General features: G+C 33.7%; 6 protein-coding genes across 6 annotated transcripts; 3 read left to right on the top strand and 3 right to left on the bottom strand.

Moving 5' to 3' along the window:
• Nucleotides 1-26,340: 26,340 nt before the first annotated feature.
• Nucleotides 26,341-41,509, top strand: LOC114262475 (Haloacid dehalogenase-like hydrolase (HAD) superfamily protein). The gene is made up of 5 exons (XM_028202838.2): nucleotides 26,341-26,886; nucleotides 37,597-37,639; nucleotides 38,441-38,501; nucleotides 40,608-40,742; nucleotides 40,922-41,509. Exons 1-5 carry the CDS (start codon nucleotides 26,523-26,525, stop codon nucleotides 41,084-41,086), a joined length of 768 nt encoding a protein of 255 aa, XP_028058639.1. The 5' UTR covers nucleotides 26,341-26,522; the 3' UTR covers nucleotides 41,087-41,509.
• A 262-nt stretch (nucleotides 41,510-41,771) lies between these two features.
• Nucleotides 41,772-43,945, bottom strand: LOC114262466 (putative pentatricopeptide repeat-containing protein At3g23330). The gene has a single exon (XM_028202832.2). It carries the CDS (start codon nucleotides 43,802-43,804, stop codon nucleotides 41,897-41,899), a length of 1,908 nt encoding a protein of 635 aa, XP_028058633.2. The 5' UTR covers nucleotides 43,805-43,945; the 3' UTR covers nucleotides 41,772-41,896.
• A 3,805-nt stretch (nucleotides 43,946-47,750) lies between these two features.
• LOC114262570 (putative F-box protein At2g33200) lies at nucleotides 47,751-48,590 on the top strand. The gene is made up of 2 exons (XM_082876695.1): nucleotides 47,751-47,924; nucleotides 48,054-48,590. The coding sequence occupies exons 1-2, from the start codon at nucleotides 47,751-47,753 to the stop codon at nucleotides 48,588-48,590; spliced, it is 711 nt and encodes a 236-aa protein (XP_082732821.1).
• A 5,508-nt stretch (nucleotides 48,591-54,098) lies between these two features.
• On the bottom strand, nucleotides 54,099-56,054 carry LOC114257795 (uncharacterized). Its single transcript, XM_028197600.2, has 3 exons — nucleotides 55,744-56,054; nucleotides 55,067-55,196; nucleotides 54,099-54,977 (listed from the first exon to the last, which is right to left on the bottom strand). Exons 1-3 carry the CDS (start codon nucleotides 55,898-55,900, stop codon nucleotides 54,491-54,493), a joined length of 774 nt encoding a protein of 257 aa, XP_028053401.2. The 5' UTR covers nucleotides 55,901-56,054; the 3' UTR covers nucleotides 54,099-54,490.
• A 17,648-nt stretch (nucleotides 56,055-73,702) lies between these two features.
• On the bottom strand, nucleotides 73,703-77,505 carry LOC114257796 (membrane protein PM19L-like). Its single transcript, XM_028197601.2, has 3 exons — nucleotides 77,281-77,505; nucleotides 74,713-74,890; nucleotides 73,703-74,222 (listed from the first exon to the last, which is right to left on the bottom strand). Exons 1-3 carry the CDS (start codon nucleotides 77,405-77,407, stop codon nucleotides 73,985-73,987), a joined length of 543 nt encoding a protein of 180 aa, XP_028053402.2. The 5' UTR covers nucleotides 77,408-77,505; the 3' UTR covers nucleotides 73,703-73,984.
• Nucleotides 77,506-130,946: 53,441 nt separating this feature from the next.
• Nucleotides 130,947-132,143, top strand: LOC114257789 (uncharacterized). The gene is made up of 2 exons (XM_028197594.2): nucleotides 130,947-131,575; nucleotides 131,660-132,143. Exons 1-2 carry the CDS (start codon nucleotides 130,947-130,949, stop codon nucleotides 132,141-132,143), a joined length of 1,113 nt encoding a protein of 370 aa, XP_028053395.2.
• The last annotated feature ends 12,036 nt before the right edge of the window (nucleotides 132,144-144,179 follow it).

Genomic DNA, 144,179 nt, shown 5'->3' on the forward strand with positions numbered 1-144,179 from the left:
CTTCCCAAACGGAGGCATAATAAAAAAAGAAAATTGAAGTTACATCTGATAATACTACAAACCTACACTTTCACCCACAATGACGTGATAAGGGAGTTGAGCCCTATGTCATTGAGTACATAGCAAATCAAAAGTTGACACATATGATATCATATTATTGTGGATATAATTGTAGGTGTTTTTTTGTAAGTCTCAAATGTTTTCTTATTATTCATCTAAACTTTTTTAGCACTGGCGAAACATGGTAGATCTTGTTTTTGTTTTTTTAATCTTAGTTGTCAATTAAACAAACTAAATAAAAAATGAAAAAAAAAATGGCTCAAATTGCTAAAAAGTGAGTTTTTCTTAAACAAAAAGGAATAAATGTTATTTTTCTACCAAAAATGATGGTTTGTGAAATATCTTTTTTTATTTAAAAAAATGAGTGTTATAATTGATTATTTATTGGTCATTTATAATTATTTTCAGATTAAATGAGAATATTATTCTAAATTTTCTTCTTACTTTTTTTTTATATATAGATACTTTTATTTTGTAGAAATTTAATTTTATTATATTTAAATATTTTATTGTAATTTTTAAATTAAAAATAATTTTTGAAAAATCATATTTAAATTATTTTATGGTATTATAAAATATAATTTTGTTTAGTATCAACTTATTCGATAATCCCTTTCTAAAAGATGTTAGATAATGTCTCAATGAGACCACATAATTAAATGTGGTGTTATCATTTATAAGAAGCCTACAATTTAAGTGATTCAATTTAGTTAATAGGCTTAAGGGTATATGTGTTATGGACCTAATGTGTAGATACCAGTTGTATAATTTCTATTTCTATGAGGGGCAGAAATAGAAATTAAAACATATTGGTTAAAGTTGGTTTTCATTACCTTTCAGTTTTAAAACCAATAATGGTTAATTTATTGGTTTTCATTACCTTTCAGTTTTAAAACCAATTACAACCTTTAAAAGGTTATGGTCCCTATTCCTTCCCAAGGTGAAAGAAAGATAAGAACACTGTTTTGTTTTTCTAAATCCTCTCAAGGAGAAACATAAGGCACCAAAGGGGAAAGGATTAGAAGGCAATAACATAGTCAATATCAAAGGTTTTATTGACAATCAGACGTTTCCGTTTAACCGTTCATCGATGAATTCAGGTATGTCGTTTTAGTCTTGTTTTCTTGATGATATACATGGTAGATGATCCGAAACATGAAGTTTCATGTTCTGAAATTTATGTTTACAAGTGGTATCAGAGCGGTTATATCATGTGTATTATTAGAATAGATATGCTTTTATTCATCCTATTTAGTTTCTTGGAATCAGATTCTGTTTTTGTATTTCTGTTTTTCCCTCTGCTGCAAATTCTGTTTTGTTTTCTGGAAATGGAATATAATTCGGATGGGCGGTTCATTTTTCAAATGGTGAACATCATGTATTTATATGTATATAATTGGGATTGTTGCAGATTATATAACATATACGGGGTAACAAATTTAGAAATCTTTAAATTTAATGTAATTTCATACAACGTCTACGGAAATTTAATTTTCTAATGTTCTAAATATAAGTCAATTCAAACAAGATGTCACAAAAGTGATCTCTCTTGTCTAAATTGTTTTATATGGAATGTTTTGAAATTCATGTCTGTGTATCTCATGCGGGTATTTATCGGTCCAAAGACATGATTAAGACTTGGCAGAATTACACACACATTTTGTGGTGATAAACATGTGCCAATTGTCAAGGAAACCTAATGTGAATAATAAATCCATCAAAAGATAGATTTGTTATTTGACATAACTTATTGTCAATGTTTGATCATTACAACAAGAATACCACTTACAGTTAATATCACTACCCAAAGGCTTGGTATTAATGTTGTGCTAGGTATCTTGAGATGTTGTCATTAAATTAATTTATTTAGAGATTATCTGTTTGGTAACTTAATGTGAGTATAATTGTTTATTCCTTTTATTTTCTTTTTGATTCAGCTTTAATGTCGACTACTTCAATCTCTGCCAACATGAACAATGTTCCAATGTTAAATGGAACAAACTTTAAGGACTGGAAAGAGAACATATTGATTGTTCTCGGCTGCATGGACATAGACTTGGCATTAAGGATGCCAAAACCGAATGCTCTCACTACACAAAGTACTCCTGAGGAAACTGTGTACTTTGAAAAGTAGGATCGTTCTAACAGGCTAAGTCTTATGATCATGAAGCGTGGGATTCCAGAGGTTTTTCGGGGTGCAATAACAGAGGATGTTACCGTTGCCGGTGAATTTCTAAAAGAAATTCAAAAGCGTTTTGCTAAAAACGATAAGGCTGAAACAAGCACGCTTTTAGCAAGCTTGATTTCAATAAAGTATAAAGGCAAGGGTAATGTTCGCGAGTACATCATGGAAATGTCTCATCTTGCTTCAAAACTTAAGGCACTAAAGCTCGACCTATCTGATGATTTGCTCGTGCATTTAGTTCTCATCTCTCTTCCTGCACAATTTAACCAATTTAAGGTCAGTTATAACTGCCAGAAGGAGAAATGGACTCTCAATGAGCTCATTTCATTTTGTGTGCAAGAGGAAGAGAGATTGAAGCAAGAAAGGACTGAAAGTGCTCATCTAGCAAGCACCTCCAAGCATACGGGCAAAAGAACGCATAAGGGAAAGGAAGTTGCTATTCCTCAGGGTCCGGAACCAAAGAAACAGAAAACGCAGGATGGTTGTTTCTTTTGTGGCAAGCCCGGACACAGAAAGAAGGATTATGCCAAATACGTCGCCTGGCGTATAAAGAAAGGTCCATTTCATGTTTTGGTCTGTTCTGAAATAAATTTAGCTTCAGTACCAAGAAACACTTGGTGGGTAGATTCTGGTGCTACTACTCACATATGTGTTTCTATGCAGGGTTGCCTGAACTACCGAAAGTCAACTGATGTTGAAAGATACATCTTTGTGGGTGATGGCAAGTCAATAGAAGTGCAGGCAATAGCGCACTTTAGATTATTACTGAAAACTGGTTATTATTTGGATTTATTAGACACTTTTGTTGTACCGTCCTTTAGACGGAATTTAATTTCTGTTTCTGTATTGGACAAATTGGGATATTATTGTTCTTTTGGAAATATGAAGTTTAGTATGTCTATTAATTCCAATGTTATTGGTACTAGTTTACTTAATGTGTTTGATAATCTATATTTGCTCGAAACTATTGCATCTTATAATGCAACCTTGCACGTGGAATCACAAGGTACAAAGCGTAAATTAACTAAGGAAAATTCAGCCTCATTATGGCACAAACGCCTAGGTCACATCTCTAAATCTAGAGTTGAGCGCCTTGTGTCTGATGGAATTTTGGACTCTCTTGATTTTTCAGATTTTGATGTCTGTGTTGAGTGTATCAAGGGAAAATAGACCAAAATAAAGAAATATGGTGCCCATAGGACTACAGATGTCTTAGAACTAATTCATACGAACATTTGTGGCCCATTCCCTATGGCGTCTTGGAATGGTCAACAATATTTTATCACATTCATAGACGATTATTCCAGATATGGGTATCTATTTCTTATCCATGAGAAATCACAGTCTTTGGACGTATTCAAAAGATTTAAGGCCGAAGTTGAGTTACAACTCAACAAACGGATTAAAAGTGTCAGGTCTGACCGTGGTGGTGAATACTATGGCAGATATGATGGATCAGGTGAACAACGTCCAGGACCGTTTGCAGGGTGCCAACTAAAGCAGCTGCAAAAACACCTTATGAGCTTTGGGTTGGGCGAAAGCCTAGTCTAAAACATTTGCATGTGTGGGGGTGTCCTGCTGAGGCGAGGCCTTATAAACCTCATGAACGAAAATTGGACTCTAAAACCATTAGCAGCTACTTTATTGGCTATGCCGAACGATCACGGGGTTACTGTCACGACCCAAACCCGGCCCTATGGGTTTAGCACCGTAACCGGCCAGTAATCCGAGATTACCGAAGGCCTGCTGAACAGTAATACAGTGAAACAGAGTACAGGGCCTGGCGGAAGCCAATACAGTAAATAAATAGTGTCCATTGAGCTGTGACAGTCTGTATGCAAAAAGGCTTTTCATACATTATACAAAAACAGTACAGAACAGTATACACAATATTCACATCCACTTAACTAGGGACTCAACCCCACATAACAGTACAGAAAACATTCCGTCTGTACAACACAGTATACAAAATTAACAGTCACACAGTACAGGGACCTAATCCCTGTATAACAGTACAGTAAACAGTCAGTCTATACAAAACAGTGAAACAGTACAAAAAGGGGGAAATTCTAAAACACCCCTAAGCCTTAACAGTAGGCTCGGAACCTCGCAGTGAGGCACAAAGGCTGGCTTGACAAAACTGGAGTAACCCTGACGCCCCTAGCTGCGGTCTGGTGCCTGTACACCTACATATATATAGGAGCAGTGAGCTAAAGCCCAGTGAATAACATAAAGCGTAAAGGGGTTTAGAATGAATGTCCTTACAGTAATGAAAACAGTTCATTTCAATCAGTAATTCAGTTGCTCAGTACAGTAAACAGTCATATGTGGTACATCCATTAGCATAACAGTAACAGTAGGTCTTAAAAGACCGAACAGTAATGATGGCCATCAGTCAGTAAACAGTAGTGGTTCCACAAGGAAACCGACAGAGATCTCTGTGACAGTAACAGTAACAGTAAACCGTAGATACTAAGGATGCCACAGTACAGTTCAGAAATAAAGGACATACATTCATTCAGTAAATAATACCAGTTCAGTAAACAGTTCAGTTCAGTATTCAGAAGATAATCAGTTGAACATATCTTTACACAATTGTTACTCACAGAGTTCTGGGCTACAGTATGCTAGAGCGTGTCTCCCTAGTCGCCAACCCTACACAGTTAACAGATTGAACACACACTAAGCTACACAGTTGGGAAATCTCATAACTTAATCCCTAATTTGCCTTGGTGTGTTCTACAATGATATCCTCATCAAGATGCCTTAAACTAGGCCTAAGAATGCCTAGGATGGGATGAGGATGCAAAAATACACTTAGAAAACATTTCGTAAAGTTTGCTGAAAATAGGAGCCTCGCTCGAGCGAGACTTTCTACGCTCGAGCGTAAGTCCAAAATCAAAGGCTTCGCTCGAGCGAGGAATCCTTCGCTCGAGCGGTCTGCAAAACAGTAAAAGTACTGGATGCTGAAATTTTACGCGCGATGGTCGCTCGATGGTCGCTCGAGCGGAGCCCTGGACAAAGGTGCTCGCTCGAGCGGGGAATCCTTCGCTCGAGCGAGGAAGCCAAATCTGGAATTTCCAGATTTGCCTCCCAAGCTCAAACCAAGCATTCAACCACTCCAAACTCGACCTCTTGGGCCCAAATTCTGGAAAACATCATTAAATTCAATGTATAACAAGTTTCAAAGCTCAATTTATGAATTCAAGCCCCAAAGGTGAGTCAATTAGAACCATATTCAAACCCATTTTCAAGAATATGAAGAACATGCAAACATGCAAGGATTTAAACCAAATCAAAGCTTCAAAGCTTGTTCAAATGAGCTCATTCTTTTCAAAACAAGATGAAAACATGGTCTACTCTTACAACATGGACATGCATGTAACCATTTACCATGAATTCAACTCAAAACTCATTAATTCAACCATGCATGCAAGAAATGAGCTTCAATTCACCATTAATGACCCAAATCATGACTTAGTTCTACAATGAAGCATGAACCATGCAAGAACTAGTTCAATAGCATCAATAAGAAGATAAGATCCTTACCTAGAGCTTGAATTAGAAGACTAGGAGCTCAAATATGCAATCTATACTTCAATTCCTTCAATTCTCCAAGCAAAACCCAAGGTAGAATTCAATTCCTCTCACTCTCTCTCCTCTCTTCCCTCTTGGTCGGCAATGAGAAGGAAAATGGTTGAGGAAATGTTGTTCTTGGCTCAAGTATGTGTGTGAGATAGTGGCCCACTCAATGGCAAAACGGTAATTAAGTCCAACTCTTCAATTGGCTTATTTTAATCTAATTTAATCATACCTAATCAATTTTCAGATACTTATACCATAAAATCACATTAAATATGAGGGTCACGTAACATCAATCGGTTTCTAGTTCGGCCGCCGATAAGGCCTTCAAATAGCAGTTTAAACATATAAACATGAACAGATAATCAGACAATCAAACAGATAGAATGCAATTAACTAACATATACTCAGTCAATTCAGTTTCAACTTCAGTCAGTCGGTTCAGTATTTCATTCAGTTCGATTATCAGTTAGTTATCAGTCATTATCAGCTTCGTTTAACAGTAATCGGTGATTAACGATAATCAATCGGTCATAAATCAGTAAACAGTACGAGGGTTGTTACAGTTACAAGTTTTATGATCTCACAAATAGGTCAATATTTGAGACGGGAATTGCAACATTTTTTGAGGATGTTGAGTTTGGGGGAAGAAATCCAGTTACAGACATTGTCTTTGAGGAGGAAGCAGGAGTAATCCTACTTCCTACTACTACTTTTGACCAATCACAGGTTCCTATACCTGTCATTGCTCGAGAAGTAATTTCGAATCCTCAACCAGACAATGTTGTTCAAGATAATATAGTTCAAACCCCCATTCAAGATGAGGTAATTGTTCCTGAGGAACAAACTCTACAACCTCAACCTCAAGAATCTGTGCCATTAAGGTGATCCACCAGAGAAAGGAGATTTGCATTTTCAGATGATTATATTGTATATCTCCAGGAACATGCGGTAGAAAATGGAATGTCGAAAGATGATCCCATCAACTTTCGTCAAGCCATGGACAGTTCCAACTCTCATAAGTGGATAGAAGCCATGAATGAAGAATATAAGTCTATGCAAGACAATAAGTTTGGGAACTTGTCTCATTACCAGTTGGTGCGAAGCCCGTAGGTTGTAAATGGATATTTAAAACCAAAAGGGATTCAAATGGTAATGTAGAGAGGTATAAGGCACGTCTTGTAGCCAAAGGCTTTACTCAAAAAGAAGGAATTGACTTTAAAGAAACTTTCTCTCCAGTTTCTTCGAAAGATTCTTTTAGGACAATTATGGCGCTTGTTGCATATTTTGATCTTGAGTTGCATCAGATGGATGTCAAAACATCTTTTCTTAATGGTGACATTAAAGAAACAATTTATATGGTGCAGCCAGAAAACTTTGTGTCAGGAGACCCAAAGAATATGGTTTGCAAATTGACTAAATCCATCTATGGACTCAAACAAGCTTCTCGTCAGTGGTACTTCAAATTTCATCAAGTTCTCACTTCGTATGGTTTTGAAACTAACGTTGTTGATGAATGTGTGTATCACAAGTTCAGTGGGAGTAAACACATATTTTTGGTTTTATATGTTAACGACATATTGCTTGCCACAAACGATATAAACTTATTGCATGACACCAAGAGATTTCTATCTAAGAATTTTGAAATGAAAGATCTTGGTGATGCTTCCTTTGTATTAGGAATCGAAATACTCCGAGATCGTTCTCGGGGTATTCTGGGATTATCACAAAGGAGCTATATCGAAAAAATACTCATTAGATTTGGCATGCAAAATTGTAAATCAGTTGAAACCCCGGTTGCTAAGGGAGACAAGTTTAGTCTCAGCCAATTCCCGAAGAACAGTCTTGAAATTCAAGAAATGCAGAAGATTCCTTATGCCTCAGCTGTAGGGAGTCTAATGTATGCTCAAGTATGTACGCGTCCGGATATTGCGTTTATAGTTGGCATGTTAGGCAGATATTTAAGTAATCCTGGCATGGATCATTGGAAAGCAGTCAAGCGTGTTATGCGATATTTACAGAGAACAAAGGAATATATGCTCACATATAGGAGATCGGATAAGTTAGAGGTCATTGGATATTCCGACTCCGATTTTGCTGGATGCCAAGACAGTAGGAAATCCACATCAGGCTATATTTATCTGTTAGCTGGCGGAGCAATTTCTTGGAGGTCTGCAAAGCAGACGCTCATAGCTTCATCCACCATGGCTGCAGAGTTTGTAGCATGTTATGAGGCATCAAACCAAGGGATATGGCTGCGGAATTTTGTCATTGTGTTGCGTATTTTGAAAGGCACTGAAAGACCACTTAAGATATATTGTGACAATAAGTCTGCAGTTTTATATTCCAATAACAACAGGAGCTCAACAAAATCAAAGCATATTGATATCAAGTTCCTAGTTGTAAAAGAAAGAGTGCAGAGTGGACAGATTTTCATAGAACACATTGGGACAAACTTCATGATAGCGGATCCACTTACGAAGAAACTACCACCCAAGGTCTTTCATGAGCACACTGCTCATATGGGTGTTGTTCTATTTGAGAACATTCTGGTTTAGTGGGAGTTTGTATTTATATTACTGCTTTATGTCAGCCTTGAATTTTATCTATGTAATTAGATTAATTTCTGCAAAAATGAAGTATTCAGTTTATTACGCTCTGTTACGTATTGTGAAGTATTGATCTCAATAAAGTTAAGTAGGACTAGTTGGACATAGGCATGTATGGATCACATCACATGTAATTTCCATGCTACGCATCCATGATTGATCTATGTCATTTAGCTATATTTGTATACGTGACCATTGGTGGGTCGAGTTACGATTGATGTAACGAAGACCGCTTTGATCCTATATTAATATAGTTAATGGACAAGATTGTTTGGATACCCTCAAGTTATGATAACAAATTTCTGAGCTCACTAAAGTTAAGCACATTTTTCAAGATACATATGTGGTCCAGTGGGAGATTGTTAGATAATGTCTCAATGGGACCACATAATTAAATGTGGTGTTATCATTTATAAGAAGCCTACAATTTAAGCGATTCAATTTAGTTAATAGGCTTAAGGGTATATGTGTTATGGACCTAATGTGTAGATACCAGTTGTATAATTTCTATTTCTATGAGGGGCAGAAATACAAATTAAAACATATTGGTTAAAGTTGGTTTTCGTTACCTTTCAGTTTTAAAACCAATAATGGTTAATTTATTGGTTTTCATTACTTTTCAGTTTTAAAACCAATAATGGTTAATTTATTGGTTTTCATTACCTTTCAGTTTTAAAACCAATAATGGTTAATTTATTGGTTTTCATTACCTTTCAGTTATGAAAACCAATCACAACCTTTAAAAGGTTATGGTCCCTATTCCTTCCCAAGGTGAAAGAAAGATAAGAACACTGTTTTGTTTTTCTAAATCCTCTCAAGGAGAAACATAAGGCACCAAAGGGGAAAGGATTAGAAGGCAATAACATAGTCAATATCAAAGGTTTTTATTGACAATCAGACGCTTCCGTTTAACCGTTCATCGATGGATTCAGGTATGTCGTTTTAGTCTTGTTTTCTTGATGATATACATGGTAGATGATCCGAAACATGAAGTTTCATGTTCTGAAATTTATGTTTACAAAAGATGTATTTACTTTTGTTCATTAATATTAAAATTTTAATTAATCTTATTTATTATTAAAAAGGTAAATTAGCAAATAGTTTTATATATTTCTGTATACAATTAAATTTCAATTGCTCAGATTATTTGGTATCTCTATCAAAGTCCATTCAAATTTATTCAAATTTTTGATAAATTTTCACCAAATTAAAATTATGTTGCACAATATTTAAAAATTTACAAGCTTGTCTCGAGTTGTTTGGGTTCAACTCGTCCAAATTTACAACTTTAGTAAGGAGGTTGAAAGTTACATTATTGAAGTTGTGATAAATTAAAAGCTGATACATAAATTGTGATAAAATTATAAAACTTAAATTGTAAGTTTCAATACTTTTTTATTTTTATAATTTACATATAAAAATTTAATTATTTATATTATTTCATATAAATATATTTTATTAATTTTTTCTATACTGATAATGTAATTATCATTGAGTTGTGTGGGCTTGTAATGAAGTGTAGAGTTTGTGAATGTAATAATGATTCATAATTTTAAATTTGGAACTCTAATAATGACATTAATGATGTGACATAGAGTGAAAAAGAGGAATAATGGCCTATTTTGGCAACGTGGTTAAAAGTCACGTTTGGGCGTTCGATGAAAAAGCCAAACGTGACTTTTTTGTTCTAAAACTCGTTTGGGAAGCTGGATAAACGCAGAATTGTAATTTACGAATATACCCTCTATTCACTTAGGGTTTGTTGAGTCAAAACACTTATCATTTTGCATCTCACGCATCTTGTTCTTCTCTCCACCTCAGATCGTCTTCACTCCGCTGCACCGCTGGACGCCGCGTAAAACTTGTTTCTACCGTCGGCCATCGACATCGCCACCGACTTCCCTCTACCAAGTCGTCTTCCTCGGTTGATCTACACAATCATGTAAGCCTTCTTCCTTCCGCTGGCGGTCTGCTACCCGTGATTTGCAACCAATTGTTTGGAAACTATTAAATTACAAATAGATCTGTTAATTTTCAGTTCCGTTGATGACATTACAAGTGTTATTTGGCTTTCTGATTACCATCTGGTACTCCTTTTGTTTTTTTGGGATTTTATGGGTAAACACCTGTCCGATCTGTTTATTTATGTATTTGTGTATTTATTTTTATTTTTACTACTTCTGCTGGCCTTATTTTGCTATGAAAAAAATTAATCTTTACGAATAATATATATGGTTACATATGAGGAGTTATTTTGGCCTAGTGAATTTTTATTTGTATTTTTCTTTTTATTTTTATGATGATTTATATATACAATTTTTATTTTTTAAAATTGTTTTTTTATTTTTTATTTACATATGAGGAGTTACTTTTGTTCTAAAACCCATTTGGGAAGCTAGAAGCTGAATATCATATGACAATGGTTTTTTTTATTTATTTTTTATTTTTTATTTTGAACAAATTTTTATACAATTTGTATGTTTATTTTTATGGAAGACATTTAAAGGTAAAAATAAAATATTTTGGGTATTTTTTATTTTATTTTATTTATTTATTTATTTTTTTAAAAAAAGCCTTGCATATCCATGATATGTACATGTCACAGTGTACAAGTTTCCCAGATGCACAAGCCATTTTATTCACTTAAGGAGCTAGACAATGAGAGCAGGTGAAATTCCGTAATTTGCAAATGGGAAGAGGGTATTTTGGTCATTTTATATTATTTTTAATAATATGACAACATTAAAAATTATTGACTAAAAAAAGTCAAAAAGTCACTTTTTACCAACTTCCTAAATCATTTGTCTAAAAAAGCCAAAAGCTTGGTTAAAAGCCAAAAAGTCACTTTTTACCAACTTCCCAAAACAACCCAATGTTAGAAATTTCAAAAATTTTATTAAAATTTCTACCAAATGTCTCACATAGGTGTGAGACTCACACAATATGGGTCTTATGTGACTCCCACAACCATGTAAGACATTTGATAGAACTTTTGGTATAATTTTTAGAATGTCTAACATTTTGAAAAACAATATATATATATATATATATACACATCAAATCATTCATAAAAAAGACCTACTATCGTATAAATAAAACTCTCATTAGAACTGTACTTTTAATATTATCAAACATTTTTTTTTGGGCAAATTACATATACCCTCTCAAGGTTTGTCTAAATTACAGATACTCCTGAGTTTTGAGAAATTATAAATTTCTCCCTGAATGCTATATTTGCATAAGAAATTAGGAGATAATTTGTTATGAAATATAAACCTCAGGGGATAATTTGTTATGAAAATACAAATCTCAGGAGACGAGATGTAATTTTTAAAATCTCAGAAGAATATCTATAATTTAACTAAATTTCGAGGGAGGTATATGTAATTTGTCTTTTTTTTTTTTTTTTTTTTTTTTTTTTTTTGAATGTTATTGCTCATCTAGCAAGAATCCATAGATTTGCCTAACATTTTCCTCATCAAATTTTTTAATGATATTTGGATTTTGTGTTTTAAATTTATAAATTTAAAATGGAAAGACGGCTAATTGACCGTTGCCGTACATACTACACGTTATCTAGTCCAAATATTATCCAATTGTTAATGGTTAAAAAGCACAGAATATGTTGGGAGGATAAAAAAAATATATTATATTATATTATATTATCCTTTAATTTCCTTTTAAAAAAAATAATAATACAAACTTGAACCAATAGATAATGTTATGGTACTTGTGGAAGCTTTGATGCTCACACCCCAAAAAAAATAATTAAGTAAAAAATAAGGGGTTGTTTAAAATTGTCTTAAATAAGTATATTTTTTGTCTTTTTAGATTAAAAATTAAAGAAAAAATATGAATATTTGGATTGACTTTTTAACTTTTTATGAAAAAATGTGTATTAAAAAATTATATAAATAAGTGTATAAGAGAAGTTGGTGATGTATCCGTACAGTTTGGCAGAGCAGTGGGCGGATTAGGAGATAGAAAATGATTGCTTCCTTTTTGGGCTTGAATTGGACGGTGTTGTTTGGCCCTTGTAGGCCTACCACGGGTCCCGTTTTGCTAATCGGAACTGCTCAATGTGTAGAACTCGTCGAGTACTATATGCTTGTAAAAAATCACGGTAATCGGATATCAATAGCTATCTGATCATGTTAGTTTTTTGTCAACCGTTAACTATAACACCATCCATTTTTTATACAAAACTGATTTGATCATTTAGTTAGCGATATCCGATCAAAATGATTTTTTACAGGCATATAGTACTCGACAAGTTCTACATATTTAACAGTTCAGATTATCAAAATGAGACCTGTGATGGGCCCCCACTGGCCCAACATTACTCTCTAATTTAATAAATATGTATACCTAATTTTCTTTTTTTTCCCTTTAACAGCCCGGGTTTGTTTGGGAAGTGGGTTGACTTTTTGATTTTCTAATTTTTTTTGGCTATTTTAGCCTAGAGCTAAAAAGCCTAATTTGAGAAGGGCTTTTGGTTTTTTTAATTTTTTTGACTTTTTTATGAGAGAAAGAATGTAATGATTATGGGTTAGATGTGATGTTTTGTTTTATTGGGCTAAAAAGTTTATTTTATTTTTTGTGACTAAAATAGCGAAAAAACTCCCAAGTTGGGCTTCCCAAACGAAGCCTAAGTGCACTTCCATCAGTTTAGTCCCAGTCACGTCAACTGGTTGGTTTATATTAAAATATTATGTAAATTAATTTTTTTATATTTTTAATTTATGAATAGTGATAACTTTTTAATTTTTTTAGTATTTTTTTAGTTTTTTAAATTTTTTTTAGAATGCCAAACCAGGCCTAAATATCACAAATTGCACAGCACCGTTGATTTGGAAAATTGATTAAAATTAATTTTTTGATTTTTTTGTTTTTATAATAAAAAATATAAAAAGTAATATAACTCAAAATAAATAAAAAATTAAAAGCTAATTTTTAACTACCTTGCCAAAAGATCCCATATATCCACATCTTTATTTTCAATCTTGCCAATTAAATCAATACTACATTAATTGAAGTCAATAAGCTGAATGTCAGAGCATATCTTAATTCACAATAAAAGCTAAATGTGACCATGTTAGGGGCATTGCTCCCATTATGCCTTTCACATATTCGCTCAGGTTATACACTAATCACATCCTAAATTAAAATATTCAATGAGCGTCGCATCCCATGTTAAGACCTCGGTTGGCGTATATTTAAAAAATTAAAAAGTTAAAAAATTATTATCTTATTTAAGTAAAATACCTTTCTATCACGTCACTTCAAACTCAACTCATACACAACTCATATTTTATAAAAAAATAAAAATTACACTTATTTATAACATTCCAAACAATCCCTAAGTTTGAAAACTAAATAAATTAAAATATAACACTAAAACCATTGGTGCAGACTAATTTGATTAACACATAGTCAATATGTATTTTCAAAATTGATGACTTTACAATTATGACTTGTCTAAATAACCTGCTAATAAATGATCATAATTGGTTCATATTTTCCCCATGATTTGGATTTAAACTCTCAGTTCCATTATTTTTAGTGACATTTTAATATTTGATGTGAAAAAAAAGTAAAGTGTGTTTTAAAATGACTTTTTAAATTTTATGAGGCAATTTTAATTACTTTTTAACTTGTTAGTTTTTTTATTTTATTTTATTATTATTATAAAGTTTATTGACTTTTTATTAGCTTAAAAACCAAGTTCCAAACCTGGCCCAAAATCTCTTCTCTGTATACTTAGGGATGGCAATTTGAAACCGACCCGACGGGGATTCCCGATCTCAATTTGAGCAATTTTTTCCCAAAAAATACCCCCGACAAGGAGAAGACGGTATTTAAAAATCAATCCCCGATCTGTTTCGAGCCGAGGACGATGATCAGTGTTCAAACCCCGGCCCGGCCCCATTCCCGAATTTTCCCGAAGTGAAATTACTTTTATACCCTTTATGTGTATATATAAAATAAACCAAACCCTTTATATTATATTTATATATATATAATATATCTGTATTGTGTGATATTTTTATATCTCACACTCTCTAATCTCTCACTCTCTAACTCAGATATTTCTCTTTCTGACTCTCATCTCAACTTTCTCTTTCACTCTCACTCTCACTCTCACTCTCACTCTCACTCTTACTCTCACTCTTAACTCTCTCGTTCATCTCTCTGTGTTAACTCTCTCAACTCTCGTAGTTACCGACGCGACATCACCACCACCGCTGGCCCCGACCACCCCTTTCTCTCTCCACTTCGTCTCTCTCTATTCCTCATGGCCGTCACCACCACCGCCGCAGAAGGTCTATCTCTCTGTCACCACCACCGAACCCACCGCCATAGCCACAGAGGTGTACTCAGATCTAACAGATCTGTTCTCTCTCTCTCTCTCTCTCTTTTTGTGATCTGATCTGTGTGTAGGGATGTCAATATCTGTGTGTGTGTGTGTGTGTGTGTGTGTGTGTGTGTGATCTGATCTCTGTGTGTGTGTGTGTGTAAGATCTGATCTGTGTGTGTGTGTATGTGTGAGAGAGAGAGAGATCGGATCTGTGTGGTGTACTCACACTGATTAATTTTTTTTTTTAAATTTAAATCTGTATTTGTTGATGATGATGAAACACACTGATATATATTGTTTTGTTGTTCTTGTGTTGAAGCTCAGGGATTTTTTGGGGTCGGGGAAACCCGATCCCCGTTAGGGGACGGAGACAGGGGGTGATGGGTTCCCCCGCCGGGGATCGGGGACAGGGACGGGGATTTTTCAGCCTTCAGGGATCGGGGACGGGGAGTGTAGTCCCCGGTCCCGCCCCGCCCCGCCCCGCCTCGTTGCCATTCCTATGTATACCTAAGAGCTATGTTTGAGACCCCCAGTCTCCAACCACTCCCACCACCCCCACACACACGTGGGGGTTGGTCATTGGATCAAAAAAAAAAAAAAAAAAAAAGAAGACCAATCACACTCCACTGGAGGTCCTAGGAGTCATCCCCAGTGGGGTTTGAGGCATTAACTGTATACCTAACCCATCAACTAATTCAGTTTCTTCTTTGCCAATTTTTTGTTTCCCAAGTTCACCCGAACCAAAATCCCAGTGAAACAGTAGCCCACTAGACCAGTATTTTTTAAATAAAAATAACAATTCCAAAAAAAGAAAAAAAATAATTTTTTTTTTATTTTTTTATTATTATTATTATTTTTATCATAGTACTCAATTGAGATCTATAGTTTGATATCTTTTTTTCAAGCACAACATTTTTTTCAAAACTTAAGGTTGTTCTTTTCTTTTTTTTCCAAGACCAAAATTTTGAGATATTAAGAGTGTTGGAAATTATGATTTTTATGGGCAAATTTTGGGCTAATTTTGAGCCCAAATTTAAGTAGGGCCCACACATCTTTTGAGGTGGATCCAAAGAGGTGTCGTGTTCCTTACCGCATGAAAAGTCACATGGTGAAGATGGTTCATAAAACCCATTTATGAGTGAATGGGAAATTGACGTTGTTTTCAGTTTCGTAGAATGAGAAATTAAAGAGTCAAATGTGGGTTACCTTAAAATGATTATCCTACATTGAAATCTTAAAAGAGTTTATGTGGATTTATAAGCTATATGTGGACATACTTGGGTTGGGCCCTAAGGGGCACTCAAAGTTTGTAGAAGGGAGGAGTTATGGACCTTTGGCTCAAGTCACCACACATGTGACTAAGCTAGGTTGGGTCATAACATTAATTTTTTGGACAAAATTCATTTGAATTTTTTCAATTTTTTGCGAGGAAATTATTTGAATTTATGAACGGAATTAATTTCAAATTTTGCGCCAAATTTAAATTCAAAATTCCTATCCAAACAGTGCCTCTTTCGGTTCTATTTTCCAACATATCAAATTGTTTCAACAGATTTGAATTCTGCATCTGTTCAGTTTGAATTCTACACTTGTTCGGTTCTATGTTAGACCTGTTCAGGTCTTCCGAAAAGGCACCAATTTGCCTATAAATTAAGACCCTCTTCTAGCAGTTTGTTCATTCTGAAAATTCTCTCTGGTTGTCTTCTGTTTTGCTTTCTTGCATATATATATATTTCATATTAGTTTTAGACAAATTATTGAGAGTATAGAACACAGTTTCTGGTTTGCCGAAACAAATTGTTTTAGTGCTAATAAAATATGTGAAAAATCATTGTATCTTGAGAGATAGACGCCATTATTCCATAAGTACCTGAGCGGAACAAATCTTTTTTAAAGATAGAGTGTCACACACTCGATTTGATCATTCTTGTTATTAAGTTGTTTCGGTAAATAAATTTGATAAGTAATTTATTTTTTGTTTATTTGATTTATTTCAAATTATTTAATTTACACGGAAAAATTATTCCAACAAAGAGCAAATACTAGAATAGATAATTCAAATCAAAGCAACTGGGAAAAAATTGTTGACGCACCTTTTAACTTATAATTGTTTATTAAAAAGTATCAAAGAATAAAGAAATTGATTTATCGACTTTCTATATTTAAATAATTGTTTATTAAAAGTATCAAAGAATAAAGAAATTGATTTATCGACTTTCTACATTTAAGAAATTAATTTGAAATGACAGTTTTCCCGGTAATATATGTAATGGTCATTGAAATAATAAGAAGATTAAAAGTTCAAATCAACAGAATATTATTATGAAATGGCAAGACCAATGAAAGTAATTTTAATTTTTATGAAAAAATTACCACCAAGTGGTACTGTCAAAATATTATTACAGATTCATATTTGTTTGGTTTATTTTTGGGAGAATTGTTTTTAAATTTTTTTTCTAAAATTTTGTTTGATTTGTGGTTTTTCTCAAAAAATTTTGAAAATCACTTTCTCTCTCCTATACATTAATTAATCACTTTTTCTCTCTACTCTCTTATTCTCAATTACTTTTTCTCTTACACACATTTACTCAATTATAATAAAATATCAAATCATCACAAACTCTAAAATTACTTTCAAAATATATAATCAAACAAATAAAAAAAATTTCTAAACTCTCTTTCTAATTTTTTTTTTTTTGAAAATCACTCTCTTAAAAGCAAACGAAAGACACCCTTAATATGTATAAAGTTTATCACTTATCTATAATTTCTTTTGTTAAAAGTATACACTGCATAAATTTTACCAATTTTTATAATTTTCATTATATAATAATTAATTAATGTAATAATATTATAGTATAGATAATAGGGAAAATCGTTCAAATTTTCTGAGTCATAACTGTAGACGTCCCCCGAACGCCCCGGGAGAGGAACGAGTCCCCCCCTGTTCCGTTCGATATTGGGCTCACTACAGCTCAGCACTCTCAAATTGTCACGGTTCTTAATTTGAACCAAAGAGTCCAAATCTGGCAAATCGTTTTGAGAAAACAGAATTTGAAAAAAGTGCCAAACATGGACTGCTTTGCCAGATACAGAGTCGCCACCTAAATATTTTATTTTGGAAAATTTAGGAAACCCTGACTCGTTGCCTAAGGCCACGTGTCCGTCATCACCAAAGTTGCCTCGGCTCGGGAACTTGGGTATGATTGGGGAAGGTCACTTCGTGAGCACCCCCGCTCACCCGATCAAAGATCGGCCTCTACTAACCATGATATCTATTTTTGAAAAACATTGTATGTTCTTATTCCGGTTATTAGCCTAGATTTACTATGTGATGCGCACAGCATACAAGTATAGACTGGATCGCCTGAATTGGAACAAAATATTTCATGTTTGTTTTTGAAAGATGGTTTGATGGTGCTACTCGCAAGTAGGCTAAGACGTGGATTTGCCACACTCGGGTGGGCTTAGAAAACATGATTTTGCCACTATCTAGTGGGCTTAAAACACACGTTTGATGAATTGTTCCAATCCAAATAACCCAACCTTCACCCATAGGCATTCAGGCAGATATATCACATAAGCACATAGCCTCATGGTAAGCATGCTATTCATGGCAGCACTCACACGCATGCAAGGATGCTAAAGCATAAAACTTACCGAGTACTCCAAGCCAAAACAGAAGCTTATTAGAAATCCATGCATGATCCTAATTATACAGAAATGCCTAATGCAACACATGCAAAAATGCAACTATAGCAGGCTCGGCTATTCTAAACATGGCATATGAGATGCAACAACTAACAAGTATTCAACTTTGAAATTGAAATACAAATGCAGTTAGTATGATGCGCCGAGCCCGGTGCATGCAAAACAGATGAATGAATGCAAACATGCTATCATACTGTATGCTAATTGAAACATGCCCTAATCTAACCATTATAAGCTGGTAAATAAAAGGGAGAAAGACGTGGGGTTGGAAGACATACATCACACACACACACACACTTATTACAACATTGCCCTCGCACAGAGGGTCTAAATAAATAGTACAGTCCAAATAATACAGTCCAAATAATACAGCCCAAATATGTACAAATCCCTAATTAATTTACAAATTAACTAAGAAAAATAATAAACTGGCATGCAAGCCAGGGACTGTCTTGACTCTTCTCCAGATGATGAATGATGCATGTCCGGGTCGCCTTTGCGCGGAAATCCACTGTGATGCCCCAATTAGCCTCTGTTTTGCAATGGTTCTTGAAAAGCGCGCCAAGTTCCGGAAGACTGCTGATTCTTGATTTGCTGCAACAGAGAACAGGAGAGGGGCATAGCAATGTATTTTCACAGATGTATGCATGCCTCGATCCTTGTGCCACCAATCACGCATATCGATGCATGATGGCCGACGAGTCGATTTGCATTACTCAATATAGAATGAATGCACATGAAAACTCAACTAAAACCTAACTCCATCATGGATAATCCGGAGTGTCAGTGACTGGGAATTGAGACACGTTCCGTCACTCGGAGTACGAAATGTACCTCGTTTCCCGTGCCTGGGCTAATTCCTATCCCAAACACAATGCAATATGCATGATATGCATGAAATGCAACTAAGATACAATCTAACATACACAATGCTATGAAATGGCATACACGATGCACGAGGTAACATGGCATACACAATGCGCTAACATACAACCTAGCATACGCAATGCTATGAAATAAAATGGCATACACAATGCATAAATGGACTTACACTAACACAAGTGGACCTCAGCCACACTCGCATAAGAGGCCATTAGATGAAAATGAGACAACTCGAGATGCGTGCACGCATGCACGCAAACCGAGGACCGACCCTAAGGCACCAAATGCCACTCTAACAAGACATGGCAAGGCATGAAATATGATATGCAAACATGCAAATTTCAAAAGCAAAATATGATGCAAAACAACCCCGAATCATGGAAACATGGCACTCGATGCATGAAATGGTACCCGAAATGCAAAATTAGGCATACACAATTACCTATAGCTATACAAAGCATGCATTATTTGATCATGAAGCATGAATAAATATCAAGGAAGTCCCAAAACAAGAATATTTACAGTTTTAAGCAAGGCCAAATAGTGAACACAAATGGGGCTAAGCTAACATGCAAAAATGGCTCCGAAAGAGAGATAAAGAAGCAAGTCACAGCTGCTGACCCCAAACAAGAGAGGGCCCTTCAACAATGTTTAAGAGGGATCCAAAACATGGCATTTTTCAGTTTATGATCAAACCCAAAACAGTGCATAAGCAAGCCTAAAATATTATGCAAAATAAGGCCTAAAAAGAGGCTTAAACACAAAGTGTAAAAGGGAAGCCTCAAACATAAAAATTCCCTTGATAAAACATGAAGAGGGGGTCAAAATAAGGCCATTTATAGTTTGGACCAAAGCCCAAAAACCGAAGCACAAGAGACTAACAAATCATGCAAAAATGGAGCCAAAAGAGAGATATAAAGGCAAGTGAAAAATGGAAGCCACAAACAGTGATGAGCCCTTCAACAATATTGAATAAGGGCTCAAAATAAACTTCTTTACAGTTCGGACTAGAGCTCAAAACAGTTTATACATAGGCCAAAAATACTACACAAGAAGATGGCATACAAGGGAGATAATGAAGCAAGTGCAATAAGGAGACGTCAAACAGGTAAATACCCTTAAATAAACATGAAAAATAGCTCAAAATAAGCCTAGTTCCAGTTAGGGTCGGAGCCCAAAACAGCAAGCAAGTATGGCTAAGAAAGCATGCAAAATACGGACCAAAAAGGGGGAAATGGAGCTTACCCTTGTAGACCAATATTTTGGCAACTCTTGGCTTGAGTTTGGTGGCTCTTTAGCTTTGGAGAACAACCTCAAGCTGCTGGAATGGAGGATGGAAAGGTGGGGCTATGGGTTGATGAAGAAATGAGTGTAGGACTTGAGAGGTTTAGTGCTTGGAAGTATAGAGAGAGAGAGATATACAACAAGGGAGCTGAAAGGGAAATTTTGTAACCCTAATAACAGAGCTGGAGTTGCTGTTATATAGACCAAAAGGGGGAAAAAAGGGGGGAAAAAATGGAGGGAAAACAATCCAAGTTTCCCTCCAAAAATGCACCCTCCGGATACACAATCTGGAGGGAAAAGAGATGCATAGCTGTAAGGAACAGGGTGCAAGGATCATGACCGGCCAGCTATTGAGGTTGTAGGTGGTCGGCCGGCTACTTCCCATGGCCGGCCGGCCAAGGGTCAAAAGGTTCAATGAGAATTAGTGGCCAGCCACCCCAAAAAGAGAGCCTCTGATGTGTGCACAACACAACCCTGTGGTTAAACACTGGAAATAGTGAACCAGGAGAGAGAACAACCCACTTTTCAAAGGGGTTCAAAAGGTTCAACAACAATTACTGGCCGGCCACCAAATATTGGTGGCCTCCCAGATGTGTACATCACAAATATGGGGTTTAGGGTGCAAGAAAATGGCCCAAGGATGGTCAACATTGGCTTTGAAGTGAGGAAAAACGGGCGACGGAGGGCGATGGAGGAATAAAACTGGTTGTCTGAACAATTGCTGGCCTCCCACCCTTCTACGGCCTTATTACCAATGAAACAGAGGTCCCTGCCAAAAACGAACCAAAACCGATGCAAAATGAAGGTTCGGGGGCCGAAACGCGCTGTCCGAGGCCCTGAAAACTGACTGTTAGGCACCGGGAGTGATGTTCGACCACAAAGTCAGTTCCTCGGGCCACAGTGTCCCTCAAAAGGGAGCAAATAAGATGTATATCGAAAACCGGAGCAAACGGAGATGGTTAAGCGGTCCCGAACCGAGGCACACGGCCAACGGCTCCGAAAAATCGGAAACCGGACTCCAAACGGGCAAAATGGCCTACGAACATGAAACGTAGCCTACGGCCACTGAGAGATGGTCTACGAGACCTCTCCCTCCCTTCGAGAAGAGAAAACAGAGAAAACAGAGCCTGGTTCGCAAACCGAGGCCAAGCATAAAAGAGTTCGGAAGTCCAGAGGCAAGGCTCGCAGTTGAGACTCTGAAACTTCTGAACGAGCACGATATGCAACATCACCAAGCGCTCAATCGGTGACGTCTGAGTCTTAAGGTCGGTCAAAAATGGGGTGTCTACAATAACAAAAAAAAAAAAAAATCATAACCGAATAATACATGAGGCATAAGGTTATAACTAAAAAAAAAATTGATCATAACTAAAGAAGAAAATGATATAATTTATGGTGTATAGTAAAATTTTCTTAATTAAGGAAAATTTTAATATATGCATCATCGAAAAGGATATACCATATGCACCCCTAGTTATGTTATTTTTTTCTTTAGTTATAATCAATTTTACTATTTGGTTATGATATTATTTTAGTTATGACTTATGAATTCTTGTTAGACTTCATATTATATTTAGTTAATATATATATATATATTTTAATTCTAACTCAAAAATAAAAAATTATATTATTTTTTTAATTATAAAGTGCATATTGTATTTCCTTCAACGCTAGATCTAATATTTCATCAAATTTAACATTGATAAAAAATCGACAATTGTTTAACCTCCAAACTTTCATCAAACTCATATCAAATGAGGAATGAATCAAACTTTTATCAAATGAAAAGAGGCTTTCATCTTTCATCAAATTTAAATTGTTACCATTGAGTCGAACATCCTCTCGGGTGTCCACCCAAGAGCAACTTTGACAATCTTTTTTGTTCGTGCCAGACGATCTCCAAGACATCCGTTCAGACCTCCTCTCAAACAACTAGTGATGTAAAAAAATTTGATAAAAATTTTAATTTTAATATTAGAGTGATCGATATCAAATCAAACATTTTATTCTATGATTTTTTTAAGGGTAAATTACACTACCTTCCCTAAGATTTTAGACAATTACAGGGACCTACCTTGTAGTTTTAATAATTTCAGAAACTTCCCTTACTTTTTCTGATATTGTCAAGATTTTCCCCTCCCGTTAATTTAAGCCAAACGGTGTTAACTTGGTTGTGCAAATAACCATAATACCATTTACACTTAATACCACTACAAGAAAAAGCACATTTGGTGACTAAATTTTTAGTCGCCAAAAGTCCATTTTTAATTGCCAAAAGTCGACTTTTCACTTTCCCCGACTAAATATTTTAGTCGCCGATTTTGTCGCGAATACATGGTCGCCGGAGGTATTGGCGACTAAAAAAGTTTTAGTCGGCAAAAAACAGGTATTTAGCGACCAAAGCTTTTGTCTCCAATAGTCAATTACATTTTTGAAAAGTATACATTTAGCGACTAATCTTTTAGTCGCCAATAGTGAATTATTTTTTTTTATTATTCATACATTTGCCGACTATTTTTTTCGTCGCCAATAGTTAAGCTTTTGGCGACCACACATTTTAGTCGCCAAAAGCATATTTCAGAAAAACAAAAAAATTACCCTTTGCTGTTCCCAAGTTTCAAACCACCAACCTCTTACATTCTAAACCTTTAGAAACACACTCTCCCCACTATGCCACTACAACATCACATCAATATAAATGCAACATATATTATTTATATAGTATATTGACCGGTATTAATACAAAACTATATATATATAAATAATTATTTTTATTTAATATAATTTATGTAAAAAATAAATTATTTACTAAAAAAAATAGGAGACCACTTTTGGCAACTGAAGCTGTTTTTTAGTCGCCAATTTTATACTTTTTGGCTACTTATTACTTTTTTGTCGCTAAAAGAATTAATTCTCTCCTAAAACCTTCACTTTTGGTGACTGAACTGAATTTTAGTCGCCAAAACCCTCCACTTTGGGCGACTAAACTGAATTTTAGTCGTCAATTGTTAACTTTTAGCTACTAAACATTTTTTAGTAGCCAAAAAGCTTCACTTTTGGCTACGAATTTTTTTTTGTCTGTAAAACAAGTATAATCGGCGACCAAACTATTTTTTAGTCGCCAAAATGTATACTTTTGGCTACTAAATGTTTTTAGTCGCCAAAAACCTTGACTTTTGACTACTAAAATTTTTTTAGTCGCTAAAACCCATATAATCGGCGACTAAACTGATTTTTAGTCGCCAATAACTATACATTTGGCTACTAAACTGTTTTAGTCGTTAAAAGTCTTCATTTTTGGCTACTAATTCCATTTTAGTCCCCGAAAGTGCTACTTTCAGCGACGAATTTTTTTTTTTGGTCGCCATTTGTGCTTTTTGTTGTAGTGTACCATTTAATTATAATTTACCAATATATTAAATTATCATTTTATTTCTCATAATTTTATTTATTTTTTTTTGTATTTCCTTGACTTTATATTTTTTTTCCACTAAAAAATTTGAACTTTTATAAGTTTTTTTTTTTTTAAAAAAAAAGCGTTAATGAAATTAAGAAAGAATATCCATGTTTCTTATTTGAATTAATTTTGAGATTTAATTTAATAAAAATAATTTAAATGAAAGAAACAAAGATGGAGATATAGATTTTAGACATAATACATGACAAATTATTTGAGTATTTTATTATTTTCAAATAATTTATTTCTTCAAGTAAAATTCTATTTTAATTAGATGTTAGAAATGACAAATTTAAATAGTTTATTATTCTCAAATAATTTCTTTATCTTCCATTCCCTATCATCTAATTTTAATTTATTGTAATGTAATTAGATTTTTTTTTTCACTTTCATAGTTATTTTTAAAAATCTTATTATTAAGGTGAGAAATATTGACTTATTTTTTTAATGATAATTAAAATTTGAGAATTATAGGATTGTGAAAAGATAAAATGATAATTTTTTTTATATATATTTATGAGGTAACATTTGGTAATTTTTATAAGTCAATTTTTTTATTATAAATATAAACTTTTTTATTTTTCTTAAAAAAAATTTAATACACAAATATATTTACAAAACAAAAGAAAAATTCATGTTTCATAAGTTGCTATGAAATTGGGCTATACTAGTTAATATTGACGAAGGAGAAAAAATGATTAAAAATTTGAGAAGAGAACAAGTAATAATAATAATATGAATGTAGTGACATTATAAAAAAATGCATGAGAAAATAAATAGAAAGAAAAATGAAAGAAATAAAATAAAGAAAATGGAAAGAGATGGATAATTTCTCAAAATATGTATTTTTCATATGGGAAAAAAAAATCAAATATCTATATGTATTTTAAAATTTTTATTCAAACTCTAATTTCTCAAAATAATTATTTATAAAATTGGTGGTCTTTTCAAAAAATAAAACATATTTTATACTTTGTTTCGTAATTTTAAATAAATGATTGTATTTAATCTAGTAGTATAAGGTTTAATGATAATCAATTTATTAGCTCTTTTTTTTTGTCTTAACAATTTAGATTTTTTTTTAAAAAAATATTATATAGAATTTAATAATTTTGTTCACTAACATTATTAAAATAATGGGCAAATTACATATACACCCCTCCAGGTTTGACAAAATTACAGATACCCCCCTGAGGTTTGAGAAATTACGAATTCCCCCCTGAATGCTATATTTGCATAAGAAATTAGGGGGTAATTTGTTATGAAATATAAACCTCAGGGGGTAAATTGTTATGAAAATACAAACCTCAGGGGGCGGGATGTAATTTCTGAAACCTCAGGGGGGTATCTGTAATTTAACCAAACCTGGAGGGGTGTATATGTAATTTGCCCTAAAATAAAATAATATATGAGTCTTTATTGATTTTTTGTAAAATCTAGGGATGTGAGTGAAATTAACTATTTGAATATATAAGGGTAATCTTGTAATTTTTTACTCATAGTACATGATGTTAACAGGACATCATTATATTCTGTTAAATAAATTAACAGAAGATTAAAGTGAGAAACTTTTAATAATAGTTTTAAAAAGTAAGAATAGTTTTAATAATTATTGAAACTATAAAACAAATTTGTAATTGTTAAAAATTTAAGGGGAGGTAAGTGTAATCTACTTTTTTTTTATTTATTTATTAAACCTTGTGAAAAGTTATTGGGTGCAGATAGGGTATCATGTGGAATGTTACGTGGTGCTTTCAATCAATCAAAAAAATCATGACCTTCTATGTTATCTTCTCATCACCTAGCACATAAATATAACCTCCACCCTCTCAACCAATAAGAGAAGAGAAAGATATTACATGACACGTATTTGCACTTAAAAATTTCTCAAATCTTGTAGATGTTAGTTATATTGGATAATAACTTGAGTTCAAATCTCGTCAATCTCTTGGACGTAGCACAGTTGGTTAAGAGGTTGGACCTTAAGTTGTCTAACCAGTACTTGGTGTGGGTTCAATGCTCCCCGCTGTGCGAGTCATGACTTAAGCAGAGCTTGTATTGGGAGGTCGGGGTAAGTTCCCAAGTTATAATATTCTTGATTGGAACAGCTAACATGACACCTTACTGATCTCTACAAAAGGGCGTTGCTAACATGACACTTTGATGATCTCTACAAAAGGGTGTTGCCTTGGACTTGCGCGTTGCTAACATGACACTTTGTTGATCTCTACAAAAGGGTGTTGCCTTGGGCTTGCGGGAGAGGAGGGAGGATTTTCCGGTAATCTAAAAAAAAAAAAAAAAAAAAAAAAATTCTTGCGGGGAATTCATCGGTGGTTGTGTCTCCAAATCCAAATCAAACACGTACGCACACTCACTGTCGATCCATCCAATATAATGCGACTGTTCATCTCCTTCTCCATCTCCAGAGCTCTCTTCTTCTTCAACAACCCCATTAGGTCATTTTCCTCCATGGCCACCACCCTATCCTCCGTCACCGCCTCCCTCAGCCCTAAGTCCCGGCTGAGAGGCGTCGTATTCGACATGGACGGAACCCTAACTGTCCCAGCCATCGATTTCCAGGCAATGTACAGAGCCGTCCTCGGCGAACAAGATTACTTAGCTATCAAATCCAAGTGCCCTTCGGGAATCGATATATTGAATCACATTGAGAATTGGAGCCCCGATAAGCAACACACCGCTTACGAAACTATCGCCGATTTCGAGCGCCAGGGTCTCGATCGCCTTCAGATTATGCCCGGTTTGCCACTTTTTCCAGTATCATGAATTTTGGTCGTGTATTTGGATACAATTTGCTTATATATCTGAATACTAATTTCTTTTTGAACATCTCCGTCATAGATTTTTTAAATGACTTCAATTACATGAATCTACATTGCCTTTATTGAGCAAATATTAAGCAAGTGCAGGTTTGTGTTGCAAATGGAATTATCAATTATCATATTATTGGCTTTATCCTCTGCATTAGGAAATCATTTCATACCTGTTTCGACCCATTTTTTATTTTTAAAAACATCGATTACTGTGATCCCTTTTTGTAAGATAGGTTTTAAGTTTAACTCAAAGTTTCAATTTTTTTAAACAATTGGTATATTAAAATTGATTTGTTGTATTTGATAATTTACATTGCATATCATTATGTATATTACATTTATATTTTTTTCCCCTTTTGTTGATAAGTAAAAGTTTATTAAGAAGAAACATCAATTGGGGATGTCTCTGATGTTCAACTATTCTATTGAAATACTTCTCTGATCTGTACTGAAGTGGTTTCAAGTTTAAGAGCACATGTACTTTAAATTAATACAGGAACTCAAGAAGTAAGTTGTTGGGAGGTTGGGGTTTTAGTTTCAGTCTTCCTAGTAAAATATAGGGGAAATTGACCATAAAGTGGGGAGTGGGGCAAATATTTTCTAAAGGGCACTACAAAAAAAAGTGTTTTTTGCGACGGCAAAACGCCGTCGCAAATGCCCCATACGCCGTCGCTAATACTTTTTGTGATGGTAATTTGGTTTTTTGCGACGGCAAGTGGGGGTCGCGACAAAGGGGGTTGCAAAAGGGCTTTAGCGACGGTATGTGCCGTCGCCATTGTTTTTTGCGACGGGAGAGTGCCTTTTTTTGTGACGGCAATTTTCTGTCGCCAATAAGTGAAGAAAATCTGAGTTTTTGCGACGGTACAGTATTTCCGTCGCTAAAATGGGTTTTTTGAGACGGCAAGAATACCATCGCTAAAAGAGTCGTAGCGGATAACTATTGACGACGGCAATCTGAGCTGTCGCTAAAGGTTTATTTTTCAATTACATTCCATAGCTTTTGCGACAGTATGGGTGCCGTCGCAAAAGCCTCATACAATTTTTTTTGCGACGGGTGGTATGCCGTCTCAAAAAAAAAAAAAAAAAAAAAAACCTGTTGGGAAATTATTAAAAAAATTAAAATAACCTGTATTAAATGAAAAATAACAATAAAAAAAATCCAAAAATTACATAATAATATAAATACATACATAAACAAAAGTTGACAAATAATGAAAATTCATAATGTTGTTCCATTCATAACAATACATAAATAAAAATTCATAACAATAAAAATTATGCCACTACATAATGTCGCATAATACATACATAATGTTGTTCACAAATTTAAATAATATAAATCAAAATCAAAATCAAAACCAAAAGTTTTCGTCTTGATTCTTTCGTGGGTTACAAAAATAAAAGTTGGTCATAATCTTTATACGCCCGCATTTCACAAGAAGCAAACTGCTACTCAGGAAATATCTGAAAAAAACAAGATAAAAATAATTAATAACCATATAATGGTGTTAATATTTTAATTACAGAAAAATATAAAAAAAAATTGACTACTATATAATTAGAAAGATAGTTTAGTATATAATTTTGACTAGACCGAAATCCGACTCTAACTCCCAAACCGGGAACCCGATTCGAGTTCCGTCTTCTCCCACAAGTCTATCGTGCCTAGGCGGTCGTGTGTGCCAAGTTTCGTGCTAAACCGACGTCGTTTGGTGATTTTGGGGCTTAACGCCTCGAATTCAAGTTTCTTAAGGAAGTAGTTTGTCTAAAGTGAAATCCGGCTCTAACTCCCAAACCGGAAACCCGATTCGAGCCCCGTCTTCTCCCACAAGTCTCTCGTGCCTAAGCGGTCGTGTGTGCCAAGTTTCGTGCTAAACCGACGCCGTTTGGTGATTTTAGAGCGTTAACACCTCGAATTCAAGTTTCTTAAGGAACTAGTTTGCCTAAAGTGAAATCCGGCTCTAACTCCCAAACCGGAAACCCGATTCGAGCCTCGTCTTCTCCCACAAGTCTCTCGTGCCTAGGCGGTCGTGTGTGCCAAGTTTCGTGCTAAACCGACGCCGTTTGGTGATTTTGGGCGTTAACACCTCGAATTCAAATTTCTTAAGGAACTAATTTGCCTAAAGTGAAATCCGACTCCAACTCCAACTCCCAAACTGGGAACCCGATTCGAGCCCTGTCTTCTCCCACAAGTCTCTCGTGCCTAGGAGGTCGTGTGTGCCAAGTTTCGCGCTAAACCGATGCGGTTTGGTGATTTTGGGGCCTTAACTCCTCGAATTCAAGTTTCTTAAGGAACTAATTTGCCTAAAGTGAAATCCGACTCTAACTCCCAAATCGGGAACCCGATTCGAGCCCCGTCTTCTCCCACAAGTCTCTCGTGCCTAGGTGGTCGTGTGTGCCAAGTTTCGTGCTAAACCGACGCCGTTTGGTGATTTTGGGGCGTTAACACCTCGAATTCAAATTTTTTAAGGAACTAGTTTGCTTAAAGTGAAATCCGGCTCTAACTCCCAAACCAGGAATCCGATTCGAGCCCCGTCTTCTCCCGCAAGTCTCTCGTGCCTAGGCGGTCGTGTATGCCAAGTTTTGTGCTAAACCGACGCCGTTTGGTGATTTTGGGGCGTTAACACCTCGAATTCAAGTTTCTTAAGGAACTAATTTGCCTAAAGTGAAATATGAAAATTAGAATCCAAATAATTTGCAAATATACAATGTTTATTTATATACAAAAATAAAACAATAAAATGTAAACCTCATGCCGGATCCAAGAGAAAGTAGTACGCCCTGTGGTATGAGCTATGCCGTGAGCTCGCCGATTTTTAGCGTTCCTACTTACAATTTTCTATAACAGGTTTAACAAATGTAAGTATGTAAATATGATTTGTATATTTACATATCATAAATATAACTTATTTGTATACCTCAGCATCGGAAGTACGCCAATACTCCACAAGTTGTTCCCACTGACTTGGCACAATGTGCATAGGAACATTATCCTTTAGATTAGGATCAGAACTTCTAGGCTTGAAATACTTAGCCTTAATCTTGTTCTTGTGATTCTTCCATATGCTGTTGCAGTTTTTCATGCAGATTGGCTTGTACTCCTCTGGACATATATTCAAATTGTCCTATAAAACACAATTTCAAAGTTTAAGGCTAAGTATAACACAAATTTGGAATTCGAATTTGTGGACAAAAATATACTTTTACCTTCACATCCTTCCAGATAGCATCAACAATATCATCAGGCACATTGTTCCAGTCAAGAAAAGTAAGAGGAACAATGTTACCATTCTGCACAATAATGCCAAGTTGAGTAGTTAACTTGGTCACGTTATCTCCTATTGGGCAGTAATTTGCATCAAATTGTATGTCCAGCTTTTTATCAGTACCCCACTCTTTAATGCCCTTGGCATATCCTCTACCACGCCTAATCGAGGTTGATGAAGAACTAACATGACCTGCGAGATATAATAACAATAAACAATATGCAATGGTAATAAACAAATGCAAATTTAAATAATGTGAATACAAATCATATCAAATAAACCTGAGGTGGGCTGTGAAGAAGTCGAAGGGTCTGCAAAATACAATGAGAATAAACAAGTTATATATAATGAGCATAAATAAATGTATGTGTAAATAATTTTCATACAAATCAAAGCAAATTTATATACCTACAGATAGCTCATAAGTTGATGATGATAGCTGCTGTGATGCCACTGATGGTGGTCGATACGGTGGTACTAATGGTTCCTCTGATGGTGGTGGCACTAATGGCCCCTCCGATGGTGGCCGATGTGATGCCTCCTCTGATGGTGGTGCTACTGATGTCCTGTTATGTAGCACATCAGACATCATGCGCCGGGGATGATCAGGCTTCCTCTTCCTTCCCATAATAATCTGCAAGCAATATAACATTAATTGACATTAGAAACATAGACAATGGTTTGTCATCAACTATAATATGACATTAATTGAACTAATACAATTACAAAGACAAAGTAAATTAAGAAATTGATGATTAACTATAACATTGGCCTTAATTGAATTACTAATGTTGATTAAATATCAGCCTATTTGAACATCAACCGTTTCCCCTTCTACGGCTGCCCTCACCCAACCAACTTCTTCATCACGAAGCATTATATTTTCTTCTAATTGTTGGCTCATGTGTGGCACGATTTGTGGATCAGTCGAACTCATATCAAATAAACCTCTTTGAGACATCTTCACCACGACTTGCTAATCTGGTTGTAACGGGTCTGCAACATACCAAACTTGCTCTGCTTGGGACGCCAAGTTGAAAGATTCATTGGTAATTCGATCATCTCGGTACAACAAATGATTGAAGTTCACCAACGTGAAATTGAAGACATCTTCTTTCTTTCCGTGAATGTTGTCAATCCAATCACACTTAAACAACACATGTTTCTTCTCATTGGAATATCGAATCTCAACAATATTTGTCAATTGTCCATAATAGTACACAGACCCCACACGAGGATTCTTGTCTTTTCGACTAGCATAACTTATGGTATCTGCCTTCAAAGCTACACCACAATTTTGTGTGGCTCGACGATCATCCACGGCCTTTACTCGATACTGAAACCCATTCAGTATATACCCGTTGAACCTCCTTGCTAGGTTATGAGGACCATTTGCCAATAGAATAATCTCTTCAGAAAATATGACATCAGTAGTCCTTCGCAAAGTTTGGACCTATTTAACACGAAAATGTAAAATTTAAAATGTAGATCGACTTAAGTAACTAGAATCTATAGAGTTAAATACATACATGTTCCTTAAACCAAATGTGAAAAGTTTCAAAATGTTCACGCCGAAGTTGATGATCGTCGACACGAGGCATTTTGAGCTTAAGTACTTTAAGGTGTTTGCTGTGTAGATTGAAATTTTAGCAATACAAAAAATTTAGTTGAAAATTCAATAAAACATAATAAAATATTGAGTGAGTGACTTAACCTACTTTGTAAATGGTTGAACCGTTCTTGTATTGAATAAGATGTACTGATGAGCTTGTACCCAAGAAGTATTATCAAGATAAAAGCTTGTGTTTTCACCAATAGCATGACCCAAATTATCAGCACCACTATAGTTCCTCACGGGTCGACTAGATTTGGTTTCCACATCATTGAGATATTGTGCACAAAAATTCATGCATTCTTCCATAAGATATCCTTTAGCAATTGATCCTTCAGGATGAGCTCTATTACGCACGTATTGCTTCAAAGTAAGAAGATACCTCTCAATTGGATACATCCATCGAAACTGAATCGCTTCACCCAATAAGGCTTCATCAGCTAGATGTATAGGCAAGTGCTCCATTATATCAAAAAAACTCGGAGGAAATATTTTCTCTAGATGACAAAGTGCTATAGCGATACGATCTTGAATATATTGCAAATCCGTCGCACGATTCACTTTCGAACACAATTGTCTAAAGAAATTGCTCAATTCAATCAAGGGTTTAATTACATTCTTCGGTAACAATTTTCGAATAGCCAATGGAATAAGTTGTTGCATCAGAATATGACTATCGTGGCTCTTAAGACCCCCAATGCTTCTATCATGTAAGCGCACACGACGTGATATATTGGATGAATACCCATCGGGAACTCTTACGTCCTTCAACACTTTCAAGAACAAATCTTTCTCATCCTTGGTCATCGCGAATTGTGCTAGTGATAAATAGGCTTTATTCGACCCTCTTAACTGCAAATGTAGGGATTTTCTAATATTCATATCTTGTAAATCACGCCGAGCATTAACACCATCCTTCGATTTTCCTGCAACCCCTAATATTGTCCACAACACATTGTCACAAACATTCTTCTCTATATGCATCACATTGAGGTTGTGTCTTATTAGATTGTGCTCCCAATATGGCAATTCATAAAAGATACTCTTTTTCTTCCAACTATGGGTCCGATGTCCAGCTTTCTCCTTCTCTACATGTCTCCTATGCCTCTCCTTAAGGTCATCCCTCTTTTATTGGGTTAAAATACCCTTAGATTCTAATTGTAGCAACATCTCAGTTCCAGACAACAATTTTGGTTTGAGTGTGACTTCCCGACTACCATCAAATGATACTTTATCATTCCGGAATTTATGGCCAGTAGGTAAAAATCTACGATGACCCAAGTATGATTGTTTCCTACTATGCTTCAACCAACACGATGTAGTTTTCTTATTGCAACAAGGACATGCATATTCGCCTTTAGTGTTCCATCCTGACAAGTTTGCGTATGCAGGAAAATCACTAATTGTCCACAGTAAAGCTGCATGCATTTGAAACATTTGATTTGTTGATGCATCAAATGTTGACACACCCTCATTCCATAGTTCTTTCAACTCCTCAATCAATGGTTGTATATACACATCAATCTTGTCACCGGGTCCTTTCGGGCCGTCAATAAGCACGGATAAAATTAGAAATGGTTGCTTCATGCACATCCATGGCGGCAAGTTGTATGGAATGAGCACAACAGGCCAAGTGCTATGAACTATATTTATCGTCCTGAATGGGTTAAAACCATCATATGCTAAGCCAAGCCATACACTTCGGCAATCATTACTAAAGTCCATATTCCGATGGTCAAAATCTTTCCATGCAAGGGAGTCAGCAGGATGCCTGAAGACACCATCATCAGTTCGTTCCTCTGCATGCCATCTCATGAACTTGGCCGTCTTAGATGACATAAACAACCTCTGTAACCTTGGCTTTAAAGAAAAATACCTCATCTGTTTTGCAGCTATTTGTTTGCCACCTTTGTTAGGACCATTTGAACCACCATCACCATTTGATTTCCATCTAGAACTATTGCATATGACACATTTATCAAGATTGGCGTCCTCGTTTCGAAACAACATGCAACTGTTGGGACATGCATCCCACGTCTCATACGTGAAGCCCAAATCTGTTGTGACCTTTTGAGCTTTATAATATGAGTCCGGGAGTTTCACACCCAACGAGAACGCCTCATTCAATAACTCAAGCAACATGTCAACAGACTTGTCTGTCCACTGATTAAGCACCTTCAAATGTAGAAGTCGAACAATGAATGACAAAGATGTGAACTTCTGACAACCCGGATACAATTCACTTTGTGCATCTTGAAGAAGTTTGAAATACTTTGCAGTCTCTGCATTTGGACCGAGCTGGGGTTCAAATGCATGGGGATCAGGCCCCTGTGGTTCATCACCCTCAACACTTGTACCGGCATGTGGATTTCCCATAGCCTCTTGTATCATTCCAATCATATCATCCCCAATGTCTGAATTAGCTAATGTTTCATTCTCTCGATTACCATGCAGAGATACGTAAGATTTCCCATGATTAATCCAATGTTTGTATTTTTTAAAAAAACCATTCAAAATCAGATGCTCCCGTACACCCTGTCGTACAAAATAGTATCGATTCTCACACTTTCTACACGGACAACTGATCATCGAACCTTCAACCCTATTGGTGTAGGCAAACACAAGGAATTCACCCTCAACACTTGTACCGGCTTGTGGATTTCCCATAGCCTCTTGTATCATTCTAATCATATCATCCCCAATGTCTGAATTAGCTAATGTTTCATTCTCTCGATTACCATGCAGAGATACGTAAGATTCCCCATGATTAATCCAATGTTTGTATTTTTTAAAAAAACCATTCAAAATCAGATGCTCCCGTACACCCTCTCGTACAAAATAGTATCGATTCTCACACTTTCTACACGAACAACTGATCATCGAACCTTCAACCCTATTGGTGTAGGCAAACACAAGGAATTCATCAATCCCATTAATGTATTCGCTCGACATCCTATTTGGCAAATCGATCCAACTCTTATCCATCATCTGTATATATCCACAAAAATATCTCATCAAAGTAACTCTAAATATAATACTTACGTATTCATGTACCATGATACCTATCCATCCAATTTCTCTCAAATAGATAGGTAGTCTTATCCTAGTTAGTTATTTACCGATTTAATAGAACATAAAAAATGAAATACTTATACAACAACACGTGAGATCAATTAATTGAAGAAAAAAATGATATAATTTCATACTTTCTGAGTCATAACTTAAAAAATAAATAAATCATAACCAAACACCACATGAGGCACAACCAAAGATCTTATAAGTCTTAACTAAAATAATATCATAATTAACGAAGATAATTCATCATAACTAAAGAAAAAAAAAATGACATAACTAATGATGCATATGGTAAATGGATGTGTATGGTAGAATTCTCCAAATTATTAGTATTCCATAATACTATGTGGCATTATTTATAAACTTGATAGATGAGTTATACAAAAACACACTAATCAAGTATATTGTCTAAAAAATTATTTAATAAAGATGGATCATTATTCTGTATATTATAATTTTGAACATCACATACATAATCTTATGTAACAAAGTAGAATAAGAAAGCCCAGTCCAAGTTTCTTTTCTATCTATATATATGGAGGCCCAATTACTTTCCATACTACAAATTACTTCCACAAACACACCAGCAAAGATCAACCAGGTAACGTAAATACTTAAATGCCTCACACGCTACATGTTGGGAACATTGTAAGATATGCTCTCCTTGAAAGAAAATGCAAAAATTACATATAATGAAATGATAGTAGAACTGCATTAGCTATGGTTATGAAGTTCACAGACTAGATAGATGTACAGTACAACCAAATTAAGCACAGAACCATTACCTGTCGATAGAGTGGTGACTGGAACTTAAAATCCACAAAAAAATAAAGGCTTCAAGTTCTTGGATCAAGTCCCGGCCTAAATTTCCAAAAGTTTATCAAATGATCAAGAAGATTACTTTTCGATACAGTTGTCTGGAAGAAAAACAGAACAAATGATAGGTACATCAATAACAGTATCAGCAAAATTACACTTATGATTTATTTTATTATAAGACTTCAACTTTGAGTTTTTTTTTTTTTTTTTTTTTTTTTTTTTGTAATTTTTCATATTATTTTTTATTGGACACTTCTTATATTATTGAGAATTGCATTACTTTAGTGATTAACTAGTGTATATAATATGAGAAATTTGTTGGATTATATTATGAAATTTGAAGTATACCAATGAAGTTTTTTGAAACTCTTCAATCGTGGAACTAAACTGGATTTGAACAAATTTTGCAGTTTGGTTTTGGTTCGATTTCTAAAATTTCACGATTTATGATTCCAAAATTTCTCTAAGGATAGGTTTAGTACTTGGATCATCTCATAAACAAATTAAACTAGTATGTAAACACCCCTACTAAAACAATTGATTAATCAGGCTAAAAATGATTATACATCATTCACTTTTATAAGTCATGTATATTTTCATTTCCAACATTTTTAGCAAGTGGCCACAAATAAGAGACCCGTTAACAAGTTTTTTTTTTTTTTTTAAATATCTAAAAATAGGTTGTGAATTTTTAAAAGTTTATTATTTTTCAAAAAAATAAAATGATTGGAAATAATGAGTGTTTCCATAAATGTTATTATTATTTATTTAAATATACAAATTAAGTGTTATTATTTATTTTCAAAAAAATAAAATGATTGGAAAACAATGAAAACAGATTTTAGTTTTAAGTTGGGAATAATATCAATGTAATTAGAATTATAATGTATATATATATTTATATATAATTTACATATTTTTATATATATATCAATATATATATATATATAGATGATACAGATATATCATATACATTCGTAGATGATCTACAGATCTGTATATATATATACAGAGAGAGAGAGAGAGAGAGAGAGAGAGAGCATACGCAGAGAGAAGACTTGTCGTCCTCGCCGCCGGTACCTGTCGTCCTCGCCGCAGCACCACCGCACCACCGTTCGCCGTTCGTAGGGATTTGATTAAATGATCAATACAGCCGTTCGGCTTCGTAGGGATTTGGGGGAAAAAAATTTGTTTCAAACATTTAGGGATTTGGATTATGTTTTGATCGAGCGGCAAGATGAATAGGGAAGAGCGGGGGCAAATTTTTTTTTCACTTTTTGCGACGGTAGGTTTTACACCGTCGCAAATGGCAAGTATTTTGTTCATAAAACGACGCCGTTTAAATTAGACTTTTTTGCGACGGACATTTGCCGTCGCAATATGTAAACTATTTGCGACAGCAAACGTATGTCGTCTCAAAACATTTTTTTTGGCGACGGTAAAAACATCCGTTGCTAATACTGATGCATTTACTCCTCTATCCGTGCATTTTTTATTACCGACGGGGACAACGCCGTCGCTAAAGCCTTCATTTGCGCCGGTTTAAGCTGCCGTCGCAAAAAACTATTTTTTGCGACGGGACAAGCGCCGTCGCTAATGCTTCCGTGTTTTTTACCCCCTTTTCTTGTAGTGGGGTGAGAATCTTCTTGGGGTGCAACTCTTGATGTGTTTTTTCACACAAAAAGAGTTGTAACCCCCATGTGTTTGTAATTATTTTTTGTCATGTGCACTGATTTGTAATTTCCCCCAAAATATATCTTCTTTAAAAAAATTATCTTTTGTGCAAAGGTAAGTTTTTGGCTCATTTGGTCTCAAGAACTTTACAGATATTTCTCTAATTCTTTGATAGGTGAATTATGGTGCAGGTGCATTAGAACTTTGTGGTTTTCTTGATTCAAGGAATATTAGGTAAAATTTTCTTGCTAATGTTTCAGTCCTTAACATTATCTTCTTGTTAGAGATGTCACTAACTTATGGTTGCCTGAGCTTGGACTTTGATTTTTATTTTTTTCTGCAACGATAAATTTAAATTTTCTTCCCCCTTTTTGGTGATAAGTAATTGTATTGTGTTAGAGGCGCCAAAACAGGCACAACACATTCACACTTTCATATCCAACTGTGAACCTTAGAAGAAAAAAAATGAAAAAAGGAAAGAATTCTTCTTTACAAATTTCATTAATGAACGAAGGTATGGGTTTGACGCCCATGCAACCAACTGTGCATCAATCCAGAAAAATGCTCTTCCATCTATAAATTTGAGTGTCCACTCTATCCAAAGAGCATTGCTTCATTTTTTCACATCACATTCCACACCTTCTTTTCCCCCCCATAATAGCACCATCTGTAACTATCAAAAAGAGCGGCCACTTATTTGGTCATTACCCTTACAACTACAAATAATGATAGTGACAAAGCTCAAATATCGTTCATCAGTTTACAACGTATAAGCAAATGATCAGCCAATTCCCCCACTGGCAACTACCATGAACGTGCTAGGCATACTATTTTTTCTTCTCCTTGAATTATCAATTCTAAGAATCTTCCCACTGGATGCTGAAAGAATGACTTTTTTTTTTTGTGTCATTTTTTAAAAAAAAAAATTGTATGCCAAAGCCATGTAAGGTCTAAAATCTTTTTTTGCTCTGTATTATATTTTTCTTAGTTTTTTCTTTGTAGCTATGGTTAACAGAAGGTTTACCTTTTCCTCAGAAGGGGATTAATCACTAGGAATGTCAAGGCAGCAGTTGATTTGTTTCACTCGAGGTTTGGGGTAAGTTTTTGAATGTTTACGTCTATAAAGCTGGTTGTTTTCAACATGAAGTTACACATCTATAATCTATATATCATGATATTTGTTTCTTTACTAACTTTATTTTCTGATAAATTTTTATTTGCATCGACGGTAAGGGAAGTATCGTATTCCTAGTGTTATGATTTTATCTTGCATTAAAAATTATTATGTAGCCGCAGGCTGCAAAGAAAACACATAGGTCATACTTCTTTTTCCATGACATATGCCAAAATAAATAAAGTTTCATGATATTTTCTTCTTTCATGTTGACATTTTGATTGCTTGTCATCAGACCATACATTTCCCTTCCACAATAACCAACTTGATAATGAAAGTTTGTGGAGCACTTTACTTTTCCTTATTCATTTTCTCATCTTTCACTTATGAACTAGATTCACCTGTTTGCATTTTCTACGAATATATGAATTTTTATGAGAAACCTGTTCTGTACAGTGAGCTGGATGACAATGAAAAAGGTATGAAAATGCTTTGATGTTTGCCTTGCACTTGAAGCATTGTAGACACTCCATTTCTATAACCTAGATAATCCTTTCTTATTGTAGTTTTGTTTTTCTTTTCCTTTTTTTTTTAATTTTTTATTCACAGTTCTTGGTTGAATAGGATTGTCTAGTTGTAGGGGGTTTTATTATCGTGCTCTCGAACTGGAACCTATTATAGACTAACTAGTCATTCTATCTCCTGGTGAATGAAGAGCCTGGACTAAAATGTGGAATGTTTTAGAACTGTTTTTGATCTGAAACAAGTCTTATTTTGGGGGATGAACATTCCAGATATATAAAGATAGATGTGTCAACCAAGAAAACAATTTTAATGAAACTAGTGTTAAAACATTAGGGTGTGTTTGGTAACGTTTATGTTTTCAGTTTATATATACAAAAATTTTATAAACTGATTTTTGTTTATTTTTTGTTTATTTTTAGAAAAACATAAACTACAAACGCGTTTGGTAATTGACAAAATGTTTAAAAAATTTTAAAAATAAAAAAAAAGAGTGAGAAATGGCAAGTGGTGGCAAGTGGTGGCGGAAAGCGGTAGTGGAAAGTGGTGACGGTGGGTGGTGGGTAGCTGGTGGTGGTGGTGGTGGGTGGGTGGGTGACAGTGGCGGGTGGTGGGTGACGGTGGCGGGTGGTGGGTGGTAGCAAGTGGGTGGTGGTGGTGGCAGGTGGGTAGAGGATGGTGGTGGGTGGTGGTGGCCGGTGGTGGTAGTGGGTGGGTGGGTGACGGTGGCAGGTAGTGGGTGGTAGCGAGTGGGTGGTGGTGGTGGTGGTGGTGGTGGGTGGTAGTGGCAGGTGGGTGGCGGGTGGCGGGTGGTAGTGGTAGGTGGGTGGCGGATGGCGAGTGGTGGCGGGTGGGTGGTGATGGTGGGTGGGTGGGTGACGGTGGCGGGTGATGGTTGGTAGCGAGTGGGTGGTGGTGGTGGTGGTGGGTGGTGGTGGCGAGTGGGTGGCAGGTGGCAAGTGGCTGGTGGTGGTGGTGGTGGTGGATGGTGGTGGCAGGTGGGTGGTGGTGGCAAGTAGGTGGCGAGCGGTAGATGGTAGTGGCAAGTGGTGGGTGGTGGTGGGTGGATGGGTGGTGGGTGGTGGCGGCGGCGGTGGCGGTGGCGAGGAGTGGGCGGTGGTGGCGAGTGGGTGGCTGGTGGGTGGTGGTGGGTGGTGGTGGCGAGTGGTGGTGGCAAGTGGTTGTGGGGGGGGGGTGGGTGGTGGCGGCGGAAGACAATGGTGGCTGGTGGTGGCTAGTGTTGGGTGGTAAAAAAAAAAAAAACTGAAAACTTAAAATGAAAACACATTTTTTGTGTTTTCATTTTTTGGCCAAATTTATAAACTGAGACCACTGATTTACAAATCAAAAATTTTACCAAACAAGTTTTTATTTGAGTTTTTAAAATTTTTGTAAATATAAATAGAAAACTGAAAACGTAAGTGTTACTAAACGGCACCTTAGTGTTTTGACATTTTGTTCCAAGTAGCGTTAAAAGTGTGTACTTGGATTGTTCAACATCTTTAAGTAATTTATAAATTTAATATCTTACAAATTTTGTCATATTTCATGGGCACGTTGCTACAGGTGACATTTGCTCCTGCACTGAGCAGGGAATTTCGTCCTTATAAACCAGATCCAGCTCCACTGTTACATATCTGTTCAGTTTGGGAAGTTCAACCTAATGAAGTAATGATGGTTGGGGATAGCCTTAAAGATGATGTGAGTTCTGCTCTATTTCTCTCTCCATCATTTGCACCATATTTGTTAAGAACATTTCTGATTCATTTTGAGGTGCTGTTTTTGTACATATATTTTTAATTTCACATTCTTTTGTCAAATTTGTTTGAATCAAAACATGCTTCTGTGTAAATTAAAGATGCTTTACTTGGTCTTTGCAGGTTGCTTGTGGGAAACAAGCGGGAGCATTTACATGCTTGCTTGACGAAACAGGGAGGTATGATTCTCCCAAATACGCGGATGTGGAATTTAAGCCAGATTACAAGGTGTCTTCTCTTGCCCATGTTCATTCACTACTGGAAGCAAATTTTGACCTGACACCATGATCCACAATTTCCTTGACAATAAAAACTTGCATTGTTAAATTGAGTAGCATTGAGATTCTCGGACCATTTATTAGTTGGTGGATACACTATTTTTGATCCTGTGAAGATTTCATAGGAGAAGCTTTGTGAAGTACAGAGACAGGAAAATACCAAGGAAATATTTTATTATGTGAATGACAAAGATCTTTTTTTAGTTTGGCATCTTATGGTAGTATTGATATGCTGCAGAGTCACCAAATATATAGGTTTCCTTGCCAAAGTACCCTTGGATAGATTTCCTGCTCATCTTTGTTTGTTGTTATCATTGTATTATGAGGCTAGCTGTTAATGCTTTCTTTGTGGGATGTAAGATTGTTGTTGTATATCTATATGTAATACTTTTGACCCATTTAATAATGCAATTTCTTTCTCCCTTTGGTGCAATGCAATGCATATTTTAAAATTACAATGAAGTTTATATGTTTATTTTTGACTAAAATGATGAAATAATGTGGCTACTATTAATTTGATTCTTTTTATGTTTGATTTATGATTTATATGTAGGAATTTACAAAATGAACGATTTAGATCACTTGAACGAGACTTGAGGTGAGGCTTACAGCAAGACTGCATGCCCGTTCCACTTTTATAGACTAGAGGCAATCCTGATGATAATTGACCTTAATTTTGATGATGACAGTTTGAATTAAAGATAATAAGTCAATTTTCTTTATTCTCAAATATTCTTAATATTTCAAGCCACTCCGTCCGTTGTAGCACTACAGAACTTAGGCACAATGCAATGTCCTGATTACCTCTAATACCCAAAATCTACATCAAATATTCATAATCTGCAAAATTATTGTCTCCCTTCATTGCTAGAAAGAGTTCATGCAGCATTTCATAAATCCTATCAGAACAAGGATGGATTTTATCAGCAACATAGAAGCTGTGAGTTTCGCTACTAATTGTTATCCAACTGCATCCAGGCAACTTCCTTAGTTGTTTTTCTTTCATCATTGTTCTCACTTCAGCCACAACATCCCACTTCTTAGAAGCAGCATATAAGTTTGAAAGTGAGACATAATTAGAAGGGTTCTCCGGTTCTATCTGAGTAAGGAACTTATAAGCCAAATCGCGCATCTCAGAATTCCCATGAAGTAGAGAAGAACTAAGAAGAGCACCCCAAACACTAGGACCAGGTTTCATAGGCATTGTCTTGATGAAATCCAATGCTTGCATCAGCTGGCCTGATCGACCTAACATATCGACCACACAAGCACATATCTCCAGTGTCGGTTTAATTCCATAATCTTGTACAACTGATTTATAAATATCAAGCCCTTCATTTACCAATCCTGATCTACCACAAGCAGAGAGCACACCCACTATTGTAATCACGCCTGGTTTAATCCCAAGCTGAAGCATTTCCTCATACAAACAAATGGCTTCTTGACCCTTGCCGTGCAACCCATATCCAAAAACCATCGAACTCCAAGATATTGAATCTTTACGAAAAGAATGATTGTTGAAGACTCGTCTTGCACAATTTAAGCTCCCACACTTGGAATACATATCAATCAGAGCGTTGCATAAAGAAACTTCATCATTCAATTCCTTTCTGATGGCAAATCCATGGATTTGTTTCCCACCCATTAAACCAGCAAACGAACTACAAGCGGGGAGAACACTCACAAGGGAGACCTTGTTGGGTTCTACTAGATGCCTCACTTGCATTTCAAGAAAAAGAACCAGGGCTTCGTCGAATGCTCCATTCTGTACGTAGCCATTGATCAAAGCTGTCCAAGCGAAAACATTTCTAGACTTCATGCGGTCAAAAATCCGTCTAGCCACATTGATTTTATTGCTTCTTGAATACACATCAATCAAGCAACATCCTAAATGAACATCAGAACCTGAACCCAAACCCAAATCCAATTCGTTCTTTACAATGTAACAATGAAGCTCCTTTCCATAATTCAATTTCTCAGCATCTCCCCCACACAGAGGAAGGAGACTCGAAACAGTAAATGCGTCGGGTTTCAACTTTTCAATCTGCATATATTTAATCAATTCCCATATATAACTATCAAAAGCACACTCCCTAGAAGCCATGAAACCTGCAATTAGAGCGTTCCAAGAAGAGGCATTCCTGTGCGGCATTTCGTCAAACACCTTGCGGGATTCAATAAAATCCTTACATTTACAATACATAGACACAATTGAGTTGGCAACAACAGTATCCGAAACAAACCCAGTTCGTATACACACGCCGTGAATCGCTTTCCCAGCATACAAGTTTCCGATTTCACCGCAAACTTTCGAAAGAGTCGAAACTGTGAAATCATCAGGCGAGTCCTCACTTCGGCACATTCGATTAAACAATTCAAAACTCTCATTATACAGATAATTTCTTGCGTACCCATTAATCATTGTGTTCCATAAATACACATTCTTGAATCGAACCGAGTCGAAAACGTGTCGCGCGTGAGATGGGTTTTTGCAAAGAGAGTATGCGGAGATGAGCTTTGTTGCAATGAGAGAGTGTTGGTCGAAACCCAGATGGAAGACACGGCCATGGGACTGTTTGGCGAGATTCAGAGATTGATGGTCGATCGAGAATTGGAGAAGTTGGAGGAGACAGAGAGATGGGTCGAGAAGAGGGGAAGAAGAAGTGTAGTGACGAAAGGTTAAACGAGTGAATGAAAATGTATTGCGAGCGGAGAAGAGGATGATCATATAGAATCAAGAACAAGCAGAGTAGCAGAGTCGTGTTTGTGTACTTTGCCAACCACAGGAGGATCCAAAAAATGTCTTTTTTTTTTTTTTTTTTTTTTTTTTACATACGTTCTTTCTTTTGTAATTTTCGAAATTATAAGATAATTTGTATCTTAAGCAAATCTCAAACGTTTGTTTTTAAAAGTAGAATAGAAGCGATTAATAGTAAAAGAATTGATAGTGAATGTATTAAGTAAAATTGTGTTTGTTTAATGATAATTGATAGTTTAAGGATTGTTAAATTATTTTTATATAAAATAATAAAACAAATAAAAACCATAGTTTTTACTTAATAAAAAACACAATTTATTAAATAACATTATTTTAAAATGTGCTGCCCAACATGTAAAAATAAAAACAAAATAAAATTGCACTTGGCTGATTGACCGACTGAATGTCTCCTAGATGACTAGTAACACTCTAAGCCGAACAAATTATTTTCTAATACCATCTTTCAATCCAGACTCTTAATCCGCTTGACAAGGGCTTTTATAGTATGAAGAGGACTACAAATTCGGAACTCACTTTGCACATAATATTATTTTCCTATTCCTCACTAATAGTCCACTCCGGACCACTATAATCGGAAATAAACGGGACCAAAGGGTGTATTTGTATTTTATCCTAACAAGATAATGAATTATAAGAAATACGATAAGTTTTACAATTTTAATATAATTATATTAAGGGAAAATTATTTATAAGTCCTATTAGAGAGACTTATGCTACATATGGTCCTACTAAAAAACTTATGTTCTCATAAGTCCTGTGGGAAGTTTGTTGAGACATTTACCCTCAATATTAGTTGTTAATATCATAAATAATAATAAAACCATATGTAGGAAATTGAATGTTACCATAGATCATATCTATATAAACGTAACGTAATATGACACCTACATAAACGTAACGTGACACCTATACATAATGTGACACCTATGATCTATGGTAACATGCAATAGATCATATTACGTTATGTAATTTCCTATATAGAAAATTGCATGTTACCATAGATCATATTTACATAAACGTAATGTAACGTGACACCTACATAAACGTAACGTGACACCTATGATCTATGACAACATTCAATTTTCATTCAATTTCCTATATAGAAAATTGAATGTTAGCATAGATCATATCTACATAAACGTAACGTAACGTGACACCTACATAAACGTAACGTAACATCTTTGATCTATGACAACATTCAATTTTCTATATAGGAAATTGAATGTTACCATAGATCATATTTATATGAAACGTAACGTGATACCAACATAAACCAGCAACATTTTCACATTCAATTTAAAAAAATAAAAACTCATTAAGTTTGCGAAACGTAACGTGACACGTTATGTTACGTTTATGTATGTGTCACGTTACGTTACATTTATATAAGTGTCACGTTACGTTACGTTTCGTTTATGTAGGTGCCACGTCACGTTACGTTTATGTAAGTGTCACGTCACGTTACATTTATGTAGGATCTTGTAGAATACATTCCTATCTAAATAGGACTTGAGACTCTATAAGAAATTGCACAGGACTTAGCCTACCATAAGTGTCTGAAAAAGGACTTATAAATAAGTCTCACATATAACAATTCTCAATTAGTAAAAGTTAAAGAGGTTGAAATATATATAGATGGTATGAAGACACAATAACAAATAACGTAAAATAAATATTTTATTATAAAATAGATGATGATATCTTTTTTTATTTTTACAAATAATGAATTATTGATAAAAATAAAACAAAATATTATGTGAATTAAAACTTAAGAAAATCCAATGTAATTATATTAAATTTATAGGGCTAAATGTAATTTTTTCAATTTTTAGAGGAGGTTAGTGTAATTTATCCAAAATTAAATATACCTTCACAAATTTGATATAATAACACTAATTTACTTTTTATGAAGACTAAATCTAGAGGAAGTATGCATATGATTTGTAGACACAGGGATAACAATCCTGTTTGGTAGCTTGAAAGGTATGTGGCTCGAATGGCCCGAGTCTGAAACGGTGCCGTTTTGGTGTTTTATTTATTTATTTTTTTATCTTTTCTTGTTTTTTCTGAAGCACTTGGAGTGCTGATCACCCATGATCATTTTGGCATTTTCATCAACAACATCTTCTCATTTTTTTTGGAACTGGAGCTGGAGCTGGACACCTCCATCAACATCTTGATCAACATCATCATCATTAACAACATCTTGATCAACATCATCATCATCAAATTTTATTTTTATTTTTTCAAATCCAAATCTACTTAGGGAAAAAAGAAGAAGAAGAGGGAAAACAGAGTTTCAGAGGATTAGAGGAACATCTTCATCAACATCAACATCAACAACAACATCTTCATCATCATCATCAACACATTATCATCATCAATAATTTTTTTTTTCAGATCTAGATCTACTTAAAAAAAAAAAAAAATTTGAAAGAGGAGATCGGGCGCCGCCACCATCACTGACCATCACCGTTGATCGCCTCTTCTCTTCTTCTTCTTCTCTCTCTCTCTCTCTGTCTCTCTCTCCTCTTCTCTTCCCTCTCTGTCTGTGTTCAAAAGAATGAAAAGGAAAGAATGAAAAAAAAAAAAAAGTCGTTTTGGGCAGTTCGGGCCATTCGAGCCGGACGAATTTTGAGATACGAATCATTTTTTCAGGGATAAACAAGGGTAATATAGACATTTTAATGTAAGGGGAAAAAAATTAATAGTTATAAAAGTTTAAGAGAGCCTAATGTGATTCAATCTATTTTTTTCACAACCATTCATTAAAAAAAATAGATTACAAATTTTAAAAGTCTACAAAAGAAAAAATAATAAATTTTGTCAAAAAAAACAAAAAAAATTATTACATGGCACGTGTTAGTAAGATTTGTTTTATAAAAACTTGTAAGTTATAACATTTTCTCCCTAGCAGAAACCCTATTCACCGGCCCGGCTATTAACTTCTCATTTTCTCTCCTCCCCTTCATCCATTTTTATTTTTTACAAGTTTAAATATTCAATAGTTGAAAAAAGGGAGATTTATTAGAAAATTCTTTTCTAAGTGTTTGTCTTCTAATTAGTTCATAAGATATTCTTATATTCTAATAAATTTCATTATTTGAACATTTGATTTACCAAATCTTAATTCTCATATTTAAAGGATTTTATAGCTATTTCTATCCTTACAAATATATTTTGAACGGTTAGCAATTTGATAATGTGAACATTCATATTTTACAATGTGAATGTTCACATTGACAGTGTGAACATTCATATTAACTTGTTAACATTCACATTGACGGTGTGAATATTCACATCACGGAACATTCACACTGTAAATGTGAATATTATTAGAGGTATTTTGGTAACTATGCCACTCATGAGACTTATTGAAAGAAAAAAAAATAATGTGAACTAAATGAAACATAAGTAGGTGAAAAGGAATTTATAAAAAAGTGTCCCTTCAAAAAATAACATAAAAAGTCTTAAAATTAAAAAAAAAAAAAAAACCCAATCCAAATCCAAATCCAAATCAAAATCAATATTTGTTTCCTATTCCGTTGTGGATTTGGAATGAAAGCCTTCAATATTCCGTGTGTATAGAAGTTAATCTAATCATTACTCTTCAGAAATCTCTTAAAGCCATTCAATTTTCTCTGTGGTTTTGAGAGCAATGGCTAAAAATCTCAAGAAAACCAAAACACAAACATCACAATCAAATTGCCTAATCTTCACCATGATCTCTTAAAATTGATCCTAAAGTGATTGTGTCTCATTGACATTCTTCGTTTCAGAGCTGTTTGTAGTTCTTGGCGATCAGCTGCCAAAACCCATATCACATCTTCATCACTATACACTTTAGAGCTTCAACCTCCCCGTCTCTTCTTTCCTTCACTAGACTACTTTCATAATGACCAAGAAGGTTTTAAATCATTGTTGTGCCAATCATGCAGAGAAAAGGTTATACGATCTCAAGAACATACCCGAAGCACTTGTCCAGACTCGGTGTCTTGGATCATCACAAAGGTGGCTGCTATTTTTGGATGAAAACAAAACAACCCATATCTTCAATCTCTTCTTTGATGTTAGTGTCTAGTTCTGTTTTCATCGCACACTTTCTTTCATTACCAAAGCTGTTCTCTGGAAAGAACCAATTCTCAGTGACAACAACTATGGCATTGTGGCCATCTATGGCTTTGGTTTCCAATCAAAGCTTGCTTATGCTAGGTGTGGAGACTCTAATTGGTTTGACCTCAATGGTTCACATGAGGCTTACTGTGATATCATATGTTGCAAAGATTACGTATATGCTTTAGCCAATTTGGGTTCTGTTGAGGCTTGGGATTTTAGGTTTTCTGTTCCTAGAAAAGTTCTGGACATTGAAGCTTGTTTTCTTGAGGAAAGGGTTGAATTTGAGAAGTCTCTGAGAGATCTTTATTCTAGCCAGTTTTACCTGGTGAAGTCAATAGGTGAGCTCTTGATTGTTATAAGGTACATTGGTGAGTTTGTTAGGCATGACGGTGAAGTTGTTCGCAAGACTGATATTGATCATGATTTGATTTATCTATACATGACAAAGTTGTTCCATGTTTACAAGTTGGATTTGAAAAAGGAAAATTGGGAGAAGGTGGAGTCATTGGGGGATCGAATATTGTTTTTGGGTAGAAATCAGTCCACGTCACTCTCAGCTTTGGACTTTTCAGAGTATAAAAAGAATTCAATATATTTTACAGACGACTATTGGGGTTGAATGTGTGGGGACATAATTTTTGAATGACAACACGTGGCCGAGGTGTCACCGAAGTGCCAGCCGAGGTGCCACGTGTCCTGGTTATGACGCTGAGATCATCTCAGCTAGGCCAAGGTTATCTGCGAAGAAACCAGAATTCAGGATAAGCGGATAAGGGACAAGAGTCCTAGAACGGGAGATGACTTCAGTTTGGGTAAAGATAAGACTCTTTGAGAGTTTATCCCAATCCTATTAGGAGTTCAAGATTAGCAGTAATCCTAAGTCCATTGAAGTTAGGCTTCTATTGGGATTAGGTTAGTGTTAGCTATAAAAGAGAGGCACTCCCATGGGTCTAAGGTATGTTTTTATGCTTTGAATAGTGAGTTAAGCATTTTTGTTATCTTTGAGAGATAACTGACTTGATCGTCGAAGTGTCCCCGGGTGAATGAACCACCGCTGGAATCTCTTCTTTTTGTGACAGGTCGTTCGGGCTTAATCTATTTTGCTAGTATTCTCCAGCTGAGTGCTTGATTGGCAGTGTGGTCGGAAATTGACACGCACAATTTGGTGCCGTATGTGGGAAATGAAGGAGAATAGATGGCCAACGATGGACAGAAAGAGAAGGTTGAGGACGACACCCCTACTGAGAGTGGGTGTAATAACCCTCATCGCTGCTTACCGGTAAACATTGATTACCGTCAAACTGAACTGATTATGACTGATAATTGAACTGATTAAAGTACTGAACTGACTGCCTGAAAACTGGAACTGAATTGATTGAGTATGTGTGTTAATCTGTATTCTATCTGTTTGATTGTTTACTTGATCTGTTCACATTTTATGTTTAAACTGCTAATTGAAGGCCTTATCGACGGCCGAACCGATAATTGATTGATGTTTTATGATCCTCATAATTAATGTGACTTTATGGTAAATTTATCTGAAAACTGATTAGGTATGATTAAATTAGATTAAATATTGATAGATTGCTTAAGTTTGACTTAATTACCATTAGACCACTTAGTGGCCACTATCTCACACATGTTGAGCCTTGTACACACTTAAATCAAAACATTTGCTCAGCCTTCCTCCTTGCCATAGCCGACCAAGAGAGAAGAGAGTGAGAGAGTGAGAGAAATTGGATTCATCTTGAAGAATTGCTTGGTAATTGAAGTGTAGATTGCTATTTGAGCTCCCAAACCTTGAATACAAGACCTAGGTAAGGATTTCATCTTCTCATTCTTGTGCTTGAGCTAATTCGTGCATGGTTCATGCTTCATTGTAGAACTAAGTTATGTTTTGGTTCGTTGTTGTTGAATTGAAGCTCAATCCTTGCATGAATGGTTGTATTGTAGATGTTGAGTTGTTTTCATGGCAAAATGGTACTTGCATGTTCACAATTATCTTTAAGTCCATGATTTCATCATGTTTTGGAAACAATTGGCTCCTTAGAGCATCAAATTGAAGCTTTGAACTGATTTGAATTCATGCATGTTCGCATGTTCATCCTGTTCTTGAAAATGGTTTGAAATTGGGTTTGAATTAAACACCCTTGGGCTTTGATTTCTCAAAGTTGAGTTTTGAATCATGTTTAACTATGTGTTTACAAATGTTTTCTGGAAATTCAGCCCAAGAGGTCGAGTTTTGAGTTGTTAAAACTTGGTTTTTGGCTTGGAGGTGCAATCTGGGTTTTCCAGATTTTGCACTTCCGCTCGAGCGGGGACTGGTGACGCTCGAGCGTGGAATCCGAGCATCCAGTATTTTCTCTGCACTGTTTTACAGTTCGCTCGAGCGGAGGATTGGGCGCTCGAGCGGAGGCATGTGTCTCACAATCGAGCGGGCGTCGAGCGTCCGTCGAGCGGAGATTTCACCTATCCAGTACTTTTACAGTACGCTCAAGCGGGAAAGTTGACGCTCGAGCGTGTACCTTATTGCATGTTCGCTCGAGCGGGTAAAACCGCCCTCGAGCGGGACTCTGTTTTTCTGAAACTTCTGAAACTGCTTTTAAACGTGCATCTTTGCATCCTCATCCCATTCTAGGCACTCTTAGGCCTAGTTTAAGACATCTTCATGAGGGCGTAGATGCAGAACACACCGAGGCAAATTAGGAATTAAGTTATTATCTTTCCCAGCTGCGTAGCTTAGTGTGTTCATCTGTTAACTGTGTAGGGTTGGCAACTGGGGAGGCACGCTCTAGCATACTGTAGCCCAGAACTCTGTGAGTAACGATTGTGTAAAGATATGTTCACAAATGATTATCTTCTGAACAACTGAACCGTACTGTTTTCTGAACTGATTTACTGTTAACTGAATGAATATATGTCATATATTCTGAACTGTATTGTGGATCCTTAGCACCTACTGTTTACTGTTACTGTGACAGAATTCTCTGTCGGTTCCCTTGTTGGAACCACCACTGTTTACTGACTGATGGCTATCATTACTGCTCGGTCTTTTAAGACCTACTGTTTACTGTACTGTTATGCTAATGGGTGTACCACATATGACTGTACTGACTGAACGACTGAAATACTGATTTAATGAACTGTTTTCATTACTGTAAGGACATTCATTCTTAACCCCTTTACGCATTATGTTATTCACTGGGCTTTAGCTCACTGCTCTTATATATATGTAGGTGTTCAGGCACCAGACCGCGGCTAGGAGCGTCAGAGTTACTCCAGTTTTGTCAAGCCAACTACCGTGCCTCACTGCGAGGTTCCGAGCCTATCATGTTAAGGCTTAGGGGTGTTTTACAATTCCCCCTTCTGTACTGTCTTACTGTTTTGTATAGACTGAATGCTTACTGTACTGTGATGTAAAGGGTTGAGTCCCTAGTCTGAATGATTGTGCATTTTGTGCATACTGTTCTGTACTGATTATGTATATATGTATGAAAAGTCTTTTTGCATACAGACTGTCACAGCTCATTGGACATTGTTTATTTACTGTTTTGGCTTCCGCTAGGCCCTGTACTCTGTTTTACTGTTCTTCTGTTCTGCAGGCCTTCGGTAATCTCGGATTACTGGCCGGTTACGGTGTTAAACCCATAGGGCCGGGTTTGGGTCGTGACAGTGGGAAACATATTGACCTTGACGTCGAAGAAGACAACTGCAACGAAGAGACTCGTGATAAAAATCACAGAGAAAAGGACGTCGGCCAAAAGGGCGGCGTACTGAAGAAATCGGACCAGAGCGGGTATTATAATGAGGACGACCTTCAGGTATAGAAAGATAGATGCCTGCGTAGGGACGACGAGATGAAGGGAATGGTAGACAAATTGGCAGACCTACAAACGGTCGTCAATTTCATGATACAGAACAACGTCATGCAGCCACCGTTCTCTTTACAAGATACGCCGATTTCAGCGGCCAAGAAAGGTGCCTAGAAAGGGGGGCAGAAAATGGTTCTTGCAGTCCCTCAGCATGGCGGGACCAAGGGACATTCTCACCGGCCTTCGTGGGAGGTCGGGCATGGAGAATCCCAGAAGACACGATCTCAGCTTAGATGATTAGGTCCGAGAAGAGAAGAGCTCAGCCTAAAGTCAGCAGATCCCAGATTCCAGAAGACAAGATCTGATTAAGTCCGAGAAGAGAAAAGCTCAGCTTAAGTTAAAGACTTTTTATATAAGGTCCACAACAGAGTAGGTGGAAGCCATGCAGAGGGCTGGAGAATGATGCCTGTGAGTTAGAATTTTCAAGCCAAGATCGATTTAATACTTGTTGAAATTTAAGAAAAATTTGCAAGTTGAAGTTAAATTGAGGTCATGTTTAACACTTGTTGAAATTTTTAAGAAAAATTTACAAGTTGAAGTTAAACTGAGGTCATGTTTAACACTTGTTGAAATTTAAGAAAAATTTACAAATTGAAGTTAAACTGATATCATGTTTAACACTTGTTGAAATTTTAAGTAAAATTTACAAATTGAAGTTAAACTGATATCATGTTTAACACTTGTTGAAATTTTAAATAAAATTTACAAGTTGAAGTTAAACCGAGGTCATGTTTAACACTTGTTGAAAGTTTGAGAAAATTTTACAAGCTGAAATTAAACCAGGATCATGATTAAACAAAGGAATGATATAGGTTCCATCACCTCAGGGTACCGAGGTAATAGAATCTACGGGCAGTTGTAGGGACATAATTTTTGAATGACCACACGTGGCCGAGGTGTCACCGAAGTGCTGGCCGAGGTGTCACTGAAGTGCTAGCCGAGGTGTCACGTGTCCTGGTCATGACGCCGAGATCATCTTAGATAGGTCGAGGTTATCTGCGAAGAAACAGGAATCCGGGATAAGCGGATAAGGGACAAGAGTCCTAGAATGGGAGATGACTTCAGTTTGGGTAAAGATAAGACTCTTTGAGAGTTTATCCAAATCCTACCGGGAGTTCAAGATTAGCAGTAATGCTAAGTCCATTGAAGCTAGGCTTCTATTGCGTTTAGGTAAGTGTTGGCTATAAAAGAGAGGTACCCCCATGGGTCTAAAGTATGCTTTTATGCTCTGAATAATGAGTTAAGCACTTTTGCTATCTTTGAGAGATAACTGACTTGATCGTCGGAGTGCCCTCGGGTGGATGAACTACCGCCAGAATCTCTTCTTTTTGTGACAGGTCGTTCGAGCTTAATCTATTCTGCCAGTATTCTCCAGCTGAGTGCTTGATCGACAGTGTGGTCGGAAATTGACACACACAGAATGGATGAGCATTACGAGTATGGCGGTCATGACATGGGAATCTTCAACTTGGGAGATGGTTCCATCATTAGAGGAATTGATGATTTGAGGAGGTTGGAACCATCACCTATCTGGGTTGTTCCTAATTCAGTGCAGCCGGGACTTAATGATTTTTTAGTCTCTTTCATTTGTTTTTAATCTTCATGTTCTTTGTCAAAACTTTTGTGTTCTAATTTCCGATCAATTCTTCAATATAATGTTTGTTCTGTCATACAGGTACGTTTAAATGATTAAAAATTGGACTGATATAAGAAAAAAAAAATTAAAAAAAAAACCTTCTAATTTACGTGAAGTATCCAAATAGCTTTTCATACACAGAATGGTTCTGCTTATTCTGTTTGTTATTATAGATGCATATATCATTAATTTTGCAAGTAAATTGTCCTTGAACAATCCATCTTAGTTTAAAGGATATAGACAACAAAGGTTAAGATATTATTAGCTGAGAGGTTCTTTTAAAGAGAATAAGATACGATTAATTGCAGTAAATTATAAAATAAGATGCGATTAATATACGTGGCACTTAGACATGCACAATTGAGACTTTTGATGATGACAACAACAATCGTCACTTGGTTCCCTTGAAATTATGGAATTTTAAAAGAGAGAAAAGCCAAATCAGTAGAGTAGAGCTCATGTGATATTATATAGTATGAGAAAATGTTTTTGTTTTTGTTTTTGTTTTTGGGTAGGTTTAGATATTAAAATGTTTATTGTTCTTTCTAAACTTTTTTGAAGCTTTTGTACTTGAGTTTTAACTTTTTAATGCAAAAAAGATTTGCACTAGCTCATATTATGATTCCAAAAACCTTCTTCACTAATCACAACTCTAGTTATCATCCAAATGGTAGATGACTCAATCAACTGGGGTACAAAGTTATTAGGTGAATAACCAAATATTGCCTTGATTGATTACAATTTTAGTCTCCTCATTAAGAACTATATAGTACTAAACATGCACCAAGAAAATGAAACTCAAAAAACAAAAATTCTAAGTACCCCCAACAAAAAAAAAAATCAAGAAAAATACCCAAAATTTGAATGTAAAGTGTAGATTTAAACTTGAATATGATCTACACATTTCAAATTCTAGACACTTTTCTTAAATTTTTTTTTTCGTTTTTTTGGTTTGGGGGGTTATGTTGTTGAAACTAAAAAATACTAGGGAAATCAATAGAAGGGAGTGGCTTAAGTGTGGTGCAGACCAGCTTTGTTTGCCGCACATGCCATGCTCAAATTGCCATACACATGATCATCCAAGTTCCACAAGCCATCCCACAAAACCATGTTGTCTTCATTGGTAGACTCAAACCCAGATGCATAGCCATTGAATTGGGGATACAAGAAGCTGGCTTGTTCCTCAACGGTAGTGTTTGGATACAGAGTTACCATGTCTTGCCTCACTTGATGAGGCAGTGATGATGGCACTCTATTGTCACTTTCATCAAGCAATGACATGATCTTTTTCATGTCCACTTGGCTTATCTGCTGCTGCTGTTGTGGTTGTTGTTGTTGTGGTTGTCGTTGTTGCTGCTGAAACTGTTGCCTTCTCAATAGGCGGGCTTTCGCCTTTTCGTTGTTGTCGGATTTTGCCTTTTTCTTGAAATGAGTTCTCCAGTAGTTCTTGATCTCATTGTCAGTTCTTCCGGGCAAGCTTCGTGCAATGGTTGACCATCTAAAAATTTTGTATATTTCTTTTTAGTGATCAAGTTGTTACAAGAAGATTATATCAAACAAATTTTGCACAAAAGTTTGGATGATTACCTGTTCCCCCACCTAGCATGTAGCTCCAAAATTATGGTTTCTTCATGTGGTGTGATTTGGCCCCTCTTGAGGTCTGGTCTCAAATAATTCACCCACCTCAATCTACAACTTTTCCCATTCCTTTTCAATCCTGCACAAGAAAAACAATTGATAAGCTTTAATTCACACTAAAAATAAAATAATCATTGAAGAAAATTATATTAACTGCTACATGCTGCAACTGGACTGCCCATTTTGTTCATTTTTTTACCCCCTCACAACCCTGTCTAGACATTTTCTTGCTGGTATATTTCCAAACATGACAGGCTTTAATTAAAACTATTTAGAGTTATTTAACATCGGCACGTGCCTCCATCTCTAAATTCAATTTTCTTTTTATCCCAAAACATTCATAACTGTTAGAATTATGTCTCTAAATTCTCATATCTCAAGATTTCTACATAATTCAATAACCGTGAATATTTTACAATAAAACAGAATAATTTAGGAACAGAAGATCCATTACCACTTAACATGAACTCTTTTCCTACTCTATTTAGGGCCATATGTTATGACTAAAAACTCATTGAGCTGACGGTAATGTGGTAACGCAACATGGTGCTCATAAATGATAAACAGTAATTCAAAAAATTGAAATATTTTTTTTTTTATTTGATACAGGTGGTAACTTGAAGTACCTGCAAGCCTAGCCACAGAGTTCCATCTTCCCTCACCATGAAGCTTGACATACTCAATGAGAAGCCTATCTTCCTCAGCAGTCCAAGGGCCCTTCCTCCACCCTTCTTCTTGTATGACACCCCACCCCAAGTGTTGTGCCATTACTCCCCAAGACATATAAATCAACAAAAGCCTACTCCGTTTGTTCTGTGTGAATATTTTAGGTAAAGCTTGTCCTCTATATTCTGTGAGACACAAGTGTTAGTGTTTGTGGCATATTTATACCCGCACAAAAAAATTCTACTTCATTCCATCAGTCATGTTGATGTCCTTATCAAATCCAACTGTTCTCTCTCTGTCTCTTTTTCTCTCCATATGAGGCACAGGCAGACGATCCCTATAATACTATTTACCATTTAAGTTACCAAAATGCCCTCGGGCATTGTTTTGGCCCTTTTAATGGTATTATTAGATTTTTTTTTGAGGACACTCAATCAAAAACAAATGGAAAAGGGTGGATATGAACTACAGTTTGAGTAGCTTAGAAAATTATGGGTGACAAGTATCTAATCTTCTTTGTATGTGGAGGTGTTAGAGAAATGAACATAAATAGAAACATACTTATAGTAAAGACTTAGTCTGTGAAATCACTTAAAATCTAATCCTAAAAAAATGTTAAAATTTTTGCGACATTTAACTCAATATTAATTGACATTGAATTTAATTGTTTAGATAAGCCACAAGTCTCTATAATGCATGTGGAATGCCAATGCCAATAATTGTAACATATGAGGGTATTACGGGAAACAAGAACAAGTACTGCCTAGGCATTGGGTAACATGTTCTTATGTGGATCCAAATCTGGTTGAGTATATTTGTTTGATGATAAAAGTAAGCCTAGGAGACATAAGAATCCATGGACAAAATGCCACGTATACCCTAGGGTTTATGCATCTAGACACTAATATGATCTAATAATTAGCTCTAAAAGCATTGTGTTTATGGTTCTAATTAAAATATTAATGGGTGGCAAGTCTTTTTTAGGCTTGAAAACCACAACAAGGCCAATGGGTGTTAAACAGGTGCTGAATTTGCTTACTTCTCAAGGAGATAGATATGACAATCTCCATGAAAAAAATCTTTAATTAAATATAGTTTTGTTGGATTCCATAACGTCATTTAGGGGACACATGTAATTCATTTGTTGAGTTTGGAAAGAATGCTTTCGTTACACAAGGAGACATACACCGTTCGTGCTACCACGCTCACGTCGCGACAGGTGACCCTCCATTCTTAAGTTTGTGTTATTTTGAAATCTTAAGAGCTTAGTTTAGTGCCCAATCACTTCATTCTTAGGTGTGAGGTTCGATTTTTATTAAGTATTATTAATTTTTTTGACAATTTAAAATTTATTTAACTTATCTGTAGGGACGCTTTGTATGAATTTAAAAATTAATTTAATTTATCTGATTATCCAATAAAAAAAATAATATTATTACAATTGCTCAAGTTTTATGATTAGATGACCACCGGCCAATACCAAACCATATAGTAGTATGAGAGTTCAACACGGTGTTATGGGTCAAGAGTTGCCAAATCATAGACATTGGTCAACACATGTTAAAACCCATAAATAGGTTTTAAAATGAACCAAATTTTTTTGATCGCAATTACTTTTTGGCAGATTGATATGCATTAAGTGAAGTTTAAATATATATTAAGGTTGATTATTTTTTTGAGTTCAGGAGCTCAATGTAAGTTCATACATTACAAAATTATATAGTAAAAAAATTAAATTACTTATATTTGATTCGATTATAATTTATTTGAGATTGAGTAAAAAAATAAATAAATTTAAGCAATTTTTTTTTTTACTCTGTTTAATCAAATTTAAAAACTTTCTTTTTTGAAGATCTATTTTTTTAAATGCAACAACGATATTAAAAAATATCTAAAATATATTATTTTTCATATTTGTTAGGTTTTTATATTTCTATAAATTTTCTTTTTCTTATAGGGTTCTTGTTACTCACTCTTACTTTGCCCATATATAAGCCACACATTGTAATAGTTCAATAAAAATAATATTATTCAACATTATTCAATATATAAAATTCTTTTAGAAATTCTTTTTCTCTTTATACAATTATTTTAACATGGTATCAGAGTTATAAGATGCCTATCTTTCTAGTTCACCAGCGGACGGCCGATTGGCAACCTTGCCTTTATTTCTCGCTGGAGTTTCAACGCATACCTGTGTTAGTCCGAACATCTAGCAACCAATAAACCATTGCGTCATCCACCGAGCGTCGCATATAGCAGGCTCCTCTCATGATGAATATACCATTTAATCGCCCCTAGCAAGCTTTTATCACTTGCCTTAACAACAGACTCTTTTCAATCGCCCATAACAGGTCCTTATTGTTTGCCCTAACAGCAAACTTTTCTCAAACGCATCGTTTGCCTTAACAGCAGACTCTTCTTATTCACCCCTAACAGGCTCTTTTGTTTGCCTAATCAACAAACTCTCTTTCAATTTTTGCTTTGTTCTTTCGAAGGCTATTAAAGAATATCTAGAATATATTATTTTCCATATATGTTAGGTTTTCATATTTCTGTAGGTTTCCTTATTCTCATAAGTTTCTTATTGCCTACTCTTATTTTGCCTATATATAAGCCCCTATTGTAATAGTTCAACGACAACAATATTATTCAACATTATTACAAAAATTCTCTTTTCTATACAATTATCTTAACAAACAATATGAATACAAACTCAAAACATATAATAAAACACCGATGGATATGTTATAAAATGTAGATAGTAGATGTGGGCCTCACATCATGTGAGACCCACTTTTATAAAATAAAAAGTTATATCTATTCATATATATAAATGAAGAGTTGCTTGTTTTTTAACTCCACAAACACTTTTGTCACGTTAAACTTAAATGCCAAAAATTAGCAAAAAAAAATCCAAAGCCAAATAAACAACCAATTTCAAGAATATACTTCATAACTAAACTACTGTTATATTTAAATTTTGAATTTACAGTAAAAAAAAAAATTGAAAAAATTTATGACAAGAAAATGAAAAGAATTTTTTTTATTAGATTAAAAGAATAAGAAAAAAATGAATAAATATTGTAAAAAAACACACACATTCATTTTGTTTTATTATCCAGTTTTTTAATTTTTTATAATAAATTTAAGAACCTAATATAACGTTAAAATAAACAAAGCTGTCAAGGATTATTGTGCAACAAAATTGGCACCAGAATGAGCCGTTAAAGTCAAAAAGGCCATTCTCTTTTTTAATATTTATATATTTAGATTACAAAATTAATTAATCAGTATGTCCAATGACTCACATTATCACTTACTTTTTTGATTTACTTACAAATCTTTTTCTTTTTATAAATTTATTTTAATCACATAGCTCCTATCCGTGTTGTGTACGGATGACAAAAGCATAATGAAACCTAGGAAATCTTCTTATTTTACACACACACACACACAAAAAAAAAAAAAAAAAAAGTGTATTATTTGTCTATTTTTTAAATTAAGTTTACCTATCATCTCATATAGCATTTTACATGTTTTTTTTTTTTTTTTTTTTGTTTTTTTGTTGTGTGGATTAGTACGAGATTTTTTATAAATATTATGCAATGATCAAATATGTAAGAAAGTCAATAACATATGCTCATATCAGTAAATAAATAATTAAACCACTTAATATGGGAGAAATAATCAATTTTTACATTCGACAATGATTGATCTTTTAATCTCTCAATGAATTGAATAAAAGAAGATGGGATATATTATACTGGTACAATAATAACACATCAGATGATAAATAAATCAAACACTAAAAAATTTATTCCAAAAAAGAAAAAAAAAACAGCATTAGTGACACAAGAATTTTGTGATAAGAATTTATAATTAAAAAAAAAAATAGTAGTTAAGATGAAGGACAATCTCCATGGAGGTTTTGTTCTTACACCTTTTGGAATTCTTTTTTTATTTTATTTTTTTGTGTGTGTCCTATCAATTAAAGTAGAAGATTAGGATAAGAAGTTGCGAGAAGTTGTGGGTGAGGAACATATTAATTCCTTATAAATAAACTAATACATATACGTTTCTTTTGTTTTCCTTAAGCTAAAGGGAATGTTGGGAAATGCCAATGAGTTTCTAGAAACAATTTTTACTTTTGCTTAGGTTTTTTCATTTTAATTTTTATAAGAAGCCAAATTATTGGATTTGCAGAATCTTTAGTGCATCACAGTTTTCATGGAACTTGAGTTATCATCACTTTTGGGTCTCCACCTGTACCTTGTCCACTTTGTTTTTAAGAAATTTTATTTAATTTAGAATTCGAAATCATATATTAAAGATCTTGTATTAATAAAAGTTAGGATTTTTTATTCTACTTTTCAGGTTTCAGTTTAAAAAACTCGAAATAAGTTTTTTTTAAACAATGTTCAATGCTAAAATTTAGTTTAAAGTAGTTTTCCGACCATAATGATGAGTTGGGGAACAAACCCTTATGTTTATCATGAAATTGGATAAAATTTTATGATAAAAAAAAACAAGCAAATGAAAAATTAACTTATATTTCACGTTTTCATCCCCATTTGTCATCCGTATACACAAATCTCTCCCTAAACATAAGATCCAAACATGTCTTTAAAATTTTTGTTCAACGTTGCATTTTGATTTTAAATTTGTAAAGAAATATAAAAGAGAAATAGAACTACATACTCGTTTTTTATTAGTAACTAAACAAAAAGATGGATTTTTTTTTCAAATATATATTATCTTTCCTAGTCGAACCAAAAACGATAAAAACAAATTTAATTTAAATTATACTTCATTTTCATTCATTATTTTTTCTTTTAAGAAATCAAAAATCCAAACACGATCTAAAAATAATCAAATCCTTTCTAGTTGGGACATGCCTTTCAGGGCGAATAAAATTTTTTTTTTCTATCTCGTTGTATTTCTATATTGTATGTTAATAAAATTTTCTTTCTGCAAATAAAAAAAAATCAAAAATCCAAATTTACAAAACAAATCCCAAAAAAATTATTCTCCATTTTAGCAGTGGACAGAAGAAGGATATTTTGACAGGGTGCGTGGATGATGGAGAATGTGTCTGCCTTTTTCCTTGTTTGTTTCCTGGGAAAATAATGCGTAGTGCCAAAAACAAATTGATAAATTATGGAATTCACATTGTACGATCCAGATATGCTTAAGATCTATCAGATCATGAAACTAACATCACAACAAAAATGATTTTGCTTATCATTCATGATTGATTTGTTCAGTTCTTTTTGGATCTTGTTCATTTCTCTTTTAAGGGAAAGGATCTTTTGATATGCTAGATTTCTTTTTTTACTTGCAGAGCTTTCGTGATTGGTACAAGTAGAAATAACAATTCAATGTAAGTTTGAAAAAAAAAAATAATAATAAAACAGATTAGTGGTATTTAACATGATAAAATAAAAAAATTATGATTATTAAATCAACTTAATATTTTTTATGGATGATATGTACAAAATGAACAATTTAAATTATTAAAACAAAACTTGTGATGAGCTCAACAAGTCCAAACATGACAATAAAATTCAAATTTAAATTTGAAAAAAATCCAATTCGGCTTGATACCAATCCCTATTGACGGTGCGGCCTAAGGCCTCATTTGTTTTAGGAGATAGAGAGGGGATTGCGATTGAAATGGAGGTGAGACCATTAAGGTGTGTTTGTTTTGAAGGATTAGGCCATGGGATTGGACTATTAGTCCCACCGGACTAATAGTCCATTGTTTGGTTCAATTTTTTTGCTCCGGAATATTAGTCCTTCATATGAGGGATAATTGTATCCTGAGGGGGAGATGGGATTATTTCCATGGGATTGGTATCCCATGGGATTAATGTGTGAAATGTCTATTTTACCCCATGTTATTACTTAGCAAAGAATTAGAAAAGAGTAAAATAGTCTTTTGAACATTTATAATTTATTTTTTAGTGTTGTTAATTTAAAATTATATATTAAATAAAAAATTAAAAATTATGGCCTTATAAATTAATTTTTTTAGTGTTGTTAAAAAATTAAATTTACATATTAAATAAAATTATTTTTTTAGTGTTGTTAATTTAAAATTATATATTAAATAAAAAATATAAATTATAAATTAAATTTATTTAAAAATAATAAATTATAAATTATGGCCTTATAAATTAATTTTTTTTAGGGTTGTTGAAAATTTAATTTATATATTAAATAAAATTATTTTTTATTGTCGTTATTTTAAAATTATATACTAAATAAAAAAATATAAATTATAAGTTACAAATTTAATTTAATTGAAAATAATAAATTAAAAATTATGGCCTTATAAATTAAATTTTTTTAGTGTTGTTAAATTATAAATTATAAATTATAGATTACAAATTTAAAATTATATATTAAATAAAAATTATAAATTATAAGGGTAAAATAGTCTTTTGAACATTTATCATTATCCAATCCGTTTAACTAAACATTGGATTCACTACAAATAGTCCAATTCAGACATCTAATCCCATAACTAAACAAACATAGGATACAAATTCAATCTAACCAAATAGTCCAGGACAATGTATCCCTAGATTAACAGTCCGATGGATTACAATCCTCCCTTATCCAGTCTGTCCAAACAAACACACCCTATTGTTGTGTTTGTTTTGGGATATGGAGAGGAGATTCATAATCAGTTTCAAATTATGATGGGTCTTGAGAAGGGGATAAGAATAGAGGCTTAGGACTTAGTATTAGAAAATAGTCTGTCGGACTTTTTTTTTTATTATTTTTTTTTTTACATGTTGGGCATTTTTGTTAAGTAAAAATCATAGTTTCATTTTTTTTTATGTTTTTTATTTTTTATATGTTGGGCATTTTTTTTAAACATTAATGTTTAATATTTTTGTATTTTTGTATTTGTTTTATTATTTTATATTTATTTTATATAAAAATAATTTAATAATCCTTATATCAACAACTATTATCAAAACAAATATAATTTTACTTAATTCTTTTACTACGAATCCCCTCACTACAAATTCTTTCCATTCTATCTCAGAAAAGAAACTCACCCTAAATGATCATGGGAGTAGGGATGGCAATTTGAACTCGGTCCGACGGGGACCTGACCTCCCGACCCCGATTTGAGCAGTTTTTCCCCGAAAAATATCCCCATGGGACGGGGATGGTATTTAAAAATCAATTCCCGATTAGTTTCGGGCCGGGGACGGGGATAAGTGTTCCAGCCCCGTACCCAGCCCGTCCCTGTCACGCCCCACTTTTTATTACTCGGAGTCATTACCAAATTCTTTAACTTAATCCAATTTCAGAGATAACATGCGGAAATAAACTCATACATTCAATCTGTAGAAATGATTAACAATACTCTCATTTGTATGCAAAGTAAACATTACATGAACTAACTTAATAAATTGTCCTTGGGCTTACATCATTAAAAGTACAAGAAGAAAACAATGGCATTCCGCCAACATAACTAAGGCCCCGTGGCCAACATATAAGAAGATCCAAATCTTGTAGCACACCTTGCTAAACACCTGAAAAAGATTCAACAACGTGGGATGAACATATAGTCCAGTAGGGAACTCAACATGCTCCTTAACAATAACAACATTACAGTTAGCTATGATCATGAACACCCATTCTCATACTAGAATAATAATGTGACAGTTTATACAAAAAATATATATAAATATATATATGAACTTTTCTTGAAAACAATCATTTAATTCACCGCTATAAGCGATTTATCCTCCCTTTTTCCTTTCATTAACCCCCGTTCCCAATCTTTTATAACATTAACAACTACTTAGAAACATAGATTCACTAAGCCCATTACTCTTCCATTTGCCACACATACAACAGATGTGCCTTTTCAAAACATATTTGGCATTTCAATGCAATTCCAATTATATCATAATTATCCATGCACACCTCTATAAAAAGATAACAACTCAACTACATACATAAAATCAATCAATGAGTCAACTTGTCCCTCCAACACTGTAACAAATACAATCCACAATGTTTCCAGATACACTGAAACAATAACAAAACAACACTGCACTACTAGCTATATGGGTAGTAAGCCAAAGATACACTTCTCACCACAATCTACCAGTTTACCAGGCGCTAGCTGGAAGGGTATGGTACCTTAGATTATCAGCGCGTCAGTTCTCCAGGCGCTAGCTGGAAGGGTATGATACCTTTGATTATAAGCGCTGAACACATAAGTGTGTGGAGTCCATCCCCTATCTTCTCACACACACTGGAGTACAACCCCTCTCTTCTCCCAAACCAGTATACAAATATAATGTAATTCAGCATTTCATTACATATAATGTTCAATCAACAATGGTGTATTACATACACAGCAATTCAACACAACCACGTCATCCTCCACCGATGACCAAGGATAAAACCTCTAGATGCAAATATTTAGTACACCTATTAAAGACTCAATTACTATGAGACCACAAACCCGACAACAACATTAACATGGTAGTTCAAGATACAATTCCACACATGTGTGTGTTCAACACTCATGAAACAATAATCCAATTTTCATACGTATTTCAAAACACTTTTCCCATTTCACAAAACAAGTTCCACTTCCCTCTTTGTTTTAACAAAACCAACTCCGTCTCTTTAGTTGTCACAAAACCAAACCCATCCCTTTTATTTTACAAAAACCGATTTCTACCAATAAGGAAGCCATAACTCACATTAGTACACTACATACATTTCAAACCCATTTCAAAGCCAAAGTTAACCCCTTAGGCATTAACACCTTCACCCACTCACATCAACAATAGAGAGTTACAATTTAGGTCCATTATTCTCCATTTTAATTTATCAATCAAAATATGATTTAGGTCTTTTTCCTTTATCAACTACAACATGCTAATTTACACTCCAATTAGCCCAAAACAACTCTCAATGATAACATAACCATTTTCAAATACCCAACCCTAGGTTCCTTCCCATGATTTCAAACAAATCCAACATGGATATGATTTTTATGCAATACAAAATTACCACATGTCTATCTATAGACGAAGTATTGAAAAAGAACAAGGAGAATCCCTACCTCGAATAGAGAAGACGGAGATGAAGACCAAAGACCCACGTGCTCCAAATCCCAAGTTTCTCAGATTAAAACAAAGCTCTCGCGAAGCTCTACCTTTCTTCCAAAGGAACTAGGGTAGAAGACCACCGGGAATAGATCAAAACTTAGAGAGAAGGTAAGAGTAGAGAGAGAAACTCTCAAGGGGCGGTTTTTAAAAGTTAAGAGAGGAAAAGTAGGTCAGAAAGTGATCCAAAAAGTGAAATCACGGACTGATGTAGTCGACTCTCCGCTCGAGCGTAGAAAACCCCGCTCGAGCGTAAGACACAGACTCACGCTCGAGCGTGAAAAGAGCCGCTCGAGCGCTGATTGCACACTTCCAGAAGCTTTGCAGTCTACTCTCCGCTCGAGCGTAAAACTCACCGCTCGAGCGTATGGACAAAAATCAAAGGATCACGCTCGAGCGTAAAAACTACCGCTCGAGCGGACTAACTGCAGAGTAAAGTACTGGGAGATGGAAAATCACGCTCGAGCGTTCAAACTGCCGCTCGAGCGGAAAGGCAGCAACAAAAGCCCGCTCGAGCGTAAAACCGCCGCTCGAGCGGAGAGACCAAAACCTGGGCAAAATTTTCAAAGCTTTAAAACACAGCCAACTAATTCCCAACTTGCCCAACACAACCCAAAACTCTAAAACAAAGAGTAAGGGATAGAAATGAGGATAAGACAACAACGAATCTACGGAACTGAGTCCAGATTATAGATATACAACAACAGGGAATACCGGGATCGCTATAGTCCCCCCCCCGCCCCCCATACCCGTTATCCCCGAAGTGAAGTTACCATTTTACCCATCTCTCTATATACATATATAAAAGCCAAACCCTCCTCTCACACTTAGTGTTGCGTCTCTCATCTCCCTTTCTCTTATTCTCTCTCTTCCTCTCCCTCACTTACTCTCACTCAAAACCAAACCCTCATCTCACACTCATTGATGTGCCTCTCATCTCCCTCCCTCTTACTGTCTCTCTCCCTCTCCCTCACTTAGATTTCACCAAACCCACCGACGATGACGCCACCTCCGACTACTACGCCGACAAAGACGATGGTCTGAATCGATGCCACGAGATTTGAATCGACGCCACCTCCGACGACGAGTAGATGTCTCTCTCTCCCGTGTCGTTACCCCGTATTATATATATATATATATATATATATATATATATATATATATGATATACGTGTGTTTAGTTTAGAGTTTCAGATTCTCAACTCTCCCTCTCTCTCTCGTTCGTTTTTCTCCCCTCCATTTGCTCTGTTTTCAACTCTAATTTTTTTTTGTTTGTTAGGGTTTTCTTAGATCTGTGTGTGTGATATGAACAAACATACTAAATTGTTGATGATTTTTGAGTTATTTTAAAAAAAAATTGTTAAATTGTTGATGATTGAGGCTTTTGGGGGGATTTTTCAGATCTGAATTTTCAGAGTTGAGTTGTTGTGGTTGATGATTGTCGGGAATTTTTCGAGGTCGGGGAAACCCGATCCCCGTTGGGAGCGGGGGCTAGGGGGCGATGGGTTCCCCGCCGGAGATCGGGGACGGGAACGGGGATATTTTGCCCTTCGGGGATCAGGGACGGGGAGTGCGATCCCCAGCCCGTTGCCATTCCTACATGGGAGACAAAGAATTGCCTATCTAGCCTTATTTATAATTTTTTTTATTAGTCACAATGGTCAACGACTCTATATAGAATAATATTAGGGTAAATTATAAATACATTATTTGAGATTTAATTAAATTTATTTTTTGTAATTTTGAAAATTACATTTTACCCCTTGAGATTTTTAATTTCATAACAAATCGCTCATTTTATTAATAAATCATCAAATTAATTAACAATTTTTAATGATGTTCGAAATATATTTCAATTAATAATTTAAGTAATTTTATTATTATATAAGAAAACAATTATAAATTTCATTTTTTAGTTAATTATGTTAAATAAAAATTCTAATAATGAGATATTTGTAATTTTTCAAATCATATAAGATAATATTACTTTGGATAAATTACAAATGCACCCCCTGAGGTTTGCTTAAAGTACAGATTGCCTACTATAATTTTGAAAATTACAAATATCCCATTATCAGAATTTTTTATTTAACGAAATTAATTAAAAAAATAAAATTCATAATTACTCTCTAATAGAATAATAAAATTACCTAAATCATTAATTGAAACATATTTATAATATCATTAAAAACTATTAATTGACTTTATGATTTATTAACAAAATGGGCAATCTACTACGAAATTAGAAATCTCAAGGGATATAATGTAATTTTCAAAAGCACAAAAAGTGATTCGTATTTTAATCAAACATCAAGGAGTGTATTTGTAATTTATCCTATGTACTTTAAGTAAACCTCAATGTATTTATAATTTACCCATAATATATTACTGTTGCGCTCAATGTTTATTCTACAAACGAGTAATTAATTCCACCATTGTTGAGTGCAAATCAACAAACTATTTTACAACTATTTTGTTATAAAAAAAAAATCTTAAAAGTTGGTAAAAAGTAAAATGAATAATAAATTAAAAGATTAATTTAAGGGATTGGATTAGATTAGATTAGAAGCATGACATTAAAAACGACTTGATCGAATTATGATTTAAGCTTTTTTTTTGTTGACGCGAACGTGCAATGTGCGTCATTTTTAGTTCGAAAACGCTACAGGAACATCACCAACCTTGCTTATGCTTGGAAGGCTCCAACACTCACATTAATTAATTAATTAATTAATTAATTAATTAATTATTGGCATTGGAAAAAAAATGCTTAAGATATTGCTTTTCCTAATAAATTATTCTTGATGCACTACAAAAAAATAAAGTTTTAGAAATCAAAATTTTGAAACAAAATTATTTTTTAGGGACTAACTATTTTTATTACGAAAAGTGTTATTGCAACGAAAACTGGACATTAGTGATGGATTATTATTTTTTTGGAACTAAATTTTTTGTGTAAAAAAATAAATCATTTTGAGACCAAATTATTTTGTCCTTAAAAGTGTATTTATTAGTGACATTTTTAAAATTTTGTCACTAAAAGTTTTATTTTTTACTTTTCGAAACGAACCTTTTAGTGACTATTCTTACGACGGTAGAAATTAGTCTCTAAATATCTTTTGCATTAAAATTTTCACTTTTAGAGACCAAAAAATTTAATCTCTAAAACTCTTATATAATGTAGTGATGGTAAGGTTAATTTATTGGAAATTATAAATTAATTGGATTCAATTTTTTAAAGGATAAAAGCTAGGCCAATTTCCAAATTAATTAATTTCTGTTAAGATTGTTTTAACTTTTAGATTTGTGAGAAGGATATATCTAAACAAGGCCTGAAAGGTCAAATATTTAGAAAAAAATCTCATCTAAAACGACCTAAGATTGATATTTTTAAAATTGTGAATCATGATAATGAGTATTTTGGTTTGAAATAAATGCACTATAAAAACAACATTATAAAAAAATAATAATAAAATTATATATATTTTTTAAAATCTAAGAAAAAAAGTTATGGAAAATAGAAGAGAAATACTTTAAACTTTTATTTTTTAATTTATTAATTTTTAACTTGAGAAATACTAAACAAAATAGAACCAGAATGATCGTGAATAGACGAAAGTAAAACTAACACATTTTGTAAAATAATATCCATAATTATAAGTCTATTTTATGTGTGACTATCATTTTTTTTTCAAATTCGAGTACAAAAAAGTTGCGCAAGTAACAAAATTTCTTAACTAAGGTGTTTAATATTTATTTCACCCCAGTGGGAGGGTTGTATTTAATTGTTTATTTCTTCTTCTTAAAGTTTGGATATGATTATTGGGTTTTATATATTATTGGATTTTAATTATCTAATTTGATGAAGCATCAATAAATTTTAAAATGTAATATTGTGAATTGTTTAGTTCTTCTTCTTTTCTTATAAATCTAAAGATCTCATTAAAGTAGAAATTACATAAAGGGATAGACACTTTACATGTTTGGGTTTAATTTTTTAAGGACAAAAGTGGATTTCTCAAAATGTAAAATTATAAATTTGGACAATTTACATTACAGAAGTTTTGAATTTTTCCTCATTCTAAAACAAATCCTACATTACAAATAAAAACCTAACACTCCAATATAACACTCCAATAACGTAATACTTCAATGTAATACACTAAAAAATTCTTTGGTGTGCTTTTCCCCAATGTAACACTAAAAAAAACTCTTTGGTATACTTTTTCCAAACATATGTTGGACAATCTTCACTGTATTTAAAAGATTTAATTCTATTGTGTACACAACAACAATTAGAATTTAAAGAAATAAAGAAAAGGAGAGAATTTGTTTGATTATAAAAATCAAACTCGAAATAAAAATAAATAAATAAAAACAGATTTTATTTTGTTACAAAAACAAAATTTAAATATGATTTTAACAAATAAAAACAACACTAAAAATAAATTAAATAACTTACTTGATTTAATTCGTTCGAATTATTTTCTGATCAAGTCCAGTGTTTGACACTGTGTCATTAAGATAGATTCGTCCTCTCCATGGTGCTTTTAGAATTTGGACGTCTATCTCCCAGGATGAAATGATCTTACCACAAACAATAGCAGCACTACAAATTGTTTGCCTTACGAACACACTAAGTGTTTACACTCTTTCTTTCAGAAATAAAATGCAGCAAGATGAAGAATATAATTAGCAGAGGTGAAATACGAAATTTCTGAATAATAACATCAAATGAGGGTGGTCCTATTTATAGATGTAAAGGTGGCTCTTGGTTTTAAATTGAACAGGTATGATACCTGTTGGTTTTGAATTCAAACAGATTTGAATCTGTTAACAATTCAAACAGATAGCAAAAACGGAAAGGGCCCTGTTTGGGTGTGTACTAATTCCAAACTAGTTTATTTCTGTTTGAAAACAGAAAGGGCCCTGTTTGGATGTACAGAAAATCCAAATCAGTTTAATTTGAATTCTGAATTTTATTTTACCAAAAAATAAAATTAAATTTAAATGTTTTTTGCCCAAAAAGATTAGAAGCTCAACCCAACCACACACCACGCGGCGGCACGTGTGTGCGTGTGTGGTGTGGTGATTTTTGGATCCAATGGGTCTAGCCCATTTTGCCCATAACCTCTCCCTCTAAAACACTTGGGTACCCCTTGGGGCACACCCCAAGTATCTAACCCAAGCCTTATAAACCCTTTCAAAACTTCCCACCAAATCAATGTGGGACAAGCCAATTTACAACCTTAAGGAATTTCCACCAAAACTCCATTTCCATAGAGTACACTTTGGCTTCAATTTTCCATTCACTCGGTAATGGTTTTGAGCAACCAAATATACCACATGAATCACAATGCGACATAGAACGCGTTACCACTTTGACCCGAGTAAATCGACACTCGGGGCCCACCTAAAAAATAGACCAAACTTGAGAAAAAATTCTGATTTTACCCAGAATTTTTCTACCATTTCCAACAACGTAACGCTTCAATGTACACTATAAAAAATTAAAGTTTAAAGACCAAAATTTAGAGACAAAATTATATTTTAAAGAACAAATAATTTTGTTGAGAAAAATGTCGTTATTATATTATTAGCAACAAAAATTGGACATCAGTGATGAAGTATTATCTTTTTAGGACTAAATTTTTTGTTTCCAAAAATAAATCATTTTGAGATCAAATTATTTTGTCCTTAAAAGTCTATTTATTAGTGACATTTTCAAAATTGTTACTAAAAGTATCATTTTTTACTTTTCGGGACAACCTTTTAGTAACAATCCTCATAACGATGGATATTGGTTCTTAAATATCTTTTGCAACAAAATTTTCACTTTTAGAGACCAAAAAATTTGATCTCTAAAATTTTAAACGTAACACTCCAATTAGTGTAATCCAACGTAACACTCCAATGTAACACACAAAAATACTAAAAAAAATTCCTTAGTGTACTTTTTCCAAACGTAACACTCACAGTTTGAAATTATACATTTGTCCAAAACTTACTAAGGAATATTTGTACTCCTTTTGGAATAGTTTAAAGAATCTCATATTTTTTTTTTAATGTTATATTGAAGTGTTACATTTAAGAAAAGTACATTAATTAAGAATTTTTTTGAAATATTATATTGAAGTGTTATGTTTAGAAAAAGTAACTAAGGAGTTTTTTTTGTGTGTTACATTATAATATTACACTAAATAATTTTTTTAGAATATTATATCAGAGTGTTACATTTGGAAAAGTACACTAATAATTTTTTTTTGTGTGTTACATTAAGGTGTTAGGCTAAGGAGTTTTTGTGTGTGTTATATTAGAGTGTAATACTAAAGAGTTTTTTTGGAGTATTATATTAGAGTGTTACATTTGAAAAAAAATACACTAAGAAATTTTTTTTGTGTGTTACATTAGAGTGTTACAATAAAGAATTTTTTTAATGTGTTACATTAGAGTGTTATACTAAAGAGTTTTTTTTATTGAAATGTTACTTTTAAAAAAAGTACAATAAAGAGTTTTTTTTATATGTTACATTACGGTAATACTCCAATTTTTTTTTTTTAAAGTATTACATTGAAGTGTTACGTTTGAATGTTACATTGAAGTATTACAGTTTGAAATTATATATTTGATCAAAACTTAAAAATTAATTTTTGTACCCATTTTGAAATGTTTGAAAAATTCCACATCCTTTTAAAATGTTTGAAGAATCTCATATTTTAAGTCATTTTTAAATTCTTTTTGAAATGTTTTCCAAATGAAAAATATTTTTATATAAAGATTCATCATAAATTTAATTCTCATATATTGTGTACGTTACCTTTCTAGCACAAAAGAAGGAAAAAAAAAAGAAGAAGGAATATAATAAAAATAAGAATAAAACCGTAAATCTAATTTTTAAATAATATATTAAATCTAACTTTTCAAAATCAATAGGACTAATTGGTCTATGAGAGAATTTTTAAGACTAAATGAATCATCATTTCTTAAGATGGAATTTATAAATAAATTTTTGACTCGAAACCTAGCCCCCGAATCGCCCGAATTTGAAAAACGACGTCGTTTTTGCATTTTTTGTTTTTTTTGGTTCAATCAGAAACGAAGAAGAAGGAAGAAGAAGAAGAGAAGGAAGAAGAAGAACTAGAGGGGCCATCAACCAGGGGAGAAGGAAGAAGAAGAAGAAGAGAACGGAGGGGCCATCAACCAGGGGCGGAGGCGCGGCGGAGGCCGAGCTGCTGCGACTATCGACCTGCGACGGAGAGCTACGATCAGCCGACGATCGGCCGAGCTGTGACGGAGAGCTGCGATCGGCCAATCTTCTCTCTTCTCTCCCTTTCTCTCTCTTTCTCTCTCTCTGTTTCCCTCTCTCCTCTCCTCTCTCTTTCTCCCTCTCTCTCTCTTGCCTTCCCCCTCTTCATTTTTCGGGGGATTCGAGGGGGGTTATTTTCGGGGGAAAAATCATTTTTGTAAATTTTTCTCTCTAATTTGATATAATACTTTTGTATTTGTTATTAAATTTCTTACTGGATTAATTAAATAATAATAATAATAATAATAATAATAATAATAATAGCATGCAGGTCTTTTATAATACCAGTCTTGGTCCAAGTTAGGTCTCTCTTTCTGTATCCCAATTATAACTCAGTAGGTCAAAAAACTTTCAAGAGGGGGGGCGGGGGGCGGCTTTGTTAGGCCGTGCTGTTGGGGAATGAATTACTTAGGAGTCCAGTTAATTCATTCCTGAGTATGCTTTGACCATCCTCACTATAATGAATTGTGAAACTATGACTATATGGGATAGAATGATAATTAATATAAATATTTTTAAAACTTTAATTGTGCACTTAAGAATTGTATCAATTTGATGGGAGTAGTGATGAGTTTCATCAAAGCATGTACTTTATCTTTACTTTGACCTCATCCTCTAGTTTGGTTTAAAGCCACACTTTTTTGACGTGGTCAACCACTCTCAAAGCTATCTTTTCCAAGCACAACGGTGCTCGTTTGGTTTATATCTTAAAATATAATTTTTTTTTTAAAAGTTTAAAATTTTATTTAGTTTAAATCGTTGGAAAAAAAATTTTAAAATTAGTATTTTTCTCCTGTACATCAATTAATCACTTTTTCTCTCATATCTTCTTTTCAATCATTTTTTCTCTTACACGCATCTACTCAACTACAGTAAAATATCAAATCATCCCAAATTCTCAAATTTCAAAATATACAACTAAACAATCAAATTTTTTTTTTAACTCTCTAAATTTTTTTTAAAAATTTATCTCAAAATACAAATTAAATACACTCTTAACTTCTTGCAATTATTAATGGTGTTATGTTAGATACTAATTTGATTCACTGTCACACTTGTAAACTTAGCACCCTCTTTTAATTTCACTTTATATTTTTTCATAATTTTATTAATAGAAAACATCACATAAACATGTCATGATGATTATTGATTTTAGTAAACGAGTTTCAAAAAAAAAAAAAAAAACATTTTTACATTTTTCAACAACAATAATGTCTCATAACAAATGAAACATTGACACTTAGTTGGTTTGTGATGTGAATTAATTTTTTAATTTTTTAACTATTTTAATTTGAGACTAAAAAATCTTGTTTAGGATAGATTTTTTAGTTTTTATAAAAATAAAAATAAAATTATTATAATTTAGATGTGATATTTTATCTAATTAAATTAAAAAATTTATTTTATTTTTTATAATTAAAATAATCAAAAAATCAAAAGCCTGACATGCCAAACGAAAAGTTACAAATCCAAAGTTATATACGCGAAGCCAAAATGACGTAGGAGAAAAAGGATCCTCACTCACAATAATTCAACATAATACCGAGGCAAAGTCAGCATCTTTATTTACATGATCATAATAACTATCATCAAAACAGAATTTTTCAAAATAAAACACAAAAATAAAATAAAATAAAACAAAACAAAAAACAAAAAAATAAAACCAAGAACAGCCAGGAAAGTTACATATTTTAGGGCAACAACACTCAGCAACTACTGTACTACGTTTTATTTTCTTGAAGCTTAGACCCTAGTTCCAGTGACACCACCACCTTTGTATGCCGTATCGGCAGCAGCAGCGCCAGCGGCAGTGCCGTAGTCGGTATCTCGGTATCCGGGACCGTACCTGCTGCTGTACAAGCCAGCATGAAGAAACAAGAGGTAGAGCAATTCTGTGAATGTTAGAATTATTATGAATGCTTCCAAAATCTTCAGCCTCCACCCTCTATAGCCTCCTATGCTTATCTCCTTGCATGCCAACCTAGTTTTAAAAAATGTTCAGTAAAATGGAAGGGGATAAAAGAGAAACAGATAAAATTCGAAACGAACCTAGCTAAATTTTGAAGTTCTCAAATACCAAACATAAATAGAGAAAAACAATAAATATGAATTTATACACTGTGTTTTTACTATTACTAGCAAATGCCTAAAATATCAACTCGAACTCATTCTTAGCTCATCCTATTCCTAAACAACTCGATTCATTCCCAATACCAATATGTACCTGTAGTTTCGATTATCTAAAATAAATTTAAAACCATTAATTATATTCACTTATAACTAATGCCATTTTAAATGATAATTGAAAACCATTTTAAACATAATGAAATCTGCCACAATAAATTATAACAGATTTTAATTTGACAATTTAATAGCCCACCATCACAATATCTCAAATTCAAATACTTAAATAATTCCTAATCGACATCAATTTTGACTATATATATAAACATGTGTAGATGATGAATTACCCAAAAGCTAGAACAGTGACAGCCCAAGCGATCAGGGATGATGATCCAGCAGCAGCTAGACTATCATTTCTCCAAAATCTGATATGGTTTGCCCCTGCAAATTTTGATGCTATGCCGAGCACCGCGGCCAGTATTGTATATGTCAAGAAGAAACCAGTTGCTCCATTTCCCCCAAAACCTACACATTCTCGTTGCTTCAGTATATATATATACAAATTAATTTGATTTATCTTCTCATAGCCAAATATATACACACATTGAAATCATAACACTCCATTATTTCAAAGTGAAGCTATGATCTAAAACTTTGTCAACTAGAATTCATTCCACCATCAAACTGTAGCACATAATTCTCTTAATCTTTCTTCACAAAACTCCGAAATTTAAGCTCAATATATCTTGAGATCTCGGGAATACTCAATTCGGGATACAAGGTAGAGATGACTGAATTGGGTTTGCGATCATCATTAGAATTGTGTAATTCAAATTTTGTATTTAGAAATGCAGATACCCACAGCATGATTAGAGTAACAAGTTACACCCAGAAGCCCCAAAAGAAGTCTTGGGCTACAGTGAGGTGGTATAGTCAACGGGGGGAAATTATAGAATATTTTCAAAATACTTTCGTACTCCTTAACTAATCATCATTTATTATACCTTATTTCTCAATCACTTAACACAATATTCCACCTATGAACTTTATCCACCAATCACAATATTATATTGTGGAGTTCCACGGCTCTTCGTATTTATATTCCATAATTATTAAATAATTCATTACAACATATAAGAATTTTAGAAACTAAATGTTTTGGTCTCTAAAAATGAAAATTTTGTTATAAAAAACATTTAAGTATCAATTTCTATCTTTGTGAGAATGATCGCTACAATATCGTCTTGAAAAGTCAAAAATAAGATTTTTAGCGACAAAATTTTAAAAATGTGACTTATAAATTGACTTTTAGGAATAAAATAATTTGGTCTTTTAGGGATAAAATAATTTGATCTTGAAATGGTTTATTTTTTTAGATAAAAAATTTGATCTCAAAAGAATAATAATTCATCATAATATCTAATTTTCGTTGTTAAAAATATAATAACAATGCTTTTCACAACAAAAATATTTGATCCCTAAAAAATAATTTTATCTCTAAATTTTGGTCGGTAAAACTTTTTTTTTTTTTAGTGATTACCTTAATCAATAGTGAAAAATAATTGATTAGCTTTACAATTCTGTTGACGTGGCATAAGGTGAGTGGCTGCCCGTAAACACCTGAGTTTACCGAACCACCGTGAAATGCACGGTCTCACAAAAGAGATTTAACAGTCTCTCAACAAAATGAGAGGGAAAAAAAAATCACATTGAGTCACAAAGCGAGGAGTAATTGTTATTTAAATTTTTTTATGTTGCTACATGCGATTAGATGATTATATAAAAAATAAAAATAAAAATAATTGATGGGTAAATTATAAATATGGCACACATTGCGGATATGTGATAATTTCTACCAAGGTAAAGTAGTCCTTAATTGATATTCATGCTCAAAAATTAAGACCCACTTTCCATTAGCAACCTACCATTATAGTATGTAAAACAACTTTCTTTCTCATATATTCTTCGTGGGTGTTTGGGAAGTGGGTTTTTAAGTAAATTTTTTTAGTTGTAGAATATTATTGGATAATAAAATTTTTGTGTTTGGGAAGATAGTTGAGTTTTTATGTGGTTGGATGTGTGATGTTTGTGAGAGAAAAAGTGAAATGATTATGAGGTTAGATGTGATATTTTGTTTGGATTTGTTTTTTTTTTTATTTTGCAAAAACTGTCTTTTAGTGGAAAAAATAAAAAATAAAAAAACCCAAAAAAAAATCTTGCCAAACCTTTAATTATCAACTAATTTATACACCATACGATTATACATTTTTTAGAAAAATAAATTTCGAAGGTGGACTGAATTTAGAAGGTAAATTTATATATCATTTTCTATGACGTCATATGAATAAATTACACCTTTAATTCCTCGACTATTAATAAATATCATCAATTATTAATAAATTTGACACTACTATAAAAATACGATCATTTTTATTCCTAAAATGACATTTATTTATAGGTTCAAAGAGGGAAGAAGAAAATGATGTGCGGAAATCTCAACATAAAAAGTAGGGAAAGTACCGTACATTCAAAAAAATATTACAGATATACAAAAAAAAAAAAAAAATTAAGAAATTAATTATTAGTATTGTTGATATAATTTCCCATTGATTTTGTAATTTATTTTTATTTTTAGAACTGAATCCTGTAAGTTCAAAAAAATGAATTAATACACCAATAAACATTATAAAAAAAAACTCATTTTTTTTTAATTTAGAAAACTAAACAAATAAAAAATAAATTGATAGCCCTACACTCTTAACAGGGTGAAGGTTTCTATTATCAGCAAACTCTGCAGTGGAGCTCCCAAACAAAAAAGAAATAAATGAGAAAAAGCAAAAAACAATTAACTAATAGAAGTTGTAATATAAAAACATGTGAGAGATGAGAGAGGAGAGAGAGAATGAACTACTTACTAGGATGGTAAGTTTGGCCATTGATGTACCTGTTGAGACACCAACTAGCAAAACCCAAGACTATAAAATACATTACTAAGTTCAGAAACAGCAATGGTGCTGCTATGTTCCTTCCCACTGTTGCCATTCTCTTTCTTCTTCTTCTTCCAATTAAGCCTTAATTCCAACTTCTCTTTCTTTCTTCCTTTCTTTCTTTTCAAGTTCTTGTTCTTCTTTATCTGTTCTGTTTGCAAAGGTGGTGGGAACTATATATAGAGGTGCTCTTGGATTTACATGCATGAGCATGACACGTGTCATGCTGGCTAGCTTTAGCTGTGTGCTTCAGCTTACAGCTGTTGGGACACTTGTCAAGTTTTGTCCCTAGTTTAGTTTCCTATAACCTCCTCTCTCTCTCTCTCTCTCTCTCTCTCTCAACTTTGGATTCTCTCAAAAACCTCAAAAGAACCAGTGCTTATCCCTTTATATCTACACTCTCTACACTCTGGATTCTCTCAAACCTTAAAAACAAGCGGTGCATATCCATACAATATATCATCATTTAATATACAAGATGTCACGAAGATCTGAATCATAAAGCCCCATAATTTACTATTTATTTTGAAAAAATATTTTATATTTTGGTTTACATTTTTGTAATTTGGCATATTTTACTATTTATTTTGAGATAAAATAATAGTGTTTGATTTACTAGCCTTTTATATAAAAAGACAGTCTCAATGCACGAGACTTTTGTCATTATAGTATAAAATGCGTTAGATATATGAAATTTAACTTAAATATCTCGGCACACTAATTCTCGAGAGAACTTGATCCACATTATTCTATCTGATAACCAAATATAGGCACTGTGTAATGAGAACTATAGAACGTAAGTAAAATATAAAAATAAGAACTAATGCAACCGACATGAACTATTCATTTTATTTTGTTTGGTATCTATTGTTGTTTTTTATTATTTGACGACAAACATGATTGTCCTGATATACTACAATTATCTTGTAGCTACGATTATTTTGAATCCGATATTTTCATAGACGTTAAAAAAAAAAAAAAAAAAAATTAATCATCAAAATAGCCTGTGGAACTAGATTGGGCTTTGGGAAAAGTCCAATCCAAAAAATAAAATATAAAATAAGGGGCACTTACGGGCCGGTCCTATTGATTAGATTTATTAACCTGTAAGTCTTGCTCATTTTTTCACCTCTCAATATCTCCAAAATACCCTTCTTACACCTCCTTCAACAACTCAATCATCAAATCATTACCATGACCTACCACCTCCCACTTCACTACAAGGAAAAACAGTTTTGGCGACTAAAAACCAAATTTTCGTCACTGAAAGTAGCACAATTGGCGACTAAAATGGAATTAGTAGCCAAAAGGGAAGACTTTTGGCGACTAAAACAGTTTAGTAGCCAATGTATAGTTATTGACGACTAAAAACAGATTTAGTCGCCAAATGTATGGGTTTTAACGACGAAGGGTTTTTTAGTAGCCAAAAGTGACAGTTTTTGGCAACTAAAATAATTTAGTAGCCAAAAGTATAGGTTTTGGCGACTAAAAAGCAGTTTGGTCTCCGATTCTATGTGTTTTGGCGACTAAAAACAGTTTAGTCGCTGAAAGTGAAACTTTTTGGCTACTAAAAAAAATTTAGTAGCTAAAAACAGGCAATTGGCGACTAATGTTCAGTTTAGTAGCCAAAAGGGGACGTTTTTGGCGACTAAAACAGGTTTAGTCGCCAAAAATACTACTTTCAGCCGGAACTTATTTTTTTAGCAACTAAAAAATATTTTAGTAACCCAAAATTACATTATTGGCGACTAAATAATATATTTAGTCGCCAAAAGTGGCTTCAATTTTTTTTAGTAAATAATTTATTTTTTACATAAATTATATTGCATAAAAATAATTATATTTATATATATAGTTTTATATTAATACGGGTCAATATAGTATATAAATAATATATATTGCATATATATTCATGTGATGTTGTAGTGGTATAGTAGAAGGAGTGTGTTGCTAAAAGTTTAGAAGGTAGAAGGTTGGTGGTTTGAATCTCAGAAAAAGTAGAAAAGTTAGCCTTTTTTTTTTTTTTTCCACCGAAGAACCTTTGGCGACTAAATTATTGGTCACCAAAAGTATTTGTTTTGGCAACTAAACAGTTTGGTCGGCGTTCCATCAACTATTGGCGACTAAAAGATTAGTCACTAAATGTATAATTTTAAACAGTGGAATTGAGTATTGGCGACCAAAACTTTGGTCACTAAAGACCTGTCTTTTTGTTGACTAAAACCTTTTTAGTCGCCAAAACCTTCTGCGACCGTTTATTCGCGACAAAACCGGCGACTAAAAAATTTAGTCGGGGAAGGTAAAAATGCGACTTTTAGCGACTAAAAATGGACCTTAAGGTGATTTTTCTTGTAGTACTTCTAGCTATCGATGAGTACTTTCAACCGTTGGTGATAACCTCCGGCAACCTCTGATGATCACTTCTGACAACCTCCGGTGTTCACTACTGTCACTATCTCCTAAGATCTGATGGCAACAGGAGAAGAAGAAAAAAAAAAAAAAAGAGCAAAAAGAAGAATGATAGAGAGAGAGAGAAGATAAATGGGAAAGAAAAAAGGAAAGGCCTTAGTAGAAAATTGTTAGCCTTTGTGTCGTAGATCAACATAATCATACATTTACCATATGCTCTTTGTCCTCCTTCCAATGATAAATTTATTATTGATAGATTGACCCATCCAACATATTCATATCTACAATGACAAATCAGTGATAAATTCATCACTGTATAAATATAAAAAAATTAGCAACAATATATAACATATTCAACAAATCACTGATAGATTAATCATACTGTATATTTATCTCTCTCTAGTGACAAAAATGATAAATTTATCACTGACTGTTTGTTAAAAAATTACAAAAAGAAAATCTCATATCATCGTCACAAATTAACACAAGATTCAAAGACATATTCAGTAATAAATTTAGCAGTGATAAACACATTCACTGATAAATTTCTCACTAGTTATTTGTTGAAAAGATTACAAACAAACAAACAAAAAAAATCTCATCATCATCGTGACAAATCAACACAAGATTCAAAGAAATATATCAGTGATACATTTTATCACTAATACAGCAGATTTGATTTAAAAAGAGAGAGAGGGAGTGAGGAAGAGAGAGGTGATAAATATAACATGAACAAAAATCAGTGATAAATTTATCATTGTATTAAATCAAAATTTCAGCAGCAGCAATCCATAACATATTAAACAAATCAATGATAAAATTTATCACTGAATTAAGTGATAAATTCATCAGATTAGTTCAACATGTTTTACAAATGTAGATCTGCACCAACACACTGTAGAAAGAGTCTCGATCTCATTAGCGACTATGTAAAGTACCAGAGTAATGCTGAAGATGGTAGATTAGCATTGAAAACAACTAGATTTGAAGCCATTAGTGAAGTTCGACGTTGAAGATGGTGAATCGATGATTGAAGAAGAACGACGGTGGTGGCAGATGAAGGATGGATGATAAAGGAAGAGCGATAGTAATGGAAAAAAGAAAGGAAAACGACAATGTTAAGCGAGCGAATCAAATGATTGAGAGATGGTGAAGTATAGATTGGCGACGGTGGAAATGGTTGGTGAACAATGGTGGTGGGAGTGGCAGGCGAAGGTGGTGGTGGTGGTGGTGACTGGTGGAGTTGGCAGTAGTTAGTGACGGATGACGACGGTGGTTATGGGTGGATGGCCATGGCCAGTGGCGGAGGGAGCATGTGACCAGGGGGGTCACGTGCCCTCCCTGGATTTTGGGATTTTTTTTTTTTTTTGCAAACATAAAAAAAATTATTTTAAATAAAAAATTACAAAAATATTATTAGAGTGAAATGTCAAAAACATTTTTAAAATTATGAAAACAATAATGGTTGTTTTGATTGAAAATGAAGAGACTATTATAAATAAACCATATTAGCTATGAATTTTTTTGAATGTAACGGCAATGTCATTATTAGTGATATGCAAGTATAAGTAATCTCACTATAAAGATATGAAATTTATTAGATTGTTAGTTACATTTGACATGTGAGGTTCACTCTTTATGCGTTTATTTACCATTAGTGGTTGATATCACGTACCAATGATGACGTGATATTACCATTATATTGAATTTTTAATCAAATTTTGTATCAAAAAATAATTTATCATTATATAATTTATTTTAAGGCTTATATCCATATTTTTTTTTGTATTGTCCATGATACACTAGTTACAAATAACATTCAGCTTGTTTGTTTCCAGTTTTCAAAAAATTTACTTTTTTATTTTTCATATTTTAATGTTTTGGATGAATTTTTTTAATATTTTAAGCAATTTTTTTTTTAATTTTTAGACACACCTAACATAAATATACTTAAAAAGTATACTATTTGGAAAAAAAAATATTTAAAAAATACATTAAATACCAAAAAATACAAAAAAAAAACAAAAAAACAAAAATTCAGTATTTTTTTTTGTGTGTGTGTTTATTAATTTTTTAAAATATTTTTTTACAAATATTTTACTATTTAGATACATCTAAGTAAGATTCATCTAAAAAAGTAAAAAAATTACTGAAAATTCATAAAATATTCACTAAAAACAAAAAAAAATAAAAAAAACTCAGTTTTCAAAAAACTGAATTCAAAAAACTGAAACCAAACACACTAATTATTTATATTTTTTTTATGTTTCTTGAAATCAATCGTAAAAACTTGCGTGAAATATTTTTATAAAAATTATTGTAATTAATAAGTGCCCCCTCTAATTTAATTTTCTGGCTCCGTCACTGGCCATGGCCATAACTACAATTGTGGTATCTTCTAGAGGGAGAGAGAGAGAGATGAGAAAGAAAAAGAATTTTGGAAAAATGATCAAAAGAGAAGTTAATACAAATTAAAAAAAATTAATGAGTAATAAATATTATAAATAATTAAAGATTTGTAAAGTGTTTGGAATGATTTAAATAGAGATTTTTATTAGCTGGTAATAGGACAAAATCACAATAAAAAAATATAACAAGATTTCTTAGCCTCCGTTTGGGAAGTGTGTTGGCTTTTTGGCTTTTTGGGCTATTTTAGCCCGGGCTTAAAAGCTTGGTTTGGGAAGGGCTTTTTGGCTTTTTGACTTTTTGAGTTTTTTTGTGAGAGAATAATGTAATAATTATGGGTTGGATGTGATGTTTTGTTTGTTATAGCTAAAATAACCTATTTTATTTTTTGTGATTAAAATAGCCAAAAAAACCTGTAAACCCACTTGCCAAACACAGACTTAGTATATGAGATAGAAACTTAAGATCTAATGAATAATAGATTCAATAATTGAGCCCAACCGGTTAAAATCTCATAAAATAATGTGTTTAGGGAAATTCTAGTTTCATGCCCAAATGGCAGGAGCAAAATTATCGATTGAGGTGTACAGTGCAGGTCAAAAATTGATAACAAAAACGATATTTACATTAGTGAAAAATTTTATGAATTTAAATACTAATATTTATAAAATTTATTATTGATTTGAATTTTATTTTATTTTTTTAAATAGATCTCGTTTGAGAATAAGTTATTTTAGTAATTTTTTATTTTTTATAAAAAGATATAAAAAATTTTTTAAAAAATAATATAATAATTTTTTAACTTTTTAATAAAAATATATATTTACCAAACCACGCCTGATTTTCCCAAGATTGATCTCTCCTCTTTCACTCTGCTCTATGTTAGGTGAATCTTTAATTTATTTTTTTCTTTTTCCAATGTTTGTTTGAGGCAGAAAGTAATGCACAAAAATAACAACTTTGGGCAGGTGGAGGACCTTTGACCGAAAATAAAAATAAATTATGTGCACAAAAATAATGTACATAAAAGAATAAAGACAATAAGTGGATCTCACGTCTCTATTTTTGTTATATAGCACAACTGGCTCTTAAAATAATAATAATTATTATAATTTAAATGCATAGAATTCAATAATAAAATATGAGGTAGATCTCACACTTTATAAGTCTAATCTTATAATTAAATTTTGGGTAAAGAAAATGAAGCTTCTCTGGCTTTATCTCACTTTCTCGTTTGCTTGGTCTGTTGAATGAGAAAAAGTCGGGAAATAAAAAAAATTCAGTTATCTTGGGCCATTTCAAGTAGCATCCTGTTCATTTTTGTTCTTTTAACAAATTAGATATATTCTTTTGGCTGTAATTTATAATTTTATTTATTTGTACTTTTTTAATAAATATATTTTTTTTGGTTGGTTTGACCTTTTTGACCTGTTTAGGCTAACTGATCTTAAATTTTTTTTAAAAACAAAAGTAAACCAGCTTGGCTTCCCCCCCCCCCCCCCCCAAAATGTACTGACCAAATTATTAAAAAAAAATGGGTGTCATTCAAAATGAATTATAGACCAAAGTTGACTAACATGGCCGGCTATGATTTGTCTAAGGATATGATTTGTCTAAGGATTTGCGTGCCTAAGCACAAAAACCACTTATCCGTTTGGGAAGTAAGTTGGTTTTTTAATTTTTTAATTTTTTAGTTATTTTAATTTGGGACTAAAAAGTTTAGTTTGAGAAGGATTTTTGACTTTTTGATTTTTTTGACTTTTTTATGAGAGAAGAGTGTAATGATTATGGGTTGGATTTGATATTTTATTTTTTATGACTAAAATAGTTAATTTTATTTTTTGTGACTATTTTAGCCCCTAATCCACCAAAACCAACTTCCTAAACTATGCCTTAAAATCGGTGATAGTTTGGGAGGTTAACTTTTGATTATTTTATGAAATGAAAAAAAAGTTATTTTTTGAGATGAAATGTGATTTTTTTTTATTATTTATAATTGAATAGATGATTGTGTAAAAAAAATAATTAATTAATGTATATGACGTGATATTTTATTTTATTAATTATTTTATATTTTTTAATATTTATTGACTAATTTAACTAAAATGAAACATCCCAAACACCAACCAACGATGTTGGTGGGCTTTGGTTCCCATTTCGGCTAAACCATCATTCTTACTGGGAAGTTTGAATTTTAGTCTATAAATTATCAAAAAATTAACAAATTATATAAAAAGAGACAAAGATTTATTTTTATTTACTTTTTTGCACTTTTTTATAAAAAATTAAAAAGTCTTCTCAAATATAATAATTTTTTATATTTTAGTAAAAAATTAAAAATTTATTAAAATAATTTATTTTTAAACAAATTTTGATTATAGATTTTAAATTTTTTCTAAAATTACGATCCAAACACAATGCCTATAAAAAAAATAAAAATCATTCAAGTTCTTTGTTTTGTTTGTGTACCAACAGTATGGCCTTGTTTAGTTTGTTTTTCAGAAAAAAAAATTTGGAAAAAATTTTCTACAAATAAATTTTTAAGAGTAATCAAACCAAATAAATTTTTTCAAAAAAAATCTCAAAATTTTGTTTGGTTATCTACTTTCCAAAATATCTCTCTCTCTCATGCACATCAAATCAATCACTTTTTTTAAAACTCTCTTCCTAAAATAATTTTCCAAAACCATTTTTAAAAAAAGACAAACCAAACAAGTTTTCGTACTTTTTATCTCAAAAACTACTTTACAAACACAAACCAAACATCTTTATTTTTTTGGCAGATGTCAATCATTTTCAGAACAATAATTGCAGCAGTTAATACATGAATAGGATTTTAATTTCTCATTGAAGTGTTCTCACCAACTTTAATTCACTCTTTAATTGTGTGGGGAAATATTTTCTGAGTCCCAACACGTGGCAAAGGTGATACCGAGGTGCCACGTGTCTAGGTCATGACGCCGAGATGATTTCGGTAAGGCCGAGGTTATCTCCGAAGATATCGGAATCCGAGATAAGCGGATAAGGAACAAGAGTCCTAGAATAAGGAAAGACTTTAGCGTGGATAAAGATAACACTCTTAGGGAGTTTATCTTTATCTCTTGAAGAGTCCAGGATAAGCACTGAGCAAGAATCCATTAAAGCTAGGCTTCTAGTGGGTCTAGGATTGAGTCAAACTATAAAAGAGAGGCACCCCCGATGGGTCTAAGGTACGCAATTTATATTCAGTACAGTGAGTCTAGCACTATTGATAATCTTTGAGAGATATACTGACTTGATCGTCGGAGTGCCCCCGGGTGGATGAACCACCGCCGGAATCTTCTCTTTCTGTTGCAGGTCAGCCAGGTGTAATCTATTCTGCCAGTATTTTCCAGCTGAATAACTAAGTTGGTAGTGTGATCGGAAAATCACTCACACAATTTGGCGCCGTCTGTGGGAAAGAAAGAAGAATAGATGGCCAGTGACGGACAAGAGGAAAAGATTGGGGACGACACTCCTGCTGGGAGTGGCAGATCTATCGACCTTGACGTCGAAGGAGATAACCGCAACACAGAAACTCGTGACCAAAATCACAGCAAGAAAGACGTCGGCCAGGATGGTGACGTACCAAAATAGCCAGATCGAAGTGGGTACTACCATGAGGATGACCTCCAAGTATGAAAGGACAGATGCCTACGGAGGGACAAAGAGGTAAAAGAGATGGCAAACAAATTGGCAGACCTGCAATCTGTCCTCAATTTTATGATGCAAAACAATGTCATGCAGCCACCATATCCGCTGCAGGACACGCCGATTCCAGCGGCCAATGCCCAGAAGAGAGGACAGAAGACAATCCCAATAGCCCCTCAGCACACCAAAAGCGAAAAACACTCTCACTGGCCTTCTAGGGAGGTCGGGCGAGGAGAGTCAAGGAGAGAGGAGTCGCGGAGGACGCATCGCGTCAAGGAGGCAGACCCCAAAGAACATCAACATGTTCAGGGGCAGGCACTCTGCTTCGACACAACTCACGGAGAAAGATCGAAAAGGACCCACCATGAAGTTGAGAGTAGTATGCCGAAAAGACTGAAGTCAGAAGACAGCCGAGCTCCCGGACGGAGCAAAGAAGACTTGAGAGATTACCTCAAGAGGAAGCAGCAGAATGCCGATGTCGAAGTAATTTCCCCTGAAAAGTCGAGAACACCATTCTCGATGGAGCTAGACAAATTTGAGGCACCAAAGAGATTCAGTATGCCGAGGTTCCAAATTTACAATAGTAAGTCAGACCCCAACTTCCACGTTGGATTATACTTGAACTCGATGGCATTATATAGTGGGAACGAGCCGTTGCTCTACAGAGTATTCCCCTCATCTTTTGGGGAGATTGCATCAGATTGGTTTCACAAATTACCGAAGGGAAGCGTGAAGACTTGGGAGGCCTAGTCGAGATGTTTGTGGCCAGGTTCGTGATAAACAAGCTGCTGCCATTAAGGGTGGACGCATTAATGGCTCTGAAGATCAATAAGGAAGAAGGTCTTAGGGCCTATGCAAAAAGGTACTATGAGGTGTTCAACCGAATACCAGAGTGTAATCAAGAGGTGGCGGCCGTGTCTTTCAAGAACGGCCTAAAAGACAATTGTTCACTACGAAAATCCTTGGCAAAGACATTGCCAAAAAACATGAAAGAGCTCATGGCGAGGATCGAAAAGTACGCCAGAGCCGAAGAAGATACGTCGGGGACCAAGGAGGCAAAGCAAGAAAAGGGCAACGGCTCACCGAAGCGAGGCCGAGGTAACAACGGATCCAGCAAACAGGAGATAGAACTGAAGGCTGCACAGGCCGTGACAACTGTGTTCCGAATCCCAATTCACAAAGTCCTGGATCAAATTCGGAATCAACCCTATTTCAGAACACCAGCAAGGGCACCAGGAGAATTCATGGGAAGAAACCTTGGCAGGCATTGTGCTTACCACAATGAAAACGGGCATATGACTCAGGGTTGCAGAGCCCTGAAAACACACTTGGAAGACCTGGTGAGGCAAGGCCATCTGAGAGACCTTGTCGATGAGGCCAGAACAAGGGAAGAACAAGCAAGATTGCCTCAGGCGACAGTAGCTCCACCTCCCCAGCACAGCAACCACAAGCAGGAGGACCTCGGGTAATTAATGTAATTCACTCGAAGGTCAGCGAAAACGAGGTCAGAGGGGAGACCCAAAAGGTGAAGCACTTGCAGTATGTCTACCAAGTCGGGGAGAAGAGACATCGGGCAGAGGGGTGCCAAGGACCAGTGGTGTCCTTTTCTGAAGCTGACCTTGAGATGGTACATCACCCGCATAATGATGCCTTGGTAGTATCCCTTTAGCTTGGGGAATGCCAAGTAAGGCGCATCCTGATTGACCAAAGCAGCTCTTGTGACATCATGTATGTCCGATGTTACAAGGAGCTTGGCCTTCACCCCGACGACATGGAGCAATCCAATAGCCCAATGATCAGGTTCAATGGAACGCCGACATGGCCGGTAGGAACAACCAACTTGGAGGTGCAGACAGGCACCAGGAAGATAACAACAAAGTTCACCGTAATTGACACACCCTCTCCTTACAACATCATTTTGGGAAGACCATGGTTGCATGCAATGAGGGCTGTTCCCTCAACTTTGCATCAACTATTGCGGTTCCTAACAGAGCATGGGATTGAGGAGGTCAGAGGAGATCAGCTGCAGACAAAAAATTGCTCCATAGTAGTAATGAAATCCACCTGCAGCATAAGAGAACCAGAGAAGACAGAGATCGAGGACGAAGATGTGGAGGTCCTAGAGGATGTCGGCAAGGAGCTAGCCGAGAAGAGTGAAGAAGCACTGAAGAAAATCCTCGTCCAGGAGGGGGATGAAGAACGCTTCTTTCTTCTCGGCTTGGGTTTAGCCGAAGAAGAAGAAAAAGAGTTGGAAGCTTTTTTTAGAGCAAATATTGAGGTGTTTGCTTGGACACCTTATGAGATGCCTGGCATTGACCCCGAGGTCACTTGCCATAAACTGAATGTTGATAGGTCGGCAAAACCAGTGATCCAATGAGCAAGAAGACCAATGTTGATATACGTCGAAGCAGTAGAAGAGGAAGTAGACAGACTTTTAGAGGCTAGGGCCATTCGAGAGGTAAACTACCCAACACGGCTATCAAACACAGTGGTGGTGAAGAAAAAGAACGGTAAATGGAGGGTCTGCGTGGACTTTACCAGCCTGAACAAAGCCTGTCCCAAAGACAGTTTTCCTCTACCCAAGATTGACCAGCTGGTAGACGCCACTTCGGGGCATAGAAGGATGAGCTTCCTAGATGCCTACAGAGGATACCATCAGATAGCCATGTATCCCCCAGATGAGGAGGAGACTGCATTTATTACCCCAAAAGGTCTGTACTGCTACAGAGTGATGCCTTTTGGGTTAAAAAATGTAGAAGCAACTTATCAAAGACTGGTAGCCAAGATGTTCAAACACCTGATTGACAGAACGGTGGGAGTTTACATCGACGACATGGTCGTGAAGACCAAGGAACCTAAAGGTCATTTGGCATACCTGAAAGTAGTTTTTGATATCCTTAAAACATATCAGCTCCGACTCAATGCAACGAAGTGTGCATTTGGAGTGGGATCTGGTAAGTTTTTAGGATACCTGGTGACTAGAAGGGGCATTGAGGCCAACCCAGATCAGATTAAGGCCATCTTGGAATTGAAGAGTCCGACGTTGGCAAAACAGGTACAAATGTTGGCTGGAAAGGGCGCAACCCTGAACAGGTTCATAAGTAGAAGTTCAGACAAGTGCAAATCTTTCTTCAACTTAGTGAAGAAAGCCACAGATTTTTTATGGACAGAAGAATACGAGGCCGCCCTGGCCAACCTGAAGAAGTATTTGACCACAGGTCTAGTTCTTTCAAATCCAGAACCTGGGGAGGAGTTGTTTTTGTACTTAGCAATCTTAGAACACGCAGTAAGGGCAGTGGTAATCCGAAAAGAAAAATGGGAGCAAAGGGATGTTTACTATGTAAGCAAAACCTTGGCCGATGCAGAAACAAGATATCTACCCTTAGAAAAATTGGCACTGGCTTTAGTAATGGCTTCAAAGAAACTGAACCATTACTTCCAAACCCATAAAATTGTGGTGCTAATAGAACGCCCCTTGAAGTCTTTGCTGCAACAAGGAGACCTGACAGTAAGAATAGCCAAATAAGCAGTGGCCTTGGGACAGTATAACTTGGAGTATAGACCCAGAACAGCAATCAAAGGCCAAGTTTTGGCCGACTTCGTGGCCGAGTTCACACTAGAATCCATCGCACATCGGGCTCCGTTGAGCCGAGGTGAACGATGTCCAAGCAAGTAAGGAGAAGCCCAGCCAAATGCAACAGAATAAAGGAGAAAGGAAAAAATCAGACCTTGCAGCATTTACATCGGCGACTCCTTTCGACTGTTTGTTGATGGGAGCTCAAACCGGCAAGGAGCGGGGGTAGGAGTAGTACCGGTATCTCCAGATGGAGAAATATTGGAACATTCCATTCGATTGGGGTTTAAGGCCTCAAACAATGAAGCAAAGTATGAAACATTGATTGCAGGACTAAAGCTAGCGGTAGCAGTAGAAGCAGATGAAGTAATAGTCTTCTATGACTCTTAGCTCATAGTCAACCAGACAACAGGCGAATTTGCAGCCTGAGATGAAAGGATGTCAGCCTACGCAAAGGAAGTCAACAGGTTAGTAGCTTTATTTCAGAATTGTCGACTACATCAGGTTAGCCGAGATAATAATAGTCACACCGATGCACTAGCCAATCTGGCCAGTGCAATACAACCTAAAAAAACAAGGACGATAGTGGTCGAATACTTGTCGGGCCCGAGCATCGAACCACTGACCACAGAGCGTGAAGCAATGTGTGTGGACATGGGACCAAGCTGGATGGATGCAATCGTTGCATTCTTAAAAGAAGGAAAGCTGCCAGATGACCATAAGGAGGCACACAAGATCAGATTGGAGTCGACAAGATTCAGTCTAACAGCAGAAGGACATCTCTACAGAAGATCTTTCACTGGACCCCTCTTAAGGTGTGTACACCCATCACAAGTTGAAGATTTTTTTATATGAAATACATGAAAGAATCTGTGGAAGCCACACCGGGGCCAGATCACTGGCCTATAGGGCCATTACCCAGGGGTATTGGTGGTCCTACATGCAAAAGGACGTAGAAACCTATGTCAAGAAGTGTGAAAAATGCCAAAGGTTTGCACCATTGATACACCAGCCTGCAACAGATCTGAACCCAGTATCCAGTCCTTGGCCGTTTACCCAATGGGGCATGGATTTCGTTGGGCAATTGCTCCAAGCAACTGGACAAAGGAAGTACATGCTGGTAGCAACAGATTACTTCACCAAGTGGATAGAAGCTGAGACCCTAGCCAAGATCCGAGATGTAGACGTGAAGAACTTCTTATGGAGAAACATCATCACCAGATTTGGGATTCCGAGAGCAATAGTTGCTGATAATGGAACACAATTTGATAGCAAGTTGTTCAAGAATTTCTGTGCAAAATTCAAGATCAAGAATTACTTTTCAACCCCGAGCTTTCCTCAAAGCAATGGACAAGCAGAAGCATCCAGCAAAGTTATCCTAGATGGGATAAAGAAGAGGCTGCAGGCAGCAAAAAGGAAGTGGGCGGATGAACTACCAAGTGTGCTCTGGGCATATCGAACTATGCCGAGAAGATCAACAGGGGAATCTCCCTTTGCCATGACCTATGGCACAGAAGCTGTCATTCCGCTTGAAGTCGGCATATCTGGGATCAGAACCCAGGAAGTAGAGATCGAGACTAATAATGTACTCTTAGCCCGAGATCTGGACCTACTAGAAGAAGAAAAGAGAAGGCTGCAATTCAGCTCGCAGCCTACCAGTAGCAGCTCGCCAGAGCTTATAATAAAAGAGTCAACCTAAGAGAGTTCCAAGTCGGCGACCTAGTCTTGAGAAAAGTCGTCGGCAACAAGAAGGATCCCAGGGAGGGCAAGCTTGGCCCAAACTGGGAAGGACCCTACAGAATCACTTCGGTATTGGGCAATGGGGCATATCAACTTGAAGATAGTGAGGGCAAAGAATTACCAAGACCTTGGAATACTTGTAATCTGAAGTTTTTCTATCATTAAATTTTTCTTGTTGTTTGCCGACATAATGAATAAAATTTCAGCAGAATTCCTCTATATTTGTGACTGATAAAGATACATAACGTTATTTCTGGAAGACATGCATAATGAGACCCCAAGTGGAACTTAGGTTCACATTAGGGGGCAGAGAGAAGAGAAATGATGTTTAACACTTGTTGAAACTTGAGAAAAGTTTGCAAGTTGAAGTTAAACCGAAATGATGTTTAACACTTGTTGAAACTTGAGAAAAGTTTACAAGTTGAAGTTAAACCGATATGATGTTTAACACTTGTTGAAACTTGAGAAAAGTTTACAAGTTGAAGTTAAACCGAAATGATATTTAACACTTGTTGAAACTTGAGAAAAGTTTACAAGTTGAAGTTAAATCGATATGATATTTTACATTTGTTGAAACTTGAGAAAAGTTTACAAGTTCAAGTTAAAACCGAGATAATGTTAAAACACTTGTTGAAATTTGAGAAAAATTTACAAGTTAAAACCAAGGGAGTATTGAGCTAAATACTTATGTACTTGCCGATGTAAACTGAAGTGTTTTACCCCGAAAAGATTGCACAAGACTATAGCGCATCTTGAAGACACAAAATTATTCTAAGTATGAAAGTCATACAAGAAGCAATAAAGGGAAGACAAACAATGCAAACATTCAAGAAAGAAGGAAGTTGTATTCATTAAAAGGCACATCGGCAACTTAAAGAGTTTACATTACTTTGAAAAGAGAAACAAAGTACCAAAAAGGAAAAGAAAGACATCAAAACTAAGACTCCTCAGCATCATTGGTAGGCTGGGTCTAGATCTCAGAAGATTGCTGGGAGGATATCTCAGCCACCTTCTCGGCCGCAAGCTCAGCATCGATCTCTTGTAAAGTCTGATCAAGGCTCTTGTCGGCGAGAAGCACGTCCAAAGATGCCTGCTCAGGGGTAGTTTCCTTGGGGACCTCCTCAACCTCTTTGTCTTGAGTCAAGTCTACGACTTGCTCATTTTGAGGAAGAGACTTGGCCCTAGCAACGTCTTTTGGCTTCCTCATCAAAACCTCATCCTCGGACTCAGAATCGTCATCGGCAGGCTGGCTTGGAGTTGGGAGGAATGGCAGAGGAAGGACATCGGCATTCCTGAGGGGGGAGTCCTTGGGGACATCAAGTCTTTTTAGCAAAGTCATCCAGCCAAGGGTGAAACCCCTGTTGCACGCCTGTTTCACCTGCTTTTCGTAGTCCGCCGTGACGTCGGCCACCCCCTCGTTGTAGCCTTTTTCATCGGCTGCCTTGACTTCGGCCTCTTTGGTGGCCAGAGCGTCTTGCAGTTCTTTTTGGGCCTGGGCCATTTTCTCCTCGGCATCCTTCTTTTCGGCCTCAAGCACCTTTTTGATGGCTTCAGCAGAGTCGGCCTTTTCTTCGGCGTCGTTTTGGGCTTTGATGGCTGCCTCGGCCTGGTCTTCCAACTTTTTCATTTTTGATTGCAAACTTTTATTGGTCTTTCGAAGGCTGGAGACCTCCCTCTTCATTTCGGCCAACTTCTCCAGATTCTCAAAAGATTATATTGAGAAGGAATGGGCATGCTAGATGGCCTAAAAGTAAAACAGAACAGAAATTGTTAGAAAAAATTACAAGTATGGAATGAACAAGAAAGAAAGAAAAAGTTGCCAGATAAAGACACTTACTTGAACGGAGCGTTGAAGCATCAGAGCGTAGTTTTCATACTCACTTAACTCGGCATTTCGGTTAAGATCGCCGGGGAGAAGCAGAGCGGTACTGAGGTCTACGCCGACGTTAATGTCATCAGTGCTATCATTAGCCATAACTGGCTTATCTTTCAGAGTGATTTTGGGGGCCCAGGGGGCATCATGTTTTTTGGACCCCAAGGTGGTTGCAGAGGATGACCTCGGCTTCTTTGATTTTGGGGATTCGAATGGTTGGGCCTCAGAACGCCTCTTTCCAACAGCAGACTGAGACTTGTAGCTCTCATGCAAATTAGAAATCAGCAAGGTGTCCTCAGTGTCGACCTGAGTCACCTTCGCCTTTGGTTGAGCCTTTTTAATTCTTTTTTGTTTAGGTGGAGGCTGGGATTGCGCTGGAGGAGCATCAACGGTTGATGGGATGCTGGCCAGGAGATCTTTTGCAACTACTTTTTGGCAGCCCATTTCAGCAGCAAAAACTGTTCGTCACCAACGTTGGCGCTAGGATATCGGGATCAGGTATGGAGCCGAGGTTGACGGATGCTCAGCAGGATCAGAGGTTGATCCTTAGTCTGTCCGAGATGTGGGCGCGCCTTGTGGTGTTGTAGCAGAAGGTGGAGAAAGGCTTTTCTTCTTCTTTTTTGGGACGTCGGGAAAAACAGACTTATAAGTGGGGATGAAGTTGAAAAGCAGAGGGGCCTTCCGCTTGAGAACTGGCAGATCCAAAAGTCTCCTTAAGTCTTTGTTGGGAAAGAAAGACTGACGGAAACCCTTTGGTGGCTGAAAAAGAGCTGCAAGCAAAACCGACGTTAAAAGCAGATGAAATATTAAAGGCTTTGAAAATTTTTGAAAAAAACAAATAAGTGTGGACGCAGGGCTCTTACCATTGCCCTCTACAAAAACGGTTCGAGGAAGAGGGTAAAGATAGAGGTCCTCATCTAGAGCGAACTCCCAGTTCCCCGAGGTGATAAAGTAGTCGTCTCCAGCTCCCTTGTTGGAGTTTGGGAGGTCGGCTACAATTTTGTACTCTGTAAACCTTGGTTTGAGGTAGTAAACTTAGCCCGTATCTCTTCTGAGGCCACACATGGTGTAGCAGTATTGGATATCGGCTAAGGTGATCCTAGCGTTTTCTTGTTTGGCTAAGGTTGTTATGCCATTAATGACTCGATAGGAATTGATGGCAAGTTGCATTGGGTTCAACTTATAATAGTGGATTATCTCGCGAAAAAGGATGTTGAGTGGAAGCCGAAGTCCGCACTCAATAAAGGCTATGACAGGAAAAGGCATGGAGTCAGTTGTGGGCATGATAGAGTCATCATCCCCAACCAACCTCAGATGGACGTCGGCAGGGATGTCAAACTCACGCCTAAAGTGATCTAATTTGCTCGGGGTATCTACTCTATGTTTCCACATACCCATGATATCGGCTTACACTGAAAAGGTTGGATTTCAAAAGGGGTATCTCTAAAGGGTTTTTATGGACCTCGGCTAAAGCTGGAAGATACACAGAATGTGTGGGAATAGTTTCAGTTTTTCCTAAAAAATCGAGGGTTCTACAAGCAAATCCCAAACCTAGATCTATGAAAGCAAGGATTGAAGACGAGAACTTGGAAGAACATGGCAAACAAAAACAAGAATACGATTCAGATTCAAGAAAAAAGATGGACTATCAAGAACAGTGTAAATACGAAGGGTATGAGGCCAAGAGCAGTGCAGAAAAGTTATGAATAGTGCGAGTATTCAAGACATGGGTAAGGAACAAAATCGTGAACTAAATATGCTCAGATACAAGATTCATAAGTCAAAAACTTGTGTAAAACAGCAATGATGACTAATAATGAAGTAGAATTTCTTGAAAAGCAACAAGAAACAAGAACCAAGAAGAATAGTGGCTTACTAGAAAGAAGGAAGCCGGAAAGGGATTTGCCGAAGTCTGACAACGGTTGCAGAGCGGAAGATCGGTGGAAGTCACGCTGGAGGTGGTAAACGGAGCAAGTTACAGAGCTCAGAAAGCTTGAATAATGGAGGAGATGGAAAGCTAGAAAGAGAGAGAGAACTTCAGAAACGATGAAAAGTGAAAAGACGGGGGAAAGAAAAAAAGTTTTGATAAAACAGAAACGGCGGTAAAAGGGTCATAAATGTGCCTAGAAGAACGTATGCGCCAGACGGCGCACATGAGAATGATTCTATTTACAGACGCGTATCAGGTAAGATCCAGTAAGAAAAAGACGCGTGGCTAAAAACGGATGAGATGTTATGCATGACAGCTCATGCATGTGAAGAAGTTCATGGAAATATTGATCTTTAAGAAGACATGCCGGCCTATAGTCATAAGCTCGGCTTAAACCGATGTACTGGCAGGAAGTACCGATATAGATTCCATCACCTCAGAATGCCGAGGTAATAGAACCTAGGAGGCAGTTGTGGGGAAATATTTTCTGAGTCCCAACACGTGGCAAAGGTGATGCCGACGTGTCAGCCGAGGTGCCACGTGTCCAGATCATGACGCCGAGATGATCTCGGCAAGGCCGAGGTTATCTTTGAAGATATCAGAATCCGAGAAAAGCGGATAAGGGACAAGAGTCCTAAAATAAGGAAAGACTTTAGCATGGATAAGGATAACACTCTTAGGGAGTTTATCTTTATCTCTTGAAGAGTCCAGGATAAGCACTGAGCAAGAATCCATTGAAGCTAGGCTTCTAGTGGGACTAGCATTGAGTCAAACTATAAAAGAGAGGCACCCCCGATGGGTCTAAGGTACGCAATTTATATTCAGTACAGTGAGTCTAGCACTATTGATTATCTTTGAGAGATATACTGACTTGATCGTCGGAGTGCCCTCGGGTGGATGAACCACCGCCGGAATCTTCTCTTTCTGTTGCAGGTCAGCCAGGTGTCATCTATTCTGCCAGTACTTTTCAGCTGAATAACTAAGTTGGCAGTGTGATCGGAAAATCACTCACACAAATTGTATTCATACAAGTTATAAATAATTATGAATCGAAAATGAGAAATATTACAGGGTAAATGTTGAATTCACAGTCTATCAGAGAAAACGTATACATATCGCTAGTATTGTAAAACAAAGAATTTGATTATGTTTCACTCCTTCAAACTTATATTTTGATTGACATTTTATTTAAATAAATTAAATTTAAAATGCATTTTAAAATTAATTAATTTTATGTGCTTGGCTGGTTAAACTTACCTGCACTATTAGCTCAATTAAAATTTATTTAAAATTGTCTTGGCAAGTAAATAAGTCAAGCATAAGCATATTTAAAAGTTGTTAAAATTCTCAAATTAAATTCTAACTACTTACTACTTAGCTCAAATCGACTTATTTACATCCTTTATTTATGTGGTGACTATGGATTCAATAACTTTGAAAAATACATATCATTTTTGAATAGTGATATTTTTCATTGAATGAATTTCACCCTTTTTTTCCCTATTACATGCAATTAAAAAATAAATGGTGAATTACACTAACAGTCTCTATAGTTTGGGGCTTGTGTCACTTTGGTCCCTGACTTTTCAATTGTGACACATTTGACCCTGAATTTTAAATTTTGTTCCAAATAAGGACAATTGAAGATACCATTGCCCAATTTCAAGGGCAAAGTCGTCAATTTGATAAAATATAAACTAATTTAATAAAAATAAATGTCCAAAAATATTTTTTAATTTTTAAAAATGGAGCTTTTTGGATAAATCCACTTTCTAAGAGCTTTATTCCATCTAACCCATATTCTTTTTGACTATTCCATTAGGTCCTATTTGAGATAAGAAGACCAAAATACCATTTTCATCTACTTATGTTCCATTTAGTTCACATTATTTTCTTATGTTTTAATAAGTCCTATTGGTGGCATAATTACCAAAATACCGCTAATGTGAATGTTCACACCGTCAATGTGAATGTTCATATTGTCAATGTGTAGGGGCCCGACCCATGTCGATCTTCGTGGGTGCCCGGAAAAATTTGAGTCGGGCCGGGGCGAGCCCGGCCTAATGACAATGTGAATATTCACATTGACATGTTAACATTCATATTAATAGGAATGTAAAATTGGCCCGCGTCCCGTGGCGGCGCGAAACCCGCCCGTGGCCCATGGGCGGCCCGGGACGGGCCTGGTCCAACCCGTTGACAATGTGAATATTCACATTGACATGTTAACATTCACATTGATAAGAGTATAAAATTGGTCCGCGATCCATAGGCGGCCAAAAGCCCGCTCGCGGCGCGGGGTGGGCCTAGCCCGGCCCGTTGACAATGTGAATATTTACATTGATATGTTAACATTCACATTGATAGGAGTATAAAATTAGCCCGCGCCTCGTGGCTGCTCGAAACCCGCCCACGGCCCGTGGGCGGCCCGGGGTGGGCCCGGCCCGGCCTGTTGACAATGTGAATGTTAACATGTCAATGTGAATATTCACATTGATAAGAGTATAAAATTGGCTAGCGGCACAGGGCGGGCCCGGCCCGGCTCGTTGACAATGTGAATATTCACATTGACATGTTAACATTCACATTGATAGGAGTATAAAATTAGCCCGTGCCTCGTGGCTGCCTAAAACTTGCCCACGGCCCGTGGGCGGGCCTGGCCATTTTTTTTAAATTTTTTCTACCAAAATTTTATTATTTTCCACAAAAAAAGACAGTAGGCCTCGGCGCGGGCCGGGCCTCGGATCGAGCCTTGAATGGGCCTTAACCGGGCCGATGGGCCGGGCCGAGCTTCAAAGTGATGGCCCAGGCCCTAGCCTAAGGTCTCGGACTAGGCTCGAGCCTGGGCCCAAACGAGCCTTTCTCGGGCCGGGTTGGGCCGGTCCACGAGCCAAAGAATTAGGCCCAGGCCCTAGCCTTGGCACAAGGGTATTCGGGCTTTGGACGAGCCGATGGATCGAGCCTCGGGTCAGACCGGTGGGCTTGGGCCTAGCCTCGAGCTTAGGTCGGGCTTGGGCGGGCTTGGCCATTTTTTTTAATTTTTTCTACCAAAATTTTATTATTTTTCACAAAAAAATACATTGTGCCTCGGGCGGGTTGGGCCTCGGACCGAGTCTTGAATTGGCCTTAAGCGGGCCGATGGGCCGAGCCAGGCTTCAAAGTGATAACCTAGGCCCTAACCTAAGGTCTCGGACATGCTCGGGCCTGGACCGAAATGAGCCTGCCCCAGGCCATGGACGGGCTTCGGGCAGCCCACGGGTTGCGGGCCAATTCTACATTCCTATCAATGTGCATTTTAACATGTCAATGTGAATACTCACATTGTCAATGGGCCGGGCCTACCCCGGGCCGCGGGCAAGCTTCGGATAGCGGGCAAATTTTACACTCCTATCAATGTTAATGTTAACATGTCAATGTGAATATTCACATTGTCACGGGTCGGGCCAAGCCCGCCTCGGGCTGTGGTTGGGTTTCGGGTCGCTCACGGGCTGCGGGCCAATTTTACACTCTTATCAATATGAATGTTAACATGTCAATGTGAATATTCATATTATAAATGGACCGGGTCGGGCCTGCCCTGGCCCGCTGGCCAATTTTATACTTTTATCAATGTGAATATTAACATGTTAATGTGAATATTCACATTGTTAACAGGCCGGGCCGGGTCGGCCCCGGGCCGCCCATGGGCCGTGGGCGGGTTTCGGGCAGCCACGAGGCGCAGGCTAATTTTACACTCCTATCAATGTGAATGTTAACATGTCAATGTGAATATTCACATTGTCAACAGGCCGAGCCGGGCAGAGCCCGCCCCGAGCCGCGGGCGGGCTTTTGGCCGCCCATGGACTGCGGGCCAATTTTATACTCTTATCAATGTGAATGTTAACATGTCAATGTGAATATTCACATTGTTAACAGGCCGGACCGGGCCCACCCCGGGCCGTGGGCGGGTTTCGCGCCGCTACTGGACGCGGGCCAATTTTACACTCCTATTAATGTGAATGTTAACATTTCAATGTGAATATTCACATTGCCAACGGGCCGGGCCCGCCCCGGCTCGCGGGCGGGTTTCGAGCCACCTACGGGCCAATTTTACATTCTTACCAATGTGAATTTTAAAATATGAATGTTCATATCATAAAATTGCTAACTGTTCAAAAAATATTTATAAGGGTATCAAAATTAAACATAAGGGCATAAGTGTCCAAGAAAATAGTGTAAATCAAGAAAAAAAGACTTTATGGAATAAAACTATACATACATGGGACTAAATGAGTTAAAAAATTGACTTCTTGGGTTAAAACATTTCTAAATGGGATTTATCAATAAAAATTTCTTTTAAAAATTATTTCTACCCACCAAAGATAAAATTATGTAAAATTAATAAATCTTTTACACATTTATTTATTTGTTTACCAAATTAATTTTTATTATGTGTTTGGATAATGATTATGTAATGCGTAGTTGCTAAGCTTTTAATCTGTAATTGATATATTTAATATATGAAATATTTTTAATTTTGAATTTTTTGATTTAATGGATTGATTTAATAATGATATCAAAATTGTCGCCATATTTAATTTTTGGAAAAATAGAAACTAATTGAAAATAAAAACAACCACCATTACATGATCATCATCCAAACATATAATACAAATTAATTTGGTGTAAAAAAATAAATAAATAGATGTGTAAAAGATTTATCAATTTTACATAATTTTATCATTGGTGGGTAAAAGTAATTTTTAAAAATTTTAAAATATTTTTTGACATTTATTTTTGTCAAATTAATTTATATTTTATCAAATTGACGACTTTGCCTTTGAAATTGTGTAATGATATATTCAATTATCCTTATTTAAAGCAAGATTTAAAATTCAGGATCAAATGTGTCACAATTAAAAAGTTAGGGACTAAAATGATACAAGCCTAAACTATATGACCTTTAGTGTAATTTGCACAAAAATAAATTTATATACATACATAGGACCTAACATATTTAAAAATTAATAAACAAAAAAATGGTAAACCTTATATACACATGTCGTTGTTGGTGTCCACATAAATAAGTAAAAAATTATTATGTTATTTTTATGTAGAAAGAAAGAGTGGGTTTTAATCATGTAGATTATATGTATTATCAGCTAAGTAAATTTATCTATATCACACTCTTATGTCTATTTGCGCATTATAAAATCAATTTGATTTTATGACACACTCCTCTAATGTCTACCCACTTGAGTTGTACTCATCATATCTTACTCCAATTTATTATTGACATATTATATTATTATATCTAAATTTTAATACCTAAATTTAATGATTACTAATATTATATAATATCTAAATTTTAATACCTAAATTTAATTATTACTAATATTACTGAATAATAAAATAAACAGTTGCGCTTGAAGTATAAAATAAATAAATAAAATTACAAGTGTGAAATAAATAAGTAGGGTCCACATATGGACCCACACATGTGATGTGGGATTCATCTCTTTATTTTATATTTGTGTTTAATTCTGTAAATATTTTGTGTTGTTAAAAAAAAAAATTGGGAGAATTTTAAAAAGTGAAATGTAAAAAATATATTTTTTTTTAAATGATGGACAATCTAATACATAAATTACTTGTACCTCTATTGTTTTGAAATTATCTTTTTATTCTCTACTTTTTTTAATATTCTTTTTTTTTTTTCTTTTGTAAAAGAAAATAATTTGATGATCTTGTCCATCCATCTTCTTTTTGGACAAGAGATTGCCTTTACAAAGAGAGTGTACAATGGTAGATAGAGATGCTCTTTGCGTCGTAATCCTAACCAAAAAAGTATTGTTCAGTCTAAAGAACAAAAAGAAATGTGGAATTACCACAGCATTTGTAGGACCACAAAAAGTTGTAATTATGTGGTGACCTTTAAAAAGCATGAGAGTGGGGTAATGTTAGGGATACTAAATTTTTTATCAAATAAATGATTAAATGTCTCACATGGGTGTGGAGTTTGTAATTTTGTAGACCCTACACCCATATGAGACATTTGGTTATTTGTTTGGTAGAAAATTTGGGACCTCTATCATTTTCCTGAGGGTGGTGGCCTGATGGTGAATGCTTCTCATTCTCCAACCTTGACCCAGGTTTAAATTTTGGTGGAGGCGAATAAAGGTTGCTTTGTAACTAGTTGTCTGTAGAGATCTTATCTTGTACTTCGATTGAAATTTAAATTTATTTGTGGCATGTAAGGTTGCGCTTCATTGGTGCTTCGGTGGTGAGTCCCTTCTTATGGGTTGGGTTAAATTAGGCTGGCAACCGGTTACTCCGAAGCTTGGGCCTACGGATGCCGTGATGACACCACAGAGCATTTTTTTTTTTGTTCAAAAAAAAAAATATGGTGACCTTAAAAAAATATGTATTTGGTGTTTCTTTTATAAATTTTTTACAAAATGTTATAAATTAAATACAAAATGTTATAACCTTTTTATTATAAAAGTTGTAATTTTTTTTATTATAAAATGTTATAACAAAAATCACAAAGTCTCATAATAAAATTACAAAGGTTCTGGCTATGTTTGGCAGGTTGGTTTGGAGTTATTTTAGCAACAAAAAGATAAAATAATTTAAAAAATTAATAAAACATAGAGTTTGTTTGGGATGTAGGTTGACTTTTTTGCTATTTTAGTCTAGGCTAAAAAGTTTCGTTTGAGATAGGTTTTTTTGACTTTTCGACTATTGTGAGAGAAAAAATAAAATAATTATGGTTAGGATGTGACATTTTATTTTATTAACTTTTTAGCCTATTTTGTCATTTTGTAATTATTTTAGCCCAAGATTGGGATGCGAGACGAAGGTATAATGTCACATCCAAATCATAATCATTTCATTTTTTCCCTCACAAAACAAAAGTCCAAAAGTTTATTCTAAACTAGGTTTTTTAGCCCCAGACTAATATAGCCAAAAAGCCAAGCCACATCCCAAACGAAGGCTAAGTTTGGCATAAGCTTTTTTTTGGCTATTTTAGCCACAAAAAAGACAAAGCCTTCATTTGGGATATGGGTTGGCTTTTTAATTATTTTAGGCCCCGTTTGGGAACCCTCCATTTTAGTTTGACTTTTATGAGAGAAAAAATGAAATGATTATAGTTTGAATGTGATATTTTATCTTATTGACTTTCTATTTTGTCTTTTTTGACTATTTTAACCCAAACATTAAAAAGTCAATTAGACAAAATATCACATCCAAACCATAATTATTTTATTTTTTCTCTTACAAAAGTACAAAAAATCGAAAAATTTATCCCAAATAAGATTTTTTAGCTCGAAACTTAAAATAACCAAAAAGTTAAAAAAAACCCCAAAACCAACTCATATCTCAAACAAAGGCAAAGTATCATAAAAAAATTTATAAAATACTATAACATTATCATGATTAACTTTAGAGTATACATCATAAATTTACTATTTATAATTTTACAAAAAATGTCACAACAAATCTCTTAAAAAATTATAACTTTTATTATAAAAAAATTGTTACTTTCTTACCATATACCCTTGTAAAGGTACACGCAATAGAGTTCTCCTTGGGTCATACTCTCTCGACCAAAAAAAATGCCCCAAACATCATGCACACTTGATCACTTTTTTGTCCCTAACGCTATGTCTGGCATGAATTTTTTAAACTAAAATAGTCATAAAAAGGTAAAATTAATTAAAAAATTAATAAAATAAAACATCACATCAAAATCATAATCATTATATTTTTTTTCTCATAACTAGGGATGGTAATTTAAACCCGGTTCGACAAGGACCCAACCCCCCGATCCCAATTAGAGCTGTTTTTTTCCCGAAAAATATTCCCGACAGGCTGGGGATGGTATTTGAAAATAAGTCCTCGATAATTTTCAGGCCGAGAACGGTGATACGTTTCCCGACCCGGCTCGGCCTGCCCCCGTCCTCGTTTTCCCAAACTAAAATTACCATAACACCCCTCTATCCATTTATATAAATAAACCCCCTCTATTATAGCTCTATGATCTAATCTGATCTGACTCTCTCTCTTCTCTCTACTCTCTCTCACTCACTCTCTTCTCTCTGCAGTCGGCGTCATCTCTCCCTCCGCGGCAATACACTGCGATGTTACCTTCTCTTCCTCCGTCGCCTCCTTTTCATCGTCGTCACCTCTTCCTCCTCCTCCGACAGATCTGAGCAGATCCCTGTAGCTTTCTCTCTTTCTATCTGTCTCTATTTCTTTTTCTTTTTGTGCGTGTGTGTGTCTACTGTTATTGTTGAGGATGCTACCGTTGATGATGTTGTTGTTGATGAAAATGAAGTTGATATTGATGAAAATGAAACATGGGATTAGGAGAGAAAGCTAAACACAAAGAGAGAGAGCTATGAGGATTTTTCGGGGTTGGAGAAACCCGATCCCTTTTAGGGGGCGAGGAGGTGATGGGTTCTCGACGAGAATCGGGGCAAGGATGGAAAATTTTGTACCTTTGGGAGATTAGGGACAAGGAATATGATTCTTGGCCCCTTCTCAGTCCGTTGTCATTCCTACCCATAGCAGTCAAAAAAGCTAAAACGCCCATTCAAAACGAAACTTTTTAGCTCCAGGCTAAAAAAGCCAAAAAATAAAAAAACCAACAGACATCCCAAACTAAGGCTAAAAAATAGAAGGAACCATAAATTCCACCACCTAAAAATCTCTTTCCTTACAAGAGAGTAGATATTCGGTGCAATGGTAGTGTAAATAAAGCCTTGTTTCTGGACTAAATATTTTAGTTAAAGAATTAAAAATCATTATAAATTGATACATCAATCTCTTTATTTTTTTATGAAAAATGATTCGTAGCTCAAAAATCTTTTGGCTCGAATGGCCAAACTGCCCAAAACGACGTCGTTTTGGGCATTTTTTTTTTTTTTTTTTTAAGATCTCTGAAGGACAGAGGGACAAATAGAGGAAGAGTAAGAGAGAGAAAGAGAAAGAGAAAGAGAAAGAGAAAGAGAGAGAAGAGAGAAGAAAGAGAGAGAGCTCCGCCAGTGAGTTTCTTCTTCTTCTTCTTCTTTTTTCAATATTTGAAATCGATGGATATGGATTTCACAAAATCGATGGATGTTGATGATGATGATGATGTTGTTGTTGATGATGATGATGATGTTGATGATGTTGATGAAGATGTTATTGTTGATGATGATGATGTGTTAATGAAGATGTTGTTAATGAAGATGATAATCCCCAACTTCCTCTTCTCTCTCTGTATTCTTCATTTTCAAAGGAAAAGAAAAAAAAATATTTTCAAAACGACATCGTTTTGGACTTGGGCCATTTGAGCCATCTTGTATTCGAGCTACTAATCGGAACTGTTTTTTTATATATCTTTTCATCAACAATTATTAAAATAATTTATTCCCAAAAGTCTAATTAATAAGAAGCTTCAAAATAAGATAAGTGAGACCATTCAGATCGAATAGGTAAAAGGCAAGATCAGTTTCATCCCATCCTATTCTACTGATCGGTGGGTGTTTGGAAAGTTAGTTATTTTAGTCGGCTATTTTAGTTTTTGACTATTTTAGTAGAATTTTGTGTTTGAGAAGATGATTGGATTTTTTTTGTAATTGGATGTGATGTTTGTGAAAGAAAAAATGAAATGATTATGGATTTGATGTGACATTTTGTTTTATTAACTATTTTAGCTTATTTTGTCTTTTTGTGGATTTTAGCCCAAAAAGTAAAAAAAAATAGCCCTTGCCAAACAAGGTTCATTTGGGATGTGGGTTGGTTTTTTTTTAGCTTTTTAGCTATTTTAGCCTGTAGCTAAAAAGTTTCGTTTGGGATAAACTTTTTGACTTTTTTGACTTTTGTGAGAGAAAAAATGAAATGATTATGGTTTAGATGTGACATTTTGTAGATATTAGCCATGCACTAAAAAAATACACTTTTTTTTGTATACATACACTTATTTAGGTCACATCAATCAACATCTATCAACATCTCCTCTCTACTTTTTTATTCACTTTCTCTACCTTTACACATTTCTTTTTTTGGGCAAATTACATATACACCCCTCGAGGTTTGGCTAAATTACAAATGCCCCCCTGAGGTTTGAGAAATTACGAATTCCCCCCTGAATGCTATATTTGCATAAGAAATTAGGGGGTAATTTGTTATGAAATATAAACCTCAGGGGGCAAATTGTTATGAAAATACAAACCTCAGGGGGCGGGATGTAATTTCTGAAACCTCAGGGGGGTATCTGTAATTTAGCCAAACCTCGAGGGGTGTATATGTAATTTGCCCTTTTTTTTTTATAAAAAGTCAAAAAGTTTACTTATTTAAAACATCTCAAACCATTTTTTTATCTTATTGAACTAAAAAGTCTATTTTGGCTTCGTTTGGGAAGCCATGGTTTGGGCTTTTTCGGCTATTTTAGCCACAAAAAAAAAACAGGCTATTTTAGCCATAACAAACAAAACATCACATCCAACCCATAATCATTACATCTTCTCTCACAAAAAAACTCAAAAAAGCCAAAAAGTCAAAAAGTCCTTCCCAAACCAAGCTTTTAAGCTCAGGCTAAAATAGCCAAAAAAACCAAAAAGTCAAAAAGCCAACCCACTTCCCAAACGGAGGCTTTGTCTTTTTGTGACTATTTTAACTAAAAAGTCTCATTTTAACTTATGCCAAACGAAGACATAATATCATTGTTGCTTCCAATACTAAAAAAAAGTTAAATATTTCAAAATTAAAATAGTGATATTTTTAAATAATGTTTATACATTGTGAACTTTCAACTAAAAACCAATCTATTTTTTCATTTTTCGTATTTTTTTTTCATTGATTTTTTTTAATATTTTAAATAATTTTTTAAAATTTTTAGACACACCTAACATAAATATACTTAAAAAAAATAATATTTGTAAAAAAAAACTTTAAAAAATTCACTAAATATGAAAATTCAATACATTTTTTATATTTTTGTTTATTTATTATTTTTTAAAAATATTTTTTCACAAATATTTTACTATTTAGATACATCTAAGTAAGGTGCATCTAAAAAAGTATAAAAAAATGCTTAATTTTTAAAAATATTCACTAAAACCAAAAAATAAGAAAAATAAAAAAACTCAATTTATAAAAAATTAAATTTAAAAAACTGAAACCAAACACATTGAATAAATTTATTAATGGGACATGAAAAGCATGAATTTAGATTTGGGATTTTGCATCCTATGGTCAGGAGGAGCCTACCGGCTGGTTTTACCTGCATTAGAATAATAAGGCTTCGAATTCATGTTGTCCATTGTCAATTGACACAACCATTAACGTTAACATTAATAATATAGTTTTATAAAATATAAATTTTAACCTTATAAATTTAAAATCAAAAAACACTTTTATTATTATTTTTTTTTTTTTGATGACCGAGTGTCCAGACTAATTTACACGTATTTCGACTAATTTTGAAACCCACACAAAAGTCCCCTTCCATGAAAAGCAGGCTATCTTAGGCGGAACCCTTTTATATCTTCTCTCTTTTATTTTACTTTTTTCAAGATTATATTGCAGCAACTCTCTAGGGAGATGTGTTGCAATGATTAGGACAGTGGGAAAAATCGAAAATTGAAAAAAGTCAAAAAATAACTTTGTTGGCAAATTTTCTCACACTTGATACAATATTAGCTGAATTTGTAAAAATCATAAAAGAAAATTTACGTGGTTTTGCAAGAGACACAAATTTGCAAGCAGATACAAATTATATTTTGACTAAATTAGAATTATGTAATATTTGTCTTTTTGAAGAAACTTTTAAAAAATATTATTATCCTATTGATTTACCAACAAATCAACCAACCTTGGTTAGATCAATTTTTTCATAAACTCCCTAATTCATGGGATGAATTATGTATTAAAATATATCCTGACTTTCTCAAAAAAATGGGAAAAAAAGAATATAATAATCTTAGTTTTCGTATTAATTATGTTCTAAGACTGATAATAGATCTATGTCTAGAAGCAAAAACGAAAAAACAAATAAAAAATCAAATTTTCAACTCACAATATGGTAAAAAATGTTGTGATAAAATTTTGAAAGAAAATTGGAAAATTAGTTGTAATACATTTCCTAAGTGAAAAGGATTTTCCAAAAAACACAGAAAATATAAATGGAAATCTTGGAAAAAGAACAAAACTTTTTCAAAAAAAAAAAAATGTATATTCGAAAAAAGAAACTAACAAGTGTTTCAAAAAAGAAAATGTGTAAACGTTATATTTATAACGAAGAGGGTCACTATGCACCTGAATGTCCAAAAAAGAGAAAAAAAATGATCAAAATTCTTGAAGAACAAGATTTTGAAATAATATATGGCGAAGAAATTTCTGATGAAGAAGAAATCTTGTACGAAATTTCTAGTGATGAAGAAAGTTCAGATGAAGAACTAATCTTCATGATGACTAATATTGATAGTCAAGAAATACCTCAAGAAGCAAATAGTATATCTCCAGAAGAATTACAAGCCATTCGACTTAGAGATGTAATCAGAGAAGAAAAAACTTTTACCGAAGAAGGATAGCAAAATTCGAAAAAATACAAGAAGTTGTGGTGCCAGAAATTTACGAACTTTCAAAATTTAACTTCTTCTCAGCAAGAGTGTTTGAACAATACAGTGGTAACACTCAAGCAAAATAGTTAGAAGAAGGAAATATTGATATTCTTTTTTTTTATAAGAAAAAGGTTGCAAGATGGAAAAAAAAAATATCCTGAGATTCAATATAGTCATATTGGATTAATGCAGATAATCATAGCAGCCTTATTCCGTCAAGGGATAGATAGATACTCCTATTTTGGCAGTAATTTTTGATAAAAGATTTTCCGACCCATTGAAAGCAATCATTGGAGGAATTCAATCTAATTTAGCTAATGGAGTAGTTTGGTTTAATGTTAGACTAAATTTCTTTATTTCTGTAAATGATCATAATCTTGAAGACACGGTCAGAATAAGAATTAAAAACAACGATTAGGAATGAAATTGAATTCCTATGATTTGGCTATTCGTTGGAAAACAATTCACGAATTGATCAAATTTCCTGAAACGAAAACACGATCAAACGATAATAAAATCGTTGAAATCTTTGAACCTAGACCATTTGACACGGTAATCCAACTACATCTAATGAATTAGAGTGATTTAGAAGTCCCTCGACAATGGTTACTCCATGACCTAGTGGAACAAGGAGAATCTTCTAAAAAAAAAAAAAAAAATCCTGCACAAATACAGATGCAAGCATTAGGAAAAAATTTATATATTCAAAATACAGTTACAAAAATTAAAAGATCAACTTTTGTATTTGAAAAAGATTTTCCTAACAAAGTATTTTCAAAATTAAGCATTGGTGAATCGAGTAATAATTCTAATCAAGAATCTATTACTTCAACAAATGTTCAGATTCCTATTTTTCCAAGAACAAGAAGACAATCTGAACATATTAAGTCTGGATATATGTATCATTTTCAAATAAAAAATAATGATACTAATTTTTCTCCTAGCCAAGGAAAAATAAGATACACATATATATTGGAAACATTCAATTTTGCAGGTTATAAACCTTATAGTCTTAGTGTTCTCATAGATACATGAGCTACAATCAGCTCATGTAAATGAAATGCCATACCAAAAGAAAAATGGATATTAATGAAACATCCAATTTTGGTTACTGGAATTGATAGAAACCATGCTTCTATACAATTCAATGCTAAAAATATAGCTATTTGGTTAAATGATAGCAAGTTCATTATACCAAAAATTCTATATTTTCTTTATATGCATGGAGATTTCTTCTTGGAAATAATTTTATAGATAAATACCTTCCAATGCAAATACATAAACAATATCTTAATTTACATTCCATTGTTATAACAACATAAATATATTTGTAATAAAGAGTTTGCGCCCGTTCCGCGTAGTGATTTAACTCCCATCATCAAAACTATTGATGAATCACATTGGATTTATAAAATTCTGGAAGAAAATTTTAGTGAAAATCCATTAAAACTATGGCAACGTAGTTCGCGTTATTGTAGTGTGAAACTAAAAGTCCCTAATGTTATCATTAGAGTAAGACCAATCATCTATACTAGACAAGATATAAATGAATTTGATATTCAACTTCAGGAACTTTTAGACAAAAAGTTAATTAAAGAAATTAGAAGCCTTTACTCTAGTCCAGTTTTTATGGTAAGAAACTATGTTTAAATTAAAAAAGGAAAAGCCCCAATGGTAGTCAACTATAAATGGCTAAATAAAAATTTAGAATTTGATAGATATTTTATTCCAAGAAAAGATGTTTTGATTAACTTAACTAAAGGATCAAAAAAATTTAGCAAATTCGATTGTAAGAGTGGATTTTGGCAAATTCAATTAATTGAAGAATCAAAGAAATTGACAACTTTCTGTACATTTAGAGGACATTACCACTAGAATATTATGCCTTTTGGGTTAAATATAGCACCACAGGTATTTCAACGATGGATGGATACAATTTTTAAAGATCTTAAAGATTGTTGTGTAGTTTATATTGACTACATACTTATCTTCTCTAAAATCCTGGAGGAGCATAAAAAATATTTAAAATTACTTTGTGAAAAATTTTAAAAACATGGAATTATGTTATCAACAAAAAAGTTTGAACTAGAAAAAGAATCAATTGAATTTTTAGAAATAATTTAGACCAGAAATGTTTAAAATTACAGAAACATATTTTGTCCAAAGTAAGAGATTTTCCTGACACTCTTAAAAATATAACACAATTACAAAGTTTATTAAGTATTTTAAATTATGGACAAAATTTTATCCAAAATCTTTCAAAAATAGAAATTTCTTGGTTAACCAAATTAAGAAAAAATGTTATTTTTGAATGGACATCAGAAGATGATGCTTTAATTAAACAAATTAAAGAAAGTGTTAAAACTTTACTAGATGTTTATCTTCCTAAAATAGGTGATAAATTAATTTTAGAGACAGATGCCTCAGAAGCATGCCGAGGATGTATTTACCAAGTAAATTATGGCATCATAAAATGGGATTAAACCAAGAAAAAATTCAATACCCATAAAATTACAAAAAGAAGAACTAATTTGTGGATATAATTCTGGAACATTTAAACCAAATGAACAGAAATATATTATTTTTGAAAAAAATTACTTTCAATAAAATTGGCAATAAAAAGTTTTCATATTTATTTAATCCTAGAAAATTTTATTGTACGCACTGATAATACGACAGTAAGAGATTTCTTGATAAAAAAAAAAAAACTACTAAGCAAGGAGGAAGATTAGCCTGGTATAATAAAATTTTTTAATATACTTTTGAGGTAGAACATCTTAAAGGTACTAACAATTTTCTTGCAGATTTTCTTAGTAGGAATTGTTTCAGAAATTTAAATTACTAAACAAGTAATTTTAATTTTTGCAGAAGACCTCTAGACCAAGAGGAAACAATGGACAAGGGTAAACAACCTGCTCAAGGAGATTGGGTGACAATTGCTAAAAAAGCAATCCCCAGACAAGAAAAAGTTTATGTTGTGTTTGCAGGAAAACAACTTGAAATTTATACAGAATGGAATGAGTGCAATAAGCAAGTTTGCGGATTTTCAGGAACAAGTTTTAAATCCTATGATAGCATGACCAAAGCTAAAAAAGTATTTTATAGTGCACCAGCTATGCCTGTTTATCAAAATATTTTTTGTCAAATGAGAACTAATACAGTTCCAACTAATATTCAGACATCTAAACCAGATGAATCTGAAATAAAAGATTTTTTCAACCCTGGTATATCCAGAGAAATTTATACAAAATTCAATGGAGTTTGGAAAACTCACATTGTAGACAACAAAGTGAAATTTCGAAAACACATGAGAGTTCTGCCCAACAAATTAGTTGAGCAAATAGCTAAATTAAAAGATTTACAAAACTTTTGTTTCAATATCCTTAAACAAATGAATTGGAATGAAGATTTTAATTTTGAAAAAATAAACAATTTTCTTTAGCTATCAGAGCTCATATCATATGAGTTTTCTGATCCAGTTTTTGAACAAATAAAACGAATTTGTCTTTTTGAAAAAACAAGAACTTTGCTTCTAAAAGAAATTTTTCTGTTAATCAAAAACTGAGTTGAGGATCATTGTGATAAGATTAGACAGAAATACTTACATAGCTTGATCTTGCTTTCAAAAGCACTTCACCAAGTTCTGATACAATTACAAATAAGGAAAGGAAAGAAGCTTTCTACTATTTCTATTCTACTATTTTTTATCAAGTTAAGCAACAAAAACAGAACAAGGAAAAGTTTGGGCAACGAAGATGGAGAGAATTTGCATTGCTTTATTATGTTGGCATAAATGCCGATTTATAGACTACAACTTTGTAGATACAAACAAAAAAGTCATCAAGCCTAACCGTAGGCTTTTTTGGTTTTCCAAAGGCTAGAAATCAAAAAATCCCTAGCATAATAAATACAATGAATACAAAAAGTCTAGACAATAATAATTATAATGACTTTTTATTTCATATCTTCTAACAATCTCTACAGTTTCTACAATTATATACATTATCTACCCTCCCTATTGTTCAAAGAGATAGACTGTTATAGATAAGATTTGACTGAGTTGATTTGTCGCGTAGCGTCAGCTGAAAGGATTTGTTGGACCACTTTCCGCCTAATAATGCAGATTGCTCCACATGTCTTGGATAAGGATGGAGTCGATCAGGAGACAGCTGAATGTGATAGTGGGGTCCACTATGCTTCTATCCGGTTTATGAGATTGTGATATTCTTCATCAGTCTGATGAAGGGGAATCAGGATCCTGGCTGTATCGCTCAATCCAAAATTGTTCTACATCGTCCACGGTCATAGCTAGTTCTAACGAAAGATCCAAATTATTTCTCTTTTTGAGATTTAATAACATATCAAGAGTCTCATTAATTGTGTAGGAGACCTTTGATATGTTATGGGAAAATGAGTGACAAATAGTATTCTACCATCTGTGACCATGAATGACAATTTGCTGAGCCATGGATATTAGAATCTACCTGTGAAACAGTTATTAGACTATCTATCTAGTATTCTGTTGAAGAAAGTTTTTGAATAGTTTCCAATCACTCCCTCCTGCGATCTTCATCCAAATAATCATCTTCAAATTCAAAATCTTTAGTTTCTTTGAGATACCAAATTTGGTATGGTTGGAACAAACGTTCTCATTCTCACCAACCAATTATGCTAGAGATCCAAAAAGTAAAATATTTACTCCATCGGAAGCCTTTTACTACCCATGAAAGCATTGCTTTTATGATCATTGGATATTCTATCCACTGGATTGGATCTAAAATTTGAAAAATAACTTGATTAGTTATTCCCCAATCTATGTCTTCAAGAAACCACATGTCATGGTTTGCCATGATGGTTATTTTGAAAATTTCATCTTTAAAATTTAATTTATCTATCAGGACCCAAACCACCCCTATGGGTTGAGCATCGTAACCAGCCAGTAATCTGTGATTACCAAAGGCCTTCCTGTGCAAATTAAAAAAATAATCGGGGCTAGCGGAAGCAATATTCAAAAACACCAATAGTCCAATGAGCTGTGCATCTAAATGAACAAGTATTTACATGAAAAAATGTTAATTTACCCATATTCAGTACATAACTTATAACTTAACATCTTATACATAACATATGCATATAACAAAAGTGTACTTCATGATCAAAAGCTTAACAACGACCTTATAGGCCTAGCTTCAACTCTGACGCACTCAAAACCACACAGTAGGCTTCAAAACGGTGGCTCGGTTAGAGACTCCTTCTAGACTTGTCCTCCAGAACGCTCACCTATATATATATATATATATATATAAACAGTGAGTTAAAACTCAGTGAATAACATTAAAGTAAAAAGGTAAGTGAACGAATTCCATATCATAACGTATACAGAAAATCACACCATACATATCAATCACATCAGTCTCAGATCAGAACATAATAATGGTACATCCAGCAGAACATATCACATATCGTCTTCCGACTAGAGTAATCGGTTTCGGATACCGATTAAACACATCACCACAATGATGTGGCTAACGAGATCTCGTATCATATATATGTCATGGACCCGCATTTACATGTCGTCCCCCATGACTTGGGACTATCTGTGGATGTCATAATAGAGCAAAATAGGACATTTGTTCACGTGTCAAAATAACATTTCAGAAACCATAGCTTATCAGATAACAGTTTAAACATATACCATACAAACATATCTTTACAGAAATGTTACTCACAATGGGCTTCCAGTAACAATTGTGCGGTCTTTGACTTGCGACCTACAATTACGATGCACACAACACGATACATGTTTAACTTAAAATGAAATCATAACTTCAAATTGAAACTTAATTCCATGGAAAAAGATCAAACCCTTGAATTTCAAGGCAAAAACATAATCCATGCACCTTAGAGTCCCAATCTTTGAAATTCATGGAGTTTATTCTTCCAAGAAAAACAATTTTATGAACATATTTTCATGAATCAATGCCATACATGTGGAGAGATAAGCTCAAAGTCTACAATTTCTTCCTTAATTACTCAAGAACAACTCTAAACATGCAAGATTTCTTCTTGATTAAATTTAAATCCTCAAAATCCATGACATTTTCCTTCAATCTTGAAAACCCATGCATGAATTGCAAAGTATATAAATAAATATTCATGAAATCATCCATGCATGACAAGTTTAAAAACTAATTTATCTTATTCCTTCAATTTGAGACGTATTAATGTTAAACTCTAATTCTTATAGTCAAAACTTCTATCTCATGCATGAAGTCATCTCAATTCAACCTACATTTTAGAAGATGAGGAGTAGATTTACCTTAATTTCAAGAATTTGGAATGAAAACTCACCTTAATTTGATGATTAATGAGCTATCTTCTAGTTCTCCGTAAGTTCTTCTTTAATTCTCCTTATTTGAGTTCAACCCAAGAGCTCTTTCTTTTCTTCCCTCTCTCTACATGTGGGTTGTGTAATAACTCCATCAAACCAAATACTCTCTCTCTCTCATTCATTGTTTATTAGGGAGATAAAAGGATGAGTAGAAGTTTCATATAATTGCCATTTAATATTAAACTTAATTCATCCAAAATTAATAAATTATTTCTAATTAAATTAAATTAATCCTCATCACACTAAAATCTCAATTACACTAAATTAAATTATACTAATGTGTATTAAGCTGTAATTCCTATTCAATTATTGAATTCCAACCTATTAAAATTAGTGAATTAAACGGAATCAATTTTTAATTAAACTTCCCGGATAAATCTAAAAATTCAATTAACATATCCTTGTACTCAATTTTGATTTCTGAACCCATTTATGTCGTCAATTTCAATTTCAAAGTTGAGCTCACAACGGATAGTTTCTCAATTTAAACAGATATTAACGACAAATCAAATTAGATAATTCACAATTAATCACTTGGCGCATGTCATAATTAAAATTCAATACATAATTAATCACTTATAATTAGGATAAACATTTTGGAGCTGTCACATTATCATGGGATCGTTCTAAGATTTGTCTAATCTTATCACGATGATCCTCAACACGGTTTTTGATTAACAAAAAAATTTCTTTTGGAAGCAAAGTTCTTGCTCTTTCAAAAAGATAAATTCGTTTTATTTGTTCAAAAACTGGATCAGAAAACTCATAAGATATGAGGTCTGATAGCTAAAGAAAATTGTTTATTTTTTCAAAATTAAAATATTCATTCCGATTCATTTATTTAAGGATATTGAAACAAAGGCTTTGTAAATCTTTTAATTTAGCTGTTTCCTCAGCTAATTTGTTGGCCAGAACTTCCATGTATTTTTGAAATTTTACTTTGTTGTCTACAATGTGAGTTTTCCAAACTCCATTGAGTTCTGTATAAATTTCTCTAGATATACCAAGGTTGAAAAAAATCTTTTATTTTAGATTCATCTGGTTTAGATGTCTAAATATTAGTTGGAACTGTGTTAGTTCTCATTTGACAAAACTTATTTTGATAAAGAGGCATAGCTGGTGCACTGTAAAAAGCTTTTTTAGCTTTGGTCATGCTATCATAGGATTTAAAACTTGCTCTTGAAAATTCGCAAACTTGCTTATTGCACTCATTCCATTCTGTATAAATTTCAAGTTGTTTTCTTGCAAACACAACATAAACTTTTTCTTGTCAGGGGATTACTTTTTTAGCAATTGTCACCCAATCTCCTTGAGCACCTTTGTCATTGTTTCCTCTTGGTCTAGAGGTCATGTGCAAAAATTAAAATCACTTGTTTAATAATTTAATTTTCTAAAACAATTCTTACTAAGAAAATCTGCAAAAAAATTGTTATTACCTTTAAGATGTTCTACCTCAAAAGTATATTTAGAAATTTTATTATACCAGGCTAATCTTTTTCCTTAATAGGTTTTTTATTGATCAAGAAATCTCTTACTGACTTATTATCAGTGCGTACAATAAAATTTTCTAGGACCAAATAAATATGAAAACTTTTTATTGCCAATTTTATTGCAAGTAATTCTTTTTCAAAAATAATATATTGATGTTCATTTGGTTTAAATGTTCCAGAATTATATCTACAATTTAGTTCTTTTTTTCTAATTTTATGGGTATTGAATTTTTTCTTGGTTTAATCCCATTTTCTGATAAAGGTATCTCTTTATCATACCATAATTTACTTGGTATTACTTTAAAAACACATCCCTAGCATGGTTATGAGACATTTGTCTCTAAAATTAATTTATCACTTGTTTTAGGAAAATAAACATCTGGTAAAGTTTTAACACTTTCTTTAATTTGTTTAATTAAAGCAACATGTTCTGTTGTCCATTCAAAAATAACATTTTTCCTTAATTTGGTTAACCAAGGAATTTCTATTTTTGAAAGATTTTTGATAAAATTCTGTCCATAATTTAAAATACCTAATAAACTTCGTAATTGTGTTATATTTTTAAGAGTGTCAAGAAAATCTCGTGCTTTGGACAAAATATGTTCCTATAATTTTAAACATTTCTAGTTTAAAATTATTCCCCAAAATTTAATTGATTCTTTTTCTAATTCAATCTTTTTTAGTGATAACATAATTTCATGTTTTTGGAATTTTTTACAAAATAATTTTAAATGTTTCTTATGCTCCTCCTGGGTTTTAGAGAAGATAAGTATGTTATCAATATAAACTACCCAACAATCTTTAAGATATTTAAAAAATTTATTCATCCACCGTTGAAGTACCCGTGGTGCTATATTTAACTCGAAAGGCATAACATTCCAGTGGTAATGTTCTCTAGATGTACTGAAAGTTGTCAATTTTTTTATTCTTTAGTCAATTGAATTTGCAAAATCTACTCCTACAATCAAATTTGCTAAAGATTTTTGATCCTTTGGTTAAGTTAATCAAAACATCTTTTCTTGGAATAAAATATCAATCAAACTCTAAATTTTCATTTAGCCGTTTATAGTTGACTATCATTCGGACTTTTCCTCTTTTAATTTCATCATGGTTTCTTACCATAAAAGTTGGACTAGAGTAAGGGGTTCTAATTTCTTCAATTAACTTTTTGTCTAAAAGTTCCTGAAGTTAAATATCAAATTCATTTATATCTTGTCTAGTATAGACCATTGATCTTACGCTAATGATAATATTAGGGTCTTTCAATTTTAAGCTACAATAATACGGACTATGTTACCATAGTTTTAATGGATTTTCACTAAAATTTTCTTCCAGAATTTTATAAATCCAACGTGATTCATCAATAGTTTTGATGGTGGGAGTTAAATCACCACGCAGAACGGGCACAAACTCTTTATCACAAATATATTTATGTTGTTCTAACAATGGAATATAAATTAAGAAATTGTTTATACTTAATGAAATGACTTTTACTTGTATTTGCATTGGAAGGTATTTATATATAAAATTATTTCCAAGAAGGAAATTTCCATGCATATAAGGAAAATATAGAATTTTTGGTATAATGAACATGCTATCATTTAACCAAATAGCTATATTTTTAGCCTTGAATTGTATGGAAGTATGGTTTCTATCAATTCCAGTAACCAAAATTTGATGTTTAATTAATGTCTGTTTTTCTTTTGGTATGACATTCCATTTACATGAGCTGATTGTAGCTCCTGTATTTGAAAATGATACATATATGCAAACTTAATATGTTCAGATTGTCTTCTTGTTTCTGGAAAAATAAGAATTTGAACATTTGTTGAAGTAATAGATTCTTGATTAGAATTATTACTCGATTCACCAATGCTTAATTTTGAAAATACTTTGTTAGAAAAATCTTTTTCAAATATAGAAGTTGATCTTTTAATTTTTGGAATTGCATTTTGAATATATAAATTTTTTCCTGATTCTTGCATTTGTTTTTGTGAAGGATTTTTTGTTTTAGAAGATTCTTCTTGTTCCTCTAGGTCATGGAGTAACCATTGTCGAGGGACTTCTAAATCACTCTGATTCATTAGATGTGGTTGGATTATCGTGTCAAATGGTGTAGGTTCAAAGATTTCAACGATTTTATTGTCGTTTGATCTAGTTTTTATTTTAGGAAATTTAGTAAATTCGTGAATTGTTTTCCAATGAATACCCAAATCATGGGAATTCAATTTCATTCCTAAATCCTTGTTTTTAATTCTTATTCTGACTGTGTCTTCTAGATTATGATCATTTATGGAAATAAAGAAATTTGGTCTAACATTAAACCAAACTACTTCATTAGTCAAATTAGATTGAATTCCTCCAATGATTGTTTTCAATGGGTCAGAAAATCTTTTATCAAAAATTACTGCCAAAATAGGGGTATCTATCCCTTAGCAGAATAAGGCTGTCATAGTTACTTATATTAATCCGATATGAATATATTGAATCTCATGATATTTCTTTTTCCATCTTACAACCTTTTTCTTATCAAAAAAAGGAATATCAATATTTCCTTCTTCTGACCATTTTGCTTGAGTGTTACTACTGTATTGTTCAAACACTCTTGCTGAAAAGAAGTTGAATTTTGAAAGTTTGTAAATTTCTAGTACCATAACGTCTTGCATTTTTTTTCGAATTTTGCTAATTCTTCTTCAGTAAAAGTTTTTTCTTCTTTGATTACATCTCTAAGTCGAATGGCTTGTAATTCTTCTGGAGATATATTATCTGCTTCTTGAGATATTTCTTGACTATCAATATTAGTCATCATAAAGACTAGTTCTTCATCTGAACTTTCTTCATCACTAAAAATTTCGTACAAGATTTATTCTTCATCAGAAATTTCTTCGCCATATATTATTTCAAAATCTTATTATTCAAGAACTTTGATATTTTTTTTGCACTTTTCCTCCTCTTTGGGCATTTGGGTGCATAGTGATCCTCCTCATTACAAATATAACATTTACAAGTTTTCTTTTTTGAAACACTTGTTGGTTTCTTTTTTCGAATATACTTTTTTTTTTTTTTGAAAATTTTTTGTTCTTTTTCTAAGGTTTCCATTTATATTTTCTGGGTCTTTTGAAAAATCCTTTTCGCTTGGGAAATGTATTACAACCAATTTTCAAAATTTTATCACAACATTTTTGGCCATATTGTGAGTTGAAAATTTGATTTTCTTATTTGTTTTTTCGCTTTTGTTTTAGACACCAATCTGCTACTAGTCTTAGAACATAATTAATGCGAAAATCAAAATTATCATATTCTTCTTTTCCCATTTTTTTTAGAAAGTCAGGATATGTTTTAATACATAATTCATCCCATGGATTAGAGACTTTACGAAAAAATTGATCTAACTAGGGTTGATTTGCTGGTGGATCGATAAGATAATAATATTTTTTAAAAGTTTGAACATAGTCTTCAAAAAGACAAATATTACATAATTCTAATTTAGTCAAAATATAATTTGCATCTGCTTGCAAATTAGTGACTCTTGCAAAACCACACAAATTTTCTTTTATGATTTTTGCAAATGCAGCTAATATTGTATTAAATGTGAGAAAATTTGTTAACAAAACTATTTTTTTGACTTTTTTCAATTTCAGATTTTTCCCATTGTCTTAACCATTGTAACACATCTCCCTAAAGAGTTGCTGTAATATAATCAAGGAATTTTTCTTTTGACCAACTATTTTTATAATTCGTAATAATGATGGACAATGATTATGCCCAATCATCAATTGCTTGTGGTTGATCCTTAAATAGAACATGAGACAAGTTTAAATAAGTACCATTCACTACAAGAAAATGCAGAAATGGCGACTAAAAAAATTATTTTCGTCGCTAAAAGTGCCACTTTCGGTGACTAAAATGGAATTAGTAGCCAAAAGTGATGACTTTTGGCGACTAAAACAATTTAGTAGCCAAATGTATAGTTATTGGCGCTAAAAATCAATTTAGTCGCCAATTATATGGGTTTTACCAACTAAAGGTTTTTTAGTAGCCAAAAGTGACGATTTTTGGCGACTAAAATAATTTAGTAGCCAAAAGTATAGGTTTTGGAGACTAAAAAACAGTTTGGTCGCCGATTATACGTGTTTTGGCGACTAAAAACAGTTTGGTCGCTGAAAGTGAAGCTTTTTGGCTACTTAAAAAAATTTAGTAGCTAAAAACAAGCAATTGGCGACTAAATTCAGTTTAGTAGCCAAAAGGAGACGTTTTTGGCGACTAAAAATAGGTTTAGTCGCCAAAACTATTTATTTTTACGCGGAACTTATTTTTTTAGCGACTAAAAAATAATTAGTAGCCCAAAATTACAGAATTGGCGACTAAATAATGAATTTAGTCGCCAAAAATGGCCTCAATTTTTTTTGAGTAAATAATTTATTTTTTACATAAATTATATTGAATAAAAATAATTATATTTATATATATAGTTTTATATTAATACGGGTCAATATACTATATAAATAATATATATTGCATATATACTCATGTGGTGTTGTAGTGGCACACTGGAGGGAGTGTGTTGCTAAAGGTTTAGATTGTGGGACAAGTTGGTGGTTTGAATCTCAGAAAAAGCAAAAAAGTTGGCATTTTTTTTTTTCACAGAAGCACCTTTGGCGACTAAAATTATTAGTCGCCAAAAGTCTTTATTTTGTCAACTAAACGGTTTAGTCAGTGATTCAGTGAGTATTGGCGACTAAACAATTAGTCGCTAAATGTATGATTTTCAAAAGTGTAAATCACTATTGGCGACTAAAACTTTGGTCGCTAAAGACCTGTTTTTGGCCGACTAAAAAAGTTTTAGTTGCCAATACCTCCGGTGACCATGTATTCGCGACAAAAGCGACGACTAAAAATTTTAGTCGGGGAAACTAAAAGGTCGACTTTTGGCGACTAAAAATAGACTTTGGTGACTAAAAATTTAGTCGCCAAAGGTGATTTTTCTTGTAGTGATTTTGAGCTATTGGATACTTATGATTATTATCTTTTCTAGATATTATTGGCTCAGGTGTAGGATTGGAGGTACTTCTAGTGTTAGTATCATTTTTAACTTCATTTGTTTGAATAAAGTCAAAGTTTTCTCAATCTCCTCATGTGCCAAACAATTTAGGATCAATTGGCTCTTCTGCCTTACTTTTCCCCTTATTTATTTTTGGTGAAACATCTTGATCTAATACTTCTTCAGATGAGGTTGATTGGCTATCATCATCGTTAGTTGCTATATTAATATCATAATTAAAGTGTTGTAAAAGGGTTTTATGTTCTAGATAAGTTTCTCTTATCTGATCTAGTAGCCTATTTCTTTCATCAATACCTAAATCTGGATCCTTATATAATTTTCTCTAATAATCCAATATTTCAACATCATATTTAGTCCTATTATAGGTATTGGTTTGAAGTATCATAATATCTTTTGTACCATAAAATAACTTAGAAATGGAGTTATTTCCTAGACTATTCATTCCATCATTGTTTATGAAGAATATAATTTCTAATTTTGTTACCAAATTGTTTATTTGGGTTTTGGCTTATTTGTTTAAGTCAATATTTATTATACAACCTAAATTGTCTATTTTAGATTCTATAGACTCCACTTTGGATTCTAGATAATTTTGATTTATTTTTTGATTTTTATCTAATTTAGAAAACCAAGAACACATAATATTAGTAATATTATTTAAATTATAACACACACTGTTTATATTTGCAGATTTTTTAGTTATATGCAAACTATAGTCATATTTATTATTAACATTATTTTTTGTATTTCCAAAGCATATTATATCTTTAGGATTAATTGTCATTATAGATTGTTATTGGTACCTAAAACCCTCCTAGTTTATTTATTTGGTGCCTAAAACATCTCTATGATATGAGTAATCCTAGAGATACAAAAAAATTTACCAAATTGTGGGCCCCACACCCATGTGAGAGGTTTGGTCATTTATTTGGTAGAAAATTTGGGGCCTATAGCATTTTCCTTATGATATTAGAGACTTAAAAATGCCTAATTATGGCCAACAGTCAAAAGATCTTAATGAGTATATGGGTTTTGACATACACTAAGTATATAGGTTTTACAACAATTATAAATGAAACAAATAATTTTAAAGATATAAAATACAAATGATACACAATTAAAGACTAAACTTGACAATATTTTTTTAATATCATTAAGAACACCATACACTCTTACGTATATATCAAAATTTATACACAGATAAAAATACTTACATAGCTTGATCTTACTTTTAAAAGCTTTTTACCAAGTTCTGATATCAATTACAAATAAAGAAATAAAAGGAACTTTCTACTATTTCTATTATACTATTTTTTTTTATCAAGTTAAGCAACAAAAACAGAACAAGAAAAGGTTTAGGCAACAAAGATAGAAAGAATTTATATGACTTTATTTCTATCGGAACAAATAAAAATAATTATGAAAATATAGAGACGTAAGTGAGGTCAGTGCTTTGATACAAATAAGATCACAATTTTTATTTATACCATAATACAGTTGTACCTCTATATTTTTTGCAAATACTTTCATTTGTTTCTAATTTATATTTCTCCATTATTTTAATTGGCCAAACCTTTTACAGTAATGGTAAGCACATTTAGGCCTGGAAACTTTAAAAAAAAGTCAAAAGTGAAAAAGTTACAAAAAGAAATTAAAAAGTTATTATTATTCATAAAAAAAAATATAAAAAAATTAATATACATAATATTAAAATACAAATCAATTTCACGCCACTCTAAGTACTGATGTAAAAGTAAAGACAGTGAAAGCAAAAAAAAATTACATGTGTATATTTACTACAACAATGATTCATCCCACTAAAATTATCACCACTAATAGCACTAATGTATTAAAAAAAGTAAAAAAACAAAAAAAAATACAATTCCAAGACCAAAACATCACATCATTAATGACGGGACCCACTGCCACCTAATTAGTGGGAGCACTAATTAGTGCTCCCAAGCATTTTTCTATTTACTAAGTTGGATAGTAAAGTTGGGCCTGTGGGGGCCCACCATGGGTCCCGTTTTGATAATTCGAACCGTTCAACATGTAGAACTCGTCTAGTACTATATGCCTATAAAAAAATCACGTCTTTCGAATATTGCTAACTACATGATCAAATCAGTTTTGTATAAAAAATGGATTGTGTTATAGTTAACAATTGACAAAAAAAACTAACACAATCAGATAGCTATCGATATCCAATCATCGTTATTTTTTACAAACATATAGTACTCAACGAGTTCTAAACATTGAACGGTTCTGATTAGAAAAACGGGACCCGTGGTGGGTCCCCACGGGCCGAACAACACAGTCCTATTAAAGCTCGAAAAGGAGGCAATATTTTCCCATCTCCTACACTGCCCAACCTGCACGGTCTACTTCACTAACTTCTCCTACACACTTATTTATATAATTTTTTAATACATATTTTTTTATAAAAAGTCAAAAAGTTAACCCAAACATACATATTTTTTTCCTCAACTTTTTAGTCCAAAAAAAAAAAAAAAATGAAAAATAAAATAAAGGAAAATGATAGAGATTCTAATTTTTTTTTTAAAATTATTTTTACGAAATATCTCATATGAGTTTGGCTAGCATTACTCTAAAATAAAAGGGAAGGGAGTGAACAAAATATATGTTAAATTTTGTTTGCATTTTTTCCTTCTCTTTTCTTTTATCACCATAAACTCATCTTCTAAACATTATTTAATATTAAGATTTGTGTAGAAAGTATTTAAACAATGGGGGTGTTTATTTCAGCTTTTCAGAGCTAACTTATGACTTTTAGCTTTGAAAAAGTTATTTTGGACTGTTTGGTTAAACTTATTTCAAACAGCTTCTGATTCTAACAGCTTATTTTAACTCAAAAAAGCTGATTCTGAGAAGCTGGTGCTTATTTTAACTCAAAAAAACTGATTCTGAGAAACTGGTCACCCTTTGCTTCTGATTATCAGCTTCTGCTGTGGACATGTTAATTTTTTGTTCTACTCTTAAATTTTTTTATTTTTTACTTTTTTAAAAATAGAAAAAGACTCAAATGGACTATAGATTATTATTATTATTATTTTTTATGAGAAATGTAGACAAACAAAAAATAAAAATTAATTGAAAAAGCTATTTCACAGCTTATTTAACAAATACTACTTAGCAACTTAAATCTAATATCCAACAGTTACACCAAACAGATTAACAACTTCTGATTAAAGTTATAATCTATAATCTGTTAAAGTATAATCTATAAACTGTTTTAACAGCTACACCAAACGGGCCTGTTAGAATGGTTACCAAAAAAAAAAAATTATAAAATCAATATTAAATATTTTGAAACTAATAAAAAATATCTTGGCCTTGTTTTGTTTGATTTTTGAAAACTATTTTTAAGTTTTTTTTGAAAAAATAAAAATTAATTTAATGCAGAGATATTTTAAATTTTTAAAAATTATCTTGACCCTCTCCAAACATTAAACTATATAAACACGATAAATGTTTTTAATTTTTTTATGTAAATTTCTCAAAAATAATTTCTCGAAAAAGGTTATTTTTTCTTGTGTCTAGGTGTTAGTAACACCTTTATTAAAAGGTAGTTCGGAAACAATTTAAATAAACAGTTTATTTACTTACATGTTATAAGTTATCACGTTACTTCTTTAACTTTTGTACGTTATTCCGTAAAAAATAACACAATTACTAGGTTTCGTTTGGTAACTTCAGTTTTAACTAAAAAGTCTAAAAGGTCACTATAAATTGTCATATAACTTTCTCAAACTTTTCTGTACATTTTTTTTTGTAAAAATTGAAAAAATTATTAAGGTTATGTTTGGCATAGGCTATTTGAGCTAAAATATTCATAGAATGACAAAATATGTTAAAAAGTCAATAAAATAAAATGTCACATCTAAATCATAATTATTTTATTTTTTTTCTCACAAAAGTCAAAAAAAGTCACAAAGCCATCATAAATGAGACTTTTTAGCCCAAGCTAAAATAGTTAAAAAGTCAAAAAATCAACTTGCATCCCAAACGAGAGCTAAAATAGCATTCCCAAACGAGACTAAGGCCTCGTTTGAGAAGTAATTATTTTAGCAAAAAATTCAAAAAACCACTATAAGTTATCACATCACTCTCTCTATTTTTCTGCATATCTTTTTGTAAAAAATTACTAAAATAACATGTTCCTAAACGAGGCCTAAGGTCTAATTTGGGAATTTGGCTAAAAGTCAATTTTTTGCTTTTAACATAGTCACATCACCTTTTTTATTTTTTTATACATTTTTTCAAAAAAAAAGTAAAAAATAAAAATAAAAATAAAAAAATTAATTATTAATCAACTTCTCAAAACAATACTAGGTTATGTTTGAAATGTTAGTTTGAGGCTATTTTAGTCACAAAAGGATAAAATATACTAAAAAATTAAATAAAATATCACATCTAAATCATAATCATTTAAATTTTTTTTTTATAAAAATTAAAAAAATCAAAAAATTCATTTCAAAAAGACTTTCAACCTTAAACCAAATAGTTAAAAAACTAAAACACCAACTCCTATTTCAAACGAAAACTTTCGTAGATTTCAAACCATCACTAATTGTTACAAGTTCACACGTGCCGTGGTACAGAGACTGAGCTAACACGGATTGCACGTGACTCAAAGTCAATTGTATAAACACGTGTGCAACCAAGTGTATACAAAGTGTAAAGTGTAGGTGTCATCTGATCATTTGATCCGACATTCCAATCCCATCGTCTATTATGCGTCATCCATGTAGTACGGTACATATTTCTACAGCAAATCACAGCTCGAATGCGCTCGTGTTCTATTTTTTGGTAACAGTTTTTTGAGCCAAAATCTAAAATTCGAAATCTAAAAATGTAGCGCTATGTTACTGCGTTGCACGCACATCAAATAGTCTTCTGATGCAATTGACGAAAATGCCCTTGAGCCTACGTGGATCCCAGTTACAGTCCATCTCGATATTGTCAAAATATTTATAAATAAAAAAAAAAAAGACAGTTTGACTTCTTTGCCCCTCACAGTTTTTCATGCATCTAATCACATCTGTCCACGTGGCTAATTAAGAGGTTTTTGTTTTTTATGGAAATATTTTGTTGGTTTTATAAATTAATTTTTTTAGCATTAAGTGATTTTCTATTTACGGCGATGATTTGTAACTCGAATTCGAGACTCGAATTTGGCTCGAATTCGTCAGAGTCGGAGGAGGAGGAGGAGGAGGAAGAGGAAGGGGGAGGGAGGGGAGGGGGCCATAAAAATGGTTGGAGGAGGAGTCGGGGCTGGAGGCGGGGTTGTGCGGAGCTGCGGCGTGCTGCGACGATCGGAGCTTCTGCGACGATCGGCGGCGTGCTGCGACGGGGACGACGGGCGGAGGCGGCGAGCTCCTAGCGACGAGGACGGCGGGCAGAGGCGGGGGAGCTCCCTCTCTCCTCTTCCCCTCTGTTCCTGGTTTCAACGAAGAAGACGAAGAAAAAAAGAAGAAAAGAAAGAAAGAAAAGGAAGAAAAAGAAAGGGAAAAAAAAAATGTAAAACGACGTCGTTTTACAGATTCAAGCCAAAAGTCGAGCCAATTATTCGAGCTACCAGGAATTATTCTTCTATTTATTTTCCGAAATTAAAAAGTTTTTGATTAAGGTAAGTGCCAATAAATATTTAATTATTTAATTTATTGTTATTCAAAAAAGAAAAAAAAACATTCTAGCGTATTTCGAAAAGGGAGATTTATTATAAAAAAAATATTCAAATATTTATATCTCAATTAATTCATAAGATATTCTTATATTCCAATAAATCTTATTATTTGAATATTTGATCTACCAAATCATAGTTCTCATATTTAAAGTATTTTATAGACATTTTTATCCTTACAAATTTTTTTTGAACGGTTAGCAATTTAGTGATATAAACATTCATATTTTACAATGTGAATATTCACATTGACATGTTAATATTTACAGTGATGGTATGCACATTCATAGCACAGAACGTTTATACTGTAAATATGAATATTATTAAGGGTATTTTGATAACTATATCACTCATAAGACTTATTAAAATATAAGAAAATAATGTGAACTAAATGAAATATAAGTAAATGAAAAGGGATTTATGAAAAAGTATCCCTTTTGAAAATAAAATTCTAAACTTAAATTTGTGTTTTATATTTAAAAAAAAAATTATTTACATGTGCTCTTATAGCACACGTGAAAATATTTATAATATTTTCAAATTTAACATTAAGCCTTTGTTTGGGATGTAGGTTGGCTTTTTGTCTTTTGGCTATTTTAACCTGAGGTTAAAAAGTCTCGTTTGTGATAGGTTTTTTGGCTTTTTTGACTTTTGTGAAAGAAAAAATGAAATGATTATGAATTAGATGTGACATTTTGTCTTATATGACTATTAGCCCAAACAATCATACCAAATAGAGCCTAAAAGTATGTGTAATAAAAATTTAAATTTCATATACCGGTAAGGTATATAATAACAAGACTTATTTTGTTTAGTAATAATTAATGTTATAAAATTATATTTAGTAATTTTTAACTTAAGCATATTATAATTAAAAAATAAATCTTCTAAAAATGAAATAATAAATACTTAATACATGTTTTCAATATTATTCTGTCATTTAAATATTTATCACTATTAAAATATAGATTTCAAGCAAGGCTATATTTGGTATTAACAAATGTAAGTGGTTAAAAAATACCACTTTTATTTATTGAAAAAAATTGTCACATTTAATGACTTATTTAATGATCTTGAGTCAAAATATTAAGGAAAAATTACTTTTCAGTCATATTTTTATAAAATTATTACATATTCATAAAAGAATTTATAATTTTAATTATTAATATTTATAAAATTTACACTTATTTATAGTTATTTTTCTAAACATCCAATAAAAAGTAATATTTTAAAAAATTTAACTCATAGGGTTATTTTGGAAATTACAAAATAAGTTAATTTTTTTTTACTTATTATGAAAAGACGTATAAAAAGTACATAAATAATATGACTCAAATAAATTAAAAAGTTAAAAAGACGTATAAAAAGTACATAAATTATCACTATAACCACGGTACATCACTAAGTGACTAGCACTATACTGGTCAATGGATCCATGACAAACACTGGGCCACAAAGTGGTCAATCACTAAGCCAATGGTTATTTAAGTCCCTCAAGGCATGGACTCCCGTGGTAGTATTCACAAAACATATTTTCACATAAGGTTGTAGCCAATTATTCTTTAAAATAAAAACAAACAGATCCATGGGTTTCCTTTTAAGCAAATAGGGTTCAGAAATAAAACCACGTAATTGAAACTTTTATAAAACATAACTCTTATTAATATACTAATAAAATATAACTTGTATAAAATAGATTTTGGTAAGTCAAAACATAAATAAAATATATTTTGGTAACTCAAGGTATAATATAGCTCACCTTAATAGTGACCCTTAGCCTTACTCCACTAACCCAACTTATTTACGTACCTCTCCCTCTCTCTTTTCTTTCCTTTTCTTTCTTTTCTTTTTCCTTTCTTTCCTCACTGATTTCCAATCGTTCTTATGCTTCTGTTCAGCTCTTCCCAATTTATAGCGAAGTAGAAATGCCCCGAGGCCAACGCGTGGCGATCTAATCCAATTTCATAATCCACTCCGATCTCCTTCATTAAAACTTAGATTGTCACTTATCCATTAAATATATATATATATATATATAAGATATTTACATTTTAGCCCAGATTCTTAATATTACTATATAATTAAATTAATTCTTAATTAAATTACATTCTATCATATATCAATAGAAAATTAAATATTTATTTTACTACCACACTCATTATTATTATTATTATTATAATATTATTATTTATTCCCCTTTTTTTTTAACTTTAATTTGTATTATAAATTTTATATTTGTGTTAATTTAGCCTTAAATAATAATCCCTAATTAATAACCCAACGCCATTTTAGATTTATACATTTATTCATTTAATAATCTATCATCACGTGCAACCATAAATATATATATATAAATAAAAATATTTATGTGGACTTGACTAAACGTTCGGGGTGTCACATAAACACATACACAAAAATAATAAATAAATAAATAATCAAAGGTTTTTATCAATTTCAAAAAGGGACCTTTTCTGATAAATCCTCTTTCTAAGAGTTTTATTCCATAAAACCTGGGAAATTCTATTTCCACACACATAGTTATCTTAGTGCACATCTTTTCTCAGTGTACACACATAGTAGTTTGATTATTAATTTTTGTTCTCATTCCACACACCAATTATACCAATCATACCCTTAACTCATATATTGCATGCACACTACCTTAACCCTTTTTTCACACACCTTAACCCTCCTCCTCCATTCTATTTTGATTTTGATTTCGTTATATTTCGATTTCGATTTTGATCTCAATATCAAAATAATCCTTGGAAGAATATGATTGTGTGTTTTATAATAGAATAGATATATGCGTGTGCTTAGTTATATTTGTGTATTCATCTCCGTTTGTTTGAATTGATCGATCCTAGGAAGAATATGATTGAGTGCATTTGTTTAAGTCCTTATTTGTCTTGAAAATCTTTTGTTTTCAATTTCTGAGAAAGCAGAAAAATGAAAATTTTGATTTTTTTAGGGGGGTTAATTCTCCTTTCTGTTTTTAAACATCTAAGAGAAGAGCTTAACTAAAACATAATGTTTTGATACCATTGGTTCTCACAATTATGTTCAAATCCTGATTTTTTTTTTCATTTTTTTTCTACATTTTCTTGGGACCCAAATAGAATACATGCCGTTTTGATCTTTTATTTATTTCAATTGAAATTCATTCGAGCTAACAAGTTGCAAAATTAAATTGTGAGACTAATTTCTCTTTGGCTTACATACATGATATGACTTGATAATTTTGTTGGCAGCATTGATACTATGGCGAGTCAATGATAATAAAGCTAGGATTTAGTTTTTTTTTCTTTTTCTTTTTTTTTTATACTCAAAAAGTGTATACTGAGATTTTTTTTTAAAAAAAAAAAGATGTGTACAGAGAATATTTTCATATAATATTATAGGTGTTGATGGATGTCCATTATAGTCATTTTAATTTAGGATATAATTGCCATTAAAATAATATTTCATTAAGTGTGTGCACTGAGGTAACTAGGCATGTGAAAATATAATTTCTCATCAAACCCACATTCTTTTTGACTATTCTATTAGATCCTATTTGAGGTAAGAAGACAAAAACACCCCCAATCTCTCATGTCCCCTATTAATGTTGATTGCCATTATGTTTTGATTGTTCTCATACATCAATATGTTGACTGTCATTATATTTATATTAATTTGAAATGAATTTTTGTCATTGTGTTGTCAATTATATGATGTGAATATTCACATTATGTAATTGAAATGAATATTCATATAATTATATTCACATTAATTTGAAATGAATTTTTGTCATTGTATTGTCAATTACATGATGTGAATATTCATATGAAAACATACAAATGTGAACATTCACATCACTACATTAGATGAGAAAGAACGTTCACATGCTATGAACGTTCACATCACTACATGTCGTGAATAAGAATGTGTTGTCAATTAAAAATATAATGAACGTTATTTTTAAAGTGTTGGCAATTAAAAACAAGAAGGTTCACGTGAACGTTTACATCACTACATTAGACGAGAGAGAATTTTCTGGAAATGTGTTGTGAATGTTCACCTCAGATGAGAGAGAATGTTCACATTATTTTTAATGTATTGTCAATTAAAAATATATTCACATTATATAATAATATAAAATAATAACATCAATGTTATTTAATTTGTGTATGAAATTTCCTATGCCTTGGTCTTTTCATTTCTCTCTCCTTCCTCAACATTAAATATCAATATTAAATATAAGGGTATAAGAGTCTAAAAAAATAATGTAAATCAAGAAAAAATATTTTATGAAATAAAAGTATAAATACATGGGACTAAGAGCATCTTTATCAGTCTACTTATATTTTACCCTAAAATATTATTAAAAAATTCATTCCCTATTTTAGGAATCACTTTTTCATTTACTTCCCCAACAAACTCTTTATTCTTTCTCTATTCTATTAAAATAATCTTTTCAATCGCTTTTAAATATGAATTTTTTTTATTATAAAAATAATAAAAACACATGTCAACCAACTCAGCAATTTCAGGCAGTATGCTCCTACTCAAATTTTGAAAATTTTCAAACAACATCATTAATTTCAGTTCAGGCAATGGGGCAGCTACTCAAATTGTACCAACACTTCAAACAACAACGGTCATTTTTTCAATAGCCTAACGGTCATGTTTTTCAAATTATATAAATAGCACTATTTGCTCTCCCCATTTCAATTTGAAACCAATTTCTTTCGAATTGATTCTCTAAATTTTTTCTATGGCTCGCAATTGTGTAATCAATATGATTACTAATTATGAAGACTCTTATGATCAGTTAGAGATATATACAGTGGTTGCAATGGAAGAAGAACGACCTGAGAGACAATCAAGCTCACATCGTGGTGTTAAAGACCGCAAATATATTCGACGTGATTTTGGTCAAGGCCATGAAAGGCTTTTTCTTGACTATTTTGCTGAACCACCTGTATATTCCTCCAATTTATTTCAGAGGAGATTTCGGATGCGCCGTTGTCTTTTTCTCCAAATTCAAGCAGTAGCAGAAGCAAGTGATCCATACTTCATCCAAAAAAGAAATACTGTTGGAATGCTCGGTTTATCTTCTCTTCAAAAAATGATCGTCGCACTTAGGATGCTTGCTTATGGAATAACAGTTGATTATATGGATGAATATCTGAGGATCGGAGAAAGCACCGCATTGGATAGTCTGAAAAAGTTTGTTAAAGCTATTGTAGTAATTTATTCAAATAAGTACTTAAGGTCACCAAACAACGATGATATTGCTAAATTGCTAGCAGTTGGTGAAAGCCGCGATTTTCCTGGAATGTTGGGGAGTATAGATTGTATGCACTATAAATGGAAAAATTATCCGACTGCGTTAAGCGGAATGTATACTGGTCATATTCATGAACCAACAATTATTTTGGAAACAGTGGCGTCATATGATCTTTGGATATAGCATGCATTTTTTAGGTTACCAGGATCTCATAATGACATCAACATGCTAGATCGATCTCCTGTATTTGCTGAGCTTGCTGAGGACCACGGTCCTCCAATCAATTACTCAATCAATGGTAATGACTATACAATGGGATACTACCTTGCTAATGGAATATATCCACAATGGTCAACATTTGTAAAAACAATTCCATGTCCACGAGGAAACAAGAAAAAGTATTTTGCTTCAGCCCAAGAGTCCACCAGAAAGGATATAGAGCGTGCATTTGAAGTGCTACAAGCTAGATTTGCTATAGTACCTCAACCTGCACATTTTTTGAACACTAAGACTTTGAAATATGTTATGATGGCATGCGTGATATTGCATAATATGATCGTTGAGGATGAGCGATATGTCAATGGATTAGAAGACTTCAATTATGATGCAATCGATAGAAGTTCACAAGAACCGGTCTCACACAAGCATACACCTGAATTTATGGAATTCATTCAAAATTAGCATCGCATTAGGGACAAGGAAACTCATTCTCGACTCCAAGCTGACCTTGTTGAGCACTTGTGGCAAGTGCATGGACAATCATGCTAGAACTTTATTTTAATATAAATATTTAAATTGTACCACTTATTTTAGTTTAAGAAGTCTTGTATTGCTATGTGTTAGACATATTGATTTTGATGATTGCTTTTGATTATGTTTTGATTTTTTTTTTAAAACATGGATTAAAATTTAAAAAAAACTTAGGGTGTGTTTGGTTTGTGTTTTGAAACATGTTTTTGGAAGAAATTTCCAAAAACATGTTTGGTTACAAATTTTCTCAAAAAAATTTCAAAATTACTTCTCTCTCTATTACACATCAATCAATCATTTTTTCTCTCACACATATCTACTCAACTATAACAAAATATCAAATCATTCCAAACTCTCCCAAACTTCAAAATTATTTTCAAAATATACAACCAAACAAATCAAAAAAAATTCTAAACTCTCTCTCTAAATTTTTTTTTTTGAAAATTTATCTCAAAACACAAACCAAACACGTCCTTAATGTTTGATTTTTTTTTTTTTTTGATCAACAAAAAAAAAGAACTTTATTGACGAAGAAGGAAAAAAACAGAATGCCAATATAAAACCAAGCATCTAGCAGTAGCAATAGCAACAAAACTCCCACCATTTCAAATCATTAAATTGCTTCTTACACTTGGACCATATTATTGGAATGGAAATGGTGTTTAAACAGGTCAAGAATCAAGCACAAAATAGGCCCAAAATAGAGTGCAAAACAGCACCAGCAAAGCAACCGAAAACAAAGAAGGGTGGACATCCGGGTGGACATCCTCCTGGACGTCTTGGGCTACTATGTTTGCCTATTCTGTTGTAGCTGCTTTGCTTGTTGTTCTTCTGCTGTTTTGGCGATGGAATAACATTTGTTTAAGCTTAGTTTTGATCTCATGAACAACATGGTCCATTACAAAATTCCAAGTATATACATCTCTAACTTTTTATCTCAGAAACATGATCTCATAAACAACATGGTCTATTCCAACATCACGGTCCATAAACAAAATTCTTGCACTATAGTCAAAATGCATTACATTTTCATACCATGGTCCATTACAAAATTCTTGCACTATAGTCAATATACATTACATTTTCAGGCCATGGTCAATTACAAAATTTTCCTGTAGAATTGAGTCAAAATACATTAATTTCCATATCATAGCCCATACAAAAAAAATATTAACTTCCATTACCTGCAGTTATGCAGTTAATTTCCTTTTTCACGGATTTCCAAACGGCGACGATCGTAATATTATTGTTGCATTGGAGACAAACCACTAGCATTCATCAACATAATTCTCTTCTCCTCTTTAAGTTGTTCTGCTCTGAACATTTCATTTTTCATAGCAAATCTTTCTTTCTCATGAAGAAGCCTTTATTCCTCTTGAAGAAGCCTTTGTTTCTCGTGTCGAAGTCTTTGTTCCTCCTAAACATATGCTTTCTCAAGGATTTCTATTTTCTTCTCACTATTCTTTTTATTATCATCCTTTATCTCAGTTAGTATCCCAACAAGAGGAGAAGTCATACAGTCTCCATTCTTTCGTTTCTTTATCCGTTCTTTTTCAGCTTTCCTGCCTATTGGTCTCTCCAAGTCTACAAAGGCATCATGCGATCCATCATCATCCCCTAGATTAACTATATCTGGAGTAGAGGGGGGGATGGTGGTCAATGTTGGCTTTTTTGTTGATTTTTTCTTTTCACAATCCTTCACCCATTTTGCTTGGAACCTTAACAAATTCCAACAATGATCAAACTGAAATGAACTTTTATGCAATTCTTGGTATAATAGTTTTGCTTGAGAGATCTAAAATTAAAATATAAAAGTCAACAATTATAAAAGAGTAATAATTTCAAAATGTATAATTTTTTTAAAAAATTATAAATCACCTTGTCTTGCTCATTTATACAACTTTGATGCCTTGATTCAATTTGGGCAAAACATCCATAGAACTTATTTGTGCCAAGTTGAATGGTTGACCACCGATGCATTAGAGAGTTCACATTACGTTCATGATTGGAGGTCTTGTGTTTGTGCAAGTACTCATATACTCTTGACCAATATGTCTTATGTTTTTGCTCATTCCCATACACTGCATCCAGGCTAGTATTAAGCCATGTTGATACAATGAGATTGTCTTCATCTATAGTGAAGTTTCCACCACGTGATCTTTTAGTAGTGGATCCTATTTGAGGTGAGAATTGAGTTGTTTAAGCAAGTACTTGAGTATTTTGTTTCAAATTTTGACCCATTTGATCTTGAGAATCCATAAAAATTAAATCATTAAAGTTGGAATCCTCGTGCAAAAGATTGGTGAAGTATTTGCCTCCTTGTGAATTCATCCTTACATATTGAATAGAAAACACAAATAGAATTCAAACAAGAGCTAACTATTTTTAACAATTCTATGTGCAGCATATGCAATAATTCTATTTACTACAAGCCTATCAACAAAATTTCATAATAATCCACCAAAATTGAAAACATTAATAAGGCATTACCTTAATGAACAACTTTTATATAAAATATTTATTCCTGTTCAACCACAAAGTCTATAAACTAGAAAAGTCACAGATTCTCATATAAATTTCTTTAAACCATTGATTTCTTCAATTTTTAGGAAGTAAAATTGATTGGAATCAAATTCTCAATGCCCTCATATATATAAAATATCTATTCCTATTCAACCACAAACTCCATAAACCAATAAATTAAAACAGATTCTCATATAAATTTCAAATAACCATCACCAAAACCAAAGCATCGCATAAATATTTGCAAGTTTTTGGTCTCTATTTGGTGAAGAAGCAAAGAGAGAGATACACACTATACAGAGAGAAATATAATAGAAAAATTAGGGTTTAGATTGGGAACAACACAAAGAAAATACATACCAGAAATTGCCTTTTGTAATAACCCCGACCCGTAATTAGCTACTAATCAGTAATTAAGGATGTTAATTAAGTGAATAAAATAAATTACGGGATTATTATGTAAATTGCATGAGGTTTGGCTTTCTATCTGTCACTTGTAGAAATATATGTTTAGAATTCCGCTTTGATATGAAAATTGAAAGCCTTATTGGCATCCGAAACCGAAATTGACTGCACCAATGTGTTATTTGGAATTTTTAGAACCATATGGTAAATTTTATTAAAATTTGATTCAGTCTGATTAATTAAGTCATGTTTGGTTAGCCTAATATTCTAACTAATGTATTTTGGCATCATAACTTTGTATTCAACACATTTAGCTCATTTCCCCTCATTCCTTGAATGCAAAAATCTGAGAATACATTCTAGAGTGAGAGTGAGACTCCATTTTAGAGAGAGAAAGTGTGGATTCAAGGAAGAAGTGAAGAATTTTGCTAGAGTAGCTCAAGTTTGGCAAGAATCTTGTGTAATTGAGGGCTTTTGGTGAGCATCTAACCCATAATTCATGAAGAAGTTGTGTTATAAAGATGCATTCATGGAGTTGTTAGGATCATTTGCATGTAATTTACATATGGTTATGAAGAGGATGGAGGATTTGGCTATACTTCCACTTGCATGTGTGTAATAACCCTCATCACTGCTTACCGATAAACATTGATTACCGTCAAACCGAACTGATTATGACTGATAATTGAACTGATTAAACTACTGAACTGACTGACTGAAAACTGGAACTGAATTGACTGAGTATGTGTGTTAATCTGTATTCTATCTGTTTGATTGTTTACTTGATCTATTCACGTTTTATGTTTAAACTGCTAATTGAAGGCCTTATCGGCGGCCAAACCGGGAATTGATTGATGTTTTATGATCCTCATAATTACTGTGATTTTATGGTGTATTTATCTGAAAACTGATTAGGTATGATTAAATTAGATGAAATATTGATAGATTGCTTAAGTTTGACTTAATTACCATTAGACCACTTAGTGGCCACTACCTCACACATGTTGAGCCTTGTACACACTTAAATCAAAACATTTGCTCAGCCTTCCTCCTTGCCATAGCCGACCAAGAGAGAAGAGAGGGAGAGAGTGAGAGAAATTGGATTCATCTTGAAGAATTGCTTGGTAATTGAAGTGTAGATTGCTATTTGAGCTCCCAAACCTTGAATACAAGACCTAGGTAAGGATTTCATCTTCTCATTCTTGTGTTTGAGCTAATTCGTGCATGGTTCATGCTTCATTGTAGAACTAAGTTATGTTTTGGTTCATTGTTGTCGAATTGAAGCTCAATCCTTGCATGCATGGTTGTATTGTAGATGTTGAGTTGTTTTCATGGCAAAATGGTACATGCATGCTCACAATTATGTTTAAGTCCATGATTTCATCATGTTTTGGAAACAATTGGCTCCTTAGAGCATCAAATTGAAGCTTTGAATTGATTTGAATTCATGCATATTTGCATGTTTATCCTGTTCTTGAAAATGGTTTGAAATTGGGTTTGAATTAAACACCCTTGGGCTTTGATTTCTCAAAGTTGAGTTTTGAATCATGTTTAACTATGTGTTTACAAATGTTTTCTGGAAATTTAGCCCAAAAGGTCGAGTTTTGAGTTGTTAAAACTTGGTTTTTGGCTTGGAGGTGCAATCTGGGTTTTCCAGAGTTTGCACTTCCGCTCGAGCGGGGGACTAGTGACGCTCGAGCGTGGAATCCGAGCATCCAGTATTTTCTCTGCACTGTTTTACAGTCCGCTCGAGCGGAGGATTGGGCGCTCGAGCAGAGGCATGTGTCTCACAATCGAGCGGGCGTCGAGCGTCCGTCGAGCGAAGATTTCACCCATCCAGTACTTTTACAGTACGCTCGAGCGGGAAAGTTGACGCTCGAGCGTGTACCTTTGTTGCATGACCGCTCGAGCGGGGAAACCGCGCTCGAACGGGACTCTGTTTTTCTGAAACTTCTGAAACTGCTTTTAAACGTGCATCTTTGCATCCTCATCCCATTCTAGGCATTCTTAGGCCTAGTTTAAGGCGTCTTGTTGAGGATATAGATGTAGAACACACCGAGGCATTTAGGGATTAAGTTACTATATTTCCCAGTTGCGTAGCTTAGTGTGTTCATCTGTTAACTGTGTAGGGTTGCCGACTGGGGAGGCACGCTCTAGCATACTGTAGCCCAGAACTCTGTGAGTAACGATTGTGTAAAGATTTGTTCACAAATGATTATCTTCTGAACAACTGAACCGTACTGTTTTCTGAACTGATTTACTGTTAACTGAATGAATGTATGTCCTATATTCTGAACTGTATTGTGGCATCCTTAGCACCTACTGTTTACTGTTACTGTGACAGAATTCTCTGTCGGTTCCCTTGTTAGAACCACTACTGTTTACTGACTGATGGCCATCATTACTGCTCGGTCTTTTAAGACCTACTGTTTACTGTACTGATATGCTAATGGATGTACCACATATGACTGCACTGACTGAATGACTAAAATACTGTTTAAATGAACTGTTTTCATACTGTAAGGACATTCATTCTTAACCCCTTTACGCATTATGTTATTCACTGGGCTTTAGCTCACTGCTCTTATATATATGTAGGTGTTCAGGCACCAGACCGCGGCTAGGAGCGTCAGGGTTACTCCAGTTTTGTCAAGCCAACCTATGTGCCTCACTGCGAGGTTCCGAGCCTATCGTGTTAAGGCTTAGGGGTGTTTTACAATTTCCCCTTCTGTACTGTCTTACTGTTTTGTATAGACCGAATGCTTACTGCACTGTGATGTAAAGGGTTGAGTCCCTAGTCTGAATGATTGTGCATTTTGTGCATACTGTTCTGTACTGATTATGTATATATGTATGAAAGTCTTTTTGCATACAGACTGTCACAACTCATTGGACATTGTTTATTTACTGTTTTGGCTTCCCCCAGGCCCTGTACTCTGTTTTACTATTCTTCTGTTCTGCAGGCCTTCGGTAATCTCGGATTACTGGCCGGTTACGGTGCTAAACCCATAGGGCCGGGTTTGGGTCGTGACAATGTGTATATATATGTAGAGGTTGTCATTTGAGTTTGATTTGGAGCATCTAACTTATTTTGGGAGTTATTTGGTGCATGCATGTTAGACTCACCATGTTTAATCATTGAAATTCATGTTTTGAATTACATGCATGGAGTTGGTAAGCTCAAATTTTCTAATTTCATGAGTTTTGGAGAAAAGAATTGTGTGTTCTACATGCATGAAAGTTTTGGTTTTAATTTTGGTAAATTCATGTGTTTTGACTAAAAAGAATTGATAAAAATCATACATTCATGTTTATGAATAAGTTTTGCAAGTTTATGAACAAGCCATGCATGAATTTGCCATTAAAATTGCTTTTGGAGCTCAAAACCCTGTTTTGGAAAACCCAGATTTTTGAAGGTCGCTCGAGCGAGGGATTTGCTGCTCGAGCGGACATTTCGTGCATCCAGTAGTTTTGCAGGCTATTACAGCCCACTCGAACGACCACTTGGATGCTCGAGCAAACCCTTTTGCATGTTGTTGATCCACTCAAGCGTGAAAGTTGTAGCTCGAGCGTAGATTGAGACCAACCAGTACTTTCTCTGAGTTTTTAGACCGCTCGAGCGAGGGAAGTCTCGCTCGAGCGACCCCTCTCATGTTTGCACGTCCGCTCGAGCGAGGAAAGCTACGCTCGAGCGTGGACCTTATTTTCAGAAATTTGACTAAGTGTTCCAAGGCATGTTTCTCATTGCATCTTAGGCATTCCTAAGCCTTAATTAAGCCATAGTAATGAGGTTATGGATTAGAAACACACTAAGAAAAGAATGTACTAAATTCCGAGACTGCAGGTGTGTGTGTTTTAGGCATTATGATAAGAAAAAATAAGAACCAATGTAATGAAAGCTAAGCCTTAATGGCCACTTGAATGTGTAATGATAAGACATGCTTGTGTTATGTATTTTGTGATTGTAGGTCAAGACTCTAGGATTGATTGACCGCTTACTGGAACCACTGTGAGTAACGTTATCGTAAAGATACGTTTATATGAAATTATGTTCCAATGAAATGTGATAAGCTATGATTTCTGAAATGATATCTGTTTACGTGAACAAACATCCCAAGTTTGAAATCTATTATGGCATCCATAGATAGTCCCAAGTCATGGAGGACGGCATAAAAATGCGGGTCCATGACATACAAGTAATTACGAGATCTCGTTAGCCACTTCATTGTGGTGATATGTGTTTAATCAGTATCCGAAACTGATTACTCTAGTCAGAAAACGTTCTGTGATGTGTTCTATGGGATGTACCATTATTATGTTCTGATATGAGGATGATTATGTTATGATCTGTTTTCTGTTTATGATATGTTTGGATTTCGTTCACTAACCTCTTTACCATAATGTTATTCACTGGGCTTTAGCTCACTGTTTGTATATATATATATATATATATGTATAGGTGAGCATTCTGGAGTTCAAGTCTGGAGACTTTTTGTCTGGATCTGTGTTCTGTTGTCAGCCAACCATTGTGCCTCATGTGGAGGTTCCCGAAGTGTCCTGTGTTCAAGTTCTGTTGGTTCTGTGTATATATATGACTTGATGTAATTCTGTTGGCTGTACTTCAGATACTTTAATGTGTGTGGGTATAATGTATGATTCACTTTTGACTATGTATATAAAGTTTTAAATATTCTGTTTCATATAAGTCAGCACAGCTCATTGGACAACTATATTTATGTATTTGCTTCTGCTAGCCCTTTATTATATGCTTATCTGTTCAGAAGCCTTCGGTAATCCAAGGATTACTGGCCGGTTACGATGCTAAACCTATAGGGGCGGGTTTGGGTCATGACACTTTTAGTGATGATGATGGTGAGAAAGAGCGACCTATACTCATGAAAGAGATTCTTGAGAGAGTTTTTGGCTGAGTTTTGGCGCCCTCCAGTTTCCCTTCGCGCTTTCTACTGTAATAAAATAATAATTTATCAATATGATGGAACTACAGTGACTCCGAGAATAGAGCAAGAATGGAGGAAACAACACTAATTACTTGAATAAAACTATTTAAAAATTAATTACTTAAATAGAAATATTTAAAATGAAACTTTCAATAATAAAACTTTAAATAAAACTCACAATTGTTTACTAAAATGAAGCAAACAGTTCTTCAAAATACATGACTTGAAAACGAAATTGAAAATATGAAATTACAGAGATAGCTATTTTTCTTGAGGAATGAGCACTCAATTTTTCTAACCCTGCCTTATTCTTGACCGAAGAGGCTCTTAAACAGATGAAAGGAGTTACTGTGAGCTTTGTGAAGGAATCTGACTTTGAAAGAAGCACATGGGAGCAGTCTGCAACTTTTGGTGAGTGACTAAAGTTGATGGCTGCCTCTGAATATGCTAAATTTGTCGGTCTGATGAATAATGATGAATTATGAATAGTAATGTTGACTTTTTGATGAATAGTGAACAGTAAATTTGGCTTTTTTCACTATTCATTTGGGAACATGTGACTGAGTGGAATTAATATAGATATGTATATCAGCAGCTTTTCTCAAAAGGAGAGTATTGATTAAAGCTGATAATTATAGCTACATAGAATCCAATGACTGCATCAAGCATATGGGTCCTAGGCATCTTGAAACTGGGGCCCGTATGGATCTTGATTGGTTGAGCCTTCAGAAGAGTTAGAACCGTCTGAACCTTCTCCTGAAATATCTTCATCAGTTTGTGACTTGGCTTGGGCCATGAGAAGGCGAGCTATTTGAAGGAGCTCATCTTTTGATGACTTGCACTTGACTTTAGTTTTAGCCTGGGCTGATGAAGATTGTGCTTTAGCTTTGGACTTTGACTGAGTAGATTTGGGCTTTGCTGACTCGGGCTTGGAAGAACTAGATATTGGGCTTACAAGATTAACTGGAGGAACTGAGCTTCCTTGTGTTAATGGAGCAGTTGGGTTCTGCTGAGCTTTAATCATAGTAGGTGTTGGAGCATGAATATTGACTGGAAATTCTGCTTGAACTTGTTCAATGATCCGTGGAATTTTGAAATTATCCCACCATTTAACAAAGTGTTGGCAAAAGATTTAAAAATAGAAATAAAGAAATCACTCTTCAAGATTTACAACAAGAAATTAACCAGATGAAACGTCTTATCAAAGATTTACAAAGTAAAGATAAAATTTTAGAAGAAGAAATTTATGTACTAAAAATTAATAAAAGTTTAGATAACTTTCAAGAGAATGATGCCATCTCGTCGAATGAATTTGAAGGCACTAATGACAATACTAATCCAGATAATATTCTGTTTGACAATCAATCCCATCCTTTCGATAATCCTGAAAATAAAAGATTCAATCTTATTAATAAAATTAATATTCAAAAGTCAAATTAGTTGTCAATGATTTTGAATTAGAAGTTATCGCATTAATCGATACTGGTGCTGATCTTAATTGTATTCAAGAAGGATTACTCCCTACCAAATATTATCATAAAACAGGAGAACAATTAACCTCTGCTAATGGTAGCAAAATGCATATTAAATATAAATTATCAAAAGTTCATATTTGCCAAAATAATGTTTGCTTTAAAACATCATTTGTTTTAGTTAGAAATATGACTGATAAAGTTATTTTAGGAATACTATTTATATTTCTACTCTATCCATTCACCACTTCTAATCAAGGAATAACTACTCAAGCCTTTGGCCAAACCATCACTTTTAAATTTTTATCTCCACCTGAAGTTAAAGAATTAAACCAGTTAAAAGACTGTTCTATTTCTAAAACTATTAATAGATTAACTCGCCAAATCAGATATCTTAAAGAATAAGTAAATTATAAAAGAATTGAGCAACAATTAACTGATCCTATTACTGTTTCACAAATTGAACAATTTAAATAAAAATTAGAATCAACTGTTCGTTCTACTTTACCTACTGCCTTTTGGCACAGGAAAAAACATGTAGTCACATTGCCATATATTAAAAAAATTAATGAAAGACATATTCCTACTAAATCTAGACCTATCCAAATGAATCATGAATTAGTTGAGATGTGTAAAAAAGAAATTAATGAATTATTACAAAATAAAATCATTAGTCATAGCAAGTCACCATGGTCTTGTCTTGTCTTTTATGTTAATAAAAATGTTGAGTTAGAACGTAGAGTTCCCCGACTAGTAATTAATTACAAACCTTTAAATAAAGTTTTAGAATGGATTCGTTATCCAATTCCTAATAAAAAGATTTAATAAAAAGACTTAGTCAAGCTGTCATTTTTAGTAAATTTGATTTAAAAAGTGATTTCTGGCAAATACAAATTCACCCTCAGGATCGTTATAAAATTGCTTTTACTACACTTTTTGGGCATTATGAATGGAATGTCATGCCTTTTGGATTAAAAAATGCTCCTAATGAATTTCAGAACATAATGAATGACATTTTCAATCCCTTTAGTCATTTTTCCATTGTTTATATAGATGATATTCACATTTTTTTAAATCCCTTAGTGAACGTTGGAAACATCTTACTGCTTTCTTTTATACCATAAAAACTCATGGTCTCGTCATTTTTGCTCCTAAGATTAAACTATTTCAAACCAAAGTCAGATTTTTAGGATATGGCATCCACCATAATACAATTTTACCTATTAGTAGATTCATTGAATTTGCTTCTAAATTTCCTGATGAAATCTTAGATAAAACCCAGTTACAGAAATTTTTAGGATCGCTTAATTGTATTGCCGAATTTTACAAAGACCTTCGAAAAACCTGTCAACCACTTTTTGATCGGTTAAAGGATAATCCTCCTCCTTGGTCTTCTACTCATACTGATATTGTTAAACAAGTCAAAAAATATGTTAAGTCTTTGCCATGCCTTGGTATTTCTACTGAAAATTCATTTAAAATTATTCAAACTGATGCCTCTAATATTGGATATGGTGGTATCCTTCTCCAGAAAGTCACTCCTCAGTCCTCCGAGCAAATAGTTCGCTTTCATTCTGGTGTCTGGAATAAAGCACAAAAAAATTATAGTACTATTAAACAAGAGATTTTATTTACTGTTTTATGTATTAGTAAATTTCAAGATGATATTTTAAATCAAAAATTTTTACTTCATGTTGATTGCAAATCTGCTAAATATTGTTTAGAAAAAGATGTTCAAAATCTTGCTAGTAAACAAATTTTTGCGCATTGGCAAGCTATCTTAAGTATTTTTGATTTTGCTATTGAATATATACCTGATTGTCAAAATTCTATAGGGAATCACTGTAGTAATACTTATATTTAGGGGTTGGATAGGGGAACTGCTAAGGCTATTTTTTGACAACAAAACTCCTTATTATAGCTAAAAAGGTAATATGAGGGTATTGTTGGGGATGCTTTAAGTGGGTTAAAAAATTCCTTCATGGATTTATTGAGTTATAATACTTTTAAATGAGATTTATCAATAAAAATCTCTTTTAAAAAATATATGTATTTTACTAATTTTAAAATATTTTCAACCTCAATTCAAATTTAAACTAGAACAGTAGGGCCTGTTTGTTTTAGTGAGAGGATTTTTAATGGGATAGCATTAGATTAGAGATATAAGATAAATTATATTTTTTGTGCACTATATAATACTATTCACTATGTTTGATTTTAATTTTTTGAATTTAATTTTATGAAAATTGAGTTTTTTTTTGTATTCTTTTATTTTTAGTGAATATTTTTAAAATTTTAAATAATTTTAAAATTTTTTAGACGCACCTTACTTAAATGTATTTAAAAAGTAAAATATTCATAAAAAATTAATAAATACACAAGAATATGAAAAATGTATTGAATTTTTGTATGTTTTTTATATTTTAATATTTAGTGATTTTTTTAAGGACTTTTTTTTCACAAATATTATACTTTTTAAGTGCATTTATATTAGGTGTATCTAGAAATTTTAAAAATTATCTAAAATATTAAAAAAATTCAATAAAAATAAAAAATATAAAAAATAAAAATTTTTATTTTTCTGAAATGTAAATACTAAATTATGAAAC

The sequence above is a fragment of the Camellia sinensis genome, chromosome 6 (assembly GCF_055761805.1).
Source record: "Camellia sinensis isolate YWXY chromosome 6, ASM5576180v1, whole genome shotgun sequence".
Lineage (NCBI taxonomy): Eukaryota > Viridiplantae > Streptophyta > Magnoliopsida > Ericales > Theaceae > Camellia > Camellia sinensis.

What these genes read in the sequence shown, in the direction of transcription:
- LOC114257795 (XM_028197600.2), bottom strand. Translation starts at nt 55,900, where the DNA reads ATGTCTTGGGGAGTAATGGCACAACACTTGGGGTGGGGTGTCATACAA. An exon ending in CTCTGTGGCTAGGCTTGCAG is followed by an intron (nt 55,197 to 55,743) that starts GTACTTCAAGTT and finishes TTTCTTGTGCAG; the next exon opens with GATTGAAAAGGAATGGGAAA. An exon ending in CATGCTAGGTGGGGGAACAG is followed by an intron (nt 54,978 to 55,066) that starts GTAATCATCCAA and finishes CAAAATTTTTAG; the next exon opens with ATGGTCAACCATTGCACGAA.
- LOC114257796 (XM_028197601.2), bottom strand. Translation starts at nt 77,407, where the DNA reads ATGGCAACAGTGGGAAGGAACATAGCAGCACCATTGCTGTTTCTGAAC. An exon ending in TGGCCAAACTTACCATCCTA is followed by an intron (nt 74,891 to 77,280) that starts GTAAGTAGTTCA and finishes GAGAATGTGTAG; the next exon opens with GTTTTGGGGGAAATGGAGCA. An exon ending in GTCACTGTTCTAGCTTTTGG is followed by an intron (nt 74,223 to 74,712) that starts GTAATTCATCAT and finishes TTTTAAAACTAG; the next exon opens with GTTGGCATGCAAGGAGATAA.
- LOC114262475 (XM_028202838.2), top strand. Translation starts at nt 26,523, where the DNA reads ATGCGACTGTTCATCTCCTTCTCCATCTCCAGAGCTCTCTTCTTCTTC. An exon ending in TCGCCTTCAGATTATGCCCG is followed by an intron (nt 26,887 to 37,596) that starts GTTTGCCACTTT and finishes ATTATGGTGCAG; the next exon opens with GTGCATTAGAACTTTGTGGT. An exon ending in GGGATAGCCTTAAAGATGAT is followed by an intron (nt 40,743 to 40,921) that starts GTGAGTTCTGCT and finishes TGGTCTTTGCAG; the next exon opens with GTTGCTTGTGGGAAACAAGC.
- LOC114257789 (XM_028197594.2), top strand. Translation starts at nt 130,947, where the DNA reads ATGGCTCGCAATTGTGTAATCAATATGATTACTAATTATGAAGACTCT. An exon ending in CCGACTGCGTTAAGCGGAAT is followed by an intron (nt 131,576 to 131,659) that starts GTATACTGGTCA and finishes TGCATTTTTTAG; the next exon opens with GTTACCAGGATCTCATAATG.
- LOC114262570 (XM_082876695.1), top strand. Translation starts at nt 47,751, where the DNA reads ATGACCAAGAAGGTTTTAAATCATTGTTGTGCCAATCATGCAGAGAAA. An exon ending in TCTTCAATCTCTTCTTTGAT is followed by an intron (nt 47,925 to 48,053) that starts GTTAGTGTCTAG and finishes TTCCAATCAAAG; the next exon opens with CTTGCTTATGCTAGGTGTGG.
- LOC114262466 (XM_028202832.2), bottom strand. Translation starts at nt 43,804, where the DNA reads ATGATCATCCTCTTCTCCGCTCGCAATACATTTTCATTCACTCGTTTA.